Consider the following 129,838-nt stretch of genomic DNA (forward strand, 5'->3'; position numbering starts at 1 on the left):
TTAGGAACTGACTGTGTTCCTCCAAAATAACAAACATCACTTCAAAAACGACCAGTTCTCACAATACAAACTGGGTTGGGCTATAATTTTTATGTATGAATAAATGTTTTTCCCTAACTTCAATAAGTTCTTGTGGGAAGCGTGTTCGTGCAGACTGAGGTTGAAGATGGGAAAAAAACAGATGAGAAAATAAGCAAGATAACATGGTTATTATTTGTAAAGCTAACATTGGCATTGATTCATCAACATTAGGACATTTCTGAAATAATGATGTAAATTGCGGGAAATGAGCAATCACGTTAGAAATTGGTAAAAGCGAACCATATCAATGTTTTTTTTTACTATGTTTGTGAATATTCACAGCTGAGTGATCTAAATATACAGTAAAGTCTCGTTATATCGATATTCTCTGGAGTCCGAAAAAATATCGATAGTCGAGTGGTTAGCACACCGGCTTCACAGTGCAGAGGTCGCGGGTTCGCGTCCCGGTCCGGCCTCCCTGTGTGGAGTTTGCTTGCATGTTCTCCCCGGACCCGCGTGGGTTTTCTCCAGGTCCTCCGGTTTCCTCCCACACTCCAAAAACATGCATGGCAGGCAGATTGACCACTCCAAATTGTCCCTAGGTGTGAGTGTGACTGTTGTATGTCTTTGTGTGCCCTGTGATTGGCTGGCAACCAATTCGGGGTGTCCCCCGCCTCGTGCCCGAAGACAGCTGAGATAGGCTCCAGCAACCCCCGCGACCCTAATGAGGAATAAGCGGTACGGAAAATGAGATGAGATGAGATGAGATCCGATCCTGTGCGCATGTAATTTTCTCCTTGCGTTCATCGAAATAGTATCGTAATAAGCGGTACTATCGATATAACGAGACTTTACTGTATTTTATTGTTCATCATAACGTGAAAGACATTTTTGTGACGCTGAGTGTGCCTGTCAAAAAACAGTTGTGTAACTCATATTAAACCAAATTGGCACAAAATACCCATGTGATTGATAAATGATCATGTTGATCAATCATATTTATTCAGAAATTAAGTATAGACGCAGTCGCAGCCAGAAGACAAACACGAGTGGGTGGGATCCACTTTGTCGATTAAAAACATTAAGTAAATGCAGTTTATGAGGATCATATACGCCCCCTGCTGGATATTATCTGGAGGTGCACACAAAAGCTGGTCAACACATGAAGGAAGCGTCTGCTCGCTATTGCTGCACTTTAAAAAGAGACGGCAATTGCAACCAACAATATCAAAAGGCGAACTTGAATCATTCAATAAATATAAAAAAAACTTAGAGGAGTAATTGCTATAAAAAGTCTACAAATACTTGTGTGTGGCCATTTGTCAGAATTCATGGAGCACAAACAAAATGGCAAAGTAGTTTAATTTTACAATTGAATTCCTTGGTCTATATTAAATTTAAACACAAGACGCCAGCTGTACATTAATAAAACAGTGCACTTTTTAGGGAACAGCAAGTGTTGATTTGCTGATATTGGATACAACTATGTGGTCTTTACCAGAGGGAGTCAGCAACAAACGACAACCTTTTACAGTGTATGAATGTGGTCACTTTCACACAATTTTAAAATCCTTCATTTGTAAAACATTGTTCCATTTTCAGGGAAATGAAACAAACATAGCTTCATTCCGTCTGTGGAGACTGAACGCTTTTAGGACGGTTTTAATTGAGTTGCTTTGAATTAAATCAGCTTGTGATTCCAATTACATAATCACATCAAGAAGAGAGTTCAATTTGTTTCTGACCTTGGGTAGCCATAACACCATCCCATGATTTCAGATCAAGATTCGTTGTACAGGCCTGGAACGATCATGAACAATTGAATCAGGTTTGTTGGAGTAGTCAGGGTGTGGCTTTACAGGAACCGAATTTCCTTAATCCTGCTCTCGGAGGTCATTCAAGACTGTTGGAGAACCAAGTGGAGATCTCATAAAAATAAACATGATTTGAGAAAATGCGCAATGCGAGTGTGTAAAAAAGCAATCAAAGCCTACTTTAAGGAATGTTAAATTTACAAACTGATTATCATATCGGTGATCATAGACTTAGTCATTCCACTGCACTATGCGTAGCTTTTTTTTCAACATTTTCATCGTAACCCCCTTTATGCAAATCACCTTGTGTCCAGAAATAAAGTCTCGTGATGTCACAGTGCTGGGTAGAAATGAATACTATGGCTGTTTTTTCAAAAATTGTCTCGCAAAGCCCCTTTATGTAAATCAGTTTGTGTCCGGAAATGAACTGTCCCGTGATGTCAGCACTGCAGTCTAGAAATGAATAGCCGGTTTTACTCAACATTTTCTTCGCAACGCTCCTTTATGCAAATTAACTTCTGTGTCTAGAAATAAACAGTCTCGTGATGTCACAGTGCAGTATAGAAATGATTACTGTCGCCGTTTTTTCAACATTTTCCTCACAACGCCTCTATATGCTAATCACCTTCTGTGTCCAGAGTCTCGTGATGTCATAGTGCAATACAGAACTGAATACTAGCCATTTTTTCGATGTTTTCTTCGCAACCCCCCTTTATGCAAATCACCCTCTGTATCCGGAAATCAACAGTCCCGTGATGTCAGCTAGTGCAGTGTCATAGTGATGGGAATTCCAGCTCATTTCAGAGAGCCGGTTCTTTTGGCTCGGCTCACTAATAAGATGCGGCTCTTCTGGCTCCTAAATGGCTCCTTACTTTTTGTTTCTTGAATTAACTAACTGAATTAACTGTGAAAAAATGAATTACTAATGTAAAATATACACTATATCAAATAATTTCATTTATATGGCTTTATATATATGTGCCGAGAGCATCCACGAGCTTTCACTTTCCCTGTGGTTACTCTGGTCTGATGATCAGCTGTCAGTAATTTGCTTTTCATATTAATGCTATAATACGAACTAGTAAAATGATAACACCTGAATAATAATAATAATAATAATAATAATAATAATAATAATAATAATCTCATTTTCCGTACCGCTTATTCCTCATTAGGGTCGCGGGGGTTGCTGGAGCCTATCTCAGCTGTCTTCGGGCACGAGGCGGGGGACACCCTGAATTGGTTGCCAGCCAATCGCAGGGCACACACAAAGACATACAACAGTCACTCTCACACTCACACCTAGGGACAATTTGGAGTGGTCAATCTGCCTGCCATGCATGTTTTTGGAGTGTGGGAGGAAACCGGAGGACCCGGAGAAAACCCACGCGGGTCCGGGGAGAACATGCAAACACCACACAGGGAGGCCGGACCGGGACGCGAACCTCTGCACTGTGAAGCCGGTGTGCTAACCACTCGACTACCGGGCCGCCAATAATAATAATAATAATAATAATAATAATAATAATAATAATAATAATAATAATAATAATAATAATAATAATAATAGCACAATGTGATAACATTTGTCCACTGTACCTGTCTACCCTGATCTCCAGTAACCTGCTAGTAGTAAATTGCTCCAAAACAGTGCATGCATCCTGTAGTACCTCCCAGCTCCTCTGCTAAGTTCTCAGAAATGTGTCTTTCATTGAACTAAAAAAAATCCAGCAGACAGGTCCCCACTTTGAAATTTTTAATAAAGTGGCATGTAAGTGACAAGTAGGATGTCGTGGTTTGGGATGTCTAGCAGTCACTTGTTAGACAAACAATGTTGGCTTTTTTGACCCGTTGGACGGCAGCACGTTCTTTGTCATATACGATTTGTGTGTTTGTAATTTTCTCCTCCCTCCTCTACCACGGATCATGGCCAATCACGTGCAGCTTTGACCGAAGACTGGAGCCAGGGAATAGATACACAAAAATTGGCTCCCATTTCCGTCTCCTGGTTGGGAGTTGGTTCTCTTCGTTCACTTCAGAGATCCGGCACCAACAACCGGCTCGTTCGCGAACGACACATCACGACCGTGTAACACGGAATGGGCCGGAGTTCGTTCACTCTCCAAGAGCCTCGTTCTGATCTACAGTTCTCCCCTGTCATCGGCTAAAATCACATTAACCGTTACCTGAATCATGTCGGAGTCTATTTCTCTCCCGAATGGACGTGAAGGGTGAGTGAATAGCGCTCACATGACATGACGGGATGCCATTCGGTGAGCAGGTTGGTGTGCTACACAGGCTAGCGGGCTAGTTCAGACGTACATTCCGCTACTCGCTTTATGGGAGTCATGTCTCGCTTTCTCCTGCGGCAACTGTCTGATTTTGGGGACTATACCGGCAAGACCGAGTTGTACGAGAGTTTAAATAATGAGCCCGACAACAGATTGGCGAACGTTCGTCTGAGCCCTGATGGACGTCACGTTCATGTCATCCTCCACAAGCCGAGGATCGGTCTTGTGACTCTGGACAAGTATGAAAGACCTCAACTGGTCCAAACTCAGAGGAAGCTGGATTTGTGTTCAACACGAGGCGTTCCCATTGTGGATATTTTATATTTGGACACAAATAACAATACTGGCGTCAATGGGGACTTTGTGACTGCTGCTGTTATTGATGAGAATGGACGCGCTGAGTTTTGGCAGTTCCAGGATTGTAAAGGAGGCTGGGGTGTCCTGCAAACAGCCGACTTGTGTAACAGTCCCCGGGCCCGTGTTGTGTCTGTGTGCGCCTGCTCTAATCTAATCGTTTGGTGTGAGGAGAGGCCACCCTCAGAGAACTCCCCCGTCCTCAGCTCTGCCAGGAATAAGATGAGACATTGTATATGCACGAGAGACATTGAGGTGGTGGAGGGGGCTGTCATTTTAGGAGGGGTGAAAATCGCCCTTCATAACAATCCTCGGTTCACCGTGGTCGCCTCCAGTCAGTATGTGCACCTCCTTCCGGACGTCAAATTGAAACCACTCAAAAAATTCTTCCTCTCTTGGTGCCCTCGTCAGGATTCCTTCCGGATCAGCACTGTGTGTAAAGCAACCCCTTTGAAGAAGCACTCGGCGAGGGAGTCTGACTTCAGGAAGCTAATCACAGACTGTTTAGGATTTTTATCTGCTCTTGATCCTCCTTACATTCTCAATGTCTCTCCTTTGGCGTGTGGGGGTTTGCTACTGCTTCTCAACACAGGCTGGGTTTGTCTCCTGCACCGCGATGGGATGTTGCGCCATATGTATAAGATGGCAGACACATGTCCCCTTAAAAACACTCCACACACCAGCCTCTGCAAATACCAAGACACCTTAATGCTGGTCTTGGGCAAAAATCTGTACCTTATTGACTCAAAGTGTGGCAGAGAGCTGGAAACAATAATACTCGACAGGGAGGGGATTTTGTTTTCCACAAAGACTGACAGATCACCCCACTTGTTCTCAGAAAGTGGAATTTTTAAAGTAGTGCACCAGGATATGGATGCTATAAACCTAAAAAAGAAGTTGCCTTTTTTCACTGCAGTGGATAACATTCACCCAGGAGAGCGCTTGGTGGATGCTGTGTTTGAAGAGGCTTGTAAATATTACCAACAGAGGAGTCTGAGCAGCACCCAACTCACTGTGGACACCATAAAGAAAGGGGGGAGGTTCCAGGCGCCCATCTCTTTAGCATCCATACTCCGTGACTACCTCGGCTTGGTGTCCAAGCAGAAATCAGAAGAAACTTCCCAAAATGGAGAAATCAGAGAAGATATGGCAGAGGACAAGCTGAAAGTGTCCCTGCAGCCAGAGCTGAAGGCCTTGGTTGCTATGGAAAAACTGAAGGGGACTCTGGTGAGGGCAAGCATGAAAGAAGTGGAGGTACTTTGTGAGAATCTCATCCACAAAGAAATATCCCGGCTGCTGTCGGCTTCCGAGCTGCATCAGGACGACCTTCTGTACCTCAACTCCATATTCAACGTCTTTCCCTGTCAAGCGTGGAGAGCAGCGCAAGGTGCTCTCCAGCTCCACTACAATGGGGATGGCTCTCTGTCCAGCCAGGCGCCTCCGGATATGTGGAAAACCGTCCTCTGTCCCATGCCGAGCTTCCCTGCCTCGATCCCACTCACAAATGGCGGGACAAAGCAAAAAGACAGTCCCAAAGCAGATCACAATGCTAACTGTACATCCAAGTCAACAAGCTCGGCTTCATCCGTCACCCTGCCTGTCTTCGAACTCCTCTGTCATTCTATTTTAGGCTTGCAGCCCACTTGGCTGCCCCGCTTCCTCGAGCTCAGCCAGCAACAGCATGGGTCAGCCGGGCTGTGCCTGAGTCTGGCAACTTCTTCTTGGAACTTCCCCGCTTGCAAAGCAGACAACGGTGAGACCAACGTGCCTCTCTACAAGCGCGCCCTGAGTGCGCTGTCCTCCACGAGAATGGATCGGGACCAGCGGCAGGAACTGGAGGTGGAAGTATTGATGGTCAGCGGGCGGCCCAATGCCATTCTCCAGGCGTTGAGGATTCTGATTGGACAACAACAGTGGGAAAAGGTGACCCTGGTGGCCCAGAGGTTCTGTAAGCAGAGTCCTCTGCTGAACAAGGAGATCTTCACCACACTGCTGTGTGAAGTGACCCAGCACAGAGAACTGGACCCCTACCTTGACCTGCTGTGGGCCCTCTGCCCCGAGGACCTCACAGTCACCACCATTCTGAACCTAGTGCTGAAACACCTCCCGCCATCGAGCAACTTGTCCCCCTCCTCCCTTTCTGTGGCCTTCAGTTCCGGCGCATCCCCTGCTCCCTTTGCCGACCTACAGAGTGGTCAAGTAACCATCGGTCTCCTCAAACCTCTGCTGAGAAAAGTTCTCCAGAGGGAGACCAAGCCAAGCCAAAATTATGCCGACATCCTACAGTCCCCCTCCTTCTCGCCCCCTACGCTCCCCACAGAGCCATCCAAAAATGGCACAGAATCACCCTTGGACAGTACCTTACTTCCTACTTCTAACTGCTGACCGCCTGTGCTGTGACCACACATACTTTATTTCGAGACAACTAGTTGCTTTATAACTTTAAAGCGATGACTACAAAGTGTTACCATGTAAATATTTCTGCTAATTTTAACATGTACATAGTGAGCCGGTGAATTAATTTATCCCTTCAGTGTTACTTACATGCATGTGGATGTTAAAGCTAACATTGGCTTGCCACAGTTGTGTTAATGAAGTGTTCGGAAGCACCGTAGCTTGTAAAAACTTAGATCACTAACTTTTGGCCATATTCATGCAAACCCCCCCCCCATAATATTTAATTTCTGATAAAAGCAGACTGATGGTTAGCTAATGCACTGGACCACTTGCAAATGATGTTTTTGCATTAACAGGGACGATTTATTGCATTTTGGCAAAATGCATTGAAAATGTAGTTTTTTTAATTCTTGGGTGTGGACATGGTTGACCTCAAATGCTCCACAATGTCCAATGGTGCCATCATGACCAACACACACACACATTCCGTTCCAGCTCACAAGACATTCCTGATGGAGATGCCAAAGGAAAAGTGACTAATCGTTGACAAATTCAATTTCAGAGTAATTAATGCCAGCATGAGGGGGCACATGCTCTCCCAAAGTCAGCATGTCTTCCATGGAGCTGTAAACAATCCAGAGTTTTTATCTCTGTTGGCCTCCATGTTCTAGTTTACTAAACCTCCGTCAGTCGTTTGTGTTAAGTTATTCAAATGCCATAATGTTTGGTCATACGGTTGTGCCCTTAATGCAGCATTTAATGTAGAGACATTTGTTGCCCACAAAAGCCACTGATATTTTTGTTAACAGTATTATACTATGATACTAAATGGTTGCGTTTGTTTGAATGTTATTCCTGTTGTAGTAGTTCACATTTGGTGCCACTGTAATCAGCTGACTCTTGTCACTAAATTTACCAAGACTCGCGACAGTGAACTCTTTCGTTAATTATTAATGTACCTAAAACAATTCGCTTTGTTCCGTCCGGTAAAGCTCCGCTTTTGTAAAAATAAGCCGAAACTGTGTACAAGAATGTCTGACTGAATGCTATTAAACTGTGATAAAATGCTTGCTCTTTTTCAGCTTTGAGTGCTGCCTACTTCATCCAGTCTTTTAGCCCTTCTTTCTCAAACTAATGAACTGTATTTCTGAATAATTCAATGTAATCTAGAAAAAACAGGACAAGGCTAAGCAGATATTGTAACTGATTTAAATACAGTAAAGTCTCGTTATATCGATATTCAAGGGAGTCCGAAAAAATATCGATATAACCGGGATTATCGATATATCCGACCCTGTTTGCATGTAATTTTCTCCGTGCGTGCATAGAAATAGTATCGATATAACTGGGACTATCGATATATCCGATATCGATATAACGAGACTTTACTGTACATGTATTAAAAAATCAAAGGACCTTATTCACAAATAAATGTATAGACATTTTTTGCACAAGATGGGTTACAGTATATGCAAAATCAGTCAAATTCACAAAACATCATCATCATCAGCAACAGAAATTTGTCAAATATAAACATGTCCAGCGTCTGATGGAAACCGACTTGTTCAATGCAAAAACCGAGGCCTTGATTTCATTTCCGGCTGTGCGGTCAAAAGTGCTTTATTTAATTTGTGAATGAGAATGAATGTCTTGGAGTGTTTCTTGAAGCTTTTGTATTAGCAGATCTCGGGTGATATCATTCTTCCAGCCAGTAGGCGGGTTGCACATGAACACGTGAAGGATCACAGCAGCAGTCCAAATGTCGAACCACAGAGTAATACGAGTGTCACAGGAGATGCCTGATGGATTTTAATAACTACATTGGGTACACTTGAGCCATTTATGCAATTGCCAAAATAGTACACTGGTGATGGGACAATGTGATTTCTCAGTAATGTTTTAGAAATGTTATTTGTAAACGTACAGATGTTAACAGAAACAAACTGTTGCAGATATTTTTTCTTGGGGCGTCGTTGACATGATCAGTGTGCCAGGGATGAATGTCAATCATGAACATAACGCTAATTTCAAATCAGTGTAATTGTTAATCCTCATTGATGTAAATTAGTTTATTCGTGTGCCAAACGTATTCACTTCCATTTTAAGAGTACTATTAATATGTGAAAATACCGTACTGAGAAATAAAAACAAAAACGTGTTCGATTGACCTTGTGGAGATGTGACCAGGCGTTTGCAGCATGGCACTGCCCCCTCGTGGCAGCGTTGTAGGTCTGACTTGAAATAATGCCGAGCTATCTCAAAATGTATGTATTGGTTGCACTGAGCAGTAAAATCTTGCTCCACTATACATACTTGATCTTTGCCAAGATAGTTTTTTTTTCTCTTTCCCGTGACTAGTACATTTTTGTGCATGTTGGCATAACATCACAAAAAGTTTAAAATTATCCTTTAGATGCCCACCAATTAATTTGCTACTTTTCTGTCTTCTTCAGTCTGGATTCATAGACCTAATATGCATTCTGATTTGAGTGTTACAGTTCTTGTAATTCAATTACGCATCGACCACCTTTCTCGTTTAATGGGTAAAGAAAATCAATGCATTGGACCCTCATCATGCCTCAATTGTGTTTAATATTGGGCCATTACTTTTTCATTTTTAGCTTAATCTATACTATATAAAGTATGTGGAACATCTTTGCCAAACTGCTTTGCAGATTTCATTGTTTGTGCCTTCAGAGTTGTCTGAAACCAAGTCAACGCTGATACCGATGTCCCTGTCGAGATGAGGACTGTGCCGTCACTTTGTTTTCATTCCGTGTCACTGGAAATAACACATCAGCAGGCTGAAAATGCTCAGTTGGGTTAACATAGACAAATTAGTTTAAATATTATATGTCACTTTATTAACGCACCCATATCCACAGAGTGTAGCATTTATTGTAGATTGCAAATTTACCCATTGTGGGACTACTAAAGGCTTTCTGGTTGGGATTCTGATTTAACGGTTGCAATAACGCTATATTGACTCAGGTTGAATGCCTGGATAAATTTTGAAAATCCTTCTTGCCATCAAAGGGGATTGGAATGTAATTACAGTAAAGTCTCGTTATATCGATATTCTCGGGAGTCGGAAAAAATATCGATATAACCGGACTATCCTGCGGCATGTAAATTTTCTCCTTGCGTTCATAGAAATAGTATCGGAATAAGCAGTACTATCGATATAACCGATATCGATATAACAAGACTTTACTGTAGTTGGTGAAATGAAATCAATCCGGTCATTTCTGTCGAGACTATTTAGTTGAAAGGACAACCGACGTCTCCGGACAAGTTGTGTCCATAACTTGTAAAATCGCTTCAAATGACTTCTACTGAGCGTATTTTACAAAGATTCCACTACATATTTTACATTTTAAGACTTGCACTGAATATTCCGGAAGTCTTGTTTTTGAGTTGGTGACGAGTCCTCACGCCACGTCACTGAAGGAACGCCCCTGAGTGAGAAAGGACATACCTTGCATCACCTCAATGCATTTTGCGGTACTCTGTTTGGTCTGAAAACATCGTGTTGATCCGTGTTGATTGGATTGGATTTGCCATTATTAGTCTCACAGTGGAGAAATTTACATTTCACAGCAGCAAAGTTATGAAAGCGAAGCGCAGTTGATGGCGAAATTAGAAGGAAAACACATAACGCAATAGTGAATCGTTGTATGTTACACCAAGACAGCTATTAGATATTCCAAGGTGAAAAATCAACCAATTTCCAACGGAGCTCTGACGCAACACATCAGTCTTGATCCCTCAAAATGATCCGGAAGAGCTTCTTTAATTGATTGCAAACATTTATACTTTCCTCTACAGAACTATTTGAATCACATTCAAAACTGGATGCGTAACAAGAAAGCATATTCTCCGAATCTGAAGCCATTGTTTTGATTCTCAAGCAATGCAAGACGTCTTGGCGTGACGTCACGAAATGGGGGCGGGACTTTCTGAAAGTTCCCAATTTGCACCTTAATTTTTTGCAGATTTTGGACATTTTAAGTCATTTTTATTGGTGTTTTGCATTTAACTAAAAATATCAGCCTGTGTGTTTTGGGTATTTTAGATGCTATAAAACGTTTTTCTGATGTCAGTTAGGAAACAAAAAAGTGATGTTGGTTGTCCTTTAAAGGGGAAGTCAAACCCCAAATTTGTTCTTTTTGTGTTTCCTGAAGGTGAGACATTAGTTGTTACCTGAGCCACATCATGTTGCGAAACATAATTTTCTACTTTCTAATCTTCTAAGCCTTAAAACTACACAAAATATAACTTATTTTATGTATAATAAATGTGCTATGGTATTATAATTAAAGAAATGTGTGAAAACTGTACTATATAATAAAGTCATTTTATTTACCTTTGTGATGGTCGTTGATTGCTTGATGGAATGGTGTGGCCAATTTCATCAGCATTAAATACTTGATGAGGAACGTAGCCTTCTTCTTTCACCATCTTGAGGAGTGATCCCTTGTAGGTGCTTTCTCTGCGATAATTTTACCTTGTTCCTCATCAATTGTGATCGTTTTTTGTACAGATGACATGCAGGTTATTTGTGGAGCCTGATTGATGGGAATTTTAACCTTGCAGTCTACACTCTGCCTTTCAACTATTGAAGTTGAAACGAGTCCAAATGTCACTGTTTTGTTCTCCATTTTCTCTGTCGTCTGCCTGTCTCTTTAATGTTTACCCCCCCCCCCCCCCTCACTGCTGCATTCTTGACCAATCACGTGGCTTTAACCGAAGACTGGGGGTGGGGAATAGAGGACAAAAATGAGTCGGCTGCCATTTTCTTGTTAGGAGAACGGGCTCGTTCGCAAATGACACATCACTCATTGTGGAGCTCTGTGTATATCCCAAAGAATAGATCGTATGCCAAGGTAAAATTTTCATAAATTTAACATTCGTAAACCGAAAGGTTCGTATGCCAAGGGGTTCGTAAACCGGGTAATCACTGTATATATAGGGCCAGAGCTACCAGGAAATTTTAGTTTGCTGACGAAGCCTCTTGGATTAAGAAGCGAAACGTCTGACACCTTCAAAGAAGTACAGATGAAACCTTTTCATAGATGGACCACTCCTGTATGACTGAGAGCTTACACAGACGAAGAGAGTCTAAGGTTTTTTTACGCTGCATTGAATGTTTATGTCGTCCTAAAATTCAATATTCTGTGGGTCCTCAAATTCGAGTGGCAATGACAAAAACACTGGCACTGGAGTGGACACATTTTTGCACATGTCTGGCAGTGAATGAGTTAATGTGTTTTTGTAATGTGGGACAATCTAAAAATCATACAACCTCCACACAAGAAGGCCGGAGTCATTTTTAACCCCAGAACGGCAACATGGAACATGTCAATATGGATTAAAGCTGCAGTGGCACTCTGGTGTAAATGTACTCACTCCACGGTATCGGAGGATGTCATGCTCCTGAAGTGCTTTGATAGTTTCACAGACAAGATGATGCTTGGGATAAAGAAGATCAGGCACCAGCCAAGACTGAACCAGAAAGCGTTCTAATGGTATTGGAAAAACACATAAAACCAATGACAAATGAGTTATTTGGATCTGACAATGCTACCTTTTTTCCTGCATCGTGGTTCCCGCTTACCAAAGATGACACAAGTTTCAAACACAAGATTGTCTGAGCCGAGTCCACAACCTCAGCCAGAGGACCACAGCGGCCAAATTCGACCTTAATCTGATGGAAAAACAGGGTGTGGAAGAAAAAAAAAACATTGTACAGTAGGTTTGGTAGTTTCTAGCCTGCAAGCCATGTTTTGACTAGTTTGGTCGTTTAATAGCTTGTGGTATACGGTACTTTGATAATGCTGCATTTTTTTATGCTGCTTTCCAGGAAGGTGGGATTTATCATACTTTATAGGACATGTTACAATCTAAAATAATTCCACGGAAATGTTAAAAAACTGATTCTAATTGTTTTGCGTTATGTCACTGTCGAGATGACGACAATGCCATCATGCATGTCACTGGAAATAACACCTCAACAACCTGATAACAATAACATGTTCTTGAATCCGTCCTTACCAGATGTCCGATACAATTTAAACTGTCAGACAGCTGGCTTTCCAGGAATGTTTTAATGTTCTGTGGATGATAAAAATATATTCAGAATCAGAAAACCTTTATTATTTTATTTATATTTATTGAGAATAATACCAAAATAAAATTCAGAACCATATTTCTCAAATATTTTATCTTGCAACCATAAAGAATTTGTGGATTCTCCCAGTACGTTTCATTTGTAGTCAAGTCTTTGAAGCAACTCATTAACATCAAGAGCATTGTGTCAGCATATTTATCCCATTCACTCCAATTGGGTGTATGTCTGCCAAGAGCTTTTCCATATATGGATACACAGAAAAATACATTCTAAAAACTTATTTGACAAGTAAGTATAATGCTATGTAATTTCATTTCAATAAAAAGTGTGTCAGCACTAACTAATTGTAAGTTTTCTTATGAGAAAATGACACATTTAGGAGAATAGTCAAACATCTAAATTGGTTTCCGGTACATATTTCATGAAGCCATAAATAAATGTACAGAATGTATTTTTTGTCTAAGGCAGGCAGCAATGGCCTTGGTAAATTATACGAAAATACAAGTAAAATAACCTGATATAGATTTTGAATGGAAAAAAATAAAAACAGCAGAGGGCCTTGAAAGAGTGAGGGTAAAAAGGAGAGATTGTGATGTGAACTCACATCTTTCAGGTTCTTGTGGAGATCATTTTGCGTGCTCCGCAACGTGTTGCCGTCATTCTACAAGAATAGTACAATTATGCATTCGACATACACACGCCCTGATGTGCACATGGAAAATGAGCTCACCTTTATGACATTTATAGTTCTAATAACCTCTGCCTGCAATGAAAAGAAGTAGAGAACCCATAAGGCTTAACAGAGGGTTGTAATTGCATTCAAGGATATAATCAAGATGTCCGCTAACTTGTGAGTTAACTGGTTGATTATTCAGTTTAAGTAGCTAATATGGTGTTAGTTTTGTTCGTTTGATTCATGGCTAGAATTGACGGCCCAGTGATCCAGTGGTTAGCGTGTTGACCTCACAGTGCAGATTTCTTGGGGTCAATCACCACTCCAGCGTCCCTGTGTGGAGTTTGCATGTTATGCACAGGTTTTCTCTGGGTCCTCCGGTTTCCTTCCACATTACAAAGACATCCATGGCAGGCTGATTGAACACTCTAAATTGTCCCTATGTGTGAATGTGAGAGCGAATGGCTGTCTGTCTCTGTGCCCCCTGCGATTGGCTGGAAAAGATTCAGGGTGTTCCCCGTCTATTGCCTGAAGACAGGTGGGATAGGCTCCCCCCCCCCCCCCCCCCCCCCCCCCCGTGACTCCAGTGAAGATTAAGCGGATCGGAAGATGAATGAATGAATCATGGCAATGATTTACATTTTTTAGATACTTACTTTTACTTTTTGTTTAGCTGTCATAATAGTTGGCTGCATGTTTTTTTTTTTTTTTTTTTTTTTTTTTTTTTTTTTTTGTCGTGTGACAATTTGTTTCAGTCAGTGTGATAGTTTAACAATATATTAAATTACTTGACTAGCTGGTTTGTGGTTTCTTAGTCAGCAGCACAGTTAGACATCAATTTGCTAGTTTGCATCATAGAAGCGGGGAGGATGCGCAAGCCACACGCACCAATTTTGGTTTGATGCTCGTCATAATAGAGGTCTTAATTTTGGTCAGGTCATCTGCTGCTTTGTTCAATACATCTTTCAAAGGTCCCACCTGAATGATGACAAGATGTGTTAACGTTCACTGTGGCCAATACAGACAACTGATGTGAAATGGGTGACTCACGTTAGCGTCGGCCTTTGCTCTGAATTCCTGAATTGTCTTGTCCAGTTGATTGGTGTCGATCTAATGCAGTTTAAACATATTACAAAGGTCCACACACCATTGTCATGACAAGGTAGAGGTACCATTCAATTCACGACCGGGTTCCGTTCCGACCAAACGGTCGTAAGTCAAAGTAGTCACAAGTCGAAATCCATTCAAAATGTTGCTCGGTGCAAAATGACTTGCAAACGATCTGATTCGGACGCCACGGAGCGGGCGCGCGTGGGTCTTGGTGGGCGGTGTTCGACCCGTTGCCCTCTTCCTAGCCTTACCCGGCTCTTCGTGCCTAAACGCGGCCCAGCTCTGCGGCAGTCTGCGTCGCCGACACGCTCGACCCGCCACCTCGCCCCGAAGCAGAACGAACTGTCTCAAGGAGGCGGTTCCGCGTTCTCGCCGCCTCCCGCTGATGCGATGCCGCAGACGCCCACCCGCCTCGGCTCTAGTCCTAGCCGGTGGACACTGCCCCCTCCGGTACCATCACACGGTCGATTGCTGTGCGAGAGTGAGATGCTGGCTGGCCAAAATTGTCATACGCCTTGCCGGGCTGCTCCCGCATTGCGTTGCGTGGTGTCTTGTGTGACGAAGTACACACGCGCGTTTTGCTTATTATACTTATATTGACCGTGACTTTCTAGCATGAGCAAACATGGGAAGAATGGAACTTTTTCACACACGCGCTATCGATAGCAAATGCAAGGTACGGCAAATCCAAGTATCCAAACAACCCACAATTAACTTTTGTGGTTAGTACACCACAAATGTTTTTTTCCGTGCACACAGAAAAAAGGGTCTTGCGGTCATGGTCGTAAGTCGGACCGGTCTAAAGTTGGATGTTACCTGTACTAGATTTGTTACAACTAACATTGTTCAACCCGATTTAATTAATGGATTGGTCATGGTTTTCCAAAGCAAATGTTTATGTTACGATAAGTCTGCTTTCATGAATGACTTTCCAAATCAAAGAACAATGACTATTAAGATACTTTTTTCAAAGAATGTGGACAATTTTAAGTTGTACGGAAGCTCTAAGTGCTTACTCGATTGTTAAAATATTTGATGATTATTTTTCACACATCCGCACAACATAATTCAACAAAATACAGGAGAATGTATGTCCCTATTCACTCATTGACTGCCAGATGTGCAAAAATGTGTCCACTCCAGTGACAGGGCTTTTGTCATTGTCACTCAAACTCCAGGACCCACAGAATATTGTGTTTTAGGACTACATAAGCATTCAATACACCGTTAAAAACCTTAGATTCTCTTCTTACATCAGAAAAAAAGAATTAATTCCTAAATGATATGGGTCTAGACTCAGTGGTTCTTAAACTGGGTTCGATCGAACCCTAGGGGTTCGTTGAGTCGGTCTCAGGGGGGTTGATCCTCCGCCGCAAAGTTCCACCCCTGGGTCAAGTCTGCAGTTAGTGGGCAAAGTCAATGAAAGAATGACCACATGAAACTGGTGGTGTTCGATGCCTCTAACAAGATTAAGAACCACTTCTGGAGTTGTATGAGCTTGAAATGAGGGTGGGTGTCCAAAATACAAGGCAGTAGATACATACTGCCTTGTACTTTATACAGGGCTTTAACAACAGCTAAACCTGGAACAAAACACTAACATGGAGAAAAGGAAGGGAAATGCTACCCCTTGTGGAAAGGAAAAAAAAAACATTGCCAGAGGCCATGGCCAGTGAAACTAAATCCGGACAAATTCGGGAATGGCACTCTACATCATACTATATTTTCAATTCCCGAATAAATTCGTGAATGGCAGTGAATGAGTTAATGTGGGTGGACAGACTCCAGACAACATCACTTTTGTTGTCCACTTGGGCATCCCTCACCACCAAAAAATATAAATAAATAAATCACCGTATGTAAGGAAGAGCCTGATTTTTCTTGTACTATCTTGAGCGAAGAACCCACATTCACTCAAACCTTTTTTGCAGCGCACCTTGAGATGGTTTGTCTCAAGATCTTGAAGCTTTTGATTCAAATCTGCCTTGAAGATTTCGGGGACGTTGATGCTGGTGATATCGACTTGCTGGATAACCTGTGTACAAAGATGTGTTTTAAGATATGCACATAATCTTCAACAAATGTGAGTGGGAGGAGTCGACACTTACCTGGTCTATGTTAAGGTACTGATTAATTGCAGCTCCATAACTCTTTTCCAACTGGAGTGTGGACCACAGAGGCATGTTTTTCTCACACTTACTGCAAACATGATCATCATCCATCAAATTGCAGGCTACTTGAATCTTTACCAAAATTTAGCTTTGTGTGACAATCAAAGCCCTCTCCCTGCTGGTTTTAACAATTAATTGATCACCCAACTTAGAAGGGGGAACATGTTTGGCATGGTTGATGGCGGCGCGTGAACACGCAGCGGCTCCCCTCTCCCGGCAAATTGGCGTTTTCATGTTTATTATGTTTGTTAAAGTAATTATGAGTGCCTTGCGTGCTGGTTCCGAGAGGACAGTAATTTCATCTGTGCTGTGTGTCATACATATTAGCATATTTGACAATAAAGCTGACTTTGACTTTTGAACCAAGGCAACACAAGTGTGGCAAGGTCATGTAACAAATATCGACCTCATTTCAATACTAATATCTTTTATAATGTGTAGGTCAATCTACCTGTATATATCCCAGATCGTGAAATTGCCTTTCAGGTTTAAAATTTTACCCAAATCCAATTGGGGTATCACAGTTGGAGCGAACTGTCAAGAGAGGAGAAAAAACTAGCATGATCACTGATGCGCATGTTTTATAGTTGTTGTTGTTGTTGTTAGAATTTGACACTCTCTTTACCTTGAGTAGTTCTCCACTGCTCCATGGTTTACACACTAGCATGTGAAAGTTGCCTCCCACCAGAAAGAGGAAGGTCACAGCCAACATGAACAGCCACGAGACAACGAAGCTCAAAGTTGCCCCGCTAAAAAAAAACGGGAAACTAACACGGTTAACTCAGACAAGCAAGCACAAAGAGCAATTGATTATCATCTTTTTTTTCATAAACAACCATGTAGCCACAGCTTTTGCTCTATACACAGATACTAATTCACATATTTGAGCAGAAAGAAATATGTATATTATGTATCTAAAGAATGATTTGCGGACCAAGGTGGCAGTGCTAATTCAATCAAAGATGAAGAGGGAGAAAGTATATTTTAATTTGACAAACACTGAACCCGACTCACGTGATGAGGATTATTCCACCACTGTTGGCCATGCGGGATCGTTCCGTGGGCTCTTGAGTCTGTTTCAGACCGAGGGGTCCCAAAATGAGACCCAAGACGTTACATAGTACCACGAGCAGGACCACGGAGCACATGGCGATACACACCGACCACCTCGCAAAGAAACAACGAGACAATGGATTTTGTCTCTTCTCCTCAATGACAGGCGCTTTAGGGTCTTCTTACCTGATGCTCTCGGCTTGGTCCACCTGCCTCTTTATGATGTTGATGCTATTTTGCAGCTTTTCCACCCGAGCAAGTATTTGGTTCATATTCAAATTATTGGAAATGTCGGTCACCTTTTGGGAAATCTGAGTTTTGACGTTGTCGACTAAATATGAAATGACACAAAATGACACATTTGATATTTGACACACATGGCTAGAGAATGTCGTGATTACTTACGGTTCATGGCGCCGAAATTGTTTGTGATGTCCTTTAACTACAAAAAAAAAAGCAGATGTTTACTTTTTTGGGGAACGTTGTGTTTTTCAGCTTTTATCGATCAAACACTCAACTTACAAATGCATTCACGACATTCATCCATTTTCTATTCTGTTCAGACATATTTTGTTGTGTCAGCCTTGATAACCTTTTGCACTATTGTACCTTTCCGCCCATGGTATTTTATTGAGCAGATTTTTTTTGTTTTTTTTTTCAATCCAAATTGTGTATTAGAAGTGAACTTTACAATTTATATTTCTGGTAAGATGCACATATTTGTTTGTTTCAAGTGACCTTTGTAATTTATATTTATGACAAGAATCATTGTGTTAACTTTAAGTAACAGACAATGCATCATCTGAAATACTGGGCATGCTTGGTCACAGCTATTCAAGATGTTTTGCAACACTTAATATATGACATTTATGCACACTAAAAATGTTGACAGATAGAAAACCAGGTTAAATATCGAGTGGTTTCTAAAACCAGGCAAGAGAAAGAGGTATAGAATTTTTTGGGAACAGAGCCAGTGGCACAAATCTGTCCTTAAGACAGAGGGAAGTTGGAATTTGTAAAAACCACAACAACAATCATAATAAACATAAAGAATGTGTCCAAATGAAGTAAATGTAATGAACTGACCATGTCAGCGGATTGACCTTTTTTCAGTTCATCACTGAACGTAGTGAGTGCATTGTCCAAGGCAGTATTTGTGAACTGTGAGAAAAAAAGAAAAGAAATCATCAGGCATAATTTTGTGAACAGCACAAATTCATTCTTTTTATTTTCATTCCACTCCCATTGAGTTGAACTGAATTGAAAGATTCCCCTTTTAACTTGAACCCTGCCTGAATCCTTTTGTATGCCACATATCAAAAACAGTATTGAGTTATCTTTTGTGGAGAGATGTACAGAGCCAATTATTATTTGATTATTTTCAATTTTAAGTCAGAAATTCTTTCACTATTACATTTTAGTCAAATGAAACCAAAATGTACATTCAGTAAATATTTCAGTGTTGCCATAATTACATTCAGTCAGTCAACTACAATAATTGATTGTTGTGACTTACACTGGACGGCGGTTCAGCGTTCTGCAGATTTGTCCTCAAACTTTCACAGTCGGAAGTGACGCAAAGTGACAGTGCATTTGTTGTTGTGGTTTTAATATTAGTGAAGTCATTTGTCACCTCTGACATTTTGTCATTCAGGTCTTTCTGCAACTTTGTGAGATCACTCACAGCTGCGCATGGAAACAAAAGAACACAGTTGAGCACGGGTGACCACATTGAAACAAAACACCAAAAAAGCATTCTTAGGCTGTCTTGTGAAAGAATTAGCCTCAAAACATTTGTTTAATTTTGACCTTATTGCATCATCTAAATAAACTGCAGAGTTTGTCACAAATTATTCAAAATATGTCAAAGTGTTTAATGTTAAAAATGTTCATGTTTCCATTTTTTAAGGCCAAAAAGGCGTTCAGTATCAATGTAAAGACATTTTCTAGCTACTAAAGAAAAGCGACCAACCCAATCACTACCTACAGAAAAACTACCTTAGCCATGCACCTACTTATTTATATACCTCCTTAAATATGGGATAACAAATGACCTAAACGTAAGTACCTATTTACCTATCCATCTCCCCAACTACAGTAAAGTCTGGTTATATCGATATTCAAGGGAGTCCGAAAAAATATCGATATAACCGGGACTATCGATATATCCGACCCTGTTTGCATGTAATTTTCTCCGTGCGTGCATAGAAATAGTATCAATATAACCGGGACTATCGCTATATCCGATATCGATATAACGAGACTTTACTGTATTTGTCAATCTGTACCAAAACTTCCAGTTCTTGTAGTATGTCGAACACTTGTTCTAAAAAGGCAACCAAATAATGCAAAGCATTTCCCAGGGTGATGTATTTTAGATATTGGGCTGGTGACTATGCTTGTTGTAAGTTGACAACAATGATGCAATCAGCTCTTCACATGCTGAGTCAAAAACAGTGCTGCAAACGTGTCATACCATCATTCAAACGGTCAAGGGCAGACGACCCTTGATTTCCGAGTATGCCATTCACTAATTCAGATCCTGACAGGAAACACATTAGATATATCATGAAAAATGACAACAAACATGGCGAGATTTTATATGACTCTTGATACCGTGGATGTTTTCAACAACATTGTCCACAATGTTAGTGCTCTCATCTTTCACATGTTGCAATTGCTGTAAACAGGAAGACCGCTTTTTATTTTTCTAACACAAGGCTGAACCATCAGACATTGTAGTAATATTTGGCAATGGTGACGTCAAGAAAAAAAAAAAAATCCCCAAACGGGCAAATTAGAAAATACCATGTCCAGGTTGCTGAGAAAGGCTTTGAAGTTATCAAAGGTGTTATTGAGTGAATTTTGGCTCTGGTCCAGCCCCACTCTGAATTCGCAGGTACTTTGGAACATGCAAATGTTACCAGCTCTGCAAACGTAGTGAAAAATATGACTTAGGTTACGTGCAATGATCCACGACGGTGTCACTTAAATAAAAAGTCTTACAAGACAAAGACTGTGATGGCGGCAGTGGACACGTATAAGATTCTTCTTTGTCTCAAGTTAGAGTCTGTCTGCTTCTGGTGGTACATGAGTCCACCACATTTGCCAGCATAGCGGCAGTAAGCCAACACCAACCCTACTATGGGCATTGCTAGGATGTAGAGGACTCCGATGGCCGCGCACACTACGAAGCCAATCTCGTAGATCAACACCTGTTCATGAACAAAGTGGGGTACGGTACATAGTTGTCACAATGCCTCTTCATGACCGCCAGTCAGGAAAAGAAAAGAACTCCATCAATGATCATTTATTTTTCTGTCGCGAAAAATAACTGGGAATGTGAAGACACATGCACACGCATGCCAGAGACTCACGTTTGCAGTTGCTCTCACACCACAAGAAAGAATCAGAATCAGAATCAAAGCAGAATCAAAGCAGGTCAAAACTTCTACCATGTCTCTTTCAAAAATAAATATCACTCACATCTTTAATGTACTTGTCGTCTGACATCAAATTTCTCACATGCTGCATTACTTGCGTGATCAGCCCTAGATCAAAGGATTACATCAGAGGAGAATGGTGAAAACGTTTTTTTTAAATATCAGTTCAACTGAGTTACTCCAGACTAAACAAAATTTCAGTTTTTCAATAAAGGATCGTTCGAAGCATGTTCGGTTCCACGCAAAGATTTTAATCTGTGACAATATAACAACAGAAATGCGACACTTATATATCAGGAGACGACAATGCAAAATACAGTCTTGCTGAATTTGCATAATCATGGTAAATACAGTATACCTACTGGCAGTGTTGGAAGGCTTACTTTTAAAATGTGTTAAGATTATCATTATATTGTGAGAAGCTTCTACAAAGCTTTACTGACCTTCAGGAAATGCATTGGGTTGGATAACATTGAGAAAGCCATTGACTAAATCAGCCATGAAGCTTGTGGTCTTGTCAGACAAATCCCAGTAGTTAGCCGAAGGCAGGTCCGACAGATTACATGTTGCGTTTTGTTCCGCTGCTGAGTAAGCCGCTAGCATCCAGAATCCTGCAGTGACCCTCAACACTGCAACCATGCCATGCTGCATCTTGATGTCCTCTGTTCTGTTGGTCAAAAGTGTCTCTCATCTGCAACTCATCATTGCACAAATATTGTATCATGACGAGTTTACACAGAGGGAACCCACACACACGGTGACAAAAATGGGCAGTCAGACTCCTCATATAAATGGAGGGAAAAAAAGAAATACCTTAGTTCCGCATGTTATACACTACTTTGACACATCAGTGTGGAGAAAACAGTCCTGCTGAATAACAGGAAGCATTACAAGATACTGGGTGAGTTTCGGTGTTGGTAGTGTAAACACAATAAAATGCTGTGTGCACTTTAAACACCAGCACACCTCTTATCGCAATATGGTGAGATTCCAGCTAGACAGTTCTTAAGCGTCTGGTCTGCTATTCGACCCCTCTTGCGCAAACCTAAATCAAAATCAGGAAAAGTTTTAGAAGACAACATAGCATTTAATCGTACAAACTACGTCAGGCATGTAAAAATCAAGCATCACTCACTGATGGCTGTACAATCATATGTGAAAACGAAGGTATAGTCCCGGTGTAACCGACGCTCCATGGTGAGGTGCGAGAACAAAAATCACTTTATAACCAGGATAAAATATTTCCTTTAAGTGGTCGCTATCTTGCTAAGGTGTGTTTTACATTATTCTGTGAAATAGATCTTTATAATTTGACGGCTGACATATTGATCAATTTATACCAGAATACAGAAGTCGTGGTACTGTTGGTAGGCTGGAAGTGTATAATTTCAGTTTGCCCTTCATTTCACAGACGGGGAGGTCTCATTTAGATATCAATTCTTCTTTTCCTTTTGGCTTTTCCCTTCAAGGAGTCGCCACAGCGAATCAGTGTCCTCCATCGTCAGAGGTTTGATTTGCATGTTTGTTTTGGCCTTTTACATCGGATGCCCTTCCTGACACAACCCTCTGTATTTATCCGGGTTGGGGACCGGCACAAGAAGACTTATGTCCCCTTGTGGCTACAGACAAAGCAACTCTATGAACTTAATACAGATGAAGATGCTCAGTAAAAGGCTCCCAAACACAAATTTTAAATACTGATATGTATGGCATATTCACACTACAACTGTTGAATTTCCCTAAATTTCAATAAAACACCAGAAACGGAAAATGACCTATTGTACTTTTTTTGAGAAGGGGGAGAACCTGAAGTTTGCAGTATGTATTTGTAATAGAGTATTCGTGTTTTGTCTGTCTTCAAACTTTCTTCAAAAGTTGTATAATTGTGGCGGCGCCACCTGAAGGCGAACCCTACGCCAAAACGGTGCCACATTTATGGTGCGACGGAAGAATGATGGGAAACGTGTTGTAGCATATGTCATACTGCTACCGAATGTTGCGACAGGTCGTAAAGCAGCGGTGCCGTCACGACCGCAGGTAGACGAACATGGCGGCACAATAAAGATGTTGACAAAGCAAGTCTTCTCCTCTCATTCCTCTGACATAACACGTGTGGGAAGCATTCACCGGTTATTTCAAGAACCTCGGCCAAAATATTGTACTAATTACTGTACCCAATCATGAAGTCGCTAAATGTGCCCCAACCTGGCAAGGCTAAAGCCATCTTTAAGATATCAAATATTTTATTTAAAAAACAGCTTTAAAAATCATTTATTTATTGTTTTTAATGTTGGTGGTCGTAGTATCCATCCATCTATTTTCTGATTCGCTTTATTTTCGAAGTGTTAAGAATCTATCCCAGCTGTCTTTGGCCACCAAGCGCTTTACACCCTGATCCAGTTACCTGCCAATTGCAGGGCACACAAGGATGAGGAGTACGCGTTCCGTGCTTACACTCACACCTCGCAACAATTTATCGTGTGGCATTAGCCTGCCATGCACGTTTTTGGAATGTGGTTAGAACTCAGATTACCCAAAGAAAACCCACACAGGCACAGGTAGAGTATGCAAACTCCACCAAGGAAGGCCAGAGCTGTAATAAAACACTGCACCTCTGCACTGTGAGGGCGGGAAATACCAGTCGCCACTGGATTAATAAAAATTACATTCTAAACATTATACAAGCTTTAGTGTTTTGTAAATTAAAAATGACACATTTGACGGAAAATACATCTGTTTTTAAAAATTGCAGTTTGACTTAAGTACATACTTACTAAATTATAATGAAACATTTGACATAAAATAGTGATATAGTAGAACTAAAGAAGTATGAATCACAGGGGCAACATTTGTCCTCGTTTTGGTCCCTTGATCACTACGTTGATTTCAATACATTTTTATCCGAGTTCAGAAATAAAGCAGCATCTAAATACGTTTTCAAATTAAGCAAACGAATTAACCTTCATTTATTATTCTAGACCTTTATATTGTATTCGGGCAGCACCACTTGAGGACGAATAAAAACTGCCGTTTGATGCTTCATGTTGTAATGCCCCTCGGCGTAATATAGGATGCGCACCGTCGTTGGCACAGCTGGTCAGGCCTTTATGAAGCAAACGTAGGAGTTCGCACATTCATACTGGAGTTGCTGGTGGTACAACTCACGCTCATGCTTTTCTCTCCGGCTGTCTCATGAACGACTCGTTGTAATCTCTCCGTGACACCATGCTCCCCGACGAGCCCAGCCCCCAAACATGCAAATCGCAAGCACCGGACGTTACTATATGTTCGGTTTTCCGATCCAAAGACACCCTAACTCAACATCATGACGTCACATCGGTCAGAGGACAACATAGTTGGACAAAAATGTTTGTTTTTATCTTACTCAGAGAAACCAGACTGCCTCTCGAGGAGTGTTGCCGTTATGTCGTTTTCCTCGATTGTCATTTGGCGACTGCTGTTGAGAACCAAGCTCGTCAAACACGCACAAATTCCGACTACGATTGACTCAAAGCGGTGAAAGTACAGTTGAATATACTTTAGCCAAACATTAAATAGGTGAATCTGACCAGTAATAAACAGTACTCCACGTGTGTCGTCGCTTTGTCAGTCTATGTTTAATGTCCTTCTTACGTGTTAGATTAGATTCTATTAGATGAACTTTAATCGTATCACAGTGGAGAAATTCACGATTGCCTTGATCATTGTATTTTTTAATTGCCCAATAACACGTTAAGTGCTTTGAAGATATTTTCTTTGGCTGACTAGTCGACAATTACTTTTTTTCGTAATTCTATATTACGCAGTATGACGAAAAGATGTGAATGTAGTACAAGGCGTCGTAAATTCTGGGACAACTTCAAAAAATAAATACAGCAAAAATACCCTCGTGAAATGTGCATAAGTATTGTTGACCAAGGAATGAATAATTAAATTCCTAAGAAATTATATATATTGGTGTCCGTCCCACATTGAGACGAGGTTTTACCAGAGGCCAATACGCTTAAAAGTTCGGTGCAGTATCCTTGCTGTTCCAAGCACTTCGTTTTTCTGTACTGAGTTGTTTGCATTTGCATAATGTATCTTAAAATACATTGCTTAAACTGTACAGTAAATAAAGACAGCAGTTTGGTCTGAAAGTCATCTAACTGATTATTTTATTTGTACATCTGATACATGATTCAGATGAACATAGAAACTACAACAGCAAAGAAAAGTTATTTTTGTGCACATGTGGATATTCAGGCTGTATTTACTTGGGTGTTGTATGACAAAAAAAGACCTTTCAGCATTTACTGACCCAGCAGCCCTTAAAAATTCTGCTGGTTATTTGTGAGCACTGTACACGTGAATTGGACTAAAAACAGCATGTCAGTACATAGAAAAATAAATAGTTTGCTAAAATGAGGCCGCAACTGTATCTGTGATTGTACCTTTAAAAATCACTTTTCAAAACAAAACTTGAAAGAGGCTTTTTATCTCTTTACATTAAATTGTGATTCGTATGGTTCTTGGAGAGGGATACATTGAATAACCTTTACAGAAAGTACTCGCTCAAAATATACAAGCACTGACACAAACATGAGAAGTAAAGCCAACAAAATGTTTCTTAATGAAAACCAAATAGCGCAGTTGAGTTGATCTCGAAAGATTCTTTACATTGAGCTCCTTGGTCTGCAGCTTTTCTTTAATCGGGATGAAAAATGGTTCTGGCAAACTCAATACAAAACTTTTTTTTCTCTTATTTTACAATGGTGTCAAAATGTGTTGTTAAAATATATGAGTAGCAAATTTGGGCTGTTTTTTATTTTCCGTGAGAAGAGAGTACCCCCCCCCCCCCCCCCCCCCCCCCCCCCCCCCCCCCCCCCGCAGAATTGAAAATGACAATGCGACAATGAATACAAAGCAGGCCTTCTTATCGTACCAAAAGGGTGGTGAACCTTTTGCCTGTAGGATAGTTTTTAAAAAATGCCAACCTTGATTTAAAAAAGGTAACAATGAAAACAAAGGTTCACCACAATGAGCAATTTCCAATTTTGTTGTTCAATGTTCCTTTGAGTTTGCCCATTGATATATGTTTTTTTTGTAATTGCATCCCAATGGATAAAGTGTCCCCATCCCTGCCATCCGCCATGTTATCAGAGCATTCAAATACCAGGCCTTGATTGACTGACAGTGTGACACAAGATGGAGGATTTCATATCGATTCACATTATTACCATCACAAGAAGAAAGGTCTAACAGCAAATATTTATACATGAATATACTGCAAGGGTCAGATGTTTTTCACTTCTTACATCAGCAATAAAGAGAGAAAGGGAGGAAAAAAACAACAGTCAATAAGAAAAATAGATTGGAGTTAATGGCGAAAACAGTGCATAAAATATTTCTGGACTATTTTTTTTTACATCAAAAGGAAAGAAAATGAAAACACACTCCTGTCGAATCTTGTCCAGACATGTTGCGTACCACAGTTCTGCTGTACACAAATGTGGGATATTGTATGAAACAGAGATGGTGCGTGTGTGTGTGTGTGTGTGTGTGTGTGTGTGTGTGTGTGTGTGTGTGTGTGTGTGTGTGTGTGTGTGTGTGTGTGTGTGTGTGTGTGTGTGTGTGTGTGTGTGTGTGTGTGTGTGTGTGTGTGTGTGTTGGAGGTGACAGATTGCGTAGTGGTTCTCAACTCCGGTCCTCAAGCTCCGGCACTGTACAGGTTTTTGTTCCAACCAGGTCCTACAAAAACAAATAATTGAGTTTTATGAAGCGTATGAGGAATTCCGAAACTAAAAAGAATGCACACACACTTTTTTTTCTGGAGCCTGCAAAACAAACAAACAAAACTGACATTATTTATTTTTCCTGTGACATAAGCATGACAGAAACAGTGAGGCAGAGCCATCGCCAGGTGGACACTTGTCCGAGAGACCCGAGGTTGGAACAAGAACCCACGGTGCAAGCCGACCATTGCGAGCACTCGTGACTAAGGCACGTCTGAGGCTGAAACGCCACAGTGAGCTCGCACGTGCTAAACACACACACCCTCTGCCGGATTCATCTGGGCTGACGAGGGCTGGCCTTGAGCACCACTGACCAAATGCAATGTAAGGGAGCATGATGAGTCTGCAGGAGTCCAAGAGTGGGCAAACTTTGTGCTTCAGGGCCACATTGGAATTGTAATATGGACACAGTCATTTGGAATGTTGTTAAAGAAAAATAACTTGTTTATATATTATATCATGTAAAATATTGCTTACAAATAATGTTATTACCATTCACAGTACTCAATAAATACAAATACATGCATTGTTCCTTTTTGACTATCTATCGTTTTTGAAAACAGGTTTGCAGCCTGATTTGCAAATGTCAGTTGGGATATGCTCTGGCGAACACTCAAAAGGTTTTACTAATGAAATCAATTACTCAAAAATAAATAGTTCACCAATTTGCAGGTAGTAGGGGTCTACATTCTTGCTCGGGGGGCCAGACTCAAGAGTTGGAGGGCCCAAGAGGACATATTTTGCCCACCTTGGTCTATTCCATGAAGGAACACCTTCAGTCACATCTTCAGTCACGCACCAGTCATCTTCAACTTAACAAAATAACTGCCTTCCCCGCACCCTGCTGCCTCTGTTAATAGTTTACTGAGACAACTGGGAGTTGTCGTTCTTGCTCTCCTGACTGGAGGGGGGCTTGCTGTTCCAGGGCGAGTGTGACCTCAATGCTGGCGAGCTGCTGAAACAATCCTCATCGTCCAGGCCGTTGGCCCCGTCCAACTGTGAGTTCTCCAGTCGTGCGATCAGACGCTCATCCTCGTCACCAAACTCCCCTCCCATCAGAGTGGGCTCTCCCACCATCATCACGTCCTAAAGGGGACAGTAAGGGCCGGCACATATTATCCCCTTAAGATGAGGAGGCGAGGGGATGGCGGGCGGAATGGCTGTCTGAATGGACATGGTCTCTATCTCGTGGTATGTTTTTGGCCAATGTGCACACTGTGTGTAAGAGGCCTAATATATCTGGCTGTGTCACTCATTCTGTATAAGGGGGAAGGGGCAAAATGCATCCATCCATCCGTCCATTCTCCTTCTATTCCACTTCTTATGGAGGCTGGATTTTATCCCAGCTGAATGTGAGGGAGAGCCCGGGGTACGGGGGGTGGACATGGTTGCCAGACAATCCAAATTAACATATGGTAGAGGCCAAAAGCCATTCAAGTTCACATTAACATCTTTCAACAATTCAGACTTCCATCAAGCGAATATGTTTTGAAATGCAGGCGGAAACTGATGTCGTGGCAGCAAACCCACTCGTAACAGGAAGGCTGCAGCTGGCATTGGAACCCCAAAACTGCAAGCAAGATCAAGTAAGATGTGCCGACCACAAAGTCAAGAGGGAAAATGTTCTCCTTTCATCAGGGATTTCATCAGACCAGGTAGAATGGCCCCTGAGGCTTGCCTTGCCGTGTTGAAAGTGATCATCGCGATGCTGACCTTTCTCTGCATCACCTCGGCAAATTTACCATCCTGCTTCCCCAGACGTCAACACCATGAGGAAACTTGCCAACCTGAGGACACTCCACGACAATCTTCCATCATGCTGCTGTTCACTGTCAAGCCAGCTAGATATTCCTCCAACATTGCACTGCAAACATTCTCAACCTTGTACTTCAAACTTAAAATATCCTTTGAAGCATTCTCAATGACAACGTTTGTTGGTTGTTCTGTGGGATTAAAACAATAATTAATTTTGGAATAAAGGAGTTCATTCCACCTCGGGTCTCAATCAACCAACAGACCAACCAACCAACTCTGTCCATGGCTCGTGTGAAACATCATCCATAAAAAACAAATCAATAAACATGAAAGGACTGCGACTGCCCATTGCTACCATGCCCCAGTCCTCCGCACAAAACCAAGCCCACCTCCAGATGAGCTCTACGTTCCATCTTCATCACAACCTTCAGCGGACCTTTGCTGCTGCACCTATAGGTGAAGTAGATGCCATGCTAACAGGTACCTGGTTGGAGAGGGAGAAACTGTTGGCTGGGCTCTTCTTTTTGCTGTTGCTGTTGTTATTGCTTCCCCCACCGGAGCTCACATTGCTGCCGCCTGACACCTTCCTTTTTCGCCGCTTGTTGGGTGCTTGTCTAGCAGGCTCGGCTATAAGCGCAGAGAAAGGGGAAACTGTGAGCTTCTGTCGAGATCTATTATATTTTTGGTTACAGCAAGTCTTATGTTTTTACCTGGAGGTGCGACCATCCTCTGCCACTTTTGGAAGAGGCAAGTCTTCAGGCAGTCTCGGGGGCTCAAACTGTAAGTCTTGTGTCTTGACATTAGTTCTTGCATGGGCTCCAATATCACACAGAGCTTCAAAAGGTGAATTTTTAAAGACATCATTAAAAGCAAAGAAGTATGGATTGTTATCTGTGCAGCTGAGCCCATTACAGTGGAACCTCCAAAGATCTAACACCACCAGTTACATGTATGTGACGCTGGTCAACGTTCAACGCATTGACCTATCTCTCAGTATAATACAACCTTATTAAGTGTACCCGCTAATCTTTTAAGAATCAGAATCAGAAATTCAAACTCACCAAACTCATTTATATACACAGTAAAATAATCTCAGTCACATCCTATTCTTAACCACTGCATTTAATCGAACATCAGTCCACTCATTACAGCTTAAACTCTTCGGGCAAGGCTTTTGTGTTAATGGGAAAGATTTGACCATTCTTCCAGAATTGCATTTGTGAGGCCACACTCTGTTGTTAGACAAGAAGGCCCGACACGTACTTTTGTTTCCAGTTTTCAGACGTGTGTCCTTACTGTCTGGCTGTTGTTAGTTTTCCTCTCTAAGGATTTGACTTGCTAATGTGTTATTCATAGCTGATTACACTCCACTCTATTATTGAGGACAGCAGACGAAACATGATTAGATGTGCAAGAGCTCTTGCTCACCATTCTTATGCCACACAAACACCACCAGGTGGCCAACTGAACATCAACAGGCAAGTGAATCAGGATACAGTCCATACGTTTAAGTGTCAATAAAAAATGATATATAACAAGGCGGGTGAAAGCAAATAATGAATTGGACTACTTTGGGAAAGAATCAACCAACAAATTAGCCTTACAATGCTTGCTTAAATTTCACATGATTTCTTTACACCATGGATTATGTGGTTTTTTTTTTTTTACCGTTTTGAGGCAGTTTCCCAGAAAACTAACCCTTTTTAGGGCTTCGTCTGTGGATGTTCCACTGTATTAATCTAGCAGTGATGAGCACTATTAAGGTCAAACTTCCTTACACGGAGGTAGTTGAGAGTGGAGTTGGACAGCCCACATCTGGTGATATTTTTAGCCAGCTGATCTAGCATCTGAGGATCCTGCAAGAGTATGACGCACAACATCAGAAGTGGAATTTAAGGTTACGGCAAAAGCTGTAAAAGCACAATGCTTGTTGTATTTGGGTTGACCACTCACATGCATGGCCAGGATGCTTCTGGGGAGGACCTCTCGGTGTTGTCTGATGCTGAAGTGCCACGTCTTGATCCTCATCATGTCATCAAACATGAACTCGAGGTACAGGCGGCCCTCCACGCAAACCTTGGTTGGGAGGCCCCAAAGTAAGTTAAAGTGAAAAGTCCACAAAAGGAAGGATGTAGAAAGGCTGGCTAGACCTGTGTGAACATGGGTTTGCCGTTCTGGGTGACCATGGTGCACTGGTCACAGTCGAGAGACACAAAGTTACTGTGGAAGGATTCCTTCGGATGTTTCAAGTTGTAGAAGAGCTCTGTCGCACCACCCTCAAAGATGCTTCGAAAATATCTTGGAATCAACGTCCTGCCAATGGCTAAAAGAAAAAAAGAAGATATCACTGACTAGTAAAGGTGAAAAAAATCAGTTTATGACAATGGGACAACAACACTAGTGCACTATATCATGTTTTTAAATAATTATTACTGTGTTCATTGGAATAATTATATAACAGTCAAAATATAGTTTGGCAACACCCGTTCTCTGTCGTGTTTCTGATTAGGGTCACGGATGAACTATACAAAAACAACAAACACAGCTGTTCCTTTTCACTTTGAAGGGTCAATGTTTTGAAGGCTTAATCTATAACCTTGACAATTCTTTTGATAATTAATACTTGGCAATATTATTGACATCTTCTCTGTGGTTACGGTCAGTGACTCATGAAAACTAGTTGCTGAACTCCACACAGTTCACGACAATTCGATTTTGGCTACGTTGCTCAGTATAAGGCAGGACTTAAACTTACTGTATCGTTTGGGTCCATCTTCAAGGCAGAAAGTTATGGTAAGCATGGCATCGTCCTCGAAAAACTCTGTGGTGAATGCATCCCACCACAAATTGTCACAATCCTGAAAGATGAACCAAGTAGTCATAATTCATAGTTTACTTGCCACATATGACCTCATGAAAATACAACTCATCCCATCTCATTCCGGACGTTAAGTTGAAAATGTGTATGATCATAAATTTTGCTGAACACAAACTTTCAGCAAGTACACTGCATCTACAATCCTTCCGATGAGCAGAGATTAACAATCATGTGTTTGTTTCCTCCACTGCAGACAGAGAAAATGTGCGTCTCATTACCGCCAACTCAGTTGGGCATTTAAACAGTTGGCACTTCAATTACATTTTAACCGGGTTGATCAGATAATCCTATTAGAGCTTGAATATAAATTAAGTTTAGAACGTTCTGGATTCATCTCACACTCTCATCTTGCCATGGTAAGCTACCAATAAATAGCAGCTGAGACGTAAATATTAAAAACATAGCACAGCTCATAGTGGTATTAAAATGGCCTGGAAAATTAAAACAGTCGACTAGGGGTGTGTTTGTTGAGCTTTTCAATCTCGCCAAATAAATTGCATGCCATCACTCACCTCTGTCCAATTCTGTAGCCTTTTGTTCAGCTCATACATGCGATAGTCTGTCTGGTTTCCATACGGTGTGGGTCTCCTGCGGCAGGAAATGGGAAATTCAACACTGTGTGAAGTTCAAGCTGCACTGATGTCAAATCCCACAGTACATACGCACACACATGCGTAAGCCGAGTAATTACAGGAGATTTACAATGTTAGTCTTTGTCGGCAAAAATGTTCAATCCACATTGAAGACACCAAGAATTCCTACTATATTTGCAAAGCTCTCTCTGAACTCACCCCATTCCTGGTTCCATGTATGATGGGGGATACATGGGTGTGGGCCTGACGGGAGACACACCAAAAACTATCAGAATTATTGGAAGTATCAATTCAGGATTGAGAGCCGCTTTACCATTGTGCGGTTCACGCATAATATAACCTATTTAGGTTCTGTCAAGACCTCTACATTGACCCGGTTCAAAGGAACGATAACATACATTTACCGTATTTTCCGGTTTATTAGGCTCACTGGAGTATTAGGCGCACCCCCAATGAATGGTGCTTTTTCAAAGTTTTTTCCATATATAAGGCGCACCGGAATGAATGACAAAGGTTTTCCAAAATAACATAGAAATATATAAAACCTTTCCAAATATAAGGCACACCACATTATAAGGCGCTATAGTAGAGGTTGAGGTTAGGCACTACTTCTTCTAAGGGGAGGAAATTGAATCAGTGGCTGCTGACAGTAGTTGCGAGACCTGTTGTGGCTCAATATTACTTTACATACAAGGCGCATCTGGGCATAAGGCACAGGGTCATCTTTTGAAGAAAATCAAGGCTTTTGGGTGCGCCTTGAACACCGAAATATACGGTAGTCTGCTTCAAATGACTTGCAAAACAATGTTTGTGGAAAGTCAGCAGATAAACTTATGTAAATATAAACTCGTGTTTTACATGTAAATAGATACTTAGCTAGGCACCTAGAGGGAATTAAGGAAGGAAGCAGACAAGCAAAGAAGGAAGGAAGGATGGAAGGGGGGGGGGGGGGGAGGATGTTTTCTCCATGAAAAACCCACAATGTCGCCAGAATGTTCTGTAAGAAACTGCCACTTGTTTATAAGAATTTCTTTTTATTTGTTTATGTTTGTGGCTGAAAAAGGGTTCAATCTTTGGTTCCATTCAATACAGTATTTTATTGTATATGTACAGTAGATGAGTACTTCACTGATTACACTTTTTGCAACATAACCCCAGCAATAAATGAGGGATCACTGTACCTCAAAACACTCAGCTAAACAGTTAAAAAAATCTCAAATAATATAGTTTAGGCAGTTTAAGATTTTAAGAAACAAAAGTGGCCCCACCACACAAACTATGAGCCCATCATTCACATCTGCACAATTTAATGATTTAGTACCTTAACGTGAAAATAGTCATATTTGTATTAAGACTCCTTAAAGGACAACCGACGTCACTTTTTTGTTTCCTAACTGACATCAGAAAAACGTTTTATAGCATCTAAAATACCCAAAACACGCAGGCTGATATTTTTAGTCAAATGCAAAACACCAATAAAAATGACTTAAAAGTCTCTAAAATGTACATCTATTTGAAACCGGAATTGGCCAATTTCAGAAGGTGCCGCCCCCTTGTTCGTGGTGTCACGGCAAGACGCCTTGCTTGAGAATCAAAACAATGGCTTCAGATTCGGAGAATATGCTTTCTTGTTACTCATCCAGTTATGAATATGATTCAAATAGTTCTGAAGAGGAAAGCATACATGTTTGCAATCAATTAAACAATTTATTCTGTGTCATTTTGAGAGGAGAAATGTAGCACCGAATGTGTGTCATCTGGGGTCGGGAGGAATGTAGCACTGAAAAGAGGCAGAAGATGGCGACAAAGCTTCGTGGAAAGCTCCGTGGAAACGGGCTGCTTAATCCCTTACAATTTTTGTCAGTGAACACCATCGCGTTATTTATGTGTTTTCCTTCTAATTTCGCCATTAACACGGATCAACACGAAGTTTTTAGACCAAACAAAGTACCGCAAAATGCAGTGAGGTGATGCAAGTTATGTCCTTTCTTGGTCAGGGGCGTTCCTTCAGTGACGTAGGGTGAGGACTCGTCACCAACTCAAAAACAAGACTTCCGGAATATTCAGCACGAGTCTTACAACGTAAAATATAGCTATATGCAGGAGAATCTTTGTAAAATACGCTCAGTACAAGTCATTTGAAGAAATTTTACAAATTAAGGACAACGGTTAAGGACACAACTTGTCCAGAGACGTCGGTTGTCCTTTAAAGTATACTCCTTGTAAAAGAAACTGAGTCCATTGAATTTATAGAATACGTGCACTTCATGGCACATGGTTAGGATGGTAACACCTCTGCCTCAATATGAAATGGGAAAAACCCCTGTGTGGTTCAAGGAGACTTACCCCACATCTCGGTCCAGCATAGCGCCTGGGTGGAAAGGTGGAAAGCTTCCGCCGTTGGGGGGTTCCTTGGGAGAGTACAGCTTGAATGACTTTGACGAACAGCCTGCGCAGAGACCGAGGGACAGACAGCGAGACAGAAAGAGAGAGAGGGGCGGGTGTGGGTACAGGAGGAAAGATTTAGAGAAGATTGCTTTGACGTAGATGCATTCAAATCACAACAACATCCATAAGTAATCTAACTCTTGCTATTTTGTTGCATATAGCTCCAATAAAAGTCCTCAGTCTGAAGTGCTTTTTTTCCCTCCTGAATCCGCCCTCCCTCCCTGCCACTACTCCAGCTCGCCTTACCAGGCTGCTTTCATTACCTAATGCATCTTCAATCTGCTAAATGGACAAGAAAAACAAACATGATCTGTCCGGTTCTTGTAGCATCCACGCTGATGTCGGGTCCCTCCCTTCAAAGAGCGCCCATCACCATCTGCGCTGTGTGTACAAATCCCCCCACCCCTTGCCTCCCAATCCCATCCCCCCACTACTCACCCAGCCTCTCTGTTGTTAACCCATGTCTCGCCAGAGAAAGCATTCATGGGAACACACTATTCTGTGAAACTTCACATAGGCAGCGGTCCAACAAATGATATCTTAAACTCTAGTAGACAGCGGCTGAGTAGGATAACAGGAGAGGGTTGGGGGTTGTTCATTCCTTAGAAACATGAGTCTGTCTGCCTCATTAAAGCCAGCCACTCTCTCCACACATGCTTTCATTAGACATTAATTATGGCGCCGCAGTAGACCGTTGGATCACTGTGGCCTGCTTGTTGATGATATTCTTATGTGGAGCATGAACATGCTGTACCTGAGGTGGCGCCCAGTTAATTGAAATGGTCACAATTTACGTTCAAACAGTATGTCACTCTGAGCTTGCTGTTTAAAAGGCAGTGGTGCCAGATGAAATCTAACATGGAGATGTCTGCAGCATTGCCTTGGTTGGTTCTACTTGTTTAATCTTCTCATTGATGGGGCAGCAAAAGCATCATTTTTGATGTTAGCCCAAAACCACTTCTAAACTGCAAATTGAGTCAAAGCCAGGAATTATACAGTTTGTTTCAATCCACGATCAGAGCAATAAAGAGGCGTTCTTCACTTAACAACGGTACTGATGTGAGGTTTCGAGGTTAAGAACAGGGGGCAATATTGACCATATGTTAGCGATTTACACACAAATTCAGATTGTACCCTGTGAGTGGTAAAAGGATGTAAAGTTCTTTTTAGTAGGGGTAGGCCACAAAGCAATACTTTTCTTTGGTATATGTCTTCATCAGTTGTAACTACACACAAGAGTATGTGATTTTCCACAGTGCACTTCAACTCAGCAATGCATGCACACCTGCGTACTCTCAAGTGGCCCACTCTCAAAGGCTTTCACAAATGCTGAAAATATATTTCCAGGTTGGAAGCGAACGAGACTTTACTGCCGCAAAGCCGCACACTTTCCAGAATGATTTGATTCAGCGGGGGCAGATGGACTTCTCAGTGCTGGCGGTTGTCGGCAATATCTGAAGGGGCAGACAGTGCTGACTGGGGGCAACTTCCACGTTTGTTCTAATCTAAATTCATGATGATGCTTAGTTAATTGTTATCATTTACAAATTGGAAAATGATTATTACTGTTAAATGGAACCAAAAAATTACTAATAAATGTACATTTATTGCCACAAGCTAGAACTCATCATGCGTCATCAAGGTCATCTTGCGATTTTTCTGGCTGATTTCATACCAGTTACATTTTCTTCAAATCCCAGTGCCCTCCTGGTTTGGATCTTTTTCCAATTTACAAATGATGGAGGACATTGTGCTGATTAGAACCTTCAACACATCAGAAATGTTTCTGTATCCTTCCCTTGCTTAGTGCATTGAGTCAATCTTGAGTCAGAGGTCTACAGACAGTCATCATGCTTCATTTGTCCTCTGGCATGCACTGTCACCTGTGTGGACCTAATAGAGACAAATGTGCCTTTCCAAATCATGTCCAATCAAATGACTTTGGCACAGTTGGACACCAATTAAAGACTCTCAAGTGTGATCAGTGGAAAAACGAGCTACTCTTGCATTACAGATTCCAGCCGGCATCACACCTATGTGGCTTTTCCAATGCAACAAGTGTGGGGCGGTATCGAAAAAACTGCACGCCCAAACTTCACAGTGCACACTTGCAACTTGTCGGGTTCTGGACCAACATTTTAAGAGCAGTGAGTCTTGGCCATTGGTTTTGTGACAATTTAATAAGTGAATTGCTGTTGGTCGATGTAAGCTCTCAGTCGTACAGGAGTGGTCCATTAATGAGAAGGTTTCTTCAGCCATCATTTGTACTTCTTTGAAGGTGTCGGACGTTTCGCTTCTTCATCAAGAGGCTTCGTCAGTTAACTATTTTTTTAGTGCGCTGACGAAGCCTCTTGGATAAGAAGCGAAACACCCGACACCTTCAAAGTACCTTCTCATCGATGAATTGCTGTTGCAAAAGAGATCATTAAATTCACTGACACTTTCAGAGAGACAAAAAAAATCACTTTCTAATTTCAAGCGCGAATCAGCCACTCACAAACTGTGCAAACACCAGCAAAACACAAACTGTGTATTTATAGTACAGATATACGGGTACTTGTTTTGTATTTTGCATCAACATTTACCATATTTACAATTTCATATACCAGTGCATGAAATGGAAAAGCTTGTGGTAATTAAATTCCACCGCGAGATCCACTCAATTGGTTCATTTTCTTTAACGACAGCGAGCTTTAATTCATTTTTTCATTTCTTCTGCAAGTTGCAGTTATGCACGTTTACAGTAAATTATAGCGTACGGACTCACTTAATAATAAGCTTCCATAGTGTGGGATGAATATGAAAAAAGGTGCAAAAAATCATATATCAATATCATGACAGGAATATATATTATCATGTTATTATCTTTATTATCGACATTTGAGTCGATCCACACACCTCAGTTGCAAACAATGGAGCGCCGTCCAAACAAGCGGATGCTCAAAGTGACCGCAATCAAATAAAAATTCTAAATAAGACTACAAATACATCCACTAATACCCCCTGTGCATGCGTTATGACACAAAACACGCACTTAAACACACACAAACACTCCGCCAAACACACCAACGCTCGCGGTAAACGGAGCCAGAGGGCCGCATCCATGATCGGACGACGCATGTCATTGCTAAGCTAGTACGTTGTCGTGAGTAGTGCTATCCTTTCGCAATACCCATCACTCGTATATACAGAGCTACGGTGAGCCGGCCGCGTGGATAACGATCCAAGGTGCGCCGTGAGGTGGGGTTACCTGCAGAGAAAAGGCCACCAAAGGGCGGAGTTGCTCCTAGCCAGCTAGCGTCGATGCTAGCCGGAGAGGCTGAACAGCGAAGGCTCCAAGCTCCGCCGCGGCTTGGGAAAGCACTTGTACGGTCCCAACACATAAGACACCCGCCAGGCGAAAATACTACAACCAGTAACCTATAACTGGTTTAAATAAATTATATCCATAAATATATTTAGACATTTAATGCAAGTGTAATTTTATAAATGCATTAACATAGTGAGCGACGATACTGATCTACCGTTGCTACGACTACTTGGGGACCCTTTGTTCAAGGGAAGCTGTCTTTCGATACTTGATGAAAAAAAGACTCCGCCCCTTTGCGCGTATTAAAAACGCGCACACACGGGTACAAACACGCGCACACGCACACATACTTTGTTGTACTGTATTTTTGTAGCCCCACTTAGCACTTAAATTATCTTCGATCACTTGACTTTGAAGCTAAAGTCCTCATATTTAGATTACAAATATCTCACGGCACAACCTCAGACAAAAATGTCACACAAAGTATGAGATCGGATGTTTTTGTTTCGACTCATTCAGGTGGATAGGTTCAATCAAATGTTATTGGATTGGATTGGATTTACCTTTATTTTCTCGCAGTGTGGAGAAAGTCAATTTCACAACAGCAAACTTATGAAAGGAATGAAAAAAGTAGAAAAACAAAATACATGAGCTGCTGGAAAGGCAGCCACTCAACGGCGCCATCTTGAAGTCAAAAGAACAAAAAACTAAATAACAAAATAACTAATAAATAACATGGGCGAGATAGGGCCTACCACATCATTTTCTATGGCCTGTGAATGTTTTTTAATTGTTATGTCTTAATAACGTTCCGATATTGCACGTATTTTCTTGTCAATTTGTAACAGTAACTTAAAGAATAGTTGAACAATTATAATTGATTTAAAAAAATATTCATTTGTTGTATAGGGTATATGTAACAATACAAGGACATCTCTGGTTAAAAAACTTGTTCTGCATATCACGACATGCCACACTGACATAAGCAATTCAACATATATCTTGGAGGAGTAAATATGTTTTAGGAAGTCACTTTTAAATTCATATCATCGATTCAAATTCCCCAAATCAGAACTGTGCAACTACGCCTGTTTCAAAATAAACATTTGTAAGTAAATGCAAACATAGCATTTTAAAAGTTAAATCCAATTAATTGAATGAATAAAGTGCACTGTACTAGATGTTTAAAAAGTTGAAGCTACTGTAAAATTAGGCAAACTTTGAACTCTTAATTCAGTGATTCTGAATTAACACAAGAGGGTGTCCCTGAATTCCCTGACATTTGAACAGGTCACAAGGACAAGACTGAGCTGTTGTTTTCAAATTACAGTTTTGATTTGGAAATCAGGGCGGCCCGGTAGTCGAGTGGTTAGCACACCGGCTTCACAGAGGTCGCCGGTTCGCGTCCCGGTCCGGCCTCCCTGTGTGGAGTTTGCATGTTCTCCCCGGACCCGTGTGGGTTTTCTCCGGGTCCTCCGGTTTCCTCCCACACTCCAAAAACATGCATGGCAGGCAGATTGACCACTCCAAATTGTCCCTAGGTGTGAGTGTGAGAGTGACTGTTGTATGTCTTTGTGTGCCCTGCGATTGGCTGGCAACCAATTCAGGGTGTCCCCCGCCTCGTGCCCGAAGACAGCTGAGATAGGCTCCAGCAACCCCCGCGACCCTAATGAGGAATAAGCGGTACGGAAAATGAGATGAGAGATGAGATTTGGAAATCTGAAATATAGGCCAAATGGTTGTCAGTGTTCGTAAAAATACAGTAAAGTCTCGTTATATCGATATCGGATATATCGATAGTCCCGGTTATATCGATACTATTTCTATGCACGTACGTAGAAAATTACATGCAAACAGGGTCGGATATATCGATAGTCCCGGTTATATCGATATTTTTTCGGACTCCCTTGAATATCGATATAACGAGACTTTACTGTATATAAAAACATAGAGATGTTAATTTTAATGCTAATAATGTCTTCAGATAAAAAAGTGGGTATCAACATTTATATTCACACCAATGGATGGTTTATAGTCTTCAAAGTCTCAAATTCTGGAATGTGGGGCGAAGTAAGAGTAGATTGACAAAAAATTGATTTGACTCCTAAACATCAGCACAATGAGGCAGACGTGAGCTATACACAAGATGCTGCTGTGTTACTTCCGGGTAGAGTGAACGCTGGCGCGAATGGCTGCCGCGAATGGCTGCCGCTGCTCACCCGCACAAAAAAATCCAGTGACTGTAAAGTGTCCTTGAGAGTTTTGAAAGGCGCTTAGAAATTAAATGTATTATTATTACAAGAGGTAATAAACTTTAAATAGCTTTGTGGAAACTGCTTGTAACAAGGAAAATAATATTTCCATTATATTTTACAGTGGAGCTCTGCCAAACCCCCATTTTTTTCTACAATGATATTGTGTCATACCAACACTAAAGTTGTTACTGTCCAGCAGAGACTCAAAATCTAGCACACAGTTAAGTGATTTTATGTTACTCCGTTGCTGCACAGGCCACAATGTGTTGATTATGCCTTTGCCTTTCCTGTGAATAAAGCGGGATATATTGGCAATTTTTTATGATATTTTTTTGATACAATATGGTTCAATTGTATTTTTTCATATATCGGTGCCGAGTTGGGTCAAAGTAAAAGCACTCTAACTTGATGTAGAATGAACAAAACGTTCACATGAATTATGGACACCTTATCTTTTCGTTTGTTCTGTTGGATGAATTGGGCAATGAAATCCATTTCCTCAGTCTTAATCATCATCCCAGTGTAATGAAATGATGATGCTGAAATTAATTTGTACTGTCCTGACCTTCTCCGTCTTAAAACAGCGTTTGCTTTCATCTCTCTGGCGTCTGGAGCATGATCAAGCGCTCTGGCTTGCACGGCGCGGTATAGTGATGAGTATTCATCCGGCTAGTTAATTCAAGGCGTCTTTGTTAAGACTTTTTGGAAATGATTGACTCTGCTGATGGCTCAAATCCTTTTTAGACCACAGTCCTGATCCTTTCCTAGCCCCATATTATGTAAGGATATAATCTGTAACCTCACTTTTAATCAATAACCACTCTGATGTTTACAAGCAATAGATTTGAAGGGAGCAGAAAAGCTTTTGTGGTCTCTAAGTGGGTTTTAAGCTCAATTGGTTGAGGCCTTCGCTTAGTCGGTTTGTGTAATTATATAAAGCAGGAGAGCAGATGAGGAAAGTGAAGTGGTGGGTTTTATTGAAAGGCTGCGAGTAAATACATCAGAAGTCCACCAGGGACTCTGACAGGAAAAGCTGCACATCAGATCACGGCTACTATAATGTTTTGAAAATCTTCATTTGACAGGTGAATGGCTGGAGCAACCGTCTCCATTAGGGCCACCAGGGGCGAGTCATGGGTCTGAGGTTATGTGGTGCTGATATATTGGCTATACAAGATCATTTTAACCATTTGGTACATTTAAAGGACAACCGACATCACTTTTTTGGTTCCTAACTGACATCAGATAAACGTTTTACAGCATCTAAAATACCCAAAACGTATGATATTTTTAGTCCAATGCAAAACACCAATAAAAATAACTTAAAGTGTGCTGAAACTGCAAAAGAATTGGCCAATTTCAGAAGGTCCCGCCCCCTTGTTCGTGGTGTCACGCCAAGACGTCTTGCCTTGCTCGAGAATCAAAACAATGGCTTCAGATTCGGAGAACATGCTTTCTTGTTACTCATCCAGTTATGTATATGATTCAAATACTTCTGAAGAGGAAAGCATACATGTTTGCAATCGATTAAAGAATTTATTCCGTGTCATTTTGAGGTATCTGGGTGGGGGGGGGGAATGTAGCACCAAAAAGAGGCAGTAGATGGCGACAAAGCTCCGTGGAAACCGGCTGATTTGTTTCCTTAGAATGTTTGTCAGCGAATATCAAATAGATGCTCGGTGCAACACACAACGATTCACCATAACGTTATGTATGTGTTTTCCTTCTAATTTCGCCATCAACACGAAGTTCTCAGACCAAACAAAGTACCACAAAATGGATTGACGTGATACAATGTGTCCTTTCTCGGTCAGGGGCGTTCCTTCAGTGACGTGACGTGAGGACTCGTCACCAACTCAAAAACAAGACTTCCGGAATATTCCGCGCAAGTCTTAAAACATAAAATATAGCTATATGCGGTGGAATCTTTGTAAAATACGCTCAGTGGAAGTCATTTGAAGCGATTTTACAAATTATGGACACTACTTGTCCGGTGGCGTTGGTTGTCCTTTAATGCTGTTTTAAACTTGACTCACACATTTACAAATCATCTTTCAGAGATATGAGCATTTAATCAGTTAGCTTTCCAGTAGCACCTTCAGATTTAACAGGACACACCAGGTTGGTACACCTATACCATTTATAACAGAGGACTAGCTTTAAAGAAAAAAAGCCAGCTAACCCTACCTAACCGTCTTATATATTACAAATAGATGGATGGATGGATGGATGGATGGATAGTTGGATAGATAGTTAGATGGACAGTTAGACAGTTAGACAGACAGACAGAGGGACAGGCAGACAGACAGACAGACAGACAGACAGACAGACAGACAGACAGACAGACAGACAGACAGACAGACAGACAGACAGACGGACAGAGGGACAGGCAGGCAGGCGGACAGGCAGGCAGGCAGGCAGGCAGGCAGACAGACAGACAGAGAGAGAGAGGGAGAGAGAGAGAGAGAGAGAGAGAGAGAGAGAGAGAGAGAGAGAGAGAGAGAGAGAGAGAGAGAGAGAGAGAGAGAGAGAGAGAGAGAGGATGGATGGATGGGTGGGATGGATGGATGGATGGATGGATGGATGGATAGATAGATAGATAGATAGATAGATAGATAGATAGATAGATAGATAGATAGATAGATAGATAGATAGATAGATAGATAGATAGATAGATAGATAGATAGATAGATAGATAGATAGATAGATAGATAGGCGCTTAGAAATGAAATGGATTATTTATTATTAGATAGATAGATAGATAGATAGATAGATAGATAGATAGATAGATAGATAGATAGATAGATAGATAGATAGATAGATAGATAGATAGATAGATAGATAGATAGATAGATAGATAGATAGATAGATAGATAGATAGATAGATCTTAAACGTGACATTTATAAAGCTGATGGTGGAATACAATAAAACCAATCCATGAGGAATTAAGGGAGAAAGCTATTGTGACAACATTCATTTCATGTGTTTTTTTATATTTTATTCACGAATTGATTGTCAACGGTTGCGGAAGCTCAAGAAAAATGGAGCTACAGTGTCCTCTGCTGGAGACTCTGCATACACTATACAGAACGATCCTTGCTCATAAGCTTTCCAAAGCACAAATCCAAATTATGAAGGAAAAAAAAACAACAATCCAATTATTATTAAGTTGTTTTTACAAACATTGAATGGATTTTTATCAAGGTCAGCAACATATTCTAATTAGTAATGCTAAAAGAGACCAAATGAAACAACAGGAGAGAGCAAGGGAGCGAGAGATTTGTACAGGGTTCATTTTTCTCCTGTTGCATTTGGGGGTGGGGCACAAAATTATTTTTGAATTATTGTTATGTCCTACGTGTCCTTTGGGGTTTGAAAAAGATTGGGAACCCTTTCATTAGATTTCAAGATTGTTTTTTTTTGTTTGTATGTTTTGTCACGACCCAAGTTAATCACTACCAGTACAGGAAGGAATGACATGTACTGGCGGGAGAAAAAGCTGTTTTCCCTGATCTCACTGCAACATTGTGTGTGGTGTGTACTTCTCTGCTGCTTAGCAAGCAGAGACAGATGAGAGCAGTACGTCAAGTTATTTAAAGACTAATATTGGAGCTGTTCCACTAAATAATGAAACACCTATGGTACGGCGCTAAATTTGACAGGAATATTAGCACAACTGATTTATATGGGCAGCATGTAAAGAAAAAAAACGTCAATGTCACACCTCAAGTACAAATTCTCTAAGCCCCAGTGTTGGTCGCTAATTCAAAGGCAATAAATCAACATGGTTGCTGATATTTTCATGACTGCATGGCGCCGCTGGTAAAATAGTACTTTGTAAATCCCATTTTATAGCATCTGATTCCTTTAACGGCTGCCATCTGCCAGCGTTTACCTTGATTTGCATTCTCTCTATCACACGCACTGCGTGCATCATTCACATTGGATCCCTGGCCTGTCAGAAAACAGACATTTATTAAGTCTGATCGCAATAGTATAAATCAGGGTGATTAATTGTATTTACAGTCGTTCGAACTGCATTAAAGAGATTCCCTCTATAATTGGGGCTGAAGATCTGCTCTGTTTTTTTTTAAATAAGTCCTCATCGCTTTCATTTCCTTTCATTGCTCCTCTCTGCTTAGGTGGCACATGCCAGCTTTCGGCCGCCGTGCTGAGGGGCCTGCAGCAGATGTGACATCCATCAGATCAGCTCATCTCTACGCTGCAAAACCCCTCCTTTCCCGATGTGAGACTCCCCAGCATCTCCCACATTATCCTTCTCGCTCCCTGCCTCTGCACACACGGCCATTTTGATCTCGTTTACAGTAAGGAGTGGTGAGAAGAGGCATAAAGAAAACCGCTTTTAACCAGTGTTGTTGCGTAATCCCCCAAATAAATAAATAAATAAATAAATACATAAATAGATGGCTGCCATGTTGGCTCTGCTTGAAGTCACTTTTCTCCAGTCAGCGGCCATGTGACTTTCTGCATGAGGTAACAGCGATGTTACTGCAGAAGGAGAGTGAAACAAGGGCAAAGAGTGAGCGGAATGGAGGGGAGGAGGGTGGGAGTGATGAGCCAAGGGGAGAGTGCGCCGGAGTGGGTGCGTTTAGGGGAACAGGGCGGGGGGGAGCATACATGCAATCTATTTTTACCATTTAGTCAGAACAAAGGATGTGATTGGCTTCACTGCATTAGGGCGCAGAGAACAAAGCCTTAAAAAAAGGCAATGTCACAGCAACAACAGAAGGTCGCCAGCACACTTTAAACAAGCAGATGTGTGCCACCATATAAAGACACGTATTAATGTGCTTAAATGCTCGATGCAGGCATCTTTAATGGATAATGCTATTGCACAAAGAAGCCCGGAGGGGGAGAGAAAGTGATGTCAGGGTTTAGAAGGGGCCATGTTTTTCCACATTTGTGTGAAATGCACACACAACACACATACATCCACAAATACAGATTTATTGACTGCAAATTAAAATGATATAAACAATGGAATGCCAGGCGACAAAATTGGAAGAAGAAAAACATGCACAGCACTAATCTAAGCATCTAACTACTGCATTATTAATATAACTAAACAGATTTTCCAACAATGGTGCATTTGACACAATAGTTAGAATGACTAAGTGGTTCTTAAAATTGTTTCAGCCAAAGAACAAATTATTGTGATAAAAGGTACTGTAACATATAACAGTTTTGACATTAACTGTGCCCTAAATATAGTATTATTGTGTTTCGCTGCCAGGGAGTTGCCAATTTTGTAATCTGAGTTTTGATCTTGAAATAATTTCACAATCTCACAGATGTACTTCATGCTTCTCAGCTTTCACCAAGTTCATTTTCATACTAAAAAGAAGTTACTCGCTCGAAGTGTGAAGTTCAAGAAAACAGTCAGCCATTGAAAACAACTCCTCATGTGTCCATTAAGAGTGTATTTACTCTTCTTTTCTTTATATGATACCTCTCCTACCATTCCCATCCTCCTGAACCCTCACCCTTGTGCCTGTTGCTTCTTTTGGATTAAGTGCCACAAAAAGCACACGTAAAAGCCTAGTAACTCTTTTTTTTACAATTTTATGCTCACTGAACTGAGATATATTAAAGTACGTTGACATTTTGCTGGCAAGAACAATGCCGTTGAAAAAAGCAGAATGTATGATTTTCTGGCATTTCAATGCAGGCTAAAAGGGTTATTCTCCTCCTATTCTTCACAATGTAAGAATGTCAACAAAGACGCTTCACATAACATTTATTGCATGCATACATAGCCATGCTGCTCTGTGGCTTTTTCTCTGAGGGATCCACCAGCCTTAACATGTCTCAGCAGGCTCAGGCTCCACTGTGATGGGTGCTCTTGCACACGTACTCTGTGGGCACATCCTTCCTCATTTGCGAAAATTTGCTCCATAAAATTTGCTGCAATACTGAAAATCCTCCCCATACACCATTCACACACATGTGGATGCCATTAAATGTTTCTGCCCTACAGTGAATTCTGTCAACAACAGGGGGGCTACAAGAAAGGGCAAGGAAATGGACCAGACCTTAAAAATGGCCTGTTATGTGTTATATCTGACAGTTGAAGACAAATAAATCATTGATTAAAAATAAAATCTTGCACCACTATTTCTCCCGCCCCTCGTTTTTAAATACGTTCTATTTCTTTGGGGGACAAGTAGCAAAAATCAGACAGATGACTTGAGAAAACGCAATGCAAAACCTTATGCGGGAATAAAGGCAACACAGAATATGAACATGTGTGGTTGAATGCTTTTTACACTTGACCTTTTGCCATAATCAATGTATAAAATACTGTATATAAAGTATAACAACAGCACAATACCAAAGCACTGACATGTTAGTTTTCTGATGCAGCCTTAAAGGACAACCGACGTCACCTTTTTGTTTTTTAACTGACACCACAAAAACGTTTTATAGCATCCAAAATACCCAAAACACACAGTATGATATTTTTAGTCAAATGCAAAACACCAATAAAAATGACTTAAAGTGTCCAAAATCTGCAAAAAAATTGAGCTGCAAATTGGGCATTTTCAGAAAGTCCTACCCCCAGTTCGTGACGTCACGCCAAGACGTCTTGCATTGCTTGTGAATCAAAACAATGGCTTCAGATTCGGAGAACATGCTTTTATATTATATTATATTTGTGCCATTTTGAGGCAACATTGGGAGAAAATCTCTCACTCAAAAAAAGAGGGACAAAATGGCGACCTGCAGTGGCCACCTCCGTTTCCACAGGCTGATAAATTCCTTATATGGAGCTTGGACACCCTCTTCTGGCCTTCTGGCGGCTTTTGGGTGCAACACGAGGTCCCCAGACCAAACAAATACAACAAAATACATTAACGTGATGCAAGGACCGCTACAATGCGTCTTTTTTACGCTTAAGCGCGGTCCTTTAGTGACGTCACGTACGGACTTGTCACCAACTCAAAGACAAGACTTCCGAAATATTCAGCGTGAGTCTTAAAATGTAAAATATAGCTATATGCGGTGGAATCTTTGTAAAACACGCTCAGTAGAAGTCATTTGAAGCCATTTTACAAATTATGGACACAACTTGTCCGGAGACGTCGGTTGTCAACAATCCACTGTAGGGAACATAAAGACAAACACCGAAAAACAATGCACTCACTTTCACAAGTAAAGACATTTTGTAGTCTTCAAAATAACATGGTAATTTAACATGGGCATATTTGTTGGCCCTTTCCGTACCCAGAAAAAAAACGTACTCCAGCATCCGCAAAACATACAAAGCCCACACAAGAAGGCAAAAGATCAGATTCAGCACCCAAAATCAAAACTATGGGGTGAGTATGATCAGTCCACAGTTGTTTTTTTTCTTGTTGAAAAACAGCTTCAGAAAATATATGTATGTCATATTACATTTTTCAACTCAGTTTTAAATTAGTGTGACATAACAACAAATGCACGCTGCTAGCTAAGGCGTCCGCTAGCCGTCGGCTGAACTGCACTGTATTCATTTACAGAGTACCTAGTCACTAGAGCACAAGTGAGTAATGTTACCAGATCTTTACCCAATAGTGTATTTTCTACGAGAGAACCCGGTATGACTCAGTACTGTTCTGGGAAAAAATACAGTAAAAAGAATATATTACGTATTGTATTTTTTAATCATCGTCCCACGATCCACTAAAATTGGTTGCATGAACTACCAATTGAGAATCATTGTTTTCATTTATGTCACACAAAAAAGTAAAACATAAAAATAAAAAGTAACTAATCAATATTAGCAATCATTGAAATTAAAGTTTGTGACATGCATTTTTCTGGAAAATACAACAACTCAAGTCTTACATCCAACAATCAATTATATCGCGTTTTGAGTGAACGCTGGCTCACCCGCAGAAAAAATATCCTGTGACCGTAAAGTGTCCTTGAGAGTCTTGAAAGGCGCTTATAAATGAAATGTATTATTATTATTATTATTATTATTATTATTATTATTATTATTATTATTATTATTATTATTATTATTATTGTTGTTGTTGTTATTATTATTATTATTATTATTATTATTATTATTATTATTATTATTATTATTAAAACAGTTCCAATTATGAAACAAAACATCAGAAAGTGCGGTGAGAGCAAGAAAAGGAGCAGCCAATTCCTTTTTGTGCAGAGTGGCAGCATAAAAGTGAAGTAACTCTATGATGACTCACGCTGTGCCAAAACTTAAAGCAGCAATGATGTGCAAAGATTCCCTTGGAGGCGTCACCAATTGTTTCCAAGCTGTGTACTTTTTGGGTAGTGCTTCATGTGAAGGGTTACCAATTTGATACACACTTCCGAAATAACAAATTGGCTCAAATTATATTTCTTATTCATAATTAATGACTAAAGTAATTCTGCTAGTGATTTCTTACAATAATCAACCAGAATTATTTATCAAAGTAGGAACCATAAAAATGATATGCAACACTATTTCTGTCAATGTCTGCAAGTGTTTACATTTTCAAACGATCACTTCTGCAACATGCCAGAGTTCCATCACCGACGAGCTATTTTTAGAGCAGGCCTTGGGCTAAATGATGGTCCATGTTGGTGACGCCCGCTCTCACCCTTTCTTAGTCAAAACTTGACCACTTTGCAGCACCCACCCCATTTTTTACACAAGTTAGATGTGAGACAGTAACGTGCAGCAAAGAGATGGTCGGTCAAACGAAGCACTCACCGGGACAAGCGCAACCTCCAACAGACATCTTCTCACATGTTGGGTGCTCTGCTTGGAAGGAAACAGCGGCACTCGGCCCTCACGCTGCTCGCATGGGCTATGCTTCTGAGGAAAAACAACACAAGCAGACAGGGTAGGGGGTGGGGGTGGAGAGATAAGAAGAGGGAGTGGTATGATTCCAAAGCAGGGCCACCGCTTGCTCGCTCTCTGTCAGAGGCAGGAAGTTGGCAGTGGCAGCATCATTAACAGGCATGTTGCAACACAAATGGGAGGGGAAATGAAAGAGAGACTTGATTGCACACTACAGCAGACAGTAGTACGTATGTAACACGGAAAGAAAAGTGTGTGTGTGTGTGTGTGTGTGTGTGTGTGTGTGTGTGTGTGTGCGTGCGTGCGTGTGTGTGTGTGTGTGTGTGCGCGCGCGTGTGCGTGTGCGTGTGGGCATTCATGTGCGTGTATGCATGTATATGTATGTGTGTGTGTCTGTCTGTTTGTCTGTCTGTCTATGTATGTGTGTGTCTGTCTGTCTGCCTGTCTGTGTGTCTGTCTGTCTGTGCGTCTGTGTGCAAGAAGCAATTAGCTGGAGAAAAAATAGTGTGTGTGCACGTATGTCATTGATGCATCGTCCGTTTCGGCCGCTGCTGCTGCGAGAGATAAACATTCTCAGGAGGAGCCCAGAGGCAGAAGGTCATTAATGCCAAACAAACACATGCACTCATGCCTCATGTATGACTGATTTCCATCTCAGCCCAATTTCTTTCTCTCGCATTGCTACCTTCGCCTACACACTGAAGAAGATGTGCGTTAATCACCGCAGACAGTATCGATTAAAAATGCAAAGCCCACCTGGAGAGCAGAGACACACAAGGCTCACGGGAAGTGGTAAGCCCATGTTAATATGCACCCGCTCGCCAACATGAAGACCCTTTGCTCCCTGTCCATGCGCTTTAATCCTGCTTCACTCTCTTACCGCTGTCATCCAGATGACGCAGCCTTAACCTTTTGGCAGTTCAGTCCATTTCCATTAACGTCGACACATCTCTTGTGTCACTTTCGGAGAAAAAAAGGCTGTGTTTCTATTAGCAATGAATTCAACATTGCTTGTTTTCAGGATTACACAAAACTACTGAATGAATTGAGATAGGGTATGGATCCAGGAACAAGCCATAGATAATCTTTTGCACTACTTGATACCACTCGGATTACCAAACCAATGATGCGTTCCTACTAACAAATAAAGTTAGCCAGCGGTTGTGGTTGCTTTTTTAACACAAATTCTCAAATGATTGTCTGGCACTTCAATGAAAAGATTTCTTCAGCCGTCATCTGTACTTCTTTGAAGGTGTCGGACGTTTCGCTTCTTATCCAAGAAACTTCGTCAGCAAACTAAAGTTTTACTGGTAGTCTAGGCCCTATATATATATATATCCCTACTGTCCAGACATGGCGGTGCCGGACTCTGCTATATGTCCCTGGTTGGGCGTTGGGGGGGAGCAGAGGACTACTCCCTGCAGCTCCACTGATTGTTCCTATTGTTCTGACTAACGACTGGCCTGATTGCCCCACTTCCACCTAATCAATATTACTATTCATATGTTGCCTAAGGCTATTGTATGAACGATGCAAATTGAACCTCACCCCACCATATCGGTTTAATGAAGGATTGGTGAGGAGATGGTGAGGTGTCACGGAACAGTGGCAAAAATATTGGAATGATTTTCCCAAGTCTCCCAAAACAGAGCATTGGATGAAAAAAAAGTCCAAACAATAAATTGTTTAGGTGATGCAATTTTCATCAACCACACAGTCAAGGGTTTACGGATGATCTTAATCAGATCTTTGCCTTTTCTCTCTTGTTCACAAAACAAGTGGAGGATTTGCAGTGGTGTCATTGTTTCTCACCAAGCTTTGTCCTGAACAAATCCTCACAGAGAGGCACACTTGACTTCCACAAGCGTGCAAGCAAGTCTTGTGCTTGCACGCTTCAACCTGTCAAGGCTGATCTTGACTACTGACTCCATCTGCTGTGATATAACATCTGACAACTTGGCTCTCAGACAAAAAAGTCCTCTCCCACTGCAACTGAAGACGCCAACGTGCGGCTTTGACAAAAGCTCTCATCACTGACGCCTGTCACTCAGGCGATCCAGCAACAAAGAGCAAATATGAGTCAGCCCAGCAACCAGAGCTGACAAGCACATTGGCTATACACCAGTGAACAGTCAGCCGCATCACAGTTAAATGTCATACACCATGTCAGACAATGTTCCCGGGACCCAGACACAATGAACATCCCCGCAGGCTCCCTTCTTTCTGTCACAAACACTCCATGCTACCACATGTTTTTTTTAATGATTGTCATTTCAAGGTTAGGATCAAACGAAGGAAAACAGAGGAAGTTTGTGATGGTGTGATTCAAAAAAATGGCTTCCAGTATCAATTAAAGCTGCTGTGCGCTACTTGGTATGCTCTCTCTCCCTGTCTTCCCTGTTCCATATCCAGATGCCCGCACTGTGTCGACAACATGTCAGCAACAAGCACTGCTCTTATAATGAAAAAGTTCCCAGAATCACAATGCCTGTTCTACTTAAGCACGCATTCTGCTTGAACACACACACCTTGAATGTTGTGACAGCACAATCTCACAAGGCTCTTTTGCTCAAAACCCCAAAGTGAATGTTTTGTAGGCTCCTGATGGCATCATTCATCCAATCACTGCTGATATGCGCCGCTTTCCTTCATCATCGCACTCCATTTCAGTGCTTACCTTTCTTTTCTTTCGCCCACGCTTGCCAGTAAAAGTCCGCCTGGGTCAGCCAACACAGCGGAAGCCAAGCTGAGCCAGCAGGCAAAGAAAGACAGAGTGAGATGTTGGAGGGGGAATGTGTGATGAGCAGATGCTGATATAGGACACAATTGGAGGGGCGGGGGGTGGCCGGGGGGCGAATCAAGCAACGTGCAAATTGGATGATGAGAAGGAAGGAGGGAATGAGGAAAGGGAGGAGGAGGTGGAGGAGTGAGGAAAGAAGGAGGGGTGGGGGGCTTCTCTTCCCTGCACTGGTATGACGCAGAGCTGCCACATCTCCTCTCTCTGCTACAGCCGGAACCTTCCATGCCCACGAGAGGGGGGGGGGGTGTAACCATAGCAACGAAAGAGCAGAGTTAGGTAGTAGTGGCATACTGTTGTGATCACTTAGATGTGCATCTCACAGCTTCTGAAAGTATTACAAAAATAACGACAAAATGCGATGAGAAGCGGACTGGTAGGACTTGTTGCCCAAAAGAGGAAGCAGGATGTGCAAGTTAATTCGCTCACTCAAAGTGAAGATAAAACAAGTGCACAAAACAACCTGTGAAATCACCAAATCAATAAAAGAACACCACTGAGCTTCGGCAGTCAACACAACAAAATCCAAGAAAATTCTATAGAATCATTACAAGTTATGACCATATCCCTGAACAAGTGAAATGTGATTATGACTAAAATTAATGAAAAATGTGCTTGCAGTCTGACTGAGTTTCTTAAGATGTGGCATTGCAGCTTGTTTTATTGTGTCGTGTTTGTCGCCCAGATAAGGGGAATATTACACACTTTCCATTTTGTTGCTATTTTGAATCCTAAACATAAAAATTGGATTTCTTGATTGTGTTTCTATAAAGTCATCAAAGCAGTAAAACATACCGTGATTCATTCATATTATAATGGAGTTAATCCTGAGGCAGCATCCGAGAACAGAGTGGTCACGTGTTGCGTTATTCTCCACTGTGAATCCTTTAATTTAATCATGAAGGCTCATTCTGTATTTGTAAATGTATTGTGAATGTAGTCATTTTGATAGTATGCTAATATAGCTGATATAGATACATACCCATCTGTTGCCTTCATTATGAGGCTAAAATAAGGCTTTTGTTTTTTTGCTGTTACAGACACATTTTGTTTTTTTGGTCCAATATGGCTCTTTCAATATTTTGGGTTGCCGACCTCTGCCCCAGTTTGAAACTATCCTTGGTGAAACCCTATCATTTGTCGTTAAATTGGGGGGAAACGATTTTAGAAACCTAACCTTTGATTGATATGAGAATTAAAGGTCTCTCAGCCTGTATTATATACGTACTATCAATGGCAAATGTTGCATATCGTTAAAAAAACACATTTCACAATATACAACTTTAAATATGATCAACATAAAAAGGCACATGCAAACTTCACACACACAAAAATTATGCCTTCATATGGGATCAAAGCTCAATCAGTCCTTTCGGACTTCAGGTGCTTTGGCACAATTTATCTGCTGGGGCAAACACGTGCCAAATAGCAGACAGCTGCAAACACAAGGATGCAGCAAAAAACAAAAAAGATGCAAAGAAAAAGACAAATGCACACAAGCAAACAAAAAATACACACAAAACCACGAAAATGCTGCAAAAAGCATCAAAGTATCTCATTAAAATGTCCTTAAGAGTTTTGAAAGGCACATAGAAATAAAATGTATTTATTATTATTATTATTATTATTATTATTATTATTATTATTATTATTATTATTATTATTATTATTATTATTATTATTATTATTATTATTATTAACAACACAAGACATGCAGGAATCGACTGCAATACAGACAAAGGATAGGAGGAAAGTGGTGATGTGAGACTAGAAAATAGGGAGGATCTGGTCTCACGAAACAAGTCCTGCCCTCCTCCCTAGTGCTGCGACAAACTTGTGATTCGTGTAGTAAAGTTGGGTCTTTTTTCTTGCCGTCGTTTTTGAATTGGTGTGTCTTGTCTTTCTGTGGTGTAGTTTTTCCTCTATGACTTTTGTGGTTTGTAATGTTTGTTGCGTTTCGTCCCCGTTTGTCACTATATCCACGCACTGAATGAAGAAGAATCAAATCGAGAATATATCGGTTAAAATTCACGGCCAAACGGTCTTCACATTGAGTTCCTGACGTGTGCAAACGCCAATCTTCAAAGTCCCTTTTACTTTCATGTGAAACGTGTCTGCGTTCCTTTGATATTTCATCTTGGAATATAACATACATGTTAAGTCTCACAATTTGGTCGGGACACTCACGATTTTGACCACAATACTGACTGTATAAAGCAACTACGTATTGACACAATACAGACAGTTCATTTGTAAGGTGAAACAAAGTAAAATGTAAAAAACTAAATACATACTACTATACATTTTTTATACTAATTGAATGGATTGCAACGCCCGGTGCTTGTGATGTGCGCGTAAATAAACAATGAAAGCATGTTTGGGTTTTATTTACTTGTTATTTACACTTTTGTAACGCTCACATTATTTTAACACGGACCACGGAGTCGCAAGTTCGAAAATCTCCCATTTATTATTTCAGAAACTTAAAATGTATGATATAATATGAAAGGAAAATCCTTTTTTATAGATTAAAAAGTCGTGTGTTGAGAGCTCCATTTTTAAATTAAAAAGCTGCATGTAAAAATGAATAAAGGGACTTTGTGGTGCTTTGTACCACAAAGCGCCTTCAGTTTCTCCATCATGTGAACGGAAATTGGGGTGGGAGGAAAAAAACTACAAAACGTTACTCCAGTTTCAGCGTCATTTTGCGTCATTTTACTGAAAGTGAACATCTCCTACCGGCACATTTGGAGGCAGGCGTTCAATTGGCCAAAGCTTTACCCACGTTCCGGTGTATAGTCAGGGAGTAAACTTGCAAGATGGCGCTACGGTGGAGCACAAGCGACGAGAGTTTAACGACGTGCAATTTGGATTTTTTCCCTTTGGACACACTTGGCGCGGTAATGAACGTGTTAGATGTTTTAACTTATTTAAAATTACCTCATTATCAGGAATGTTAAGCTCCATTTGTGCGCTCTGCAGTGCACACATTGAACACGGAGCATGCTGAAGTGACACGTGGATGCTACCCAGACGTCACCAAGTTGTATTTTAAAACCCATTACTTTTTTATATAAAGGTTGCTATTATATACATGTCGCATGATTAATTAACGACAATTTGCAGTGTAGTTAATGTAGTTGGGCGTCACGTTGACTAGCTATTAGCAAGCCGGTTCCAGAGCTGTTTTAAACATTTAGAATGTATGAAAATGGCCAAACAATACATGTGACAGTCGTGCTCTTTGATGGATTACACACATGTCCTGTATGGACGTTGTGTTTTAATGTTTTTAATTCAAATAAGACGCACCTGATTGCAATGTTGCCGGTCCTATTGATTCACTCACACGTGTTTATAGTACTTAGCAGCATGCTAGCTAAGGGGTAGTTGGCCAGCTTTGTGGTTGGCAAATCCAGAGTCACGTTGAATTGTTTCATTTGGAGTTATAGTTTGGGGATTGGTTTGAGTTTAAACGTGGTGGAGTTCGGCTTTGTGCCAGGTCACTGCGGTGTTGTGTCATAATTTCTGCAACGTCGGCGTTGTCCACGTCGATGGACTATGCAGTTAAGGCAGCACACGTTTACGATAATTCTTCCGCTTTGACACAATATCTCATTACCGTTTATGTACTCCTAAAAGCTTCAAACGTGCTATGTTGCGGCTGAATTATAGTTGACATGTCACCCATGCGCACAGGACACGTAGTTATTGTTTTGAAATGTACCTTCTTTTATTTTACGGCGTGTGCATTTAATGTCCACATGTTTGAAAGTGGCGACACTTTGTATCCAAATTGGACACGTCCATAGTAAGGGTGTGTTGTACACGTGTGTGCGCGACTTCCGCCTTGTAGACGGCGAGAGTGAAGGATCAAACGTGTCCGAACACTGACAAGATTATACGCCCGGGGTGGCCAATCAATCAGAAACAAAGAGCCACACATTTTTACTGTGTCACTACAAAGACACGCGCACACACACACACACACACACACACACACACACACACTTTTTTGCACAAATATTTACTTTTGGAGCGATGGACCTCCCATGATTGATCCGGTTGCGCTGTGCAAGCATATCAGAATCAGAATCATCTTTATTGCCAAGTATGTAGAACACACAAGGAATTTGTTTCCGGTAGAACACGCTGCACTAGTATCGTCGTCAAAAAAACTGCTAAGTGGCACTATACAGTTCCATTTAGGCTACTGTTGAAAGAGTTCAAAGAGTTAATGGCTTGGGGGAAGAAGCTGTTTAAATGTCTGCTGGATTTGGTGCGCATGGATCGGTAGCGCCTGCCTGAGGGGAGTAGCTGGAAAAGGTGGTGGGCAGGGTGAGGAGGGTCCAGTAGGGTTTTCCGTGCCCTAGTTTGGATTCTTTCAGTGTGCAAGTCCTCGAGAGTGGGTAGGGCGGTGCCAATGATTTTTTCCGCCGTCCTAACTGTCCGTTGAAGTCGGATTTTGTCCATTTTTGTGGCGGCCCCGAACCAAACGGTAATGGAAGAACACAAGATGGATTCGATGACAGCCGTGTAGAAATGTTGCAGCACTTCCTGTGGCAGGCCATGCTTCTTTACATATGAACACACACATGTGCAAACACAAATGACTAGCAGTCAACTTGGGACAAGTTCTGCTGGCTCGAGGCCGATTGAGATCAACAAAAACAGGAGTAATTCACTGACTATATTATCATTTAGCACTTGGCAGCATTTTCTGCGCATGGGGCCGTAATTCTGTCATCTGATTGGTTGCCCTTCTCAAGCCATGCATCCATCCAGCCGCAGACTGTCCAACAGCACCGACCTTTCCGCTGAACAAAGTGGGGCTGCGAAAATGCTGCCCATTACAGGGGCAAAAAAGCACAATCGCCCCAATTGATTACTACCTGGTCGGCAGAATATTACTCAGAGGCTATTGTTTGCTCATCTCTGCTTTACATGAAGGGAATCTCAGTAACATTCAATTCATAATGCAAATGCAGTTTATTGTAAGTGACTTTAAACAAATAGCATTTTGAGATTATGTCTGCTGTCTTTCTAGGCTCCTGAAATGTGCTCCGGAGAACCATCTGAGGCTCTTCAAAGCTGCTTGGACCCCTCCATCCTTTCCATCTTTGACACATCGTCAATCGAGGCAAGTCAACATGACCAAACTGCTTTCCAAAAGCTAAAATATTTATATATATTGTTTTCAGAAGATTAGCTTGTCAGTTTTCATTTTAAATGTCTATTTTGAAGTACTCTTGGTCTTAAGTTGTTGTTTTTATTTCTGTTATACTCATCATTTAGTCTAAAGGACTAGATGATGATGGTGAAGTCACACTGTTAACAGCTCTTGTGGACATACTGGACAATATCGACGATGAGAACCTGTCTCCGTTTGACATGCTGCCTGAGTCGGACCTTATGTCGGGTCAGGGCAGGGAACACTCGCCGGTTAGTACACAGCTGTACAGCTCGCAATAGGTCTCCCTCAAGTTTCGGCCACACAAACCTACAATGGGGGCCCCCGTTTACAATGAGATTAAATGACACAAGGCTTCATACACTTGATGGACATTAAATTTGCTGCTGCCAGGAAAAATATGTCATTTACTTGCATTTTTTTACATTGTAGATCAGGAGATTACTTCGTCTGCCACAATCCTCTCCAGATAAAGACGCCTTTTACTCAAGACCACTATCAACTGGAAAGGTAGCTTTCACCCCATAAACGGTGGACATATACTGCATACTCATTTTGATTTTAACCCACTCCTCTGTAATCAGAACCTCTTCAAGATGAGACAAGCGTTGCAAACAAGTGACGGGGAGGAAGAGGAAGCTGGTTCTCTCGGTCCACCAAGGGCCAATTTACCTCCTGACTGCAATTTAGAAGACTTGGGTGGTCTAAATTTTCCGTTTCCTGTCACAATTGAGCAGGAGGGTGGTGATGACCTTCCAGTCAATCTGCGTGATTTGGTGAAACACATGCATCCATACTGCATGACCATTCGCATGGAGGATGATGAAGGCATGCAGATGTTACCTGCAGGAGGAATCTTACTGGAGGTGGTGGATCACGGTGAAAACGGAGAACCTATCCTCGCTGTCCAAAACCTCCCAGTTCCTCAACCAATTGAAGAGTCTCCCAATAATATGCTAAGGGCAGAAGATGAGGAAGAAGTAACCTCTGACAGCTCAGAACACATTGTTGTTGTTGATGATGATAAAGCATTCTCTCACACTCCTGTGAGAAATCCAAATTTATGTTCAGATGGGAAAGAATGTAATAAGATTAACAAGCAGAAAGTAGACACCATCGCAAGAATGCCCTCTCATCGGAAAAGGAAAAAGAAATGTAAGAACCATTGCCCAGCTGTCGAAGGAAGAGTCCTCAGGAGTTCCTCGGCAAGAAGTAAAATAAAAGATTTACCCCAGAAGTCTGAAAAGACGCGACTCAAAGAAGGGAAGAAAAACAAAGTATCAAAGGCGAAAGCTGGTCCTGCAACTCCCTCTGTAAAGTCAATGGATGTAATTCCACGTTGTGAATCACCAGCTGAAATACCCATTACGACCGCTGAATCTAGCGTGAAAACTGTTGTGAATTTTGTGTCACCACAACCTACAGGACTTTTAAAATCTGGCATTTCTGAGAATGCAGCCCCAGGCTTCTATTCCCAACAACCAGATAAAATGTCCCCACAAGTGTCCCAAGCTCCCGATGAGCTCTCCGGCCAATCATCCCCGATGTCCTCCAGCAACCCATCATCTGCTCCAAACTTCACATTGACCGTAGAGGACCCCCTCCCGCCTAAGACCCCTGCAACCCCTGAGCCAAAGCCCAAGTCCCTCAGTCTGGCTGAGTACCGAAAATTACGGTTGCAGAAGAAACCTGTTGCAGTTGATCAACAAGGCGACAATAGCAACAAGTGGCCCAGCCTTCCAGAGCCGCCCAGAGAATTGCAACCTATCCCCTGCTTGCCTCAACCCAGTCCAAAGGACCCTCGGTGGTCCGCCTTCCAGGCTGCAAAACAGTCAGTTGAGGTCAAACCTGCATGGCAACCCCGTGGACCCTGCGCCCCTCCTACCCCTGAGGCACTATTAGCGCCGCCCGCTTATATGGTCGTCTCAAGCAAAAAGGCTGCTAAGAATGTCCCTGCGAAAGTGTCGACAATCTCGAGCCAATCAACTCACAACGGTCCGAAATTGTCAGAAGATAAGACTGAAGTCACTGAGCAGGCACAACAGCCTGTCAAAACTACCACAGAAACAATCCAGTGCACCTCTGCTTCGACGGTTTCTGTTTCCAGTCCTTTGCAGACAACCCAAATTGGCCGGAATGTGGCTGAGGGCATTCCTTGCGCCACTCCTTCCTCAAAGACTCAAAGCACATCTACAAATGCCACATCTTGTTCGACGCCTTTCCTTTATCCCATGGCATCATCAAGTTTAAAATCAAAACCTGTGTTGAAACCAAAACCGCTAGTCACGGCACAAACAAAAGCTCCACAGGCGATGAATCCAACACAGGCATTGATTGAGTCCTTCACCACTGAAATGGGTGAGCCATGTCAACTGTGCAACACATTCGCTCAGTAAATCGTATCCTATTTTTTCAAATGCACATCAAAATAGCTAATTGATAGTGGTAAGCTGGCAACTCAATTTTCATTTCGTGTCAGAATCCTGTCTCAAAAATTTCTTCTGACTCCAATTAATCAATCAAATGTGCATATCTTTTCCCCAGCCATTTATTGGTCTATCTTGTGTTTTAAATTGTTGGTATTAATCATACGCTTATTTCTTCCTTATAGGTATCGAGGCAGCTGATCTGACCAGCCTGTTGGAGCAGTTTGAGGAAACGCAAGGTGAACAAACGAATCCCCTTTACGAGTCCCCATTTCTTGCTCTCATATGTTGATGGACTGTTTCATCATGGGAGTGGAGAAACATGAGAGTCTTGACTTGTCTCACATCCAAGGCATGTTTTAATACACGACGAGCCTATACTGGCACTGGCTTTTTGTGCAAAGTATTTTCTGTCGGTTGTGTTTTTTGAGGGCCGCGAAGCTGCTTTGTTCTGTGGAATTCTGCCCAGTCTGCAAATCCATTTTACTCTCACCATGCTGTCTTTGTTGGTGGATCCACAAGGCTCAACCACACATAGGGTGTACAGCAACTAGACTCCAATTTACATTTAATAGTGTTTGTTAGTATGTTGTTGAGCTTTTGAATGCCTTAGCTGGCTGTGGCAGTTGCGCGGGGGTTGAACTAACATTTCAATTCACAAATAAATCTCTTCTGACAGTCTCCCATTCTCCTTATCTCTCTTCAGCCAGAGAGCAACAAAGTATACCGGAGGTCAGTGGTAGAGCAGCAGCTGTAGGAAACTCTAGGTGAGTTACCCTACAGCCGTCATGCTGCTCTGTGGGTGGGTGTGATGGTATCAGATGTTTATGTGTGGTTGCTGTGACTCCACTTTTTGCCAAGGCCTGCAGTTGAGACTCAGTCATGCCCTTGAAATGGGCTTTGATGCTGTGGATCACAGCCAAACCTAAGGCCAAATCAGATGCATAGCATTCACAACTTTTGTTCTACCTTTTTAGTGTGGGACTGCCACGTGAAAGAACTGTTGTGGAGCGTTTCGCTGATCTCTCAAGCCCTGCAGGTAATTTATATCATGTAAATGAAACATGTTTTGCAGAATGATGACATTGGAACCTCCAAACCGAAGCCAAGTAGTGTAGCCCCGTGATGGGAATGGCCAAATTCTCTATTTTTTTTTTGAGATACCAGTCGTCATTAAGCCCATTTTGTTTCCAATAACCTGCTCCGTTCAGTCTTACTTAAAATGATGATGATGATGAGGTGGTAATTTAGAGTACTTGTATCTCCAAATGGCCAACTTCTATTAATTGTATGCTGTAGTAATGGTGCACTCTAAATATTCTTTAGCTTTGACTCCTCCAGCCACTCCTCCACACCAGATGTGGAAACCTCTGGCCCCTGTTGCTCTGCTAGGAAAGGCCAGGGCCACAGAGTCGTCCAAATCCAACCCCTCCATGGCTATTCAGATTGAAGCTCGCCCTTTGACCTCAACCAAATTCCGTGCCAAACCCACTGCAGCTGCCGCCACTGTGCCTTACACTGTGGTGTGCATGGATCACGACTACTGCCTACCCAGCGGAGACGCTTCTTCTGCTGGTGAAGCCGGCAACCGCTGGAATGTCAAACAGCAGATCACAATTAAACCCATAAGGAATATCACTCCTGCCACTACAAGGGCCCAGTGCATTCAGGAGACCACCTACCAGTCAAACCTAAATCTGCCGGTATCTTCAGCAGCTACAGCGCCTTTGAATAATGGTATTGATGGGATATCAGAATCCTCTGTTCTGGAGACTCCGGATGCTTCTCCAGCGCGTCAGAATAGTGAATCAAACGAAAGAATTCTTGGGAAGAAGGCTTTTGAGAGATCTTATCGTTGGCAACCTGCGTCTCGGAGTCCCTGCCCCAAACGGAGAGGGCGAAAACGAAGATCCCAACGTTCACCATCCGCTTCCAGCAGCTTTGAGTCTGATTCACACTCATCTCGATCTCGGTCGAGATCCCGCTTGCCATCTAAGAAAAGGTTAGATCCACTTGGCACCCTCTGCATTCCTCTCAGCTTGTAACTAATAAGATTTTATCTTCCTCCTCTTACTTTATAGGTTTCATCATAGCCGCTCTCGCAGCAGATCCAGCTCTTCATCTCGTTCGTCTTCACGGTCCTCCGTATCCCGCTCTCCTCCCAGGAGGAGAAAATACTCATATTCCTCCTCTCGCTCTGGTTCTTGGAGTCGCTCGAGATCACGGTCTCATTCCCCCCAAAGACGAGAGCCATGGAGGATAAAGAGATCTGTACAAAGGTACATTGAAGCTGTTGCGAACTTTTCTCGTGCTTGGTTAAATTTGGCTAAAGGTGGTCTTTCTTTAGTCCTTCATATTGGAGGAGAAATGGGTACCCTGCTGAGGATGTGAAGTCTCGCAAGGACAAAGCCATTGTAAGATTGTTAATTTCACTGTTGGTGTATTGTTATTTATGTTACCTTTGTTGATGCATTTTGAAAACTTACCCTACAGGAGGAGAGACGGGTTGTTTACATTGGCCGAATTAGAGGCACAATGACCCAAAGGGAGCTCAGGGAGCGTTTCTCCTACTTTGGAGAAGTGGAGGATTGCACTCTGCACTTTAGGGAACAAGGGTGAGTGCTTCTTGTTTCTTGTTTTGACTTGCTGTGTTGCATTGTTACTGAACCCTTTTGGTCTCTTTTGTGACATCAAGGGTCATGGTACAATGCTAAATCATAAGCAGGCTTGCTCATAACTGGGGCCTCCTGGTCTATATCCCAGGTCGCTCTTTTAAAGGCAAGCCACAGCTTCAAATTACAAAGCATCATAAACTGAAGTAGTCATATCTCAATCTTATACCAATGCCTACAACAGGGACAACTATGGGTTTGTGACTTACTACGACACCAAAGATGCTTTCACTGCCATTGAGAATGGAAGCAAGCTGCGTAAGGCTGATGAGCTGCCATTTGATCTGTGCTTTGGTGGAAGGAGGCAGTTCTGCAAAACCACCTATGCTGACCTAGGTAGTACGAAAGTTGAGAGATGCTCTCAACCTGCTCATCCCATTCTTTCAAATTGTAATTCCCATGCTCATGTTGCTTCTCAGATTCTAACAGAGACTATGACCCGGCATCTGCTAAAGGCAAGGTGAAGACACTAGACTTCGACACTTTATTAAGGCAGGCGCAACAGAGTCTGAAGAGGTAACAGGATGCTGCCGAAGGGAGGAGAAAACACTTACTCAAGCAAAACTTGTCTTTTCAGTTTGTTGTGGCATTTTGTTTATTTTTGTTTACATTTTGTTTGGGCAAGTCTAATACCTTCTGTTGAAGAGAAGATTTATAATTAAAAGTAAAATACAATTAAAAATGAAACAATGAAAAATGTTTTTTTTAAACATGTAAAACCAAAATCATGTGTTTTTGAGAATCACTTTTAAATAGAAAAACAAATGGGGCTCCTTAAATGTTGGAAGAGGATGCAATACATTTAAATGTACTGAAAGCCTCGATTAAAACGGAAACCTGAACTGTCTCGTTTGGTCATTGAAGCATGTCAACTTTGTTCAAAATCTGAGTGTTTGGTATTGAAGGTGGATCAGTGTGAGACTGTCAGGGTGTGTAAAATGATCGATGTCAGTCTTATGAGCCTTCTGTTCAGATTGCTTGTTTTTTTTTGTTGGGCACAATGACTTTTCAAAATTATATTGGAGGTATAAGATGCAGCCAGAAAACAGAATAGAGAAATGTTTTAAAATAAGATCTGGACATATTTAACAAATGTGAACATTTTAAACACCGCTTTTAATGTTACACTGACGCGAATTACAGAACGAAAAACTGTAAATTTAGTACAAAGTGTTTGCTCGGCTTGGAGGAGGAGAAAACGATCCATTTAAAATATTGGCTTTCATCTACATTCCTAATATGGTCCGACGATACAAAGGTGATTAATACGCTTAAGATGAAGTCAATTGTGAATATCATAAAGCCAGGCCGTTATGACCATTCGTTATCACAGTCAAGTTTCTGCATTAATGTCCACAATTAAATGTTAATCTCAGTCTAAATCCGAAGTGTTTTAGGGTATATATTTCTTAATTATACAATATTATGTTAAAAAATGCGTTTTCCCCATTTGTGGCTTGGTTTTCTGCCTTGGCTAAATGGATGTGAACTCTCTTGTAGGTTGAAGTGCATTTGTGCTATTGGTCGGTCAGGACTGGTTTTGACTGGTTTAAACTAGTCTAGTGAACATGCGCACTGAGTGTAAACAGGAAGAACTATTGAGGGGAAAACGGCAAAATTACTAGACTAGCGAGCGCGCGGATTATACACAAAATGTATTGTGTTTCATTTTATATGAATATCAAGAAGTAATATTGTTCAATCTGAACAAGTTTACGGTTACATTTGTTGCGAACAGGTGTGGCTATTCGACGGTTCCCGGGAGGCATACACGGCGACGCCAATTCTGCTGTCTGACGAGATTGGCTTGCTCGGCATTCCGTAAAAAACATCGCTTTTCTTGGATTGCTTTTATTGGTGTCTGAGGATCTTCTACTACAAAATGGTCCAAAAAGATAATACGCTGGAGAGGACACCGGTGGAAACCGAACCGAACCCCGACCCAGTCTCGGGGGAGGCTTGTGCCGCTGGTCCCGGCCTGTTGGAGGCATCCGGCGAAATCAGTGTGGAAGCGACTGGCCACCGAAAATTCATCAGTGGAGTGGTGGAAGGTAGTTTGTGTGAATTGCAGTCGTGAAATAAATAGGTCAATTGACTAATAGCCTAAACAACCGTTTCGTCGTATTGTGTGTCTTACCCGAAAACGAGAAAATGTTTCTATTTATGTCGTTGAACTGCACCCACCAGTGTAACAATAACAATTACCAATTTCCAGGTTGTATTATTTTTTTTGGCTTGGCCGTTGTTATTTCCGACACGTGTCCACTGGATTTGTTTTAAATAGTGATTTTAATATAAACAGCCCATTTTATTATCGCATGTCAGACTGACGCAAGGGATGAAGAAAGTCACTTGCATGAGCAGCACTGCATGAAAACTGACAGTATGTTTGTTGCAGGTTTTTATGGGCGGCCGTGGACAATGGAACAGAGGAAAGAGTTGTTTCGGAGGTGAAAATGTGTCACTCTGCTTAATTTATTCATATGTATGCTTTAATTCTCATTGTTGCCAACACTATGTTTCACAGACAACAGAAATGGGGACTAAATACCTATCTTTATGCCCCGAAAGATGACTACAAACACAGAATGTTCTGGAGGGAGTTGTATTCAGTAGAGGAAGCAGGTGACTTTTTAGATTAGATTAATATTTTTTTAGACTTGTTACCAAAGTGTACATGTCGGATGGCCATGAGATTAAGTGTTTTTTTCTTCTTCTTTCCTCCAAATAACTCCCAGAACAACTTATGACGCTAATTGGAGCAGCCAAAGAGTATGGCATTGAGTTCATCTATGCCATTTCTCCTGGACTTGACATCACTTTCTCCAATCAGAAAGAGGTCACAGCACTCAAGAGAAAACTGGACCAGGTATTGCAACATGATTTGACAAAAACAACCCAAGGTTTCTGTTAAAAACGAGAAAGCATTCCTTATGAAAAAGGAATTTTGCCTCACTGTTGCACTTTACACCACATTTTTGGGGCATTCAAGTTTTAGTGGGGACCATCCCGTTCATTGTGTACTGATGCAGTTCAAAATTGAAACTGTGGGGCACGTTCATATGGCACCCTGCAAGATGGGCATTTGCTGTTGCGGCGCTTAAATTACAATACAGTGATACCTCGGTTTTTGACCATAATCCGTTTCAGAAACCTGTTTGAAAACCGATTTGTTCAAAAACCGAAACAGCACTTTCCATTAAAATCAATGTATTTTTTCTTAATCCGTTCAAAGCCTAGAAAACAACTTTTTAACTATTTCATTGCATACACTGGATAAAAATGTAATAATAGAGCAGGTCATGTGTAAAATTCTATAAAAAAAACTTTTATTTTCACCAATTTTTAACATTAACATCTGTACATAAAAATCTCTATCTTTCTGCCACGGGGCGTGTTGGCACCTATCCCAGCTATCTTTGGGCAAACACAGGGCACACTAACTTTTCAAACCATCCTCTGCTTGCTTTAAAATCAAACTATTCAGGAGATCTTAACCAAATACGTCAGCATTTTCACAAAAATAAAACAACAACAATATTAATGCGCCGGTCACAATGAGACAATGAGGAAGACGTGACGTATAAGGAAGCACAGGGTAGTCGAGTGATGCATTCAGATGCACTCAGTTTGGTTGAGAACCAAATTTCGGTTGTATACCAGGGCATAAAAAATATGACATTTTTGGTTGAAAACCGAATGGGATGAGAACCGAGACGTTCGAAAACCGAGGTTTGACTGTATGTCTCATTTGGGCGTGCCGCTGATTTGATGTCAGAGGACACAGTTTGTCAGAGTTTGTGATGTTGTGAATTCTAGGTGACAACAGCAAGGGATTTTGGTGAAGTTGTACAGTAAAAAACATGGAGGAAATCTATGTGATTACAAGACAAATTATGTAATGTGTTATGGTTAAAAAAAGGCACAATGATGGACTGGGATCGGCATCATCTTAACACCTGAACTCGTGGGAAAAGACAAGACTATAATCTATTTGGGAGCTGAGCAACTAGTGCCAAATATGGACATACCTGGTCCATGTTTTTAGGGTGCCTGATGATCTCTTACGGCTCACTAACGTGGCGTGAAACGGTTGTTTGAGGTCATTGCGCTAATGTAATGGCCTGAAACTCATCACGCAAATCTGACACGCTTGCGGCTGCCGGAAGCTAATGTGGTAGTTGACAGCTTCACTTGGAACTACATCTTGTCAGACAGTGAAAGTAGATTGTCTTAAATACGCAGAAGCTTCAAATCAAGGTTACATAGCTAACCACAAAGTTATTCTTTATGCTGCTTGTTCTTTTAAGGTTTATTTAAAACAGGTGCTGAATGTGGGCTTTTGGTCAAACAACACTTTCGAGGCATTTCAAGTCCCATTTTATTGCCACATATTATTAACAAGCTCTTATCTTTGTTAATAAGGTGACACACTTTGGTTGCAAATCATTTGCCTTACTTTTTGACGACATCGACCACAACATGTGCCCCGCCGACAAGGAGGTGTTCAGCTCGTTTGCGCATGCTCAGGTGTCCATCACAAATGAAATCTACCAGTACCTTGGAGAGCCTGAAACGTTCTTGTTCTGTCCCACAGGTATGATTTTAACTATTTGCACTTTCATCCTAATCTCTATTAGGCTCATCTTTGATTTGCTTGATCAATGTTGTTATTTGCAGAGTACTGCGGAACCTTCTGCTACCCGAATGTCTCTCAGTCTCCCTACCTTCACACTGTTGGAGAGAAGCTGTTGCCTGGAATCGATATTCTCTGGACAGGCATGTGTGACAAACATTTCACAATAATTATTCCTAGTGCTATTTGAGGCTGACACTTACAAGGTTTGTCTGTTCACAGGACCCAAAGTGGTGTCCAAAGACATCTCAGTAGAGTCGATAGAAGAAGTGTCTAAGATTTTAAGAAGAGCCCCTGTAATCTGGGACAACATTCACGCCAACGACTATGACCAGAAGAGGCTCTTCTTGGGCCCTTACAAGGGCCGCTCCACGGAACTCATCCCCAGACTGAAGGGTGTCCTCACAAACCCCAACTGCGAATTTGAGTCCAACTTTGTGGCTATCCACACTTTGGCCACCTGGTATAAGTCGAACATGAATGGGGTCCGCAAAGATCTGGTCATGAGTACGTAATATCCATTTCAGAAATGTCTTCTTTACAATGAACCATCATCAGCGGTAACAATCCTCTTGTTTATAATCAGCTGATGGTGAAGAGAGCACAGTTTCCATCCAGATTAAGTTGGAGAATGAGGGCAGTGATGAAGAACTGGAGACAGACATGTTGTACAGCCCCCAACTTGCTCTGAAACTGGCACTCACCGAGTGGCTTGGAGACTTTGTTGTGCCCCATCAATACAACAGTAAGAAAACTGGACAAACATTTGCTTCTCTCCCTGGTCGATTGTACTGCCATAACCAACCTTGGTTTCATTGTCCCTCCTAGGCCGACAGGTGCCCCAGAGTGGTGCCAAAAGTACAGTCATTGACATCTCCTCCATGGCCCCTCCCACGCTTTGCTTAGATACCGCAGTGACAACTGTGTTTCAGCAGCCTATCATGTCTCCGGCCATGCCCCCTCATTTACTGGAACCTCACCTCATGGCAAAAACACCGGAGCAGGAAGAGGAGGTATTGCTTTTGCTTCTGCGCCGTACAAACTTCGCTCATTATTGTTTACCGGGTTTTTTGTTCACTTGAATAAAAAAATTCTCTTGGGTCAAATACGTGCCTGTGTTAAGTTCTTCTCGTTACTGGGCACTAGCTACAATTAAGTAAATACAAGCATCCATCCACCACTCTTTGAAGAAGTATATTATTGAAATAAAAACACTATTCTTTCTATGGAGGTGGAGAAGAAGGACTCTGACGAGGAACCCATGGAGATGGTCGTGGAGAAGCAGGAGGAGCCGGATGTAGAGACTGGCACAGAGCCGAAACCTGAGGGCCCAGTCTTGGCTGACAAGATGGCGGAAGATCTGAAGCCCATGGACACAGACAAGGAAAGCTTGACAGAGTCCAAGTCTTCTGAAGAGTCCATACAGGAGGATTCTGGGAGTGATATTGCACCCATGCAGACTGACGATCAACTCAAACAGGTGCGACAGACAAGTTTTGAGCACTTAACAATCCTTCGTATGTATATTGCTAATTGTATACATTAATGTTCTCCCATTGTTCTATTTTTTTTTCCTTTCTTCTTCCTTTCATAACTTTGCTGGGGGGTTTATCTAATCTTATTCTAAAGAGTGTCTGACCCTTGCTGTGTCCCCCACAGGATATATTTGCGCCAGGTCCCAATGAGAAGCCTCTGTTCGCCGTTGAGCCACTCTCTATTGAGGACCTCTGCCTCCTAGCGGAACTCTTCTACCTGCCTTACGAGCACGGCCCCAAGGCCATGCAAATGTTGAAAGAGTTCAACTGGCTGAGAGCCAACAGCAGCGTTGTCAGCGTCAACCGAAAGATGAAAGAAGATGAGAAGGTCGGTCATTTCTTTGGAAATGTGTCAATTTGTTGAATTCCACGCTGTAAAGAAGTTGCTGGTGCTGGGAAACAAAATGGTGGATATGTGCTACTCATAATGTCCATCGGGTGGTGTAGCATCAACTAGAGATGAAGTGAACTTTGGCCACAAACCGTTCATTTTGAATTTTGGCATGAGCTGGAGCTATTTTATCTTACAGGTTGCAGAATGGCAGTTGAGAGCAGAGAAGTTTGAAGACATGTGCTGTTCGGTCATTCAGATGTTCACACGCCTGTCCAATTCGGCCAATCGCACTATCCTGTATGACCTCTACCCTTACATCTGGGACATCAAAAGCATCATTTCCATGGTCAAGTCCTTTGTTCAGTGGCTAGGTGTGTATAAGCAGAACCACACTGGTCTTTTCTCTCAAGAACCTGGATTAACCTGGTCATAAAACCTCAGCAGGCATATTTGCATTGTTCATTCATATACGTAAAGGGGCTGTGATTTATTCGCAGTCCGCTTCACGGCTCGCATTGGTCTAGCACCAAAAAAAAATAACTAAAGAACATGGCGAGCCTGTATACAGGATTAATGGCCTTTCTAATTTTTAGGTTTTAGTATTTTCAAGCTAACCTAATATGCGATGCAAAGCAGTCTCTCATTTCATGCATACACGTACTTTTTTCTTTAAATATGACTAAATGCTGGTTGTACCACTAGCATCTCCCTAATGTATTTAGCAAATCCAAATCAAATCTCAGTGGCAAATGACCGATCAAGGGCCACTGCTGCTTGCTGTGTATCCAGTATCGTCACGACTACACTCTCACACGGAGCCACTCACTTCCATCTCTGTCTGTGGGGATGGGCACCTGTGGGGCATTACCTTCCTCCACGCCCTAGCGCGCATGCGAGCTTGGACTGCAAGTTGATTCACTGACTATGGAAGGCCATTCTGGTGCATAGAAAAATCATACACATTTTTTTTAAATTCGGCTCCAAAGAGGAGATTTGTAATGGTGGAAATTTCTTGCTTAAAAATATGGATCAGGGTGAATTCCATCCTTTTGTCCCACCACCTCGACCAAAATACTATATTTTCTCAGTGGTGTTTATTTACCCAATTGTATAGCTTTTAAGACCTCTTTCAGGGGCAAAAATTTTTTGGGGGGGGAATTTATTTGTGTAAACGTATTTAAATACTTTTTTTTTTATTATGAATATCAATATATTGTTTTCAAATAAAAAATGGTGTTAAACTAAAATATGTCGCCTTACAATATAGTGTCAAAATAAATATGTATATATTGTATAATATATGAATCATTGCAGCTTCTGTCTCTCATCATTTCTTGAGACTTTAGTTTTACAGATCACCTTATTTGCTGTGTAGGATCGTGCTTTGGTGAATACAATTTAGTGCTACACATCAATCGTAATAGTGGGAAAAAAGGGCAACATGGTAACTGACCGATTGTATTGATGTATGAAAGAATGTGAGCGTCACCAAATTGAGTAGTAGAAAAAAAATGCATCAGAAGTGCCCTTATAGGCGTTCATGTAATGAAGACTGTTACTTCCACCAACCGTACAAGCTAAATTTAGCTCTAACCTGATATTCCAACTCTGTCTCTTAGTCGAAATGCGTCACTTCCCAAGCTACCTTGATACCAATTACGGCATTATGTTCCTGTTTAGACTGGGTTTCACAACATCTTAGCGCAAAACCGGCACTCTTTAGTTTTTCAGCAGTTACCTCGAGATGGGTTACTTAAAAAAATCAATTTGGTTTATGAACCGCTAGCATGCAGAGGATGACTCACTTTATGGTACAGCATTAATTTATTAAAATAGATAATGCCCCCAGTGATTCATCAAAGCTAAGCGTCAATTGGGGTTGAGGCCACTGTAGAACGAAATCATGTATTTTGTCTACTTGTGACCCACTGGTATGTTAGATGGTCCGCCCTGTGTCATTTGATTAACACCCATTGGCTTCAACACAAATGTGTTTTGTCAGTAGACTGAAGCACCAGCATGGCCTGGGGGTTACTCCGTGTAACCCAGTTTCATTTACAGGTTTCTGTCCTAAATGGTAAAGCTGAGGATTCCAGTACACAGCAGGCAGCAAACCCATGCAAGCAAAACCACAATTTGAAGGCATTGTGCCTTCATGAAAAGTGATCGTTTCACAGTCAAATTTTCATGTGTACAATTGATTCCCCATCTTGTCAACATGCTGCGGGGTGTGCAGCCCGCACTTAGTCGGCTTTTTTGTTTTGTACTGAGTACCACGACAAATAATGATCTTCTACTGTTTTTTCCCTTCACTATGTACAGATGGAAGAATCCACAGTACAAGTTTCTACTGCTATTGGATCGACAGTGGCCGATGTATGTGCAGTGCAGGCGAAACAGATTCATGCCTTTTTCTTGAGTGCGACTGATAATTATGATAGATTAATTGGAGGAAAGGAGGCTGCCCCACTCCTGGAGGAAGTCACATTTTTGCGCAGCGATTTTGAACTTTTGAGTGTTAACTCCCAAATGTTCTCGTTTTTTCTGGCAGCTTCTCTAACTTGTGCTTTTCTTTTGGGGTTGTTTATGTCAGTAGGCTAGGAGAAGTGGCTCAGACCAGCCTGATGCACCTACTCAAGGGAATTTACCCTTTGCTTCCAAAGTTAACCTTTAGTACTTGAAAGCAGTCAGAAATGCTTTTTCTCCATTATGGGACATTCGATAATGTTTAGTTGAGCAATTTCAGCATTCCTCCCCATGGGTGCATCCGCTTGCTGTGTCTGAAGTGCATTAGGCTTCACGATACTATTTGTAAAGCCATTCACGCAGGCGCATTCAACTTGTCTGCTCACGCAACAGAGCCAGAGCCCCTCTTCAAACTACAAACAAACATTGGAGCAGGGACTTCATGGTTCCTGTTCTTTTTAACACTCCATTACCATAGTTAATAATCTGGTCTGCCCCTTCAGTTTTATTCTTTTGGAATGGTAAGTAAACAAGTCCAGTGCGTTGTGGACCCTCGCGGGTCGTCACTCGTGACAAGGCAGATGAGAAGAGAATGTGACTTCACACCGGGTGCTGAGATCCAGGAGGGGCAATGGCGGCTGAAGCTTACATACGATACACTATGCTGTTTAGGTGACAGTCTTGTTGAAAGGAAATGTAGCTTTATCTAAATTTTGGGCAGTGTGTGACATGTATTCCAAGACATTGAAGTCGTCTTGTCCTGCACTGTTTCGACTTTGAGGCCTTAGAGTTGAGGCTGCTCGTATTATAGTCACGTAGGCTTTAGTTGCTCGAACCCCTTTTCAATCTAAAAGAATCCAAAAGAGGCGCAATCGTTTATTTTCAATGCTTGAATTCTGAATGAATTGTGCTTTTAGAAACAGATATCTGCCCTTCCTTCCTCCCTGCAATTTCTCCTCCGTGTGCAAGAGCCCCATGCTTTGGTAACACTCTCCGCTTGGCTCTGCTCCTAACAGGGTGTCGTAGTCAGTCCTCAGCACAATTCCCTAAAGGAGACCAAGAACCGTGGGCCTTTAGGGGAGGTCTAGCAGGAGAGTTCCAGGTATCTAATGCATTGAATTTGCCGCAATCAAATGGAAAAGACAAAAGGGTTTTCAGCAGACAACAAACAGTCAATGTGTACCGGAATGAAGGGATTTGGTATGTCAAGGTGAGCTGAGAGTTAAAACAGTGTGGAAGTCAACCCCCTTCACTTCTCCTGAGATTTTTTTTTTTCGAAGAGGGGTTGGCAGCGGGTGGTTAATTCCTTGCCTTACCAGTCACTTTAAACTTGCTCCTGCAAGTGAACTTGCAATCCAAACGTTTATCCATTTGGATTTCTTTCAGCAACTGCTCAAGGAGATGCTGCCCTTCCCTTAGCGCAGGCGGCGCACATGAGCAGAGCAAGCTTTTTTACTTTATTTTCATGACATCTCATTTCTTTGCAGGAAGCTCACAAATTGCCACACCAGTTCTTTGCGAGCGCCCGCGCAACCATCACAGCGCAAGCAGGTTCGCATGCACATTTGCAATGGAGGAGAAAACTCCAGGATAAAACGTAACTGTCCGGGCTTGAGCAACCTCTCCATTTTTAGGAGAGGAATGAAACTCCCAATGGCAACCAACATATAATTGACCGACTCGCTTAGCTGGAATCTGACTTGTTTTCCCCCCTGGAGTTCTCTCGGCGCAAGCATCATTATTTTTTTCTCAACAGGAAGGTTGCGCAGCGAAATATTGCAATGCCTTACTCATGGGAAGGGAGCATCTCCTTCAGCATGTAAAACCCTGGTCAGACCAAATTCCCCCCTTGTTTTGTTTTGCTGTATATGCAAAGCAAACACAAGTGCGCTTGTTTGTCGCGCTGTGCTCCAAAATTTACATTGACATTTGCGCTGATGTTTGCTCTGGTGGCCCACTGTCAGATCAACTAGGAGTGGAATTTTTATATATTTTTTAAATCTTATATTTCTATATTTTGATCTATTTTCTTGAACGCTTGCTTTAAGACAGGTGTCAGTCATTTTTTTGCCACGGACCACTTTGTAGTCATGGTTTCCTCTCGAGGGCCGTTATGAATTTGAGGAAGCCAGTAGAATGTTTAATCCCCTCCACATATACATATAGAGCACACAACAAATTAATGAATAACTGGTTTTCAAAACTGAAGTCAAGAATAATGACTGTTATTGTGGTTTACATCCAAAAATATGACATTTTGGTTAGGATTTCCGCAAGCATCATGGAATTTCACGTTTGATTTGCTTTCGCGGGCCAAAAAAATGTGGCGGGCCGGATTTGCCCACCGGGCCTTGACTTTGACACCGGTGCTTTAAGATTACACGTCCTCTTGGTTTAACAGTGGTTTCATTGTCAGAAATACATACATTGCAAGGTGGTTGGTCAACGCACCTAAGTCTTCCTCACTCTCCCACTCAAGGATATTGAACCAGTGTGTTTTGACATCCACAGAGATTGTTGCCTATAGATGGAGCAAACGATCTTTTCTACCAACCTCCGCCCTCACTGCCTACCTCTAAAATCTATTCAATCAGGCCCTACTTTGCCAAGGACGAGGTGAGGTGTTTTTAAATTTTATGTATGCATGCAAAATATATGTTGCTGTTGCTTGCATTCCATGCCACTTTCAGAAGTAACAACCAGGTGTCTCTCTTTTTTTTATTTATTTATTTCTTTATTTTTTGGTGGTGGGGTTTCATTTCAGGCTTCGGTGTATAAAATTTGTAAAGAAATGTACTATGAAGGAATGGAGGATGCACCTTCCTCAGAGCAAGAATCTGACCTCATCGGTGACAAGTGAGACTCATTTCTATTTGAGACGCACATTACAATTGCTACAATTACCGGAATGTGAAATCATCTTTTTGGATTTAAATGCCAATATGAGGTTTTGCATGTGCACCGATAAAATCCAATGATCGGCACAGATCAAATTTTGTGCTGACGTCGACTGACAAACATGTCATAATTCCTTCCGGCTCGACTAAGGCCCCTGTTGCAGCTGATGACGAACACCCGAAATGCATAAAGCAGCCTTTGTGCTGAAATGTAGATGGGGTATTTTGGTGAGAAGCACGAAATGTTTTTTAATTTTTTCCCCGCCAACTGACAATGACCGTCTTTACTTTATTGCATGGTATATTGAATACCTTGGAAGAGTTTTTGTGACATTCTCCAGATAACTTTGAACATTGGTATCCTTGTACTGCTGTGGAAACTAATCATACTGTAGCTTACACTGCAAGATAAAACCAGAAAATACCAGGAAAAGCCTGTTCAAATTATTATTAATTCTGCTGTAAAACTATTTCAGGATATAGGTCAAATTATCGTTGGAAAAGTTTGAACTTGTTCTTTTTCGAGCCTGGTATTTAAACTCAGATCTGTCTGAGTTTCTAAATCCGCTATATAAATCAGTCTAGGATTGCATACATTTTCCATCATCGCCTCATGACCCTTTTAATGCTTTGACTTGTGTTATGATAGGTTGGTTGGAGGTCTCCTGTCTTTGAGCCCGGACTACGGCTTTGTGCTGGAGGATGATGAAGGCATCTGCGGCTACGCTTTGGGCACGGTGGACGTCAAGCCCTTCATCAAGAACTGCGAGATGAGCTGGATTCCTTTTATGCAAGAAAAGTATCTCAAACCCGATGGTCAAAAGGACCTCACAGAGGCTGAGGTAACATATTCTCCCCCCTGGTTGCCACAATGCTTCTGTAACCTTGACTTGCTCATTTTTCTGTTCGTGTCTCCGTAGAAAATGATTTTGAGTTTCCACGAGGAAGAGGAGGGTCTTCCGGAATCGTTCCTGTCCAACTTCCCCTCCCTCATCAAGGTCGACATTCATGCAAAGGTCACTGATCCCAGTGTGGCCAAAAGCATGATGGGATGTCTTTTATCATCCCTTAAGGCCAACGGTAAGTGGCAGCTGTGATCAGTGCTCTCGCCACAGTGTTCATGACTTTCAAAGTTTTTAATTTTGGACTTTTGGGCAATTAATTTCTCATGATTAACCAAAAGTGCAATTTAACCTTTGCCGGTAAGCTCATGGCACCAAAGCGACACTCCGCTAATGAACAGTTCCTTGACGTTCCTAGGCATTAACAAGCAGTACTCAGTGGAAAGTTGCTACTGGTCTTACAACGTAACAAGTGTCATTTGGCGTTCACAAAACAGAGATTTGAAGGGTCACAAAAAAAGCATAAAAATGAACTATCTTGCATCTGCAGCCAATGATGATGTTGATTGATGATTTTGTATTCTTTTTGATAACACGTTCCTGTGCATTATGTTTGTCACGTCCAGGCTCCCAGGGTGCTTTCTGCAAGGTTCGACAGACTGACAAAAGAATGTTGGACTTCTATAGTAAGCTGGGATGCTTTGAGGTGGCCAAGATGGAGGGCTTTCCCAAAGATGTCATCATAATGGGGCGAAGCTTATGAGGCAATGTTCAAATTACAGACTGAGCGAAAGAGAGGTGAACCCGCGATCATAGAACCTTCATGATTGCGGTGACCATGATGGTTTAAAAGCTATTTGACTGCCTGTGCTCGCAAAGACACCTGTTTTGTTTTTTAAGTATTACTCTCTGAAGATGAGTTGATATCAAGCCAACATGGCCAAGGTGTTATCACCAGCTTGGAAGAGTGACAGCGCACTTGTCCCATTCGGAGGCCCAACACTCATGCACCTCCAAGAAGAAGGAAATTATGAGTTTTTGCCATTTTTTTCCCCTCCAGCGGTCGTTACATACCAATGACCGACACACCCTTGCCTAAAGTCTCTGTACCACAAACACACACAGAGCGGCGAAATGAGGACAGCATGTATATTTGGACACGGTTCCCAATGTCACATTCTCGCTTCATTGCTTCATTGTCATGCCACGGTTGTTCCACGGATTACTTTTTTCCATCCAAGAAAGTGCTGCTGAGTGGCAACACATGCACAATTTGAAATCAAAAGATCGTCGCACACCAGAGTGTATCTTTAATGTCTTTTGAGGCAATAGTGAATTTATACGTAATGTTGAGCTTCTTTTTTCCCCCGTGAGCATTTTGCCTTTTGGTTCTTTGCCTTTAAGTGTTGAGCATTCTAACAGACCTCGTGTCTTCTGTCGTCACCTCCTAAAGCTGAAACAAGGCTGTGTTGACTTTGGAACTTGTGTCTCAGAAGACCTCTGTTAATGGAAAATGACACATTAGCTTATGTTATAGAATTCTTTCCAATTTTTCCTCTTTAATTGTTTACTGATCTAAATCGGAGGTGGATGACTTTTTTTTCCTATGACGGGGGCCAATGCATTTTTTTAACAAGTCCACCAAGGGCCATATTACATCTGTGGCAGAATTCAATGCAACTGAAAACGTAAATGTTTTGGGTGGTTTGTCTCGGGCTCTTGTTTGTTTCAAGAATTGCATAGTAGGCAGGATCCATAGCTTGTAGGATCTAAAGCTGTATGTTTCTCCGCCCCCGTTCTTAGGTATCAGATTTACTACAGGACCAAAAAATATCTGTAAAATTCCAACCTTTTGTTTGAAGAACGAAATCATGCAGTATGTTACATTGGATGACTGTTCTCTTCCTTCCCGACCACTTCATCAGCACCGGTGTCTACATCAGGGTGGCATGATATTCATTCTGTGAAATAATTATGTCCCCCCCTCGTGATTTGGTTCCTTTTTAGCACTGTCATTTTAACATGAATGTCTGCTGCTCTGCACCCCTATGATCACTTCAGTTATTCATCCTGTCACCGAAGTGGCACCTTTTTTTTATATTTCATGTTGAATGTTTTGCCTTCAGATGGGGTTCCCAGATTTCTTGTAAAAACCTATCTAGTGAACAATCAAGCACTTTGGTTTTGAAAAACAAACACCTGTTGATCTTAAGGCTGTCATGGCGATTATTTCAGATCGCCTCATTTCAAGACACAGGAAGAAAGACGAATGCCACTTGTCTCCGTGAACGTGAAACTAGACAGGTGTTGAACATTAAGTGTTATTACTATCAATACCTTTACTGAGACGGTGTCAAGCTTTCTGTTTGGCAGGAAAATACTTTACGTTTGCTGTCCCTTTGCTCAACAGGTACTCCGAGGAACTCATTTAAGATATGAACGTAGGATGTATTTCATGCTTGTCAATTGGTTTTCTCTTCACGGGGAAGGGCTGTAACTGAGGGAATGGGCTGCTCATAATGTATTGTAAATAATGTACATTTAAGGGTAGTTTACATGTAAAATTAATAAACTTGAAAATAACTAAACCCTTCCAAATAACTATGTTGTGTTTAAGGGGTCTTGGGTTTAAAAATGTGTAGCGCTAGTCATTCTGGCAGCAGTCTTAGCATTTTAACAGTAACCAAAATGGTAAGTTTTCATAGCGATTGAAAGTACTCACGAGAGAAATGATGCACAGCAGTGTCAATCATTGGTCTGGGAACTCGACAAACATTTTATTCTTCTTATTATGCTCTTAAAAAGGCTTCACAATTTCCGGGTATCACATGATCAGCTCGTTTCGCAGGTGATGTCAATCATGACATTTCCTCAATCGTGTCTTTGCCTCACACACACATCCACACACGCACGCTCAACACTTCCACTCAAAGACATGTTCACAATTCCATGCAGCAAACAAAAACACGAAAAACATTGAAACAAGAAATACATTGTTGTAAAAATAAAAACATCCTACATATTTGCAACACTCCGCAAGCTTCAAACTATTCACATTTCTCCAAACAAATATCTCTTGAATCTTTCGTTTCACTTTTGTCACCGCCTTGGTAAAAACATCCGCAACCTTGTTTTCTGTTGGACAATATTTTATAGATATTTTCCCCTTGGTGTGCGCAGACCGTACAAAGTAATATTTAATATCTACGTGTTTACTTCTTTACATACACACTGGGTTTTTGGACAATGCTATTGTCCCCTGATTGTCCTCATATATTTTTACTGGTACGTGGCGGTTACTGCTGTCTATCCCTTTTAATAATTGGACAAGGTACATGCTTTCTTGAGTTGTGGCCGCCAGTGCCATATACTCAGCTTCACAAGTTGATAACGCCACAGTTGGCTGTTTTCTACTTTTCCATGATATAGCTGGACCTTCCTTAGTTAGGCTAAAACAATATCCAGTTGTGCTCCCCCTGTCATTTATATCGGCAGCCCAATCAGCGTCACTATATCCTTCTAGTCTTAACTTCCCTTCAAATTTTCGGAAATTAAGCTCTTGATCTGTAGTACCTTTTAAATATTTTAGTAAATGTTTAACTGCAGGCCAATGTTGCTGTTTTGGTTCTGCTAGGTATTGTGAGAGTTTGCTAACAACCCAGCTTAAATCAGGTCTGGTACATGTCATTATGTATATTAGGCTGCCCACTATCTCTCTGTACCGCCTTCTTCTTTTCCTTTCGGCTTTTCCCTTCAAGGGGTCACCACAGCGAATCAGTAACCTCCATCTGTCTGTACCTCCTGAGGAGTTGATAACTTCACCCTCACTGTTAAAGTCCAATTTCTGTTCACAAGGAGTGCTTCTTACTTTGCACTCAGACATTCCAAATTTTCCTCAACATTCCCTCAATGTGTTTCTTTTGAGTTAGTATTTTGATCTCTCCTTTACTTTGTTTAAAATCAATACCTAGGAAGTGTCTAAGTGGGCCCATATCTTTCATTTTAAACCTTCCTTTTAGCATTTCTTTTACTTCACTGAGTAGGGTATCGTTACTCGCCGCGATGATTAAAGGACAACCGACATCTCCGGACAAGTTGTGTCCATAATTTGTAAAATGGCTTCAAATGACTTCTACTGAGCGTATTTTACAAAGATTCCACCGCATATACAGTAAAGTCTCGTTATATCGATATCGGATATAACGATAGTCCCGTTATATCGATACTATTTCTATGCACGCACGGAGAAAATTACATGCAAACAGGGTCGGATATATCGATAGTCCCGGTTATATCGCTATTTTTTCGGATTCCCTTGAATATCGATATAACGAGACTTTACTGTAGCTATATTTTACATTTTAAGACTCGCGCTGAATATTCAGGAAGTCTTGTTTTTGAGTTGGTGACAAGTCCGTACGTGACGTCACAAAAGGACCTGCCCTGACCGTAAAAAAGACACATTGTAGCGGTCCTTCCATCACGTCAATGTATTTTGCTGTACTTCTTTGGTCTGGGGACCTCGTGTTGCACCCAAAAGCCGCCAGAAGGCCAGAAGAGGGCGTCCAAGCACCAAGGAATTTATCAGCCCGTGGAAACGGAGGTGGCCACAGGAGGTCGCCATTTTGTGCCTCTTTTTTTTGGTGAGAGATTTCCCCCCAATGTTGCCTCAAAATGGCACAAATAAATTATTTAATCGATTGCAAACATGTATGCTTTCCTCTTCAAAACTATTTTAATCATATTCATAACTGGATGTGTAACAAGAAAGCATATTGGCGAATCTGAAGCCATTGTTTTGATTCTCCAGCAATGCAAGACATCTTGGCGTTACGTCACGAACTGGGGGCGGCACTTTCTGAAAATGTCCAATTCGCAGCTCAATTTTTTGCAGATTTTGGACACCTTAAGTCATTTTTATTGGTGTTTTGCATTTGACTAAAAATATCATACTGCGTGTTTTGGGTATTTTAGATGCTATGAAATGTTTTTCTGATGTCAGTTAAAAAACAAAGTGACGTCGGTTGTCCTTTAAGTCATCCACCCACACTAACAAAATGACCTTTTCATTTTCGGATTCTCTGCAGTAAACACAGTGATCAGCATCATTTTGGATAAAACCATTATTTATGAGGGGATTGTTTAGTAACATGTTCCAGTTACGCCTGGACTGCATTAAGCCATACAGTGATTTGTCGAGTTCCCAGACCAATGATTGACATTGCTGTGCATAATTTCTCTCGTGAGGACTTTCAATCGCTGCGACAAGTTACCATTTTGGTTACTGTTAAAACGCTATGACTGCTGCCAGAATGACTAGCGCAACAGGTTATGGGCCCAGTACCACAGGCCATGCAGCGTTTCACATCTGCATTTTTTATGTATTGAATTTGTTTTAGATTAACCCAACTGGAGTAATTAACATTGAGCTACATGCCGGTTTTGACAAGTTATTCCCTTCTGGCATTGAGAGCTTAAAAATAGCGTCACTTTGTCCCCGTGGAAATTATCGAAGCAATAAATGTTTTTCCTAACAACCTTTGGGTAACCGTAATGGAATACCGTGATTTTTTTAAATCTTCGGAATACATAACGCTGTGCATCTATTCCCAAGCATATTTATACCAATGACGACTGTCCAAAATAAAATATGACGGTAAAACCCAAGACAAGAATTGATCACTAAATTATCGTAAGCCTTATGGTCATAAACGAGTACAACGTGGTATTTGCGCTCACCTCTATCTTTATCTCACTCGTGTTTGTTGATAGAGTTGACACAGAGGGAGGCGCTAGAAACGTGACACGGTTGATGACATCACATATACGACATAATACAGCGACGTTATTTTATTTGCTCTTGCCTGTGAGAGGCCGCCTAACGTATCTTGAACAAACCAAATTTGCGGCGCTTTCACTTTCCGCAAAATGTCTTTCATGGACGAAGAATCTTCAGATGTCAGCTATGCCGGTCGAACAAAGATGGATAGCTTCCTATTCAGTGAGAAGCTTAAATCAGTTTAAAATAAATAGCAAATTCAGTTTGCTAACTTAACTCCCGCATCTCACGTGGGTTTGTAAAACGGGCATGGCTTGTGATGTTAAACCAAAATATATGTACGTGATATTGGCACGAAATAACAAACGTGTTGACGCTTTGTTTTATAAAACTGTGTTTTGTAGGTTGCGAGCTCTCTTCCAAAGTTCCATTTTACTGCATCCAGGGAGATGACGACGACGACCTGGAGCACTTCATTGAATTCAGAACGGTATATCAGATATCTTAAAACACACATTTCCCCTACGAAGTATTTCATGCTTTTGTGATCATACAGGTATGTCTGGGGGAAGGTGCCCTGGAGGAGAACAACGTGGTGGAGGTGACAGCGATGAACCACCAAGGAAAGACAACTTCGGTGCCGATTGCTAACCTTCACATAGGCTGCTTGCCAATGGTAATGTCCAAGCCAGTGCTTCAACATTTTTTTACACCAAGTAACCACGTAAAATAATGTTATTACACAAAACAATAACAACAAATAACTCAATTATTTTTGAAGCGTTTATGGATGTAAGAGACTACGGTGTAGCTATTAAAAACCGCTAGCCTGAGTTATATGGCCTTGAAATACAATCTATAATCAATGAATATTGTTTCTTGTTAATTATGTAGAAAAAAATCTTGATTACATTGTAAATGTTATGTTTACATTGTCTTCAGGTAAGCTTGGGTGAGTTTGAGGTAAAAGCACCATTAACCATCCGCCTGAAGGCTGGCTCAGGACCAGTGACCATCAACGGCCTGCACCTTATTGGTAATGTTACTTAATCGTTAACCCGTGTGTGTGTGTGTTTTGGGGTGGGGGGTACTATCCCCTTATAATGCCTTAAAGCCTTGGGGTCTGAAGTTAGGTACGTTTGCAACACAGTGCAGAGGTCAGAGGCTCTATTCCGGGGTTTGTATATTCTCCCTGTGTCAGTGGGACCTCTTCGGGTTTCCTCTACAATCCTCAAAACATGCAAGTGAATTGGCCTATGAATTAAGTGTTTATGACTCCTTCTGCTTTTGCTTGACCAATAATTTAATGTTAACTCCCCAATGTGTTTGTATCTGCCCAAATGTAAACATTTATTTTGATCATGGATCCGTTAATTATATTGATGGTTGATTTATTTCTGAATAATCCCAATTAATTAATAATAATATCATTAATAAAATACATTTTAAACTCTAAAATTGTATTACAGTAAAGTCTCGTTATATCGATATTCTCGGGAGTTGGAAAAAATGTCCGTATAACCGTACTATCGATATATCCGTTCTGCGCCCAACTGCATTAAAAAAAAAGGGGGGGGGGGGGGCAATACGTAAATGGGGAATCTTTGATATGGCATGTAATTTTATCATTGGGTTCTTGGATTTCGTATCTAGCATGCTTTTTGTACAGTAGTGAAGTGAAAAATAAACTTGTGCATAAAATAAAAACCTACACTTTTTTAATGACTATTTCCGTTCAAAAATGCAACCAATGCAAAATCCTCACGTTGTTCTATACACACGAAACCACGCCAGCATGTACAAACATGAAAAACAGTGATTGTTGCAAGCGATAAAGATAACTGAATACAACACAAATACATGGATGGAAAACAAAAACTGCAACGTTTACATTACTTACGTTGATGCAGTATTCTGCGGCACGTGGCTGTGCAGAGGATTCTCCTCGACAGCCACTATTGCCTTGTACTTCCTTCCGAGATCACAATTCTTACGTCTCCCCATGGTTTAAATTGGTGTTGAACAACATTACCGTATATAAGCTCTGCTACGCCTTTTTTATTGTGCTCGCGTATGACAGTTCAAAACACGGAAGCTGGTAGAAAATGGCGTCTGCTACACTACGCAAGACACTGGAGCTGGTCACTTGACCAACGGCGTGACCGATACAGATTTCGATAATGGTGATACTGTATAGAAACCCCTAAGCAAATATCGATTCACCTTAAACTGCTTTTGTATTGATATAAACATAGCAAAATGGCCGGAGGGAGATTAAAAAGGGCACCGTAGTAACCGGATTATCGTAATAACCATGAATCGTACTAAACGGAACTACAGTAAAGTCTCGTTATATCGATATCGGATATATCGATAGTCCCGGTTATATCGATACTATTTCTATGCACGCACTGAGAAAATTACATGCAAACAGGGTCGGATATATCGATAGTCCCGGTTATATCGATATTTTTTCGGACTCCCTTGAATATCGATATAACGAGACTTTACTGTAATTATACATAAAAAGACTAGAAATTCGGGCGGGAAATGAAAATAGTATCGTAATAAGCAGTATTATCAATATATCCGATATCGATATAAAGCAACACATGGCACTAAAGTTTGAAACGTCCTGTCAATTCTTGAAGCAAAGAAAGAAAAAAACATTTTCAAACCATTCTCCACCAGGCTTATTCGATGGTATAAACTCAAAATGATTCAAATCTACTGATCGACACTTTTCATGAGTCACCATTAGTAACGCACAAGTATAAAAAAAATGAAATCCCACATTGTTCAATCAGAGTTTCACATCAGCAAATTCTTTGCGACAGGCAAAGGCTAGTTAATCCACTTTCACTCAACATATGTGCCGCCTAAACTCTGGAATGTAGCGTGAAATGCAATTTTGTTCTTTGTCTTGCTTTCAGCTTCAGAGGTTGACGAATCTGACTTAGAGGAAGAGGAGGATGAAGATACAGAGGACGACGACAACACGGAGGAAGAAGACATCAGCCCGATCAAACCGGCAAAGAAGAAGAACAAGCAGCAGTAGCAGTCGCTCGTCTCAGTCGAGGGTTTTAACCCCCACTCCGCCGTTGAGATGTTTTCCGCAAAGAATTCACAGACACTGTTGACTACGTTAGCACAGGATGTTCCCAAACACCTTAGCCAGATTACTGGTGGCAGCCCAAAATACTCTTTGGGTGAATCACCTTCAGGCTCTCGACCGCTTATTCACAACATTTGACTGAACTGGATTGAAATAGTTTTTGCTTTAAAATGTTTCCTCTTTATATGCAAGTTGTAATGAGATGCCATCGTTGATTAGCAGGCCTGTCTGTCTGAGCTATTTTGTAACTTTTATAATAAAAGTGTTGCCTTTGTAACCTTGGGTGTGCGTGTGGATGGATGGATTTGCCTTTATTAGTCTCGCAGTGGATAAATTTACATTTCACAGCAGCAAGGTATTGAAAGGAATGAAAGTAGAAATACAAAATTGGTCACAAACATGTTTTTGAAAGGATTTTGAGTATATAACGAATACGTGGGAAACCATTTTATCATCTCAACCTCAATAGACAGTAATACTACGTATTGATAGTTTAATTCCCTTGCATACTTTTCTATTGCAGGCTGTCACAAACTACATTGGAGGCAATCATAACCTCAAAATGCGTAGAAAAAAAACATGCTTTATTGAAAGCACCTTCCACCTTTCTCAGTTACAGGTGTCACTTCGATTTAATATGAAAATCCTGGTGTTACCACAGCAACAGCTGAAGTCCGCAATGATTCCCTTTCATCAACGATGCAGCTTTTTCTTCCACTGAAAGGCCATACATTTTTCAAACACATTGCACTCCTTGTGCGTGTAAATAGAACACAAATGTTCTATACACACAGGTGTTATCAGATGATGGTTTGCATTCTGTATGATCCTAATCGTCACTGCATACTTGGGAGTGTTTTATGCGTACAAGGACTGTTTTCCCAAAACACAAATCTTTTGGACGCCTACGTACGGTCTGCAGGCTTTCCAAGTGTACAAAGGAAGATAAAAAATACCTCAACTTGGTAGATCGATGTTGTTGACGCTAACCCAAGGTCATTCAATTTCGAGCCCAAAGAAAAAGAAAAAAACTTACAGGTACATTTCTTCTATCTCATTTATTTTTGACTCGAAACTGCTTTACTTTGAAAAATTTCCGGATAGTCTATTACATGTGGCTTTAGTATATTACCTTTGACGCAGCTCAAGGCCCGCTTCTCGGTCACGTTTAGCTATCATAGGTTACAGATAAAATGAAACCAAGAAGTTAGCAAAACAAGTTAAAAAACGTCTGGAGAGTTTCTTTGGAAGGGTCAAAATGGCCAGCCAGGTGATAGAAGAGGAGTGTACAACTTTCAAGAAAACGAAAGCTAACTTTCAGAGACAGCAAGCCCACTCTGCATAATATGCAACGATGGTGAGTCATATTGTTCACTCTTTTTGTATTTGCGACGTATATTATTTCTCGACCAACAAATAATTCCAGACAGATTTTGACTGTTTTACTAATTAATAAAACGGACACATACAAAACGACTCTCTCTCCAGGCAAGGGAGTGTTGAGCTGATTCATATGAAACACCCAACACACCTGCCACTACATAACACAGCTGTCAAGCGCATCACTCTTGACTGTTTCCATAGCCTCAGAGCGCAGTGCACGCTGACACCTGAGCACACAAGCGTTCACCCAACAGGATTCGACTTGCACTAAGCCCAACCCAAACACACATACACACACACTGCACACCTATCCTTGAGCTCTCATTCCCGTGAGAAGAAAAAATCATGCGATATGAAGCCTGCAGTGCAATTAAAGCCTTTCGTCTTCTGCTGTATTTAAACCTTACTAAATACAGCATTTTTATTTGGCCTATATTTTTTTTATTGTGATACAGGGCACATTTTGAGGATATTCATGTTTTAAATACATTATTATTGAGACCCTGGTACACGAAAACGCTATATGAAGATGTATTGTGTTGTATTTATGTTTTACACACACACACACACACACACACACACACACACACACACACACACACACACACACACACACACACACACACACACACACACACACACAAAGCATTTCAAAATATTTTGTTTTCAGTGTCAGTTACAAGCACGACGAATGCCTTAAACTCTCAAGGCACAACTGTCGTTCTAAAATAATACTATGACCTACCCCTTTCCCTGTCCACCCGTGACTATCTACTCTACTGTATGTTTTATTAATAACAGACTGGAGGAGCAGTACACAAGAGGAATGCTAATGGGGTGACACACACATATGCACCATAAGTCCCAAGTTGATGTTGCACTGTCACTAAATCAGCTCCGCCCACTCCTGCACCTCATACACTGTAATATTGAAGGAGAGAAAGCCGCACTCCAATCAGAAAACCTCCTCCCCACTCTTGGACTGGGGGAAAAAGAAAGAGGAGGAAACTCCACAGTGGAAAAAGAGCATTTTACAGATTATGAATAAGTGATGCGAGTCGCATGCTTTCATCATTTTTCCTCCTCACCTCTTATCACTGTGTGGAGCGCTGGTGATGAAAGAAGGATGAGTGACAGACAAGTAGATGAGTCTACTATCTCAGCCCTCATTAAAACGTCTGCGTCAAGATCATGAGCATGCTTGTCCCCTCCCCTTCCTGCAATGAGCCCCAGAAAATGATATCCTGGGAGAGTGGATAGAATGAGGGGTGGAGGGTACACCTCATCAGTTATTTACCCTCCGACATAACTTGACAAGCAGCTCCAATAGTGAGACAAAGAGGCCTAATTCTGCCAAGAGCTGGGTGTTGGCAAGTAAGAACCGACGACAACGCTAGTTTACCATGTTATTTTTGCAAATGTCCCCATTGTGGGACTATTAAAGGCTTTGTGATTGTGATTATGTTTTCCTACTAAAGTTAGGGTGACTTTCTGAAGTCAATGAAGCACCACAGCATTTCAAAACAGCATCCAAATTTCAAGTAAAATGCTGATATAAAATCTACATCGCTGTTCAAATGTGTGCTTCGGTGATTTAAAACAAAACAATGACACACAAATTAGTCATTTCAACTTTTAAAATGGCCAATGACATGTATGATTCAAAAACGAAATATTTTTAGGACACAAAGTACAAATAAACAACAGCAATCATTATTGCTGCACCAGTCTTCAGAATGAGCCAATCTCCCGCAAACTCAATCTTTAACATGAGTCAGCATAATAGCATTTAAAGTCTCTTCTTTTCCTTTCGGCTTTTCCCTTCAGAGGTCACCACAGCAAATCAGTGTCCTCCATCTTTAGAGATTTGATCCGCATGTTTGTTTTGGCCAAGCATTTAAAGTACACTTGATAAATCCCAAATAAAGTTCAGATGTTCTTGTTGGCCTCTCTTCAAATCTGAAACCTTTTTTTCATCCTGCTATCATCCTGTAAAATTTTCACTGATACAGACTCCTTTTTTTGAACTGCCAATTCTCTCCACTTGTAGAAAAAAAAAGTGTTCTGACTTAACAATTTGGTCATTTTTTAACATTACAAAATATTTTTTACCCACTGTTTGTTGGTCTCGTCACAAGTGCTACTGTTGCTCTCCCTTAAATTCAAAAACATCAACAACAAACCACCCGAGCAGTTTTGGCTGTTCTAGCGTGGTCCAACCATCAAATAGCAACTTGTGGGTTTTATGAGATATAAAGAATGGCGGTTTCCTTCCAAGAAAGCTCTTGCTTTCTTTTTGTGTCATATGATGACATATTGACAAAATACCAGCGCTTGAAAGTCAAAATTGAATCCTTGTGCTTCTGTTGCACTCTCCAGGACACGATCAGTCACCATAAAAAATAATAATCCCTTCTCAACTTGTTAAATCTGGAGATAATAAGATGCGCATACTCAAGATAAAAAAACACACACAAGCGAAGGAAGAAAATATCCATTACACTGAAGTTTATTTCACATTTCCACTGATTCTGGTTTCTTGAAACCATTACCTTTACGAATTCTCTCAAGCATCCATGTTCCAGTGTAAGTTCCAAGTCACATCGACTTTGGAGTGCATACGAGTTTTGTTGCATGCTTTTGGCATCCAACAGGAAGTGACACATTTTTTTAGTCACCAATGTCTGGTCGGCTAATGTGAAGTTGATTTTTTTTCATTGTTATTGCGTCTTTTAATATATTTCATTTGACATACACTTACATACATACATTTGACACACTGAGTTGATTTGGAAATAAACTGTACCATCCTTGTTATGATGTTAAGATGAGTTGACTACAAAGCTGTAGAGGGAATCAAAAAAGATTTTGAAAGCATAATATGAAATATATTATTACTTAACCATCAAAGTGCCAATCTTAAATGAATTTATATAATTGTGTTAACAACAAACGGGACACTTCATTAGCCACATTTGGACAATTTTATCCAATGCAAGAGCTGTATCCAATACAGTAACAGTAAGTGCTGTCTAGACATTTTTTTGGTTAGTCGTGATTACGGTTGGTGGTGAGTTGGAGCCTATCCCAGCAGACCGGTTAAAAAGATGGCACCCTCGACCGGTCATAAGGCAATCGTGGTGTATACGCTAATTTACATAATTGACAATCGCATCCAGATGACTTTGAGTCATCAAACTTTGAGGCCTCCCAATTTGCAGCCTGTGTCAAACATGTGACTGCTAATAATCGAGAAATACATTGTGGAACTCAATACGACACATTGCTAGTAACCGGCTCATGGTGTCCCCCACCTTCTGTTGGTAAAGATATAGTGGATTGAAAAATAGATGGATGGATACATTATTATTATAAATAATTCATTACATTACTCATTAGTATTTCTTATCACCACTGTAAAGGCCGAATTGTTTAACCAGCTCTTACATTGGATCTTGGATTGTTTTGCAGGTGTTCCTAATGAAGCGTACTCTGAATATATTCTGAATCCACAAAGTGAAGCTGTTGTTGATTCTGCCACATCGTTACTTGGTCCCGTAATGCTTGTTTGAAGATTGACCGTACAAGCCAAAATAATCCGAGCGCCTGGATGCCTGGGAGGCTTCCATCAGTCCCCTCATTGGTAAATGCTGCAAGGGCTGGCTGCCAGCTATGGGGCCAAACTCCTGAGAATTGATGGGGGCGAACGGGTCGTGCGTCGTGTAAAGGGATCGAGCGGGTCCTGGCCTGGAGCACATCAGGACTTTCCTTCCTTCGTAGACAGCCTGTTGGGACGCGCCCCCGCTGCGGAGTTGCTGTGAGAAAATGGCCTCTGCGTGTTGGCCTACAACATTATGATCTGAGGTGTCCAGGAAGCGACTGTGGCTTTGACCAGAGTGAACATTCTGACCCAAAACATCAGAGGAAAACATGTTAGAGTCGCGTTGACTGGGGTCAGTTAGAAGAGGCATTTTGGTGGCGTAGAGCAAAGGCGAGGGATGCTGGGATGCCGAGTTTTCCGCCGTATTCTCCAGAAAAGCCATGCCGTATTTTCTCTTGCCGAGTCCTGAGCGAGTGTCCACAGAGCTCGAGTGTGTTTGAACGACCTCATTGATAGAGACTTCGTTGACGGGTTCTGATGATCACAGAACAGAATGCAACTAATTTGGACCAGACTGAATCACTGGAATTACAGTCCAATTTACAGATCTAAAAAAAAAATAACACAAAAAACATCCTACCTTCCAGGATTTTGCGCAGATTCTTCTCTTGCATTGAGAGGCCCGAGAAGAAATGATGAGCACTGATCTGGCCTACTGAGAGTGGAGGAACAGAACTGCTCATCTGTAAATTGGACCTAGAAGGATTGACAGCGAATTCATTTGAAATACAGTGATATCTCAGTAACAAAAGCTTTAGTTTATGAATTTTTCACCTTACAAACATTAAATTCGTGAGAATATAATTTTGCCATACAAACTAGTTTTCGGCAAACGAAGCAAACCACTCTGAGCGCCACGGTGGCTGGCGGACTAGTTTTCATCACCCCTTTCCTTGAGTGCATACGTAGTTTGTAAGGATACTTTTGCTATTAAGGGACAGAAAAGACCCCACCACAAGCTAGTGTTCAACCGAAGAGGAAACAAAACAAAATTACGGTCGAGCAGAAGAAGGAGATCATCGAGAAACATGAACGACGTGTGCGTAGAATAGAAGCGTCCCAATAACAGTATGCTATGTCGACCATTGCTATGTGTGGCGAAGGGTGTTTCTGTGTTGTCTCATGCAAAATAAGAGGTTGAAAAACTTCTGTTGATTTGGATTAACAAAAAGCAGCAGGCAGGGGACATTGTGAGTGAGGGTATTATCACTCGGATATCATGAAGAGGTCACCTCGAAGTTCGTCATCCATTGACAACTACCATCACAAATGTGAATAAAACAAATGTATTATATAGTACAGTTTATTTCTTTAATTATAATACACTAGCACATTTAGTATCCATAAAATAAGGTATATTTTGTGTAGTTTTAAAGCTTATTTAGCAGAAAATTATGTTTTATGCTTTATGGGGACCTGGGAACGGATTATTCTCATTTTGAATGGTTTCTTATGGGAAATAAATGTTTGGCAGACGAACTTTTTGCCTGACACACACTTTCTGGGAACCAAATAAGTTCGTAAACTGAGGTATCACTGTAAATGTCAACAAATGCATCCGAGCAGATGGAAGGTATGAAAATGTTTTACTCTTCTGCTGATGCTAAAACAAACAACAGATTTGGTGTATGCTAAATCAAATGGAAACACTCACACTTACCTTTCTATTAGTAGTTGGTAAGGTTTTGTGTTCTGTAAAGGAAATGGACACGAGTAACTTAGAATCAAAAATCCACTTTGATATACTCAACAAAAATGTATGACTTGGTCACCATAGCAACAGTATTTATTTAAGGACTGATATATGATCCTGTTTTTTAAGAGGGTCATGTGAGAGCATTAATCCTTGATGTTGGCCTTTTAAGTCAATACATCAATAAAATCAGATCACAACACAGCGCTGTGTTCATAGTTCTTTTAAGCAAGCTCATTATTGGCCTTGATGACAATAAAAACTAAAATAGGTTCGTTTATATTGCTCGTCTATGTCTCCGGCCAAGAAGTGATTTGGATGTCGCGGCTTGGAATTGAAGTGGATTTATGTGGGATGGGAGATATGAGACAGTCTCTTTTCGTCAATGGATGCTACAGCTTCGTGTTTGCTTTCAACATTTAGCTTGTAGCAGACATGCACATTCCCCCATGACATCCCTGATCCACTGGTGAAAAGTTCGTTGTGATCCTCTGCTCTTTCATCTAGAACTGCTTCATATAAAGATGGTGCAGAAAGTGCTTACAAATGAATGCCGGTCTGTGTCTTTTGTGTTGTGTCATGTTATTTGTTATTTAGTTTTTTTAAGTGTTGTTTTTAACTTCAAGATGGCGCCCCGAGAGTGCTTGCCTTTACAGCAGCTCCTGTAGTTTGTTTTTCGACTTCTTCCTTTCCTTTCCTATTATTTTCATCACTTTTCTGCTGTGAAATGTACATTTCTCCACTGTGAGACTAATAAAGGCGAATTCAATCCAATGTAAAAACAAAAAAAGAAATAAAAGAGAGACACACCTTCATAAAGTTAATGTTGTCGGCTCGTTGAAAGAAGGCTTGCGTTGAGCTCAGGAGTTTTTCCGCTTGCAGCCGCCGCTCATTGAGCTGCAAAACCTGCTGGGAATTTTTCCTTCGGTATGAGCTGTATGCTCTCTCCAGCATCTGCATACTTTCGCACTGTTTGGCTTCCAGAAAACTGTGCATCCTCTGGTATTGGTCCCTGACTCGCTCCTTCAGTTCTGAAACGGCATCCTGCAGAGACGTACGATGACATGTATGGTGACGCCCCGTTGCAAATCGCCACATGTTAATAAAACGAGGCGGATCGACTTAACAATACAGGCCACTCACAACACGAGTACAGTCGCGATGCATTGAGAAGGAATTATGAACATTTGTTGTAGTGTGATCACAAACTACTTCAATACTCCCGAGTGAAGAAGTCAACTATTGCCTCCATAGGAGCGGTGGCAGCTCGGTGTACCTTCATCAATGTCTTATCGGACTCCAGCTTGGTAATGTGGTCATCGATGTTCTGAACACGACCCTCCAGTCTGTCTTGTTGCCTCATTAGTGTGGCCTGTAGAGATGACCGAAAGGAGATGCATAAGATAGACAAATATGTCCAGTGTATTACAAGAAACTGCAAACCAAGTCTGGTCAACACTTTCACCGCTTGCAGCTTTAGGAAAATTATCTGCGATGATCTGGTGTGTGATTCGGTTGTTGCTTGGCAGATCTCTCAGAAGATATAATTGTGTAGTTTTGGCCAAACGGCAGTTATCCCAATTTCACAATTAAATCACTTCAAGAAAATGCAATGGAAAGAGAAACAAATTATTTTGAAATACAGTAGTAGCAGTGGCATCAGCTGCCCAATATGGTGGAGCATGATCACAGCTGCCTTGCGGACCAAAAGTGAGCATTCCTCCAATTCCTCCTGTTTGAGTAAAGTCTTTGACATGCAGCTCCATGGTTTTGGGTGCCTCTCTATTTATGTACCGAGTAGTTACAGGATGCAGCCTTCTTAGTTCTGTCCGTGTCTGTGTCACTTCCTTCCATGCTCGTTGCTGTGTTTCTCCCTAAAATAGTCTTTTTGATTTTGCTTGTCACAACAACATTGTAAGGGCCTTCCCTCTATTGTCTTCTCCTTTTGGAACTTCAGTAAATACATTGTGGAACTGCATTCCTGTTGGAACTCTTAATTTTTGACAATGAAACCATTTTGAAGGCAACCGAACACTACAGTGCTGCTTGCTTGGGAGCATATGAGTCACATCAGCTATCGCCTCCAAAATCCCGAGTGGATGGAGGAAGCAACTGCTGCCAGGCACAATGGCAAACATTCAGCTATGAGAACATTGACAACTGCACAAATCCACCTGACCCCAGCTGTCCACAGAACCGTCCCACTTCCTGTCTGCTGAGTACAAAGAATCCCACGGGGGGGGGGGTTTAACAACTAAATATAATCTTTCATTGGTTTTAGTGCTGCAGATGGAAATCAATTTACAGTCTCGGGCTTATTGATGACAGTGAGCGTGGAGGGGCACTCTTTAATGAGCTTGTAGCACATGGAAAAGCCACTTGCGTACCAAATATAAGAGAGGGCAACAAAGGCTGCTGGATTATCTAACGTGCATGTGGGGGAGGAGACGCTCACTAGCCCTGCTCTCCCTTCTCGCTTGCCACATGCATCGCTCCCGTCATTGTTGTTTGCCCCGGCCTCTGCTGCAACGACACACTATCGCGTCTGTTTGCAAACCGCCGGGGTCCGAGAGGGAAAGTCTTGAATAAAAGTGGGAAACTTAAAAAGGAAGCAACGGAGAGAAGGTTCGGAACATAAATGGGAGAATGAGGAAATTCCTGCGGTCTCTCGTGAACATTGTATCACAGCAACCGGCCTCTTCAGCTGCCCACAACAAGCCACTGGACTCAACTAACACAACAACACAACTCATCTCGGCGATGACGAGTGCACCAAGGAGACTGCATTCAAAAGTCTTTCATTATTTGAAATATTTCAATAAATGCTTCAATTTTCACCAATTTGCTAGAGAAAAAAAATCACCTCTGTGTTTTTGCGCACTAAGATGCCACACAATTTGTGCAAAGGAAGTAAGACAGAAATGGCCCGAGTTTTCTGAGAATCCACACCACATTGAAGTTTACTGTCAAAATAAGGGTTAAACAGAGAATGACACAATGCGAAACCAACCAGCTAATGTCTTAAGGTTAACAAACAATGCAAAATGCTATCGGCTTGCTAATGGTTAGCACCAATCGTCATGGTTTTCGAGTTAGAGGATATTTGACCACAAATGGAGTCGTACATGTAGACAAATACAGGAATGTAATAATACTCATACATCTATTATTTATCCTCATTAAAAAAAGCAACATATGACATCTTATGGAGTCACTTGGTAAAAAAAAAAAAAGATTCTTCATTTGTGTCACCAAGGCTGTAATATACAAGTACATGTATAGCATGCGATTTTTTTTCGTGATCATCATCATCTGCATCTTGGTGGGAGGCTGTAATGGATTGATGGTTTTTCATTTTTTTTATTAGAATGGGATTATTTGACATATGAGTGAGTACTTTATGTTACCAGTCTTATCTCAAGCTCTATGTCGAAGGTATACATTGAGGCTGAAGAACTTTGTGTTGGAGAGGAGACATGATTAGCGTAGGTTGTTTACAGAAGTTGCGGAGATGCCTGGCCGCATCGGATCAGAGTTAGCTATATATTTACGGTTTGAAATAAAACAAAGTAGGGTCGGCATTGGTTACTCATGGCTATTTACAATAGTTCTCATTGAAAACATGAACAACAGAACAACACGTCTTCTCACATTGATGACAGCATTCTGCGGAACTGATTTCTAACTTACTCAAGACACTCGAGGACATTTTGTCCTGCCTAAAATATTATAAGGCAACCGAGTTAGGACTTGCAGTGACTCCTTCCATGGCGAGTTGCATCACAAACTGCGCACAGCCATTTTTAGGTGTGTTTGAATTTCTTAAAGTTTCCTTTTGTCTGGTTAAGTGCTTGAAACGGAGCACAAGGGCCACTCTCTGGTTTGGTGAGCCTCTCCGAAGCAGTGTGAAAGCCTACCTTTATCAAGATTAAACCCAACAATGGTCATTTTCCCCTCTGTCCTATTGAAGCATACGCACGGTCACCAGTTGCCAGGAAGCTCATGTTAAAACGCAGAGCCTCGGGGTCAATGAACAGAGAGCCTCTTTCACAATCAACAGAACAGACAGCTGATGTCAACCAACCGACTGATTCGTTGCAGTGTACATGCAAGATCCTGGGGGGAGAGTGGGAACGATTGTGGGGGAATGAAGGATGCTGTTTCTGTTTCCTGCTGAGAAATGCAAGGTGAGGTTGCGTGGGAGAGCTCCTCCTCCATCAGTCCCTGGGATGACATTAGTCTTTTATTACTCCGCTTTTCTTGTATCTGGCCACTCTCAAAGACTCCTTTGAGAGCCACTGAGGCAAAGATATGAACACAGTTGCGTTGGTATTTTCATCTTTGTTTATTCCAAAAGCAACAAGACAGCCGCCAAGGGAATCGAAAAGGTTTTCTACCAAAATAGACCACAGCTCTCTCTAGGACAGCTGCAGGGAACGGTTTTCCTATCATGAACCATTTCAGATTTTCCCCAACTGTGCCTTTTAGGTTTTATTCATTTTTAAAATTGCATGGTGGGCCAGGTCAAATACTCTGGCGGGCTGTATATAGCCCAAGGGCTGTAGCTTTTCGACCCATGGTCTTGGAGGACTTACTCACATGAATCTGGTGCGATACTCATTAATCCGGCGCGCTAAATCCCTCATATTTTTACCATGGAGCAACATCTACGCTCACTCCTATGGACAACGTTAATAATAATATGGGAAGAGCAAGGAGCAGCAAATCACAGATGGATCTGTTTAACGTTTCGCGCATACAGCTGTGAGAGAATACATGGTGGGTGTGTGTGTATTTGTGTGCATGCATGTGTGGGGAGCAGCTGTGGAAAGGGCTGAACAGACATCTTTTGTCCCAATAATAGGTCTCCGCCCCAGCAACATTTTGCACCAAAAACATCTAATTTGCAGCTCTGTGAACTTTATGTGAGGCTATGACTTTCTCTTTGAGAAAGGGAAAACATAGGTCACCCTATAAATGGTTTGGACCGTAAAACCAATCGGACTCTCAAGCCAAAACCTACTTTGGGCTTATAGACCACATCCAAAGATCAACCATTCATATTGAATACCTTTATGGGTTTGATGGTTCGGTACATTTGGCCTTTGATCACATTTCTATTGAAAAGGATGCCAAATATGTGCCCCAAACTGTCTCGCTGCTCAAAAAGGATGACAAGGTCAAATGAAGACAACAAAGTCCACTGGCAAGTTAATCAAAATGCCATCTCCACCAACTTTACGATGAAGCTGGGATCAAGTCCAATTAAGCCAGCCGCCACAAGAATTGTTCAGTGGCTGCTATGCAACACGCCACGACAACTTAAATATTTTAATGCACAGAAGCGCACTGTCAAGACGTGAATAGGGTGCAAGATTCAATTTTCAATGCTTATGCACACCGCCACACTGCTTATGTGCACCCGTCGATATGCCAGCCCTGTGATTGACAGGCTATCAGGCCAGGGTATACGCCACCTGCTACCATAATCAGCTGGGATAGCCTCAACGCAATGTTATAACAATAGCATTAAGCGCTACAAGCGCAGTAATTGTAGGTTGGATTTAATACATTTGTTTGACTGTGAGAGTCCATCAAAATATTGCTTTCCATATAATGTCAGAAAAAAAAAACGGTTGGGCACCGCTCATTTAGTCTTCAATTAACTTCACATGCCATGTAGCTGTTTTTTTAAACTAGGAAAGGTCTTTCCTTCCTCATAACCCTTGCACCTGAGGTGAAGAAACCCATGTTGGTCTAAACCTGACACTCATCACGGCCGCTGGATGCATTACAAAAGCATCCGTCCAGTATTGTGAATGATGCACAGTATGCACTATAATGCATGTTATTTACCTGCATGTGCATGCGTTGTGTGTCCACGTCGCAGACCGTGTGTCTTTGTGCGCTGCAGTGGGAGATGCAGCAAAAGGGACAAAGAGCCAGCTGCTCATCCTCGCAATGGAGCAGCCTATATTCATCATGGCTGGGACACGTCCAGGCACTCAGCTCCTCTGCATCCACCAGCAGGTGCCCAGGTGCCACGCACGGTTGCTGCAGGTGTGTATGCACGTGTATCTGGCAGCAGGGCTCTTTACAGCGCAGGCACACCTTCCTGACGGGCATCGGGGGGCCTCGTCTGCACAGGACACAGTGCAGTGTCGTTGGGGATTTTTCGGAGTCCAACACGTTGAATCTCTTTACGATGTTGGCCAACTTAAAGTTCTTCTCCAGTAACGGCTTCTGCTCGTACTCATGGTTGCACTCGGGGCACCGAACCCCCGCGCCGTTGTCTTTGGCCCATGCCTCTGAGATGCAACCTTTACAGAAGTTGTGCTTACAGTGCAGCTGGATTGGCTCATCAAACACATTCAAGCAGATGGGACAGAGGAGCTCCTCCTCGAAACAGTTCCTCCAAGTAGCATCCATGGCACCAACTGTTCCAAATATTTAAGGCAGGTAGGCAATGAGTTCGTTGCAATATCCCCCTGTTAGAGAAAAGAAAAAAAAAATCTTATCCATTGTGTAGCTACAGCTGTCCAAGGAGAAAAAAAGCATGAGAAATTTTAAGACCTGTCAGAGCACATCTGTAGGCTACAGCCGAGTTAGAAACGTTGCAGTAAGCTGGCCAATGTAACAGAACACCTCAATGAGGGTTGAGGTGGAATCAGGCATGTGTCATTTGTTATTCATCCATAGTCAGGGTTTCATTCAATAAAATTCACACATACAGGAAAATAACCATCACATCAAAAGACAAGTAGGAACAAATAGCAGAAAAAAAATATTTAAGTGGGAAGAGGTGGCCAGTGAGTGACAACGGTGGCCCCTGGGCACGTTGTAGCTCCACCCCTGTTTAAAGGAAACTGTCTCACAACCCAAGTCGTTTTTATTTATATAGGCGTTTCTAGAACAGGTGCACCTTAACAAAACATTTCCCCGAACACAACTATTAAATGTAAAACAATTCAACACCACGACCTCATACATAATCTTTATGTGAAGCGTAAAAGGAGTCGAGGGCGTAATGACGCAATCTGCTTCAATCTAAGTTTGAAAGAAGAAAGAAGAAAGAAGAAAGAAATAAATAGTCAACATCCTCCTGAGATGGAAACGGAGGAGTTTATTTGTGGAGTCCAAAATTATGAATGAGAATAATCCCAATATTTAAACGGTTATTTAACATTCTGAAACTACATCCAGCTAATGGCGTTTTTGTCGTCCTTTTTAGTCGGTGTCGGCAATCTATGCTGTGTCTCAACGAACGGGGGGGTGTTAGTTTTTTTTTTAGTTTTTTTTTTTTCTCGAGCAGGAGATGTTACGGTGGGCTGCGTTGACGTTTCGATTTGTTATTATTGGAACGCCACAAATTGGCTTCCGATCAGCGAAGACTAGTGTTGAAATTCTTCGGCAAGAAGAAAAACAAAAGCGACGGACCAACTATCGGCTTTCCGCGTCCATTGTACACTCGAGCGCACCTTGGTCGCTTCTACGTCGTCACAGCACCGCGATGAGAGCCAAGCTCCCCTGCTGTCAAGATCGCAACAGCTCGCCCACCGAACGGAACGAGCGACAGCCTTTACCTTTTGTTTGATCTTTTTCTCAACGAAAGCATTTGCATTCCTCTACGCACCTTAACTGTGGCGTTGGATCGTCAACTACACATCAGAGAACATGAAAAGCCCTACTGAAAAAAGGTCCTTCGTACGTCCACGCAGACCGGCCCCTCTTGCTAATGTGACCCGTCAGAGTTGATACATACACTGGGAGGGGAGGAGCCCGAAAGGGGGGCGGGCGTCGAGGTCAGCAGGCTGGGAGTCAACAGCAATTACTTTTATGAGCCGAGGTCCCCTGGGGCCGCTTGAAATATTGACAATAATATTATAAGCACAACATACAACGTGTAAATGCGATTTTAAAGGGAACAGAACATTTTTACTAATCGGATATCTGCAAATTTGTAATCATGGTCACATAACCACCATCATGGAGATGGGTGCTTTTAGTCCATGGGAAAATAACATACAAATGTCAAATTTGAAGAATTAGTCTTGAGGTCCCAGCACGCGTTCTTCGACTATAAATTGAACTAATTCTCTCTCTCTCTCTTTCTGTATTACTTCACAGGGTACCTCGATGAAAAGGTTTCTTCAGCCGTCATCTGCACTTCTTCGAAGGTGTCGGACATTTCACTTCTCATCCAAGAGGCTTCGTCAGCGAACTAAAATTTTGCTGGTAGCTCTGGTCATATATATATATATATATATATATATATATATATATATATATATATATATATATATATATATATATATATATATATATATATATACTACCAGCAAAAGTTTTGTTTTCTGACGAAGTCTCTTGGATGAGAAGCGAAACGTCCGACACCTTCAAAGAAGTACAGATGACGGCTGAAGAAACATTTTCATTGATGGACCACTCCTGTACGACTGAGAGCTTACACAGACGTTTCATAGGGTACCAGTAATATCTGTCTGCCTTTCTATCCATCTCTTTTTAGGTGGAAGAATAAAATTGTAGACTCCGAACAACCATTCTGACTCACACTTACTCCAAGGGACAATTTAGAGTGTGGCAAGAACACGCATGTCTGAAATTCAAACTCTGGACCTTAGATCTGTGAGGGAGACATGCAAATCACAGAAATGACAAGTCTAAAATGCTAAATGTTATAATTTTGCCCAATTAGAAAGCATTCATGACTAATATTGTGGCAACCGGGGATATACAGCCCATAAATCAAACCCTAATATTGCTTCAATTATTGGTGTACCTCTATCCGGTAAAAAAATAATAATCAAATGCCTATTTATCAGTGTTCCAGCTTTATTTGTGTAAAAAGCTACTTTTTAATGCACTTGGGATTATCGTGGGTTCAAATAAAATGACAAATCAAAGGTATGTTAACATATATCAGTCATTTAAAAAAAGACAGACAAAGACAACTATATAATGACACGCAGTATGGTGTAACAGTACACACAGTCTGAATAGAAAGATAATGTCATAAAATTCGTCCTTTCAGTTCTGGTGTTATCAAGATTAAAATCTAGGCGGCTCATGACACAGGAAGAATCACTGCTGACTGAATCAACATATCTATGTGTGTGTGTGTGTGGTCCTTTTCAATTTGAGGTTTGCTCCAACTCAAACTGATCCCACACAAGACAACACAAAAATCAAAACCTTTTCATTCACGGTGGCCGCTGGACATAACATTGTAGAGATTGCCATCTCAAAACACAAAAGCAGACATGTTATTACCTAACCCAAGTTAATGGAGACATTACAAACTGAAATATGACTGCACATAACCACGGTAAAGAACCTGCAGCCATATATGGGCTTGGTCTGGCAACCCTAAAAAAACAAATCCAAGTTCAGAGGAAATGCTTATATTTTATACACTTAGTGTGGCCCCAAAAGAACTTGATGAAAAATGAAATAGCTCCCGATTGGTTTCTCACTCCTGCTATACTAAATCTTGACATAGAGGCATGTAGAATATTTGCAGCATTTGTCAACCATAAAACAAAGATGTGAGTTGAAATGTTGGCTTATTTCATCAAGTCAAAGCATTCGCACCGACAGACTGACATTACCTTTGGCATCATAGCAGGAAGAATGTCCAGCATTTGTTTAATGTACACATACAGCAAAGTCAATGAATGAAAACATGTTAAAAAAGAATCAGTAGCTAACTTTTTTGTTGTCTTTTCTGTGGCTACTGGAATAAATAGAACACAAGTTATTGCTTGTGATGTCATGCCTTTATGGCTAAATTGCCACAGCGACGTTAGTAATTTTGGACCTGAGACTTTGAGCAGCCCAGATCGACAGTCTTTTGGAGTTCCCTTTTTTGCGTCGTGATTAAGCATCTCCAGCTCATTGCAGAAGGTTATCAAACACACTGTCTGGGAGGATGGAGATCTTCAGATTCTTCTCTGGCCAATTGTACTCTTTTGGTAGTTTTGTCTATTAGAAGAAGAAAGGCGGGTGAAGTCAATCAAAACAAAAATAGAACCGAAAATCGTACAATTTGGGAAGATTTACTCACATCCTCACGAGTGTTAAGATCATGCAAATCCCCAAGCATTTGATCCACAAACTCTTCAGTCAATAAAATCTACATGAGGAACACAAGAAGTCATTGATACAAGGGGCAGTGGAGCAAAAAAAATCTTCTTTCGTAGTTCTCTGCAGCCTCACAAGTCTAAACACGCCATTCTGATCAATATGCTGTTCAAGGCATCAGAGTTAAACAGTAAACTCCACCCGTTTTTGTCAATTTCATGGAGGGGACGGACATTTTACTGCTTGCTGTCAACTGAAAATGCAACCAGTTACTTAGCTCAGGTAACGACCAATCATATCTCAGCATCAGAAAACAGTTGATCCGTGATTCGTCTTCAAGCGTTTATTTTCCAAGGCCAATGGCAGACTTTTGAACAAACATACACGTTTTTGTGCATACCTGAAGCCAAGGGCCGTGGGCTGCGTATGGATGCTCCTCAGTTGCAAAGGCTCCCTCTACCCCAGTAGATACAAACGTAATAGCCGTGTCACCGTTAATACTTTTGAAAGTAAAATGTCTGCCGTGCAGCAAGCGACCCCTGTGGAAACATTGAATCAAAGTCTCTTATGCAACCCAGGAAGTTGTGTGAACATTCTTAAAGTATAGACGGGAAAGGTGAATCAGAATGAAACCCCGAATGTTTAAAAGTCTACCACGGTGCCTCATCATTTGTTAAATGACAAAACACGTCTCATCCATTTTCTCATTCATAAGGTTTGTAAAAACACAATCCAAAAAAGCTAATTTGAAAATGCTAAATATGTCGCACCGTAAGCAGAGTGGAAGCAGTGTGCCGGATTCTTGATTAAATTTCAGATGGACACTTTCCAACTGTCGTGTTCGGACTAACTCGTGCGGGACAATGGCGGTTGAGGTCTCGCTTTCCAAACTGTCCTTTCGACTTCTGGGAAGGCAGAAAAAAAAGGAAATGTCTGTGCGGAAGTGTGAAATCCTTCAATACACAGTGAGGAAGTGGCAGCGTGACACAAAAATTTGGTGTTTAGGAAATGCGTCTGTGCAACGGGGAATCACAGTACACCATTTTTTAAAAGTAGCGCTCCAGTTCAGCTGAGCCTTGACTCACAACTTTATTTTTATTCAACATTTGCAAAAGTTATTTTATATATTTTCTTGCTCAGTTTCTCCCGTTTTTAGGGAAACGCATTTTGAATATTTATTCGCGTCTTTTCAGGAACTTTTTGGTTACAAAAGGAATTCCCCCACCTCTCCTATATATTTTCATGGTTGTCATATACAGTAAAGTCTCGTTATATCGATATTCAAGGGAGTCCGAAAAATATCGATATAACCGGGACTATCGATATATCCGACCCTGTTTGAATGTAATTTTCTCCGTGCGTGCATAGAAATAGTATCGATATAACCGGGACTATCGATATATCTGATATCGATATAACGAGACTTTACTGTATGTGCAGATAGCATTATAAGAAACGGATTTGTGATGTATTTCGAGGTACTTTGTAATGAGGTTCAACTGTATAATAACGATTGTTTCATCATTGCATCACATTGAAAAAAATAATTTCATACGGCCCTTGCAAGACGATTGGAACTAAAATGGCTCCTGACAGAGAAAAAAAACATTCCATCCAGTGCGCTCAGGCGCGTACTCACTGAGGTCGGTCGTGTCTCTGGCTACCAATGGGGGGCAGTGGTGGCTTGGTGTTAAACTCCAGGCCTTTCCTTAAGGTCTCCCGGATCTTTTCTGTGTCTGTCAAAGCACTAATGATCAACACGGAATGCTCCCATCTTGTACGGCAAACACACGGCCAAAAAGAAGCACCTTTCTCGGAGAGCCGGCGAGGCTGCGAGCTGATGCAAATGGATCGACTGTCCTCATCGTCATCTGGCGGTCGACTCAGGTCGTCCCACACGCATTTGGCGCTGACCCCGCTTAAGTTGGAGCCTTCTGTCTCTATGCCGTGGTCCACTCTCTCCTGCTTGGATGAGCAAGACAGACGCAATCAACACTAGGCCTGCAGGGTGGGTGTGGTACCAAAAGAGGGCGCTTAAGACTTTTGTCGAGTTACAAACGAAGGTTTAAAAATGGAAGGTGACTCTTTCTTATTTGGGGCCGTTACGGTTTTATGAAAAACAAGTATGCATCGTAAAACCCATTCGTCAGAACTTGTATTTGGCCAGTGCCAGTATCAATGTCTCCAATTTTGAGATCTACTGCAATAAAAATAATGTGTCATTTTGATGTGATCCATACTCAGTTGTGTTACGTGAGCAGACAGAACGTAATCCAGCCTTACTTGTAGATGTGGATCGATGTCAAAGATGGTCTCCCCCCTCCTCATGTCTGTGATAAGCCAGGGACCACCAGCTCTACATACACAACAGCTGTCATTAATAGTTAGACAAGTCCCCATCCCCTTTTAAATTGTTGCAGTGGACTGCAAATTTCCCCATTGTGGGGATGAATAAAGGTTTTCTGATTCTGATGTTGGCATCTTTAACAAATAATATGCTTTCCTTCACTTTAAGTAAGGGAACATGAAAATAGAACTGGTTTTCCTACTGTTTCAACTCTCATGTTGAAAAAAAATCACATTGATTATGTTGTGGGTCATTTTTACCCATATGTAAAAATCCACACAAAACAATCACATAGGTGACATCCGCAACAACTGTTTCTGAGATGTTATAAACATACGTGAAAAGAGAGACAACATATTTTCTATCCTTTTGGGATATTTTAGAACTGTTTTGAACAAAGGAAAAAGAAAGGATATCCAGTGCTTTAGTCAACACAAAAATGGAAACGGGTAAAATCGACCCATAACATAATATGAGGGTAACATTTGTGCTTCGATTCTGAGTCGGGCTGTCCCACAGAAAAACTGAAATCGACTTTTTTTTCCAGAAAATTATAGCTATGAAGCCTTTTGAGTTCAGCTCACACTCGAAGGCCTCGCATGAGTTCCAAGATGCCTTGGCCGTTCCACTGCTGCGCCGCCTGCAGTTCCTCTGTACAGACGCCCACAATCTGCAGGCCACAGAACATCATGTGAGATTGAGGTGGGAAATGGGTACAATTGATCCTGTGCCTCCTTCAATGGTCTCCTTTCATGACATATGCAAAACAATAGGAAAATAATTCCAACCTAGTAACTGGTCCCTTTTTGAAAATACAGTCCCTGAATCCCTAAATTTGCATCATTGGCTGTACTTGTGTAAACTAGCATTATTTCGTACCCAGCTAGGATCTTTGCAAAAGTAATACAAATTAGCAGCGATCATTTTAGGCCAGAAAAAAATAAACAGACGATATTTTACTCGGAGAAACATACATTGAAATAATGACCCGGCCCTCATTTATTCCATGAAAAAAATCATAGCTACCTGCAGGAAACTGACGGCACCAAAAGGAGTTTGAATGGGATGCATTTGAGGGTCCTCCGTGAGCAGCATATGCTGGATGCGAGACTCGCTGTTGTCTAGGGGATTGTGCCATGATATGTGGTCGCCACTGCAAAACGTGTTTTCTGTCGGGACGCCAAAAGATAAATTGTCATCACTCATGCGTGTTTAGTTTGCATGTAGATCACCGGTGTGGGGCGGCGAGTGCGGCAACTTCAAAGTCATCTCACACACACACAAGCACAGTTACACGCAAAGCAGAGTTAACGCTACAGTAACACACAAAGAGGACAATCAGAGTAAAATGTGACATCTCATGGGAAGAAAAGCCTCACTTTACATTTGCATTGCATTGCATTTACTTTACATTTACATCTGCTTGTGTGGTAGGATGCATACTTTTTCACTTGGCTATGGGGTAAATGTGTAGAGGGGGGAACTTGGAGGATCAGTATAGGCTGAGCTCAGATGCCAGGCCCACCCACGAACAAATTGATCCCAGCTGGAGAGCTGAAAGATGAGACTGGATTGAATGGGCTTCTTCCAGAAATTATCAAAACATCTTTGTGTCCCTTTCAATGTTTTAACTTTTGGAAAGGCTCTGCCATGATATGTGCACATTTCACAGCGGAACCTCAAATGTCAAATTTAACATTCTTACGATTCAGACACATCCTAAATAGCCATGTATTCGTTAGGCACCGATGATGTGCATGCACATTGATTTTTTGGGGGATATATGTAACCATAAAGCAGAACAGGTGAAGGCAAAATCAAAATGAAAAAAAGAATTCCAGAACTGATAAAAGTACATCAAATGTCTCTGACCTGGCAGCTCAGTACAAAATACACATGGTCATAAAGGCACATAGAAATCAAATTAACTTAGCAGACCATTTGTCAAATACTGTAGACTAAAAAGACACTAAAATAGAAGAAAACTTATAACAAGAGACCCACTGCAAGAAACCTACTAGACCACGACCCAAACGAAAAGAAATAACCTGATAGAATTAACCTGTTGAGGTGTTGTCATGACCTAGGCTAAATAAGGGTATTGACTCAACTATATTGACAATATTGATCAAAATAAAATAAGCTATGAGAGGTGCAAAAGTGATTAAGGCCATTAAAACTGGGACCATGATACATTTAAAAGCACGATTTGACATAAAATTAAGGTTGCCTGTACCTTCCCCTTTTTCAATATTCGATTCATATGTCAATTGTCAATGATTGCAAAAATTGCAAATTTCCCCGTTGTGGGACGATTAAAGGCTTTCTGATTCTGATAAGATTCAACTATTATGGGAACCTGAAGCACCCAATTGCAGTCAAATACATTTGGATGAAATAGTGACTACAATTACAAAGAGCGCATATATGCATATATATATATATATATATATATATATATATATATATATATATATATATATATATATATATATATATATATATATATATATATATATATATATATATATATCGGCAAAGGGGCGAAAAAATATGGTTATATGGGAATAGCGATCACGGCCCTGTTTGGGTGCGTGCATTAGTAATATAAGACTAGCAAGATATAACGAACTTTACTTAGCTGGCTGTGTGTGTGTGTGTGTGTGTGTGTGCAAATATATATAAATATATATATATATATATATGTATATATATACATATATATATGTATATATATATATATGTGTATTTTTGGAATTCCCTTCCACTTTATAATTCTTAGGAGAGTTAATGAATAATATGGAACATAAAATAGAAGATTTTCATTGTATATTAATCCTCTGATAATTAATATTAATGACGGATCATCAGTGTGCTTTGCTTCTCACCCGATTGGAAGACGTAGCGGGCTAAACCTTGCATGAGTTCAGCAGGCCAAGTGGGCGGGGCTGTCTCCCCCATCTCTCTTTTCAGTCTAAAGGTGAGCTCAAAGCCAAAGCCGCTGGGTTTGTCTATTCCTGTGAATCTGACACAAACACACCTGGTGAGATGTAAAACAGCAGTTGTGCTTTCAGGTCCCTCACATATGCGCAAGACTTGTAAGAGGCACAATGCAAATCCAAATTAACAGCTTGTGGTGAAATAATGCGGAATATGCTAACTAGGAGGACAGACAGTAGGTGTTGGGAACGGGTTAGCGGGGGATGGGTATTATTATTTGTATTTACACACAGACACCTATGTTCATCTTTTACATTTTGTAATGCCTCCTCACATTTATCCATGTCTGAAATCAAAATCTATTGTGTCACAAAAAAGAAATGTAGCACCGTGTTCTCACTACACTTTTGCATTTCTGATGGTACTGACTGGAGAGCTTACATTTGTATATGTTATCGCCTTTGCATGACATGAGGACATACAATAAGTAACAACTCGTTCATTATACCGCAGTTAGATTTGTGTGTAACTGCAATGTTGTGATATGTATATACAGTATAGAACACATTGATGAATTATACCCAAAATATTGAAAATAAGGATGGAGTTATATGGACCAATCAAGTCGGCTTTACATCCCCGACCTTCCAAACTAGTAAACAACGGTAGCCTACATGACCACTTACTCGTGAACCCTGTTATCTCCATACAGATCGCTGAGACCAAAGCTGACGTAGTGCCAATGCTCCTGGACGTCCAGAGCTGGACAGCCCGTATTTCGATACATACTAATGTAGTCTAACGGGTCTGGACCCCCTAACCTGCAAAAAAAACACAATGATGTCACACATAGATCCGGGTTTACATTTTGACACAAAGTGAACCAAGACACATGGCCATGCAACCAGCACGGACAAACAATAGAATAAGCATTGCATGCTTTTATTGTGCATCTTGTTAGGTTTGCGTGAAACTGATTAGTTGTACGTTCGGAAACATCGGAATAAGATCACGTAGAACCTACAGATGCTGCGTTAGCTCCGAAGCTAACATTTTACACCCTCCACCACTCAGCACAATTTAAGCGATCTAAACATATTAACAACAAAAACCTGGCTTTTTACCAACCAATATTTGACGATGGCTGTAACTTGTAGCGGGTTTGCTTGATCGGGATAAAGTCGCCGACATTCCCCGTAGATAGCCTGCAATCCCGGGGGAAACAGCGACGATAGCCCGTGCGTCTGGGCACCGCTGTTAGGCCGTATATCATCCATACCGTGGCCTCGAAACAAGTCTTAGTAAGGTACAAACCACAAAACGACTGAGATAAATCCAAACGAACTACCGCTCCTCGGATAACATAGGTTCTGCTACACTAAATGGCTCACATGAGCGGAGTTATGGGATTAATATGTGCTTCGCCCAGATGGGGCCCAGCCTGTTCAGCATCCTCTCCGAAAACGCCAGCAATTGGTCAATCGTGCCCAGTGACGTATCAGATTGACGTCGTTATGACCGAATGGGAGCAAATTGTAGTGTGGAGTTTATTACAGTATTTAGTAAAATCGACTCATATGCATAATATTTTTGCTTTCACTCTGAATATTTCTGACGAGGTTGTTGTCCCACACCTACTGTGTACTGTGGGAATTTCTCAGTTGCTTTGAATGTGAATGGGAAGCACAGTTGCCAAGTGCTTAGCACGAGTATATCTGAATATCCATAATTCGTAAATTAGTAATAATAATATAATTCAAAATATATGTTGTTTTAATTCATGCGTACATATAAAACTGGTAGACTTGCCATTCATTGCTACTCAAAATATGCTATTGGTTATAATAACGTTAGTGAGGACATTGTCAGTTCTGAGATGTTGTCTGTTATTTATAGGTAGTTTTTGCACGCTCTAAAAACAATCAGTAAATGTCATTAGTTGAATTATTTGGTATTTGCGGTAAGGGCTGCCTGACAGAGCATTTTGGAGGGCTGTCATGTGACATCACTCTAAAAATGTGACACGAAATGATTTTCTAATGAGTTTCGAATCACAATCAGAAAGCCTTGAATAGGCCCACAATGGGGAAATCATGACATTGCCGTATGAATGAGGAATTTGAGAATTTAGAAATTGAAAATGTCACTGTTAAACAAAAAGATGGGTTATTGGTATCAATGAAGTATGGCATGATGAATACATCAGGTTAGCTAATTTTTGGAATGGGAATGAAAGTGTCATATGCCTGATGGTGAATTGAAAATGCTATCTAAACATTTCCTTACTGCTTTGCTTGTACTAAATAGACATGACATTAGTGTAAGAACAAGCTCGTACTCTTTGAAAAATGTCAGCGGTAGTGAGTGGGTCTGCTCAAAGTTTAACAATAAATGTACTCTTTGCATTTGCATTTGGAAATGGGCCCTAGGTTTTGCATTTTTATACAATTTTTGTGAACTACATACATTTAATATTGTGATAGGATTGTGAATCTCACACAACAAACATCAACTACATACTGGAGAGAGTGAGGACATTTATTTCACATCAATATAAAACAGATATTTACATTACATGTATTTCGACAAATATACAGTACCTCTGACATGTATTTCTATTCTCTGCTGCTGTGTCTTATTTAGTGCCATACCAAAAGAACTGAGCCCATAGATGACACCTAAAGATACTACCATCTATGGAATTCAGTTCTCATAGTAGAGCACATTTGAAAATGAGGTTCGAATAAAACATTAGATTCATTGAAGATACTGTAACATGGCATTACCAATACAAGAAGTACTAAGTACCAGATTGACGAATATAAATACTTTGCAGAGGCCAAATAAACTCTGATGTGCTGTCCTCAAAAGTAACAAATAAATGACAATAAAAGGTACATGGAGCTGGATCATAGGCCTTTGACGATATACTAAACAGCCAAACTATCGTTTTTAAATGTCATCAATTTCAAAAGAAATGTGTAAATAAAGTAAAATTAAGCTTCTGGAATGTCAAACACGGTCACATTGCAGCCTGCAAAATATCACATCTTTTTTTCTTCTTCTTCTTTATTCCTGGACATGGTTCACGACTACCAAAAGGACAGTCACTGCCTGTTAAGATAATGCAATCAGTTATATCGCTCATCACCGGATGATATGACTCAAAAATTACAAGCACCTCAGTGAAAACAAGATTCAGGACTGTAGTTTAAATCCTATGAGGAAGTTTTACATTCAAACACAAAACCGTGGTTGGTTCTTCCTTCTCATACATTCATTGACTGGATTGGCTGCAGAGTGATATAGTGTAGTTCCTGATAAGATAAGAGTCGTTCAGAACAATATATTTGAGGATATGAAATACAAATGAAGAAAGGCCACACCTGAGCGTGCCCATGAAATGACAAATATTCCAACATAAAAAGTGCCAAACAAGCCGTTCAGCAACCTAAACATGACATGGTGAGGTGTCCATGCTGTCATCACATTAAAGTTTATATGAGTTAAATACCTTTGCATGAATTAAATATTTCCCCCTTGACTCTTTAACATTCTTCAAATTAGTTTGCATCCTTGATACTTGCCTCTCGCAGTCAAGTGCATCCCATCAATCTCTTGGATAGTCAAAAATGTTACATTTCAGTTCTCAGTAGGATCTGCTTTCCAAAAAACAATGGACTTAAGCCCTTTCCACCGTCTGCTCCAAAGCTCATTGAACAATGTGGTGACTTGACATCCCACCCCGACCTTAAATACCATTATGTTTCACATCACTCGCTGGCTTACCTCCCTCCATTCCGCCCTCCTTACGTCGGTTATTCATGCACTCCCTCTGTTCGGTAAACTCACCATGCAGTCACTTCCCAGTAATGAGGAAACAGTGGGAGTCAACAGCACGCCCCCACACCATGAATCAACATATAATAGTTTCTGAGGAAAACCATCTGACGGGCCCTGACCTCTCTTCTCATAAAGTAAAGAAGGGGAAAGGCTGCATCTACTGTTGGAGTCAGGAATCCCCCCACAGGCTTGCATACAGCTGTCTGGCTGTGACGCCACCATGACGAAGTAGGTGCACACCCAGATCGAATGTGTCTGTGCACACTGAAACTTGAGTCTGGGATTTGGAAAGCAAAATATTCACAATCATTTGGATTTATTTATTTTTGATGAGGTGTATTTTTTTTGCGGGGGCAGGTATAGCAATTGTCATATGAATCAATTGTGTACTAATGGTGTCTGAGAATAACAATGGTTGCTGGTCTTATTAGTAATGTTTTAATCATAATGTCCAAGTTGCATGAGCAGAATGGATATTGAAAATCCGTCATGAAAAACAATAGATCTTTGCAGGTCCATGTTGTGGCCTAGAGAACAACTTGGTGATGACATCAGCTGTGGAAAAGTTGAGTTACATCCACGCAACCCTCTACTATGACACAACTCCAGGAGCAACATTGTTGCTCAATAGTACAGTGACAAGGAAACAAGAATTTAAAACCCCCAGTGACTTTAATACATATCAAACAGGATTTGGCAATTACATCAGCCAGTGCCTCTTTAAATAAAATCCAGCAAAATGGGGCATTCCTCAAGAGTATAGAATTTCACACAGCGGCACAGGAATAGCACAATCAGATATGATAACTCGGGATGTTTGCACAATTGTCTGCTGTGACTTTGGTGTGTGTATATACACACCTGCTGTTGTTTGTTGTCAGCGTTAGTACAGAACAGAGCTCCAATTACCCCTCAAAAAGTGTGTGTAAAAGTGTGTAAAAGACTCTATTCATATTTGGGTCATTTTTGTTTCCCCCTGGGTTGTATGATTGTGCTGTGTCAAATGGACACAAAAGGTAAGCAAATCATGAAGTCAAAAAACATTTCCTAATGTCTATTAACAAGACCAGTCTTGATACATATTACTGAACAAAAGGGCCCAACATGTTACTTCACTGCATTTCCTGGATATGTATTTGCATTTTCCAGGATGTAGGATGTCACCACGTATTACGTATATCTTTTGGCTTTTAAACAATGCAGGCTCAACAATAGGTATTTTTAAAAATAAATGTCAGCTTTTATTTTTCCACAGGAGTAGATCTCAAAAAGCAGAGATTTCCAGATTTTCTCTTCCAGGAGACCCCCCAGAAACTGACCGCAGATCTACCGTGACGCCCAAATCCTACCTCTTCCAAGCAACATCCTCAGGCAGCCGGATAAGTTGCAATTGACATTTGGTTTTGGACTTCAGAAACAAACCTGGCTTTCATACTGCTGTTTGAACATGAGGGAAATCACACGCAAAGGTCATTGAGCCCATTTCCTTTTCTTTCCTGCCGATGCATCTAAATAGAACTGGAACTGCCCCACTTTCAACTGCTCCTCGCTTACTGGAACATATCCGTACAGATAAAGTAGGTGTGATTTAAAAAAATAGCAATCATGTTGATCCTGGAATGAGATTCGAAATTTTTATTAAATATATTTGAATACACAGTATGACTTGTGGCTCACGTCAGTCAATTTTTAACTATCCTAAGAGATTTTCCATTTCAAGAATAGTCTCAAACTTAAAATGAATGCCATATACTGTCGCTGCCACTATTCTTAAAGTAACAAATATTTCTAGAGTTCACAATTTCAAATTACAATAGTGGTCTGACAGGCAGGCAAGGTTCTTTGTGAGATTAAAAGTGGAACGGAAAGGTTTGGAAAACAGGCTTGTAGGCTACTCATGTCGCCCATGAAAAGTACTGTATTTATTTGAAATATCCATCGATTATCCATCTCGCTTATTCCTCATTTGGGTCGCGCGGGATGCTGGAGCCTATCCCAGCCGTCTTCGGGCACGAGGCAGGGGACACCCTGAATTGGTTGCAGGCCACATTTCTTGTGAGTATCAATGTACGGGTTGGCCTGTTTTCCCTTGGCTCGCCATGAGCTCGTGTGGTTCATTTTTAAAACGCAAGACTACGACATGTCTCTGAAGGCCATCTTCACTAGCCCACAAGTGATTCACAGCAAAAATCCCCCTTTCCTCCACAAAAGTCTCAAAGAGATGTACACCACCACCCACGCCAAAGTAGTGGGACTTGGTGGCCAAATAGACGTGCCCGTGCGGTGCCAAAAGCTTCTGAAAGATGTTGTGTAGCGCAGGATAGTAAGCGGTGTTGTAGATGGTCTCTGAAGTCATGATAATATCATATTTCAACAGTGGGTCCTGACTCGAGGCCAGAATAAGAAAGGTGCGCCAGTCACCAGAGAAGAACCGACACCTTGGCAGGAATAGATCTCTTCCGTCACGTTTTAGTTTTATCTTCCATTCTTCTTCCTTGTACATTCTTCCCTTACTCTTTTCTTGACCGTCATCATCATCATTATTATTATTATTACTGTCATCATCTTGGCAATTGAGAATGACATTGGACAAAGTGAGCTGCTCAAGGACTGTACTGTTATAGTCCTGGAAGTGGACTTCCCTGGCTTTTCTCTTCAAAGACAAAATTCCCAAGAGCCCGGCGCCACAGCCGAGATCCAAGACTGCCTTGCCGCCAAACGTTTCACCTTCCCTCTCGATTACCTCCAGGAGGTCGTATGTGCACTCCCACACCTTCAATCCACCCTCATACACTCCCGAGATGAGGTCAGACCTCTGCTCGGCCGTGCGGCACAGAATGTTCTCCGCATCCTCCCTCTCGTAGACGGTCTTCTCAAAAACTGTCTCGTTGAGAAAATGCAAAGGAGGAAGAGTGCCAATGGTGAGGGTTTCATAAATGGCGTCATCAAGTAAGTGGAGAGGATCAGAGGGTGGAAAGTGCTCTTTGGCCTCCTTCACTGCTTCTGCTGGGCAATCACTTACATTTCCCTGAAAAAATACAAACCAATAAGGCGGGAATGTTGAACATGCATTGATTCAGTTTTGATGCACAAAAGCTTTGAGACACAGCAATTTTGAAACAAAAAGGTCTCTTCATTATTACTTCGTTATCTCATATCTTCCCCCAACACAAAAAAATGACATGTGTTCTTATCATGGTTTAAATAACTGATATTTTTAGACAATAATTTCTACATTGACAGCTTTTCATGAAACACTTACTCAAATCATGAGTAAGCGCTATTGTCATGTCGGAGGAACGAGAAGAGACGACTTGTCTGTGCAAGGTACAGTAAAGTCTCGTTATATCGATATTCAATGGAGTCCGAAAAAATATCGATATAACCGGGACTATCGATATATCCAACCCTGTTTGCATGTAATTTTCTCCGTGCGTGCATAGAAATAGTATCGATATAACCGGGACTATCGATATATCCGATATCGATATAACGAGACTTTACTGTATTTATTTCAACTAACATCACCTTAACTTGTTGCCGTCAACCACCCTGTTTTACGACACTGCCGCGACGTCATGTGGCAGTGTGGCATATACTACAGCTATGATTTTATCACTCGTGATTGAATGATGTCAGGAAGTGCGTCATGTCCAGTGTTGATGATTTGTCAACCAGTCAGAATAAATTGGGATCTTTTTTCCAACACATCGTGATCTTGACTCCTTCCAAGGAGTGCTTGTCAGCCGCATCAGTAAAAAAATTCCGCGTCCTCAAATATTTACGTATTTGTTAATTATCGCAAGCCATTGGTTAAAGTCATCTTATCGGTGGAGAGTATTTTTCAGGTTGCCAGTCTTTAGGTGGACGCTCTCTAGTGGCTGAAAGTTCAATTCATTGATCTAAATACGCTCGCCTGGAAATATGATATATAATAGTGTTCGAAATTGTCACCAAGTAGTATTTTCGTTTGGATGCAGTTAACATGTCCAAACACCATATTTACTATCGGTCTTCCACCACAACCACTTTGGAATTAAAGGTAGACATGATCAGATATTTCATTGTTGTTATAATACAATCTATTTACCCGTATTATACTGTAATACATCGCCATGTCAGTCAATCATAACAACAACTTTAGAAAATATCATTTGTCTTGTACTTACAGGTTTCGAAACAATGTCAATTTTGTCAGTTAACGATGTATTTCCCTTCACGTCGTCCGTGTTTATCGTTGCACTTACGTCAAAATTAAAACAAAACGACATATTGACTGGAAAAAGATTTGGTTCAGATAGCTGGCTGGTTGGTAACCAGTGTACTAACCACTAGCCAGTAGCACGTAAGGAACTCCCTACACATGCCTGGCTGTGCTTATGCCAGCAGCGGTACTTCAATTCCCAGAATTCTCTGAGATAAAAAGGTACTAATCTCGACTCCCCAAGTGTGAAATTATACAACAATCCGTTTGATATTATGTATAATACCGTGGTTGCATTTTGTTAACTTTAAGGCATGTAGTGGTTCTGAACGCGGAGTAGTAATGTCATCAAGGCATCACATTCGGACTCTACTGACCATGATGCTCTTCGCCAGACTCCCGCGCATGCGCACCAACTCAGCAGCTCCAGCTTCAGCTCAACTGTCACCCGAGCTCTTATCCGGTACCGAATTGGGTTTTTATGTAAATAATCCTGTTTTGGTTACCCTTTTGAAAATGTCGATTGGAGGATGTATTTTACCAGGTTTTTCATTCATAAAAAAGTGAGTACCCCTCCACAAAAATATGTCGCTCGCGAGACTTACGATGTGCACCTATTTAATTGTCAGCACAAGAATGACATCGATGAGAGGCCGGATCGAGGGGGGTTTATTTTTGTCAGTTTGGTGTAAAATCCCTATACTAATGACTTTAAAATGCATTGTCTATATGGAGCACGAGCAAACCTAACTGCCCCCAGTTGTTGATGTGGAACTGTCCAACTGTACTACTACCTGTGTATTTATTGTGATGTAAATCAATTGCAGACAATTTGGCACGGAAAACCACAATGCCTCCGACTCCACCCTCTCTGGAATGCAGTTAAACATGATTAGGTGTTTGTCAGACTTGTTTATGTCATTAATGACCTTGCGCCACAACAGCCACGCTTCATTTAGTCATCCATCCGAAAAAAATGGAAAACAAATATTGTAAATATTGCATGTTGAAGTGTATACGTAAAGTGTATGTGTAAAATACAATCAAAGTGCACTGAACAAGTGGTCTGTTTTGATTTATGCACAGTTTGAAAATTAAATTCAGGGATCCTTTCACATAACACTAGAGGGAGACCATGCCCAAAACGAATACAGCCGCCCATTCAACATCCGAGCGGCTAATCCTCACGAGGACGTCACATAAAGACGAAAGAGCGTTAAACCAAAATAGGTGTGTTGTGTGGATTCAACATTCACATAAATATTATCCGATACTAGAAAAAAACTCAATCAGATTATATTGGTCTACATTCAAATTCGGTCCAGTTCTTCTATGCAGCAACACATTTTAATTTATTTTGTATTTATTTTCTTCAAGTGCAGTACATGCTCATGCTTGAAATTGAAATTATGTAAAACAAATGTTTGGAGTAAATTTATATTTTATTCTTATATCGACTGTTATGACTATTTTTTGATGTGAAGTCTGTATCTAATCAAGATCGAAGTCAGACAGTACTTTCGATTGAAATAATGGCGTCATCTCTAAAGTGAAAAAAAAAACACACCTAAGTTGGAATTTGGAGTCAAAACATATCAGGCGAGCACTCACTAACTGTGGGTACCCTCAGTGATCATTCAACAAATGTCAGAAAGAAAGAATAGGGAATGAAACCAATAATTCTCAAGATACAAAAAGGAGAGGAGTAGCAGTACCTTACATTGCAGGAGTTTCTGAAAAATTACAGAGTCCTTTGGCAACACGAAATTCCTACTTATTCCAAACCGATAAACACGTTAAGGCAAAAATTAGTGCATCCAAAAGATACCAAAATGAAAAACAAAGTAATGTAGTTTATTCCATACATTGTAAGAATGAAAATTGTAAAGAGCAGTACATTGGGGAGACTCAACAAATTCTCAAAAAAAGACTTTATCAACATCGCAGGGATAATACAAGTGGGCCTCAATCAGAATCAGAATCATCTTTATTGCCAAGTATGTAGAACACACAAGGAATTTGTTTCCGGTAGAACATTAAAATCTTAGCGAAAGAACATAGATGGTTTGAAAGGGAGGTAAAAAGGGATTCTTATAAAACAGCAAAATCCTTCATTAAACCGATCTGGTGGGGTGAGGGTCAATTTGGATCGTTCATACAATAGCCTGCTTAGGCAAAACAGGTTAGGCAACATTCCTAATGCTGATGAGGTGATACCGGTGGGAGTGGGGGAAATGGGCCAGTCGTTAGTCAGGAATGTAGGAACAATCAGTGGGGCCACAGGGAGTGGTCCTCTGCTCCCCCCAACCTGAGAGTAGGGACCTATCATAGCTGTGTCCGGCGCCGCCATGGCTGGACATTAGGGATATATAAATAGGGCCGAAATGACCAGTCAGATTTTAGTTCGCTGACGAAGCCTCTTGGATAGGAGGCGAAACGTCCGAAACCTTCAAATTTGTACAGATGACGACTGAAGAAACCTTCTCATCGATGGACCTGTACGACTGAGAGCTTACACAGACCTAAGTTGGAATTGACGATCAATCACATTGCGGCTCTTCCATGCAGGTGATTGGCCCTTCCAAGTGCAGGATGCGGCGGCGATGGTGGTGGTGTCCGGGCTCTCTTGTGCACCTGTTGCGCTGGACGCTGTTGCGGTTGTGTCCCATGAGACGAGGATGCCAGATGCCTGTGTGGATGTTGAAAATACAAGCCTACTTGAAACTACTCCTGCACTCACTTTATTATAACTCACTCACAGATTCAAATGTGGTTTTTGACTCTTTGTTTGAGCCTTTGTTATGGACTGTGGATTATCTCACACGCTCATTTGGCTTGGTAAGTAAATGCATACGCATTTAATCATACCTTGCAAATAGACCAAAAAAAATGTAATGTAAGTTTTATTTGGAGGACATTTTTATTGAATCTTTATTTAACTGCCATTGGCATTGGCTTTCAAGAGTAAATATGCTTTTTACTTTGTAGAAATTCAACTGCTGCCTCATTTTTGATGAACACTACATTTGTACTAGAAAACTCATAATTTTCTCGTACAATACTAAAAGTTTCTTGTCCTAAATGTTGCTTTTGTTTTTGTTCACAAGGTGTTTGTGTGGATGGTGGTTGTACTGACCAGCTCCATTTTGCTGGTCACCTACATCGTCCTTTTGCCGAATGCACTCAGGACATATCCTACCGCATGGCTAGTCTGGCACCTTTGTTATGGACATTGGAACCTAGTCATGATCGTCTTTCATTACTACAAAGCCGTCAAGACCGCCCCAGGGAACCCGCCTACTGTAAGACTGACACACAAATTATTCTTCATGATGGATTATCTAAAGCAAAGGTGTCAAAGTCAAGGCCTGGGGGCCAAATCCGGCTCGCCACCTCATTTTTTTCGGCCCGCGAAAGCAAGTCAAACTTGTGAAATTCCATTATGCTTGCTAAAATCTTAAACCAAAATTTCATATTTTTGGATGTAAACCACAATAAAAGTCATTATTCTTGACTTCAGATTTGAAAATTAGTTATTCATTAATTTGTTGTGCACTCTATATGTAATATGTGGAGGGGATTGAACATTCTAATGGCTTGCCCAAATTCATAACGGCTCTCGAGAGGAAACCATAACTACAATGTGGCCCACGGCAAAAAATGACTTTGACACCCCTGATCTAAAGCAATGTTTTCTGAATAGCGTGGATTTTTTTCAGGAAAAAAATGACATTCCCTTTGTATCTGTCTGCAAAAAATGTGTCATTCCCAAACCAGCGAGAGCGCATCACTGCGGTATCTGCAACAGGTGAGTCCAAGAAAGTCCCCAAATCAAATAATTATTATTTGAGATTAACTCATTCACTTCCATTCCCAAATTTATTAGTGAATTGAAAATATGACGTGGAGTGCCATTCCCAAATTTTTCGGGTTTTGGTTTTTCTTGTCAGACTTCTGGCAATGAGGGGGCAGCATTTGCCTTTTGTACAGACAACCCCACTTATACCTTAATATTACTCCAGACTCATACAATTTAGGAAGTAACTCTTTTTTCTGATGAAAGAAGAGAGTCTAAGGTTTCTTACGATGCATTGAATGTTTATGTAGTTCTAAAACTCAATACTGTATTCTGTGGGTCTTGGAATTTGAGTGAAGATGACAAAAGCCTTGGCACTGGAGTGGTCACAGTTTTGCACATGCCTGGCAGTGAATGAGTTTAAAAATGCAGTCATTGTGACCTAAAATATGAGTCATGTATAATCCCTGAAATTCCTGTTTTTATCAACAAGAAATATGTCTTGTAAAATTGATGCACTTCTAAGAAAGGCCACCATGCCAAATCTGAATGCCAACCACAGCCAACAACGAGGCACTCTCAAGTAGCATCTTCAATGCGTTATACATGGCTATTTACTTGCGAGTTGCATTTGATCAAGAGAGGAAATAACTGAACGTGACATTCCTTTCTTTGTGCAGGTGTATTCTCAAAATGGACCATCATTGTCGTATCCTTCTCACGTCCAGTGTGTAAACTCCCAAAAGTGGCACAAGAATTGTTTTCATACTTAATGTCTTCCACTCAGCCTGGTTGAATAATTGTGTCGGTCATTTGAATCATCGATATTTCTTCTCCTTCTGCGTCTCTATGACGTTGGGCTGTATCTACTGCAGCTTGAGCGGCAGAATCCGTTTCCTGGCAGCGTACAATGCCCTTGAGGTAAACGAATGCACAGTTGCACCTTGTTCAACTGCTTGATGCTCCTGATTTTGTCCCCCTCATGCTTTTCTACTGTGACTGCCTTTCTCCTTGGGATGTCTTTAAATGCTGGGCTTGGTAACGGTGGGCTGCTGCTTTAGCGTTTTAAGCATTTGGAAATGGAAAAGGCAGGGGTTCCCGTAACAGGGATGGGACCTTTAATAGGGCTGCTTCCCACTGGCCAGGTACTAACTCATCATACCCAGTCATAACTGTTTCTCTTTGTGTTCATTTACCAATTTTTTTTTCAGACCGACTATGCCACATCTGCGCCTCCATACTCTTTCAAGGAAAAGATTATGGACAAGGGCATCATCTACATGTGGGTGCTCACCAGGTAAAATCGTTTTCATGATTAACTCATTCACTGCCTGTGCTTCCATTCGAAACATGCGAGGACTTCGGTTCTTTATACTGATGGTTAATTATTTAATGTGATTTCATTTGCATCATGAATCACCAACGACACCACCGTAGAACTACAAACAAGTATAAAAATATAGCTGTTATTTACACATCAACATTTGGACTTTACATCAATGAAATAAAACGTATGCAATAAAATCGTATAAACCACTTTGCTCGCTTGCCGCTCTGAAATGGAAGGTTTGATCTTTGTCTTTTTTTATCTTTTCCTTGCTAAAGAGTGCAGCGATAAAGCATATCCATTCTCACCGTCTTCTCAGTAAAATGAAACCAAAGTAAAGAAGCGCGGAAAGTAAAACCTGTACAGGAAGTGACAACAAACCAACGTAATGATGTCAAGAAAATAAAGCACAGCCATCTGCTGGTCAACTATGGGATAGCAGTTATAGACAAATGTATAAACAGCATTTACACTGCCATTCACAAATTTATTCAGGAATTGAAAATATGATGTAGAGCGCCATTCCCGAATTTGTCCAGGTTTTGTTTTTTCATGCTTGGTTGCCGATAAAGCGCTGGCCATGGCCTCTAGCAATGTTTTTGTTTTCCACAAGGGGGCAGCATTTCCCTATTTTTCCATGTTAGCGCTTTGTTCCAGGTTCAGCTGTTGTTAAAGCACTATATAAACCAATGTGTATGTGTTGCATTGTATTTTGGACAGCCACCCTCATTTCAAGCTCAAATAACTCCAGACCCGTATTATTTAGAAATTAACTTTTTTTTTATGACAGAAGACGGTTTAAGGTTTCTAACACTGCACTGAATGTTTATGTTGTCCTAAAACTCAATATTCTGTGGGTACTGGAATTTGAGTGGCAATGACAAAAAAACCCTGGCACTGGAGTGGACACATTTTTGCATATCTGGCAGTGAATGAGTTAAGTGTTAAAGTGGCATGTCAGATGTTGTTGTGGTACAATCTCGGCCCGCGGGTAGCATGCAGCCCAAGAGAAATTTTTGCTCAAGCTTGTCATGCAGTTGTAAAATTGAATACTACAATTTTTCATCCATATACTGTGTAACCCCTCACCATAGCACTGTTCTAGCATGATGCAATCCACGACACACTAGCCTGCAGAGCAAGCGGTGACAACTTTGCGGCAACCTTCGAATAGGGAACATTTATTAAGTTGACTTCATGTGATGCCGCACACAGAAAAAATACATTTGATATCATGTGTTATATAATTTCAGCACAGTAGCAGTGGTTTTGGGCATACTGACCACATGGCATGCACTTCTCATATCACGTGGTGAAACTAGCATAGAGCGGCATACCAACTCAAAAGAAAAGAGTCGAATGCAAAGAATGGGACAGGTGAGTGTTTTGAATAATTTGTTTTGTGATGAATCCTAGCTGGGATTAGAGGCTGTTTTTCTTTTCTTTAGTTTTGTCAACTATTTCTTCACACTGTGTGTCAGGTTTACAAAAACCCATTCAACTACGGCAAGTTGCATAACTGGAAGGTCTTCCTCGGTGTGGAGAAGAGAAGGTGTGTTTTTTTTCCTGATGTTTTTGTCTGTTGTTTTAATTTGTCTGTGACCGCCTGAGCTAACCTCTATTTGCATGTGAACTTGCAGTCACTGGGTCACACGTGTCCTGCTGCCTTCAGCTCACCTGCCATTTGGCGATGGCCTGACGTGGGACAGCTTCCCTATAAAAAAAGAAACAATACTTGTTTAAGCTGTCATTCTGATAAATTCGATTAAATGGGGTACACACACAAAATATCCTCTCCCAAGTCAGGTTTCTGCGTAGTACCAAGACTGATCTGTCAGAGGCCCATGGGCATCCGGTTTTCAAAAAAATGCAACAATGCAAACTACAGGTTGCTTACTAATTCGTGTCACAATCACAGTCAGTGGCTTGACGGACTTCCTTATTGACCACACAAGTAAGAGTCTGTGTTCTACCAAAAATTTAATCCGCTTAAAATTTACAACCCTGAACGTTTTCTGACCAGGCCAGGGAGGAAAAATCACTCCAAACAGAAACGGTTCAGATTCAGCGAGCTGATCAGTATTTGTATACTCCATTTTAAGGGTTGCTTCAAGATGGATCCTGATGGAAGAAAATTGGGTGATAACAACCTTGGATACCTCAAAAACACTGTGGGATGTCACTGAGTATGATATTATATCACTTACATTTATTGAATTGAAGCCAGTAATTTCATGATTTTTAATTGCTCATATCCTTCCTGAGCTAATACAGTACTTGATGTGCCAGATAAAGACCACAGGAAGCTGCTTTTATTTATCTGTACGTTTTTTATTTGTTTAAATTAATAAACCTTGTCTAAATAACTCCACACATGGTCCCTTTTATCCAGTTTATCTTGTAATGCATAACATTTGAACCTCACTAATCGAGAACAAGATATTTGTCGATAATTTTATTCAATTTTGGGGTCTCACCTCATCTGTTACATCACCACATTGTTGGGGCAGACAGAACACACACGTGCACGTAGACACAATGCGATGTCAGCCATGTGGGATTAAATCAGATGAATGCTAGGTTTGAGCATGTGGCATTAGACATAAATCATGGTGGTGATTATAATACTGCATTCAATATATTGCAACCAATCCCGTCAACGTATTTAAATATTTTGTCTTATTTTGGATTCTGAATGAAAATGTTTTGTCTGGAGTATTATATTTAAAATAAATAATGTACAAGATTTAAAGAGATTAAATATATTTTTTAAGACATATGTATCTAACACACACATTCCATTCATATATAGTCTATGAATCAATTTTGTTGGAAACATTTTGACAATTCTGTAACCTGACACATTCATTTTATCATAATTTATGAATTTAATAAAATAATGCAATATTAGTTGTTCTAATTTGTATCTTTTAAATTCCCTCCAAATACCACTATTTATAACAAACATAATTTGTTAACTATTAGGTTTAAAACAAAACGAAAATATATACTTTAAATCTTGATTTCATCATTTGGCGTGTTGAGGATGCTCTACAAAACCATGCGGAAACTCTTAAAAATAAGGCTATTTTATTATTTCCCTATCAATTATACGGCTATTTTACATGGACTATACTCCCAAACATTACTTTAATTTTCACTGGTTGAAATCTACGTTCACGTGTGATACTTAGACACAGTACTCTGTTTTAGCAAAGTTGTTTCGTTTATTTTGAAAGCCACACTGCTCCGATATAGCTAACTGAAGCGCACGAAAAAGTGGTCTTCATAGCGCATGCGCAAAGGTCGACCGGGCTTTAATTATCTATGCAAACCTCTTATGTGGTTCTGTTCGACAGGATTCAGTAGAAATTTCACAGGATTATTTTCTTTTGCATTTTGTCGTCTGTTTTATCATCTGTGCATAATCTATGGTGCAATTTCGAATGCTGATGTAGCATAACCTGACCTTTTTGATATTTTCGTGGCCTCGAAAAAAAAAATCGGAGCTCGGATGTGGCAAGCGAACTGCCGACGAATGCATCATTTTGCAGACTGGGTTTCAGGTGCGTAATTTGGAAGAAAATGAATTTTAACATAAAAGTCATTGTAAATGCAATTTTCCTTTTTGTATTTTATATAGGCTAAATTTATATATGGTGTAGTGTTTTTTGTTGTTGTTTTGTTTTTTTCTCAAAAAGTCTGGCTGTAATCGTGTAAAATATGAAAGATAGCAGCTCGTGGACCTGACGTGTGCTGTGTCAGCTGGCAATACACGTGACATAAACATGGCAGATCGAGCAGAAACACGCTGAGCTTTCACAATTCCCTCGCATAATGCTTGATTACACTACGAAGACCCACGGCACAAAATATTTAACACCGTCTTTATTTGTATTTGAAAGGCATGTGGACCTGATTTCGTACACGTATATCTGCAGGTACCGTGATGGGGGGCTGCGTGGGGAGGGGCAGTAGCGACGGCCAAGGGAGTGTCCGCAGCTTGACCAGGAGTAAAAAACGTGGAGGTAAGCAACTATATTTGTAGTGTAGTCATATGCGGTCATTGTTTAGAGTCACATCGATCATAACGCTTTTAAATAAGTTTGTCCGAGTCCTTCACATTTCTAATATTATGGATTCGGTACTTCAACTTGTTTCAGGACCGGATCTTGAAAACAAATCTTCTAGCGTCACAAATGATTTCAATGTGTCAAAGGTCAGTTTGTCGAAGTACATCAATTTATAACCAATGGCATAATCATATTATAATATAAATCACATTGAAAATTAAGCTTTAAGGATCACTGCTGTGTAAAATAAAAGCAAGTGTTTATTGTTATTATTTTCAATAATGTCCTCTGAGGCTTGATTTAGTTTCAGAATTGCACTGCGGGTTGGATCAATAGCTCTTGTGGGCTGTAAATCGCCCAGTGGTCATAAATTGTCCACCTCTGGTAGAGAGGGTGGTTCAATCCTCCTTGCCTTCATATTGTTGGTTAGCTGCATTCGAGTAGATGACGTCTCTGTTGTGTTTGACGGGAGATTAGGATATTTTGAAGGGATCATGCTGTTTGCATCGTAGGGGAGGGGACATAATTTACATTCTTCAGATGAAATTGAAATGTACACGTGGTATTTACTCATCTCAGTTCATTATTTTAGACTGCTATATCATTTCTAAGTGCCTTTCAAAACTCTCAAGGTCACTTTCCAGTCACAGGATAAGTTTATCTGCGGGTGAGCAGCGGCAGAAATGAAATGTATTATTATTATTATTATTATTATTAGTAGTATTATTATTATTATAAATATTAGAAATGTGAAAATACTTCAAATAGTTATTGACACGTTCCATCATGTGATTGTAAGATTGATTGTTTGTTTGTCTACGTGTGCCCTGCGATTGGCTTGGAACCAGTTGAGGGTGTACTCTGCCGACTGTCGGAAAGCTCTAAAGACAGTTGGGATTGGCTCCAAGCACGCCTGCGACCCATGTGATCTTAAGCAGATGTTCAAATGGCTGGGTAGATTCATCTAAAAAGTGTCTAAAATGCCATGAAATGTGTTTCGGGCCTCAAATCAAGTGAGTGTCTTCACGATTGAATGTGTCATTCGTAATTCATTGTGCTAAGGACCGATCTTGCCCAGAAAGGCTTCTTATTACTTCGAACCTTCTGAGTACCTTACTTAACATCATAATGTATCCAGTATTTCAGAGGCATGACCTTAAAAGGTCTACACATTTGATGGGACGCAGAGTTCTGGCAGTTGACAGAATCTTGGCCTATGGAATAGCTGATGACTTTTTGTTGACTGCTAATTGGTTTGGCATGCTAGCGTCGGACATTTTTATCCCCCCTTCAAATAGAAGTGATAGGATTAGGCCTCTTGTGCCGAGACGCAACCTTCAGAACAACCACAACCTACTCCCCAGTATGAACTCTTGTTCCACGAATAGCAGAAAGAAGATATTTTTGGTTTGTTATGAGACCACGTAGGAGTGGAGGCACTTACGTCGCAGATGGTCGACTAAACCGGAGAGACCAACTTGCCTTTTGAGCGACACGAGTGTGGATGTAGCCTCATTTAAATAACCAAACGGCAATGGGAGTCCCCAACTCCAGGGAGAACAACTACTACCTCTCTCCAAATCCACCTTTACGAGTTCTGCTAAAAAGTAAGTTGCGATTGATTGATTGACTGGCAGATAAAGAGGCTGATTTTTGACATTTGATTGCAGTTAGGGTATTTCTTTGAAGCTACAGCATTGGGTTCTTGTGATTCATGTTATTGATTATTCATTCCAAATACGGACATGTGCCACTTTTCTTGACAGTAATGATGTTATTTGCCAACACAACAACGATGCTCTCCTACATACATGCATAAGAAATATTTTAAGATCTTGTCGTTCGTGTTTATCCATAAAAAAAACTTGCAGTTTACCAATATATTTTCATTTGTACTTGAATGTTGTTGTTAGTATTTGTTTGTACAATCTGTGTTCTTGATAACTAATGTTAAGCAGATTCCTTACTTACAGACAGTGTATTGTAGGTGTTCAAATACCTGACATGTTTCGGCGACTACTTCCGCCACGAAGGAAGTAGTCGCCGAAACATGTCAGGTATTTGAACACCTACAATACACTGTCTGTAAGTAAGGAATCTGCTTAACATTAGTTATCAAGTAGACAGGATGAATTTAGTACAACGACTGTGTTCTTGATGTCGCATGCAATAACTTGTATGCAAAAATAACGGAACACAGAGCAGTGAAAATGTCTGAACAACTGTAACCATTCATCAGAAAACTGTGCAACTTCACAGAGACACTTCGTACATTTGCCTGAATTCGGTCGTGTATTATGATATAGTAAATGCTTTATTTTTATATTTATATTTATTATTATTTTTTTTTAATTGTTTTTATTTTTATTTTATTTTATTTTATTTTTTTTATTATTTATTTTATTTATTAATTTTAATTATTATTATCAATGCGTATATGGAACTAATGTTAAGATTCCTTACTTACAGACAGTGTATTGTCGGTGTTCAAATACCTGACATGTTTCGGCGACTACTTCCGCCTTCAGGTATTTGAACACCGACAATACACTGTCTGTAAGTAAGGAATCTGCTTAACATTAGTTATCAAGTAGACAGGATGAATTTAGTACAACGTATATGGAACTATCGCAGCTTGGAATTGAAGCGGATTTATGTGGGGCAGGAGATGTGAGACAATCTCTTTTTTGTCAATGGATGCTACAGCTTCATGTTTGCTTTCACTGATGAAAAAGACGCTTTGATCCTCTCCTCTTTTATCTAGAACTGCAGAAAGTGCTTAAGATTGAAGACTGTCTTTGTCTTTTGTGTTGTGTCACATTATTTGTTATTGTCTTTTTTAGTTTTTGACTTCAAGATAGCACCGCGAGAGTGGGTTCCTTGACAGCAGCTCCTGTATTATGTTTTTGCAGTTGTGACATGTGAATTTCTTCACTGTGAGACAAATAAAGGCTCATCTAATTCATGAAAAAGCATCATTGGCTTCTCCTTCACAATTTAATAAACAACATGAGTCCATGATGGTGACTGTCATTGGCCAAAGCCTGCTCCTCTGGCCAGCCAATGCCCTTTCAAGATAGCCACAGAGATCTAAATCCTGTTATGTGGCACCTGATTACCGCCTATAATCCTGCGCCGTCCACCCGTGTGTGGCTCTCATGCATGTGTGTTATTGCTCACTCCACTAAAACCACACTCACGAGCATGAATCGTTTTCAATCTCTCCACTCTCTTTGTATGAGTTAAATTGACCTTGATGTACTCGCGCTGATGATCGCTCCCTTTATTGGGGAAAGATGAAACGAGAAACGGCGTGACCCGTCGGTATACCAAGGGATGGTTTGATAGACTGAACAGTGACAGACAATTTGAAAGAAAGACCACAGATTCCATTTCATCAGTTTTTCTTCCAGTGGTCTGAAATTAATGACTCACGAGGATAAATACTTTGAAATAAGTCTGGTATTGCCGCTGATATCAATACCTAGTAGCAGTACTTGGCCATCCCATGTGAGATCCTTGAACATGCAGTTATTAAGTATGCCTTTTTTAACTTAAATTCCAGCATGAGCCTCACTCAAACCAAACTGCAGCAAATTCAAGAAACATGATTAAATAGTTTGATAATTTTGTCAGCCTTTTCTTTGGATTTAATCGTGCACATTTTAGTGTTTTACATGTTTGAAGAAGGAAAACATCTAAAATGATGACTGTAAGATTTTCACTGCAAATTTCGTTTCATCCTTTGCCATCATTAAATCACTTCTAGTGAATGAAAGTATCCTACATTTGCCTTCAGGGCGTAACGAACTTCTCAAGAAGGATCGTCCCAAGTGGAAGAGTGAATACCCGATGACCGAGGGCCAGTTAAGGAGCAAACGGGATGAGTTTTGGGATACCGCTCCAGCTTTTGATGGACGCAAAGAAATCTGGGACGCGCTGCGAGCGGCAGCCCTGGCCGCCGAGTGCAATGACCTGGAGCTGGCGCAGGCTATCGTGGACGGAGCCTGCATCACTCTCCCTCACGGTATACACACACGCACACACACACGCACACTTACACTCACGCACGTGCGTGCCTCATCTCGCTCAGGAATGCAAAGCGTTATATTTTTTAGCACAAACGCATAAGTCGCTTGTCGTTCTGAAAATGTCAGAGGGCAGTTTGCAGATGGCCTCGTGTCACTTGTTTAGAGATTACGCCACTAATAGATATTACGTAATGGTCCTGCGTGACCGCTGCCACTGGATTGGTGCGCATAAAGACATGGAAACAAAAACATTAGCATGTGCATATTCAACCACACAGAAAAATCTATAAGAGTTATAATCGATAAAAAGGTTTCATTTTCCTATCCTATTGCTTGTTTTTATTCTGTAGATGGTTTAAATCCCTCACAATAATGTTAAAAATTCTGTATCTTTTTAATTCCCTCCAAATGTGCCCCATATATCCTAAAAATATCTTCACAGTAATTGTTGTTTAAATTGACCCTCCGCTTTGAGCTAAAGGGAAGGAGATTGGCTATATGAATCAATATGTATTGTCTTGTATTTTGTTTCATTTCATTTGATTATTATATTATATTATATTATATTATATTATATTATATTATATTATTATATTATATTATGATTTATTTATGTTGTTAGTCACATAGTTATTTAGTTATTTATGTGTAAATGTATGTATTTATTTATTTATTTGTTTGTTTGTTTGTTTGTTTGTTTGTTTTTCTTTTGACAGTATTTGTTTGTTTATTTATTATGCAATTTAACATTTTTTCACTGCCAGTCTATGCAGTGACTGTTTGTGATGGCATTTTCACTTGAATAGGCTGTTTTGTTATCTGTGCAGGCTCTCTCACAGAGAGTTACGATGAGTTGGGCAACCGTTACCAGCTTCCAGCGTACACCCTGGTACCACCTGTAAATCTCATCAATGAAACGTACAGCGAGAGCAAACTTTGTGAATCCACACAAAAGCAAGTGCAGCCTCTTACCTGCAGGCAGGAGTTCCAACTGCGTGTGCGATTATCCTCAGGTCATTAAAGAAACGACATAAAATAATACAGTGAAAAGCAAGTTCGTAACTGATGTTTTTTTCTCATTATTGTTAGGAGAAGATGTGCGTCTGACTGCTAGCTTGGCCGACTCCATCGCTGAGCTGAAGAAGCAGTTGGAAGATCAAGAGTCGATTGACGTGTCCCGCCAGAGGTGGTTCTTCTCTGGGAAACTCCTCACGGACAAGACTCGTCTGCAGGACGCCAAAATCCAGAAAGACTTTGTTGTCCAAGTCATTGTCAACTTGAACCCTCCGCTTATAGCCAACTGAGTAATAAATAATTGGGAAAACTGGGCAGAAAGTGAGAGAGAAAGAGAGAAATTGGTCATGACAGGTTTATGCACTGGAATTTTCTGTACGATTTTCTATAAGAATATTTGTTTTATAATGTTTCATTTTTCTATTTGTTCTCCCTCTTTTTCCAAATAACACTAAAAATAAGCACTGGAACACTTTAGAGGAGATGCTGGCAACCTTCGGCATATGAGCCATACTGTAAACACATGCCGAGAGACTTTTAACATATAAATACTCGTAACATCCATGTGGATGCATCATACTCTTTTCGTTCAGGGTTTGACAGAAACAGAAACAGCTGTCGATAGGTCAGAGGTTTCCCCACCCCTGCGTTAGATGATAAATACAATCCTAAAATGCACGTTGCTGTTTGTGTCCTCGTAAACCTCTTGAACTTTCACCTCCATTGAGAAGACCTCACTTTGTCTTGTGTGTTTGTCTTTGTGCTCGGTGGCAAACTCAATGTTTGCTCAGGCATCCAAAAATAGAAAATCCATGAACCCACCACCCCCCATGTCATTTGAGAAGATAACTGTGAGACAGGGAAGATAAATGTAAATATTTGCATCTATGCGTGTTGTTTGGTCAGTTGACGTTGTGCTCAGTCATCATTGTCATTCCTTGATGCAATTTCAAATAAAGACATGAATACCTTTTCCTATGAAATGATTTGTACTCTTTATAGTGTACTGTATTTTCCGGTGTATTAGGCGCACCGGATTATAAGGCGCACCTTCATTGAATGAAAAACGTTTTCCAAATATACATAAATATCTAAATGTTTATAAGTATATAAAACCTTTCAAAATATAAGGCACACCTGATTATAAGGCACTACAGTAAAGGCTGGGCTTACGCACTACTTCTGCAGGGAGAAATGGAGTTGTTGCCCGCTGACCGTAGTTAGACCTGTTGTGGCTAAATTACTTCACATATTAGGCGCACCTTCGTATTAGGTGAAGAAAATCAAGGCTTTTGTGTGCACCCTATACACCGGAAAATGCAGAAACTCAGTTCTAAAATGTGCATTACTGGCTACTCACATAGCTGTACATCTTGTAAAATTGACCTAAAATGAAACAAAATTACTGGAAACGTAAACTACCTGTACACTGTACACATTAAAAAC

The 129,838-nt window shown here is 41.0% G+C and overlaps 11 protein-coding genes, 1 long non-coding RNA gene and 1 other non-coding gene across 25 annotated transcripts; 8 read left to right on the forward strand and 5 right to left on the reverse strand.

Annotated features, from left to right (window-relative positions):
* Positions 1–3,679: 3,679 nt before the first annotated feature.
* On the forward strand, positions 3,680–7,958 carry hps6 (HPS6 biogenesis of lysosomal organelles complex 2 subunit 3). The gene has a single exon (XM_089012035.1). The coding sequence runs from the start codon at positions 4,175–4,177 to the stop codon at positions 6,863–6,865; it is 2,691 nt and encodes an 896-aa protein (XP_088868161.1). The 5' UTR covers positions 3,680–4,174; the 3' UTR covers positions 6,866–7,958.
* A 428-nt stretch (positions 7,959–8,386) lies between these two features.
* On the reverse strand, positions 8,387–22,342 carry LOC148889343 (prominin-1-A-like). The gene is made up of 25 exons (XM_089012036.1): positions 22,270–22,342; positions 21,901–22,125; positions 21,501–21,565; positions 21,021–21,229; positions 20,823–20,943; positions 20,631–20,694; positions 20,491–20,556; positions 19,531–19,700; positions 19,101–19,175; positions 18,420–18,456; positions 18,201–18,345; positions 17,976–18,128; positions 17,587–17,710; positions 17,413–17,495; positions 16,899–16,989; positions 16,727–16,825; positions 14,731–14,790; positions 14,569–14,658; positions 13,738–13,770; positions 13,612–13,668; positions 12,932–12,991; positions 12,495–12,584; positions 12,287–12,399; positions 10,251–10,335; positions 8,387–9,659 (listed from the first exon to the last, which is right to left on the reverse strand). Exons 2-24 carry the CDS (start codon positions 22,106–22,108, stop codon positions 10,254–10,256), a joined length of 2,295 nt encoding a protein of 764 aa, XP_088868162.1. The 5' UTR covers positions 22,109–22,125; positions 22,270–22,342; the 3' UTR covers positions 8,387–9,659; positions 10,251–10,253.
* Positions 22,343–26,981: 4,639 nt separating this feature from the next.
* On the reverse strand, positions 26,982–52,134 carry LOC148889344 (LIM domain-binding protein 1-like). 6 transcript variants are annotated; one of them, XM_089012020.1, is made up of 12 exons: positions 51,967–52,127; positions 49,200–49,301; positions 34,804–34,906; positions 32,656–32,700; positions 32,377–32,452; positions 31,742–31,844; positions 31,137–31,309; positions 30,940–31,062; positions 30,765–30,842; positions 29,697–29,820; positions 29,471–29,613; positions 27,194–28,317 (listed from the first exon to the last, which is right to left on the reverse strand). In XM_089012020.1, exons 2-12 carry the CDS (start codon positions 49,225–49,227, stop codon positions 28,093–28,095), a joined length of 1,221 nt encoding a protein of 406 aa, XP_088868146.1. In that variant the 5' UTR covers positions 49,228–49,301; positions 51,967–52,127; the 3' UTR covers positions 27,194–28,092. The 6 variants fall into 6 exon arrangements, with proteins under 6 accessions (XP_088868148.1, XP_088868146.1, XP_088868145.1 ...); XM_089012019.1 differs by having other exon boundaries at positions 49,200–49,304; XM_089012022.1 differs by lacking the exons at positions 27,194–28,317; positions 49,200–49,301; positions 51,967–52,127 and adding exons at positions 26,982–27,187; positions 38,156–38,466.
* Positions 52,135–54,851: 2,717 nt separating this feature from the next.
* pprc1 (PPARG related coactivator 1) lies at positions 54,852–63,217 on the forward strand. Its single transcript, XM_089011549.1, has 14 exons — positions 54,852–54,986; positions 57,134–57,226; positions 57,382–57,528; positions 57,710–57,787; positions 57,862–59,635; positions 59,889–59,942; positions 60,410–60,470; positions 60,681–60,742; positions 61,030–61,705; positions 61,785–61,982; positions 62,051–62,117; positions 62,197–62,318; positions 62,560–62,711; positions 62,795–63,217. Exons 1-14 carry the CDS (start codon positions 54,906–54,908, stop codon positions 62,893–62,895), a joined length of 3,666 nt encoding a protein of 1,221 aa, XP_088867675.1. The 5' UTR covers positions 54,852–54,905; the 3' UTR covers positions 62,896–63,217.
* LOC148889346 (small nucleolar RNA SNORA50) lies at positions 62,355–62,494 on the forward strand. The gene has a single exon (XR_016117029.1). It is a non-coding gene; the product is annotated as a small nucleolar RNA SNORA50 (small nucleolar RNA).
* A 733-nt stretch (positions 63,218–63,950) lies between the features above and the next one.
* Positions 63,951–77,606, forward strand: oga (O-GlcNAcase). 2 transcript variants are annotated; one of them, XM_089011550.1, is made up of 19 exons: positions 63,951–64,426; positions 64,774–64,825; positions 64,903–65,000; positions 65,114–65,244; positions 66,801–66,972; positions 67,056–67,154; positions 67,234–67,518; positions 67,598–67,756; positions 67,840–68,024; positions 68,243–68,491; positions 68,671–68,874; positions 69,077–69,251; positions 71,203–71,256; positions 72,363–72,448; positions 73,858–73,962; positions 74,111–74,202; positions 74,893–75,085; positions 75,164–75,323; positions 75,712–77,606. In XM_089011550.1, the coding sequence occupies exons 1-19, from the start codon at positions 64,258–64,260 to the stop codon at positions 75,846–75,848; spliced, it is 2,805 nt and encodes a 934-aa protein (XP_088867676.1). In that variant the 5' UTR covers positions 63,951–64,257; the 3' UTR covers positions 75,849–77,606. The 2 variants fall into 2 exon arrangements, with proteins under 2 accessions (XP_088867676.1, XP_088867677.1); XM_089011551.1 differs by lacking the exon at positions 71,203–71,256.
* Positions 77,607–80,929: 3,323 nt separating this feature from the next.
* npm3 (nucleophosmin/nucleoplasmin, 3) lies at positions 80,930–84,256 on the forward strand. The gene is made up of 5 exons (XM_089011991.1): positions 80,930–81,086; positions 81,269–81,354; positions 81,421–81,540; positions 81,807–81,900; positions 83,798–84,256. The coding sequence occupies exons 1-5, from the start codon at positions 81,014–81,016 to the stop codon at positions 83,920–83,922; spliced, it is 498 nt and encodes a 165-aa protein (XP_088868117.1). The 5' UTR covers positions 80,930–81,013; the 3' UTR covers positions 83,923–84,256.
* An 857-nt stretch (positions 84,257–85,113) lies between these two features.
* LOC148889349 (uncharacterized) lies at positions 85,114–111,341 on the forward strand. 2 transcript variants are annotated; one of them, XR_016116871.1, is made up of 4 exons: positions 85,114–85,336; positions 96,607–96,776; positions 103,712–103,866; positions 111,203–111,341. It is a non-coding gene; the product is annotated as an uncharacterized LOC148889349 (long non-coding RNA). The 2 variants fall into 2 exon arrangements; XR_016116872.1 differs by having other exon boundaries at positions 96,631–96,776.
* LOC148889350 (E3 ubiquitin-protein ligase TRIM8-like) lies at positions 87,856–98,796 on the reverse strand. Of its 2 annotated transcripts, none has more exons than XM_089011808.1 (7): positions 98,300–98,796; positions 96,573–97,204; positions 91,993–92,088; positions 91,527–91,760; positions 90,684–90,715; positions 89,604–89,719; positions 87,856–89,497 (listed from the first exon to the last, which is right to left on the reverse strand). In XM_089011808.1, the coding sequence occupies exons 2-7, from the start codon at positions 97,143–97,145 to the stop codon at positions 88,908–88,910; spliced, it is 1,641 nt and encodes a 546-aa protein (XP_088867934.1). In that variant the 5' UTR covers positions 97,146–97,204; positions 98,300–98,796; the 3' UTR covers positions 87,856–88,907. The 2 variants fall into 2 exon arrangements, with proteins under 2 accessions (XP_088867934.1, XP_088867933.1); XM_089011807.1 differs by having other exon boundaries at positions 98,350–98,795.
* Positions 99,150–109,819, reverse strand: sufu (suppressor of fused homolog (Drosophila)). Of its 3 annotated transcripts, none has more exons than XM_089011811.1 (13): positions 109,688–109,819; positions 107,233–109,214; positions 106,791–106,925; positions 106,053–106,189; positions 104,191–104,333; positions 103,749–103,834; positions 103,101–103,173; positions 102,626–102,782; positions 102,457–102,553; positions 101,588–101,722; positions 101,218–101,356; positions 100,801–100,869; positions 99,150–100,718 (listed from the first exon to the last, which is right to left on the reverse strand). In XM_089011811.1, the coding sequence occupies exons 2-13, from the start codon at positions 107,379–107,381 to the stop codon at positions 100,629–100,631; spliced, it is 1,410 nt and encodes a 469-aa protein (XP_088867937.1). In that variant the 5' UTR covers positions 107,382–109,214; positions 109,688–109,819; the 3' UTR covers positions 99,150–100,628. The 3 variants fall into 3 exon arrangements, with proteins under 3 accessions (XP_088867937.1, XP_088867936.1, XP_088867938.1); XM_089011810.1 differs by having other exon boundaries at positions 107,233–109,218; positions 109,286–109,807; XM_089011812.1 differs by lacking the exon at positions 109,688–109,819 and having other exon boundaries at positions 102,626–102,779; positions 107,233–107,555.
* A 667-nt stretch (positions 111,342–112,008) lies between the features above and the next one.
* Positions 112,009–114,345, reverse strand: mettl18 (methyltransferase 18, RPL3 N3-histidine). The gene is made up of 2 exons (XM_089011816.1): positions 114,117–114,345; positions 112,009–112,975 (listed from the first exon to the last, which is right to left on the reverse strand). Exons 1-2 carry the CDS (start codon positions 114,216–114,218, stop codon positions 112,010–112,012), a joined length of 1,068 nt encoding a protein of 355 aa, XP_088867942.1. The 5' UTR covers positions 114,219–114,345; the 3' UTR covers position 112,009.
* A 188-nt stretch (positions 114,346–114,533) lies between these two features.
* On the forward strand, positions 114,534–121,645 carry zdhhc16a (zDHHC palmitoyltransferase 16a). Of its 2 annotated transcripts, XM_089011814.1 has the most exons (11): positions 114,534–114,714; positions 116,720–116,989; positions 117,259–117,453; positions 117,871–117,959; positions 118,628–118,656; positions 118,735–118,868; positions 119,009–119,092; positions 119,159–119,244; positions 120,528–120,651; positions 120,756–120,826; positions 120,915–121,645. In XM_089011814.1, the coding sequence occupies exons 1-11, from the start codon at positions 114,682–114,684 to the stop codon at positions 121,015–121,017; spliced, it is 1,218 nt and encodes a 405-aa protein (XP_088867940.1). In that variant the 5' UTR covers positions 114,534–114,681; the 3' UTR covers positions 121,018–121,645. The 2 variants fall into 2 exon arrangements, with proteins under 2 accessions (XP_088867940.1, XP_088867941.1); XM_089011815.1 differs by lacking the exon at positions 119,009–119,092.
* Positions 121,646–122,530: 885 nt separating this feature from the next.
* ubtd1a (ubiquitin domain containing 1a) lies at positions 122,531–129,364 on the forward strand. 2 transcript variants are annotated; one of them, XM_089012572.1, is made up of 5 exons: positions 122,531–122,840; positions 123,216–123,302; positions 127,147–127,374; positions 128,206–128,391; positions 128,468–129,364. In XM_089012572.1, exons 1-5 carry the CDS (start codon positions 122,789–122,791, stop codon positions 128,680–128,682), a joined length of 768 nt encoding a protein of 255 aa, XP_088868698.1. In that variant the 5' UTR covers positions 122,531–122,788; the 3' UTR covers positions 128,683–129,364. The 2 variants fall into 2 exon arrangements, with proteins under 2 accessions (XP_088868698.1, XP_088868699.1); XM_089012573.1 differs by lacking the exons at positions 122,531–122,840; positions 123,216–123,302 and adding an exon at positions 123,318–124,954.
* The last annotated feature ends 474 nt before the right edge of the window (positions 129,365–129,838 follow it).

Source organism: Hippocampus bargibanti, linkage group LG13 (genome assembly GCF_051943395.1).
Source record: "Hippocampus bargibanti isolate YZ-2025 linkage group LG13, ASM5194339v1, whole genome shotgun sequence".
Classification (NCBI taxonomy): Eukaryota; Metazoa; Chordata; class Actinopteri; order Syngnathiformes; family Syngnathidae; genus Hippocampus; species Hippocampus bargibanti.

Bases quoted from the DNA above. Each gene is read 5' to 3' on its own strand.
- hps6 (XM_089012035.1), top strand. From the start codon at position 4,175: ATGGGAGTCATGTCTCGCTTTCTCCTGCGGCAACTGTCTGATTTTGGG.
- LOC148889343 (XM_089012036.1), bottom strand. From the start codon at position 22,108: ATGCAGCATGGCATGGTTGCAGTGTTGAGGGTCACTGCAGGATTCTGG. The intron at 14,791-16,726 runs GTGCGCTGCAAA...AAACTGCATTAG, and splicing joins TTGAGACAAACCATCTCAAG to ATCGACACCAATCAACTGGA. The intron at 13,771-14,568 runs GTGCGTGTGGCT...TTTTCATTGCAG, and splicing joins CGAGCATCAAACCAAAATTG to GCAGAGGTTATTAGAACTAT.
- LOC148889344 (XM_089012017.1), bottom strand. From the start codon at position 38,288: ATGTGTTGGGACCGTACAAGTGCTTTCCCAAGCCGCGGCGGAGCTTGG. The intron at 31,845-32,376 runs GTGAGTGATGGC...TTCATCTTTCAG, and splicing joins GGCTACAGAATTGGACAGAG to GATTGTGACAATTTGTGGTG. The intron at 30,843-30,939 runs GTGAGTGGTCAA...ATACTCTTGCAG, and splicing joins GAAGCATCCTGGCCATGCAT to GATCCTCAGATGCTAGATCA.
- pprc1 (XM_089011549.1), top strand. From the start codon at position 54,906: ATGGCGCTACGGTGGAGCACAAGCGACGAGAGTTTAACGACGTGCAAT. The intron at 54,987-57,133 runs GTAATGAACGTG...CTGTCTTTCTAG, and splicing joins CTTTGGACACACTTGGCGCG to GCTCCTGAAATGTGCTCCGG. The intron at 59,636-59,888 runs GTGAGCCATGTC...TCTTCCTTATAG, and splicing joins GTCCTTCACCACTGAAATGG to GTATCGAGGCAGCTGATCTG.
- oga (XM_089011550.1), top strand. From the start codon at position 64,258: ATGGTCCAAAAAGATAATACGCTGGAGAGGACACCGGTGGAAACCGAA. The intron at 65,001-65,113 runs GTGACTTTTTAG...AATAACTCCCAG, and splicing joins GTATTCAGTAGAGGAAGCAG to AACAACTTATGACGCTAATT. The intron at 69,252-71,202 runs GTGTGTATAAGC...CACTATGTACAG, and splicing joins GTCCTTTGTTCAGTGGCTAG to ATGGAAGAATCCACAGTACA.
- npm3 (XM_089011991.1), top strand. From the start codon at position 81,014: ATGTCTTTCATGGACGAAGAATCTTCAGATGTCAGCTATGCCGGTCGA. The intron at 81,355-81,420 runs GTATATCAGATA...GTGATCATACAG, and splicing joins ACTTCATTGAATTCAGAACG to GTATGTCTGGGGGAAGGTGC. The intron at 81,901-83,797 runs GTAATGTTACTT...TCTTGCTTTCAG, and splicing joins CAACGGCCTGCACCTTATTG to CTTCAGAGGTTGACGAATCT.
- LOC148889350 (XM_089011808.1), bottom strand. From the start codon at position 97,145: ATGGATGCTACTTGGAGGAACTGTTTCGAGGAGGAGCTCCTCTGTCCC. The intron at 92,089-96,572 runs GTAAATAACATG...TCATCTCTACAG, and splicing joins CACAACGCATGCACATGCAG to GCCACACTAATGAGGCAACA. The intron at 91,761-91,992 runs GTACACCGAGCT...ACGTCTCTGCAG, and splicing joins CCGATAAGACATTGATGAAG to GATGCCGTTTCAGAACTGAA.
- sufu (XM_089011811.1), bottom strand. From the start codon at position 107,381: ATGGATGATATACGGCCTAACAGCGGTGCCCAGACGCACGGGCTATCG. The intron at 103,835-104,190 runs GTAGCTATGATT...TGTGGCCTGCAG, and splicing joins GTGCCGTCAGTTTCCTGCAG to ATTGTGGGCGTCTGTACAGA. The intron at 102,554-102,625 runs GTGCTTCTTTTT...GTGCTTTGACAG, and splicing joins TCGCCGGCTCTCCGAGAAAG to ACACAGAAAAGATCCGGGAG.
- mettl18 (XM_089011816.1), bottom strand. From the start codon at position 114,218: ATGTCGTTTTGTTTTAATTTTGACGTAAGTGCAACGATAAACACGGAC. The intron at 112,976-114,116 runs GTAAGTACAAGA...GTATTTTTTCAG, and splicing joins TTGACATTGTTTCGAAACCT to GGAAATGTAAGTGATTGCCC.
- zdhhc16a (XM_089011814.1), top strand. From the start codon at position 114,682: ATGTATTTTACCAGGTTTTTCATTCATAAAAAA. The intron at 118,657-118,734 runs GTATCCTTCTCA...TCTTCCACTCAG, and splicing joins CAAAATGGACCATCATTGTC to CCTGGTTGAATAATTGTGTC. The intron at 120,827-120,914 runs GTGTGTTTTTTT...GTGAACTTGCAG, and splicing joins CTCGGTGTGGAGAAGAGAAG to TCACTGGGTCACACGTGTCC.
- ubtd1a (XM_089012572.1), top strand. From the start codon at position 122,789: ATGTGGCAAGCGAACTGCCGACGAATGCATCATTTTGCAGACTGGGTT. The intron at 122,841-123,215 runs GTGCGTAATTTG...GTATATCTGCAG, and splicing joins TTTTGCAGACTGGGTTTCAG to GTACCGTGATGGGGGGCTGC. The intron at 127,375-128,205 runs GTATACACACAC...TTATCTGTGCAG, and splicing joins CTGCATCACTCTCCCTCACG to GCTCTCTCACAGAGAGTTAC.